Below are 144,179 nucleotides of genomic sequence, written 5' to 3'. Positions count from 1 at the left end.
GTATATTATGAAGTAGCCCTTTTAAGCCACATTTTCAAATATATTAGTCGTCATTGGTACATGGTCACTTACAGTGTTCTAAGAGTTCAGAAGGTGTAGGGATGGAATTATGTGCCCTTCTGATTCATATGTCAATGCCCTAACCTTAAATGTAACTGAATTTGGAGATAGGGCCTTTAAGGAGGTAATTAAGTTGAAATAAGGTCATATGGGTAAGACCTTACTCCAATAGGACTAATGCCCTTATAAGAAGAAGAGAGGACACCAGAGATCTTGCTTTTCCCGCCATACGGAGGGCACCGTGAGGAGGTGACCATCTGCAAGCCAGGAAAAGTCTTACTAGAAATGAACCCCATTGGTACCTTGACCTTGGAATTCAATTCCACCTTCCAGAACTGTGAGAAAATGAAAGTCTGTTGTTTAAGCCACCTCGTCTGTGGTATTTCGTTATGACAGCCCCAGCAGAACAGCACAGAAGGCATTCAAATGTTTCAGATCACGTATCAGTAAAACTTCAAAAACACATAATGTATAGAATTATAGTGACAGTGGCAGAAATCGTACCTCCTGATTTCACATCTGTTAGAAACTTGTCATTTTTATACAACTCAAAAAGAGAAATGAATGTTTCATTACTTAAAGATTAATTTAAAATGCTAAACTATTTAAACAATAGGAAGAGGCACAAACTAAAAGATTCCTTCTCTGCCTCCTCAGACCTGCCCACCCTCCCTAGCCAGGTCACCAGTTTTAAGAGTTTCTTAAGAAAGATATTCTGGTGTTTTCTGCTCATTCACACACACATACATACACCCTTTTTTTTCTGTGCAAATGAGATTGTACTATACTTCAACAACCTATTTTTTTTTCAACAACCTATTTTTGATCACTTTTCAAAATCTATTCCCCAACATATAGTACACATAGATCTTTTTCATTTTTAAAGGCTCCATAAATGCCATGGTATGAGTGTACCCTAATTTCTCTAGCCAGTTCCCAATTGATAGGAATTTAGGTTGTTTCTAGTTGTTTTCTATGATAAACAAAGCCATGTACATTGTCGCCTATACCTTTGCACATTTACATGAGAACTCTCATGGAAAAAAGTCCTGGAAGCACAATTACCGAAGGCGTTTGCATATTTTTTTGTTGATTTTTAGTTTTGCTAGGCATCATTAACTTTCCCTTTAAAAATGTTGTGCCCAAATTGAACACCAATAAAAAATAAATTTATTATTTAAAAAAAAATGTTGTGTGCCCACATTGCTTTCCCACAACAGTCCACATTCTGCTTTCCTAAGCCCTGACCAAGACTGAGTAATACAAGAGCCTTTAGATTTTTATAAAATATATCTTTTGCATTTCTTCAATTATCAGAGAAGTGGTACCACTTTGACAAACTCTGGTCTGGAGGACTTTTATTGTTTTAAATACACATTCAAGTTGCTTTTTAAAAAGCAAAAAATCTAGCCAGCGCCATGTGATTGAAAACAGTTCATTTTTATCTTGGGCATGCTGGGTCACCAGGTACACAATATGACGAACAGGTGGTTAGCTCACAATAGCTACTCCTATTGTGTGTTAGTCCTTAATGGGCATTCAGGTTGTTAGTATTTTCAACTCAAATAGCAGTAATAGTCTCAATAATAGTGGGATAACAAAAAATCCTGTATGTTGAATCTGGGTGACTTTAAAATTTTAATCCGGCAGGGGAGAACAAAACCCACATTGTAACAATGACTGTTGATGCGATTTGGACTGAGAGTGAATAGTGAACTGCAGAATAACTCCCCTGGGAAAATACTATGGAATGATGACTATGTCATGTATGTCATGGTGTACCGAGACTCACTTAGAGCCTTAAAGCACAGAAGGGCACAGTTACGCCAGTGCTTGGAAAGAATATCTATACAATTCTTTTATGTCAAAAATTAGTGAAGCAGAGGAACAAATATCCAGGGAGAAAAATCTAAACCACTCTTGGACAAAAGAATCATGACCAATGAGGGGCATGACCTTCCTCAGCACAAATCAGGCCAGACAAGCTTAATTGTGTGTTTTTTTTTTTTTATAGGATTACCAAATTGGTGGATAAAGGAAGGCAAGTAGGGTTATAAGAGCAGGACTTTAGGGAAATGTTTGATACAACAATTATTATTTGTTTAAATTCTTAGGTTATAAGTCCACCATGGGAGTGTTGTGAAAAATAATTTACCACAGCCATGTGAGGTTTAATCTCAGGAGACGAAGCATGATTCAGTATTATAAAATCTATTCATAGAGAATAGCAAATTGATACATTAAAAGGAAATGATATGTTTTTATGAAAAGGTGCTGAAAAGGACACTGAAAACGTCTACAGACTTTATTCATGAAAACAGGAAAAGGAATGAGAGACTCTCCTTGAACATGATAGTCACTGTTTTAAACCAACCATCAGTATTTATGTAATGGCTAAACCTAGAAATTAGATAAGAATCCCCCTTACCATCATTAATTTTTATTAGTATTTGGGGATTTCTGATTAACCAGTGTAACATGAAACCAAATATGAGGTATAAATATTGGACAGTTATAATCCCCAAAGAATTATATGAAATCACTTAAAATATAATTGGGTTTAATATAAAGCTAGAAATATGATTAAGGGAAGAACTCATAATCAAAACATCAATAGAAGATTTCAGCAACCTGGGATAATCTTAAAAAGAAATCTCTAAGTCACATATACAGAAAACTACAAATATAGCTATAATCTCTCTAAGTAAGATATATAATAAAAATTAAAAACTTTATTGAAATCTTTAAAAAAACATGATTCTGGAAGAGACGATTGAACCTCGTTTATTTATATGTGCAATATAATTCCCACATTTATTTATGTTTTATGTAAATAAAATAAAATAGGAACCCTTGGGGAAACCTAAAACATTTTTTTTCTAGCATAACATTCATTTAGAAAGAATAAACAGGCAAGACTATCAAGGTAAATTGGAAACAAGCACGACTTCCACTACAAAACACATTATAAACTTATAATAAGTAAATTTATGGTTTTGGTATAAAAATAGCTGAATGGAAACGAATAAATAGGCAAAAAAATTTTTTTTTGTAAAAATGCCATGTATAATAAAATCATTGTAGATCAGTAAGATGGGGAGGAGAAGGCTTAATCAAAAGTGGTCGAGGGTAAGTAGCAACTCAGAAAAAAACATGTATTTTCTTACCTCACATTTTATTCCCATATAAGTTCCAGATAGATAAAACATGAGAGTGAAAAAAATCAAACCATTGTTAAGGTAGAAAAAAATTGAATAAAATAAACAATTAGAGTTTTGGATAGAAGACTGAATTCATAAATGATTAAAAAGTAAACATAAAGAAAAATGCTAATAAATTTAGTTTTATAAGTATAAAAAAGTCCTTATTTCAAAAAGAATACCTCGGTCTATATTTGACAAAGGGTTAATAACTTTGCAATTAAAAAAAAAAAAAACCCACACAAATTCATAAGTACCAGGCACAGGACAGGAACAGACAATTCACCAAAGAGGAAATACCACTAGTAAACAAACATATGGGAAAATGTTCACCTCATTAGTAGTCAAAGAAATGCAATTTCGACTTAGATTGGAAAAATGAAAAGTTAGTTTTTGTAATTTAGGCTTCTGCAAAAAAGAAGGAGAGTAGAAGTAGTTTGAGTCCTGGGATTTCTGTGTGTTGGGGACAGTGTGAGTCATGAACTAGCAGGACAAAACCATGTCAAAGGACCCGCTGTGTCCTGCAGCTCTCTCCCTGCGGGTGTCAGGGGCCCACGGGGCTGAGTGGTGAGGGCGAAGAGGAGGGAAGCTTGGACGGAAGAGAAATTGGTAAGCATGCTATTATTTCCTTTAGTCAAGTCGAAGTAAGAATTTTAATAAACAGCTAAGAGTGATATTAACAAATATGAAGTATGACACTATCTTTCCACGATCACATCAGCAAAAAACTAAAAAAAAAAAAAAAAAAATTTCATTGATAGGAAAGGTGGTATGAACCTGAAATTTTGCTACTTACGACATCATTTGGAATATTGTATTAGTAGACACTAATAATCAGTTAGAGATGGCTAAAAGATTAGGGATTATTACTCTCAAACATTAGAATGCGTGTTTTTCCAGTTCTGTATTCTGGGCATTGCAGGAAGCGCTTCACATGGATTCTCCGATTTAGTTCTCACAATGAGTTATGTATTGCTACTGTCATTGCTATTACTTCATTTTTACATTTTAGGAGATATTGGGTCTTGGGAAGGTTAAAAGACTTGTAAAGATTACATTGCTAATAGACAACAGGGCTGCAGTTTGAACCTGGACATTCTGATGACAAAATCTACTCTTAATCACCACAATATACGTAATGTGGAAAGACCATGTTATGATAGTGTATGCACCATATTATGACCCTAAAAAATTCCTCCAAATCCCAAATGAAATGCATAAAGATGCTGAGAGATGTGTTATTAAGGTGGCGGGATAGATAATATACCATTTTTTTTCTCATTTTGAAGTTTTTTTTTTTTTTTTAATTAAGGCCTAACACCTCAAGGTACTTTAAAAATGAACAACTGTCAGGCAATTTAAAATATTCACACATACTACGCCATTACTAATGTGTCACGCCAACAGGAAGCCTACCAACCAACCTGCACTCAGGCTGCTGGTGAGTGTAACGTGCGTGGTCCCTTCAGGAATCTCAGAGGTAGTGTAAACCTTGATGACTCTGAGGGTTTTCCCACCTAAAGCACTTCTGGGACAATATCTCTCCTGCTGTCTTAGGATGAGGTTTACCCAACAACATCCGGCTTATACCTGAATATGATTTTACCAAAGTGGGTTCTACCTTAAGATTTCACTAATTTTAGAGATGCCTGAGTGACTCAGTGGTTGTCTGTCTTCGGCCCAGGGTGTGATCCCAGGACCCTGGGATCAAGTCCTATTAGTGCTACTCGCAGGGAGCCTGCTTCTCCCTCTGCCTGTGTCTCTACCTCTCTCATTGGGTCTCTCATGAATAAATAAATAAATAACCAAAAAAAAAAAGATTTTCTAATTTTAATATTGGCCATAAGTAAGCATGAGGAATGTGATAACGATGATGCTAGCACCATTTACCAAGCATTTGTTAAATGCCAGGCAACGTACTGAATACTTTTCTTGGATCTTTTTTTGGTGCATTCAATTCACTAAGTAACTTCACAATAGTACCTTTGTTTCATATATTTGTGGACGACTGATTTTTTTTTTTTCTTCCTGAAAACCTATTTCTCCCTTTGCTCCAGTTTGGTTGTTTCTGATAGATATAAACAGTCATGCACTTACTTTCTTGACCAAGCCCTGTGCTATTACTATTGGCAACTCCAGCACAACCACGCTACACCTCCAATAATTACAGCTCATGTTTGGTCTGATTCGGTCTCAATGAAGAGGTCAGCCAGGGTCTGGGGTGCTCGTCCTCTTCCAACATGCATTAGTAGAGTGGACCTCATGCCAAATCACAAAACATTGGGGGTGCAGGTAATTGATAAGAGATAGAAAGGGGAGAGAATAAGGAAAGGAGATCAGAAACGTAGAGAGGGAAGGGAGGACGGAAGAAGGGAATAAAGTCGGAAGGAAGTGGTGAGACTTTTATTAACCAGGTTGTAACATACAATTGTGTGAAGTCAGTATAGGCTTCATCAACCCAGTCAGGCACTTTGAGAACATTTCGGTGTTTGCGCTGCTTCCATAAAGCAGGCTGGAAAAATTCCCAGATTATCAAGCCACTAGGCAGTGTTTTCTTGGTTGGCAGTCTTCTGCTGTTCCCTCTACAGAGCTGGAAAAGTGTGAAGAGTAAAAGTTATCCCACAGGCAGCTGGGTAGATGCCTAATGGTTCTCTGGAATAGGTGAGCAATAAACTAGTATGTCCAGCTTTGGACTTCAGAGTTTTGGGCTGAACAAAATGGATTTTTTTTTTGGAAAACATTGTAAATTGACTTGTGAAGAAAGGTGAAAGATGTCTATATTACTCAGCCTAGTAAAAGGAAGAGGGAGCAAGGCCAGTGCCAGGAGTGGCAAGGGGCCAATCCACCAGGGGGTGGAAGCTGGTATTTACTGCTATCTTGGTAATGGTATTGTTATTTTAGTATTCAAAAAAATGAATTCATTTATTTTTTTGAACATGATAAGCATAGGACCCAATATAGGTCTCTTTGTTCTAATTAACAGAATGTCAAAGGATGTATTCTTGGTTTTAAAAATAGCATCAAGGATAGCATTTTGAAAAAAAAAAAAAGATCATTAAGTCCAAATGATGAAGCAGAGCTGAATTTCTCCCTGAGGCCACCACTCCATTATAGCATGAATTTAGTGCAAGTCTCCCCAGAAGGGGGTCCAGAAATCCCATTTACTAAGGGACTACTGTTAAACATAGTCAAGGAGTCATCCAAGGCAGATTGCTGAGTAAATAATGGGAAATGGTTCTGTGCACCCATATCCTTGCAGGATTCCACGTCGACATTCCCCAATCCTAGAACCAGGAGACGCACCTAAAGATGGTCATGTTTCCAGCATGTTTGTAAGCATTAACATGGTCTTTCCGTTTGTACAAATGTTTCGGACAACACAACGTTCAACTGACACCTGTTGCTATAGTTAGGTCATTCATAGCTTCTTTTTTTTTTTATAGCTTCTTAATACATATCCTCCCCTTGCTTATTCCCATATATTATGATAGATATCAGTTCTTGCTGCTGTTTGTTACCTTAAATAGTTTTGAATACATTTCAAGCTCCTTCATCATCTTGTCCTGCTTGCTTGTCCAGCTTTACTTTCCGGCTTTTCTACAGTGAAATCGGAATCAGTTATCTTTTAGCAAACACGTCCTCATGTTTTCATTTTGAGGTTTAATGGTACCCCCTATATGAAGACTCCCTTGGTTCCCCGAGCCAGACTGAAGGGGTCAGCGTGGTTGCCATGGCACTTTGTAAAAGTTCACTTGTAAACACAGGTATCAAACTGAACCTGCTCACAGGTACTCACATCTCATTTGACTACGAGCCTCCTGAAGATGGAGACAATATTTTGGTATCTTTGTGGGCTAGGTAGCTAGCATGTTGTCTGGAGAAAAACGCCATGAGACCTGGCCTCCGGGGAAGTTCTAAAAGCAGACAGAAAGTGATTGGTGCTGGGCATGGGGTTCTTGCCATCTCTGCTCTCAACTGAGGGCTGACTGCCAAAAGTAGTATTCTCTATTCAGGAAGTGGAAGACAAAGAATGGGTCTCCATGTCGTCAGTAATCTCTTATCTTACCCACCTGCATAGGGACCAGTGAAATGGGTGCCAAGTAGGCAGGAAATGCCTGAAATAGCTGTGACTGTGCTGACATTCCCAGTAAATACCAGGATTCTAAGTGGATGGGGTAGCCAGTGTGGACAACAGAGTGGGTATGTAAACTAGAGTGGGCAAGTGTTACCATGGCTGGGCCCTGCACGTGCTTGAATTACATGCCAGGATCCCCAGAATGGCTAGTGGATTAGCTGGCAGGTATGCCCTACTTGCTTTATTAGTCTCCTAGCAAGGCAATTTTGCATTTTATGGAATTCAACTATTTTAAGAATTTTTTTTAATATTTATTTATGATAGTCACAGAGAGAGAGAGAGAGAGAGAGAGAGAGAGGGGCAGAGACACAGGCAGAGGGAGAAGGAGGCTCCATGCACCGGGAGCCCGATGTGGGACTCGATCTCGGGTCTCCAGGATCGAGCCCTGGGCCAAAGGCAGGCACCAAACCGCTGCGCCACCCAGGGATCCCCATACTATCAGATTTTTTAAGTGTAATCTTTGCTTTAGTTTATTACCTCAGATTGTCCGAATACTGCCAGATTCACATTCTGTCTCCTAAATTGCTGATTTTCCCTCCGACTTTGGATCATCTGCAATCTGGTGGCTTATCCACCATGTCACTGACCAAACTCTTGATGAAGTCGAGCATTTGGATTAAGGAATGAGGTACCACATTATGCTGTACCACTAGAAATCATCTAGGCTGACATGGATTATATTCTTCTAGGTCTTAATTAATTCATCTACCTAATTTTTTTGGACGTCTTACTTACTTTTCCGTGTTGTCCTTGAGAAGTGAGGCCTTTTAGTGGTCCCATGTACCTTATGGCTGGTGTACATCCCTGATGTACCCTGTAAATCACATTGCTAAGGATAAGAATGCTCCCAGTCAGCCTCTGGTATGGATGAACTCACAGCACTCTTTTGATTGCGGTTTCCCTTTCTACATTTTCACAACCCATCCCTTTGGTAACATGGTTTGAATCTTGCCAAGGGCTTATGAGGAGTTCATTTGTCTCTCATTGCGGAAACTGAAGATTGAAATGTTGTTCAATATTTCCAGTCGTAGGTTTTCAGCTTACACTAGGGTCCTGCCCTCACACTCATCCTACTTCGTGTTTTTCGAAGGCCAACATTTCGAATGAGATCTTTTCAGGTACAGAGAATGAACTCAGGTACATTTATTCAGCTATTTATTTAATGTTTTCAACATTGATTAAGCTCTTTCTGGAAGGAAAGAAGTAAGATTTGGTTATGATCATTTACGCAGTTACCAGGTATTGGATAGGACAGAGGTTCTCAAAGCATGATCCCCAAATTAGTAGCATCAGCATCATATGGAAATTGTTAGGTATGTTTTGGAGCCATAGGCCAGGTATCCCGAATCAGAAACTCTTGGAAGCTATGTTTTAAGAAACTGTCCCCTTGTGCAATTAGGGTGAAAGACATTAAACTTTAGAACTACCAGGATAAGACATGTGTAAAGGAAGAGAGTGATAAACTGCTGATATTGTCAATGTGCTTCTGGAGGATAGAGGAGTCCCTAACCAAAGTGAAATGGCTGTGCGTGTGCATTGTAAATCTGTGGGTTTTCACCAACATACAGGTGGACAGTTATACTTTGGTTTCAAGGGTTTCCTTATGGAAAGAAAACATCTCTCCAACTGTTTGTTGATGTATGTTATTTTAACAGGGGGTAAAATCTTATTATTAAATCATTGGAAAATTAGTCACCTCAAAAACATTTTTTTGGAATGAGATGGATTAACTGCCCACCATGATTTTATCTTAGAGGGACGTGGTTCCTGAGCTTTATGATGCACTATTCCTCTTTGAATAATTCACAAAGACTTTTGTCGACTTTTTTATTTCTAAACAGAGTTGGACTTCACGCATCTATTTTCTCAGATGTGTCATTAATTGAAGTTTTGCCAGAGTAGTTTCTAGGTGTCTTTTGTAACTGATTGACGCATGGTGTATAAAGTCTTACTGACATCGCAGATTCAGGGATGACCTACCTTTTCACGTGAACAATGGACAGGTTGTTTGTTTCACACTGGTGTATGCTATCTAAGATCTCTATGCCTCGGCTCACTACTGGGGGAGACAGAGACCGCAGTGTTCTGGACTTCCTATGCTGGCTCTTCTCACATGACTGCCCTTCAGCTGTACCTACAACAGACCTCCACGTCAGCACTTGTTCCTTTGTTCTTTGTTTATCCGTTTACATAGCTGCCACCTCCACTGCAGTTTGGACATCTGGGTTTTCTGTCCATTTCTGTGCCCAGTAATTAATGCCATGCTTGGGATGTGGATGGTGGATGATGAAGTACATGATTTTTCTTGTTCAAAATCATGGCATGCTCTCTGAAAAATAGCTTCTATATTTCCCAGTAAATAATTGCAGTAGAAACTGACAGAGAGATTTAAGTCTATACCTTTATGCTGCATTTCAGGTTACTTCTTGCATATGATAGAACATTTCATTTATAAAGAACACAAGTGATTAATTATGGAATGCGTATCCTATGCTGTGCTGTCTTACAAATCTTATTTATCTCACTTTATGTTCAAAACAGGCAAATATTTAGAAGCGAGAATATTAGTAGAAGTATTTAGTAATTTTAGTGGAAACAGTAGTTTTGGAAGTCCAGGTTTAATTCCACAAAGCTCGTCCTTTTTATTTATACTTTTCCTGCATCTTTATCCTATTCTCCATCTTTTAATTGTCTTTCTCCAGCTCTAGTTAATTTTTTTGCCTTATGTTATTTCAACCTAACTTGGTATGTGAAAGTAGACTTTGAGAAATAACTGCCCCAATTTGTGCAGAGCACTAAAGTTTTATCCCTAGGGCTTTGGTCCAAACAGGCAGAAAAGGGAGCGGTGGTTGCTTCTATTGCCTTGATTCATTTAATGGTTCTGTGCATGGTGGAGACCCTAAAGAGGTTGCTTTCCACTTAAGGCCAATATTAATGAGCTACAGAAAATGAGAACTTCTTCCACTTTTTAGTAACATCTGCCTCACTTGAGTACACATGGCCTAAATAGATAGATTTTTAAAAGCGTTTTATTAGCATACTGAAAATTCCCATTAAACGCTAGACTAGAGAACTCACTAAGTCACACACTATATTGAAAACTGTCCTTCATGAGACTTCAAAGGGTAGACCTAATACATTTTTTCTCATCTCTAATATCAATGATTCTATTATACTTAGTGTAACTTAATTCTTTTGGTATTTCCAAATGAAAATTTATTACATGAAGTGGAGTTTTTTAAAAGCACAGGGGGTAAAATCATATTTAATGAGGGATGAGATGACTTTAAGTGCTACAGTGTATTTCTAAAAAGATTGGAATCATTCAAAATTTCTGAAGTACTCTGCCCAAAGCAATCTGATGGTAAGATAAGTTTTAACTGTCTTCAGAGCTTAATATCTGAAAACTATTTTTTTTTGGCAAGGGAGAGTTTTCCGAGAATGAAACACACTAGTATCTTTAGGATGTCTATATTTAGTTGTACAAATAATTTGGTGACTATAATAATTTCCATATAGAAACAATAGCAATTATTTCAGTTTCTTTGGTACACAATATGGTTTTAATAAATCACCCTCTTTAGAATTTCATCTCAGATAAAACAGACAAAAACATTACCTCAGATAAAATTGGGATTATTTTTTGTTAACAACAAGCATTGTGCTATTTTATGAAAGGCCGAAAAAAAAAATCCTACCCCCCCCAGCAATTATTTAATAGTTTGGGATTTTATAAAGTTTTATATCTTTTCTTCACAATTCTGGGTCAACGCCAGTGTTCAATTTCTCCTATACCAGTTGTATTCCATAAAAAAAAAAAAAAGGTAAAAATCAATTAAAGTCATATATTTTGGAAGAGCATCTAAATGTATGGAAACATTATTAAGTTAAAGCCTTTTTTTTGTTTTTTCTGGCAGTTCTCCTCCAAATTGTGTCCAAACCACTTTGTTTCACTGTAGAATAAAGGAAGCTGTGTGTTTTCTTTTCTTGGCAGGTGAAGGTAGAACTAATACAGAGAGGAACTCCTTTGGTAGTGTATGGCGCGACGGAAATTGGCTAACTGATGACATCACCCGGTAAGGAAGAAACTCTCAAGGCTATTCTACTGGCTTTGGAAATCAGTACAAGCTGCTGGGAGGTATGAGGTACCAAAAAGCTTAGTGATAATGAAAAATAAATAAATAAAAAATACCTAATCCCAATGCCAACGTAGTCTAGCGCCTCCCAAAAGATTAGAAGTGCTTCATGCAGATTAATCCTCAAGCTCAATTCTGCCTCGTTTTATGTAACATGTTTTTCTGCCATGGTTTTCCCGAGAACAGGGTGTTTTTTGTTTTGTTTTGTTTCTCACGTCCATAGGAACTATGCATTGATTTAGTCTAGCTTTCCCTTGCTCATGGAAAAAAACGAACAAAAAGTATACATGGCCTTTCAATGAGCCAATCACATCAGAATAAGGTCATCCATTCAGCTGAAGCGAGATTGTTTTTAGAAACAGAACAACAGCCTTGTATAGGGAGGCGTGCATTTTGCCAGAAGTAGACTATATCTGAATACTTCATGCTAAATCCTTTAACCCTAAATAAACACAAAACAACCCTGGAAATGTTGCCTTGTGCCAAGTGGCTACTAGTCTCAATTACAGTGTGTGTGTGTATACACACCTATTTATATACACATATATATGTAAATATAGCTATATGTCAGTTCATGTATGTACATAAGCACACACATTCTTTATTTTATCTCTGATATGTCTAGTTTGTTTGAAGAATAGACATACATTTACATCAGTATATATCGGCTGTCTTTTGTTAAAAATGCATGCTAGAGGGCCCCTGGGTGGCACAGTAGGTAAAGCATCCTACTGTTGGTTTCGGCTCAGGTCATGATCTCAGGGTTGCGAGATCGAGCCCCTCATCAGGCCCTGTGCTCAGTGGGGAGTCTGCTTGGGATTCTTTCTACCCCTCTCCTCCCTCTCAATCTCTCTCTCAAATGAATAAACCTTTTTTTTTTTTTAAAGCATGCAGTTAAACATATTGTAGCATTTGATTGAAGGGAAAAATATATTTAAAAAAATCTACTTAGCAAAACATAAACTATACCTAAGCTATCAGTACATGAACTAGTATGTTTGTACTGCTGCTGATTATAAATATTTAAGGGTTTTCTTTTGGCGAATCTTTAGAGAATATTGTTTTAAGGGGAAACAATAGGCCAAACTGCAAATATTTTAATGATAATTTTAGTCTTGTGGCCAAATATTGTATTTATTGAATCCCTGAATATATATTTGTACATTCTATCTTTCTGTCCCCATTTCTCTTGTTCTATGTTATCTTGTTATCTCTCTGCCTTTGTCTGACACACACATGTATATGCCCCTACAAACATTAATTTAATATAAACATTAATATAATATATATGTGAGATATAATAATGAAAACATATAGAGGATTCAGATTTGGGGGATGGAGGAAGAAACTGCCTTGCAGGATTTTTTGTATTAACAGAGAAGATTTTGCATGGGAGTTATGCCTGAAAAGAGGTAGAATAATAAGTAATAAGAATTAGCTCCCCATGTGGACGAGCATGCAGAGGTCAGTGAACACATTTTATGCATCAGTAAAGTACATTGAATGGGATGGAGGCACAGAAAAAAATAGAGTATGGGAAAGTGGGGGCATAAAGGTAGTGGGACCGACTGCTAGCAGTTCACAACTGCAGGAATGTAAATTTTGAAGAAGTGACATTAAAGACAGAAGTTGAAATCATTAGGGATCAAATGGTAAGGGTCTTTGTACACCACTGTTACACATATTTGGCTTTATCTTAAATGAGACTTGTTAAAATATTTCAAACATTGGGTTGACATATCCAGATGAACCTTTAGATTCATCACTCAGGAAGATGTGTGGTGAGTAGAGGCCCCTGGAACAAGAACAAAGAAGGAGGCTTTAACTAAGGTGGCCAAAGGAGGTAGAGTTAGCTGATGTTTTTGAGAGACTTTAAGGACAAGATTGCTAAGACTTGGTAAATAATTAGAAGGGGAAAGAAAAAACGAATTAAAAAAATTGTTGCGGGGAGCCCAGTTGGCTCAATGGTTTAACACTGCCTTCAGCCCAGGGCCTGATTCTGGAGACCCGAGATCAAGTCCCGCATCAGGCTCCCTGCATGGAGCCTGCTTCTCCCTCTGCCTGTGTCTCTGCCTCTCTCTCTTTCTGTGTCTCTCATGAATAAATAAATAAATAAATAAATAATCTTTAAAAAAATTGTTGCCTCATTACAAGTTTGTTCAAGTATTGAGAAATTTGTGACACCAAGATAAGAGACACATGAGGAAGAAACAAGTCTGGTAGCCAAGTCGCTAGACATTTTTAAAAAGTTAATTAATTTTTTAATTAATGTTTTAATTTGAGGATAGTTGACACACACTGTCAACTCGTTTCAGGTGCACAACTTAGCGATTTGACAAGTTTATACATTATGGTGCGTTCACCACTAGCTCTAGTATGGCTACCATTTGTCCCGCTACATCCCTGTTACAGTATCATTGCCTATATTCCTTATGTTGTGCCTTTTATTCCTGTGACTTATTCATTTCATAGCTGGATGCCCATATCTCCCTTTCCCCTTTACTTAGTTTGTCCAACCCTCCACACTCCCTTTGGGCAGCCATGAGTTTTTCCTTTGTATTTGTAGCTCTGATTCTGCTTTTTGTTTGTTTATTCACTTTTTTAGATTCAACGAATGAGTGGAATAATATGATATTTGTCTATCTCAGCCTGCCTTATTTTGTTTGGCATAATACCTTCCAGGTCCATCCATGTTGTCTCAAATAGCATGATCTAATCCTTTTTTATAGCCCTGTAATATTCCATTGTGCTTGTACACCACATTTTCCTTATCCATTTGTCTATTGGCAGTTTGAATTTGTGTAGCTATAAGATAATCAGTTAGCTGGCTGGGTCTAGAACTCAGGAGAAGTTAATGACAAGAGAATCTATAAATTATAAGCATTCAGAGAATGAGTAAGATCATCTCAGGAAAACAAGTAGCATAAAAAAGAAAATAAAACTTCTGATAAATCACTGGAGGTACTACCCTTAAGGACAGATAGGAGAAGAGGAAGGATAGAAATGGTCAAAGGAGTAGAAGAATGAAGAGAGTCTTATATCCCAGAACTCAATGTATGAGAGGCTTTCAAGAGTCAGACTTGAAAAGAAGTAACTAAAATTCATTAGAGTCTAAAAAGATATATAAGGATAAGCTTTAAATAGTGAAGCATTTCATATTCTTTTATCTTGAAGAGATGTTATTGGAATCTACCTCCAACTGTGAAATTCAAGTTGGTGCAAAATAGTTCTGTGCTACATCAGAGGCCAGAAAGTTTAAGAGACTGACAAAGAAAGATCTTCTTGGTATGTATTAAATGTGGTATGTATAAATGTGATCCTGGGCCAGTGAAAAGCATAAAGACAGCAATACTGAAGCAAGAAAACTTAGGTAGAAAACCTAGAATCTATATAAAATAAGTTCTACATTTAATTTTTACAATCCTTTGTTTTACTACCTCTGGCAACTGAGGTTTTGTAGGATTTCTGGCATGTTCCTATAAATATCTGTGCCTTGAACCTACTTCTTTAAATAAATGTGATTAAAAAAAACCCCACATCATGCCAAATTGGATTTACTATTTCTCTTTCTGGAACTGTACGTATTATATCCACACAAGTTCCCTAGTAGAGAGTTCATGAAGATAATGGAGATGCATAACTTTCCTTTTACCTACGTGACTTATCTTAAACAGCAATGTAGCAACCAGTTCACTTGTTATTCAAAAGGAGGAAAACAGGGCATTTATGATGACTGAAAGAGCCATGTTAAAGATTTTTGTATTTTCAGAGGAATGCATGAGAATTCTTGTTGAGAACCAACATACAATCCTGCATGTCTCCATTATTCAGCAGAAGATAAGGAAATTCACTGGAGCAGCAGAGAATAAATAGAAAGAAACTACAGTTCTTTAAGAATCTGTGTGGGAGTTGTGCCCTCCACTAATAGTGTCCATATATGTTAATAGACGCATTTGGTCTTTTAAACACATTTTTGAAGCTATTTTACCCCTTTTGCCAATGAAGAAACCAGACTGTGGGAAAATCAGGTAATTTGTTGAAAATCAGATGGCAAGTCAGTGATAGAGATATCATTTAAAAGCAAATTACCCAATGTCAGTGGTATGGCTTAAAATCCAACAGATTTCAAATAAGGTTGAATAAGTGCAAAAACTGAATCAGGGCAAAAAGACATAGATGTCATTGAAATCATGCGTGCAGATATTGTGCTCATCAAATGAAAATTCTCTGGTATTGTCCCAACCAATAATTCAATGCCATAAAGAGATGTCCTTTATGTCACAAAGCTGGAGGGTCTCACTTCTTTTGATTCAAGAAGGAAGAAAGCACTAGATTTTCTTTAGTCTTGATAGAAATAAATATCATAGAAGTGGGGTTAGCCACAAGATAAACAGGGAGGGTGGCATATATAATCATTGTTTATTTCCAAGTTGAAGTAGAGTGGGAGATACTGTCTATGAATAGAAAGAAGTGCAAATGATTGTTCAGTATTGATACATTACTTTCCTTATATTTGGAGAACTTTTTACCTCATGTCTCCTTTCTATGCCACAAGTCTTTACTTTGGTCTCCACCTTAGTTCAGAGTGATTTACTGTCTAAACCACTTCACCTTCTAATTCATGATTTGCTGCCTTGCTTCTGGCTTGACTCAGTTTGACCACATGCAAATGGACTTTTTGTTAAAATTCATACCCCTCTTAGGTAGATGTCCCAATAGAAGCCCAGTAAGTCCTGGTCCAATATACCTCCACCCAAGCTCCAGCCTCAGGTGGATCAGCAGTCAGATAGGATGGAGAAGCAAGTAAAATCAAATAAACAATTCATTATTACAATCCAAGTGTTAGACAAGTCCCAGATTCAAAATATTCATATCAATACCTTATTGTTTCTGACATGAAGATTTCTGGTGACTGAATACCAGAGTACTGCTAGGATTTTGCAGTTTTTACAAATTGTTTCACTCATCTTCCCCCCCACCCCCCATTGTAATGCAGATAATAAAAGGATCTTAACCTTTTAAGTGCTCAATGATTTCATTATATTTCATGTTAAAAATGGTTAGGTCTAGATCACAGAGCTAAACATCCATATCTGCCAATCTAATTGTCCCACACTTTGATCCATCATGTTAAAAATGATTTTCAACTTCTTTCATAGCTTTATTTTTCTGTCTTTACTCATGGAGTGAATACATAAGTCAAATCTTTGGTTGCAAAGATTTGGGTCTTCATGAAGAGCTGCACTTGGGATATGGAGATAGATCAAAATATAATTGATGGGTTTCCACTCCAGTGTAAAGAAAAGAAAGGATGGGACACCTGGGTGGCTCAGTGGTTGAGTGTCTGCCTTCAGCTCAGGTCATGGTTCCAGGGTCCTGGGGTTGAGTCCCACGTCAGGCTCCCTGCAGGGATCCCTTTTCTCCCTCTGCCTATGTCTCTGCCTCTTTCTCTGTGTCTCTCATGAATAAATAAATACAATCTGAAAGAAAAAGAAAGAAAGAAAGAAGAAAAAAAGAAAGAAGAAAGAAGGAAGGAAAGAAAGAAAGAAAGAAAGAAGAAAGAAAGAAAGAAAGAAAGAAAGAAAGAAAGAAAGAAAGAAAAAGAAAGAAAAAGAAAGAAAAAGAAAAAAAGGCAAGCATGATCCTGGACAAAAACAAAACCAGAAAAACAATAGAACATTTCAGGGCTCATCTTTTCTTTGTTCTATTAAAAAAGTCACCCTCCCCCCACTATGTTTTTCTTCCTGTCTGGCTTTCTGTTGGTTTTCAGAGTGGTGGGAGGCAAGGGACAGAGTGAAAGGAAAGAGAGAGCTGGAATAATAGATTATTAAAACAAAAACATAGCAGAGACAAGCACTGAGCAATGAGTTAAGTCCTCTACAGATACTGAATGTAAAAATGATTCACCTACCAAAGAAACAGAGGTCTTTCAACAACATTAAATGTTCTTAAAAAAGCCATTTGCAACATAGTTTAATTGAGGGAAATTTAATTGTTCATTGTATATTAGAAATAGGAATGAATTAATAGAGTGGACTTTCAGAAGTAGGGGAGGCAAATACCATGGTATGTTTCCACAGGTTCCTATTGTTAGCCTGTTGTTTCCTCTGTATAATATACGGAGGTATTAATTTATAGCCCAATGCGTATTTCAGAAAATTTCTTAACCTGGCAAGTAAGAAAGCTACCTATCTGAATTGGGGGAAAAAATACAACTCTCTTACAACATCGCTGCTACACAGAGATGACATTTAAGTGACTTGATTGATTAGTAGTATACTGGATGACTTTTGTTATTTATTTGACCAAATCAACCAATTGTTTATGCCTAGGGTTAACATAATTTTAAGCTCCCTGGTGATCACTCCTAGGTAAGAATTTTACCCAGTTGGTAGTCCTGTAGTCCCTCAGAGGAAGGGTAATTCTGTACAAGAACACATTTTTTTTTTAAATTGTCAAACTTTATGGAAAATTTGTTATGTATAGTCATCTCCAGAGAAAAAATTATTCAGTTGGATTACCATAGGATTGACTCATTAATAGCCTAATTTGAATAATGACTAGGTTACCCTTTAACATGCTTGACTGTAGCAAGATTATTAAAATATCACAGAAAGCTTCGTTTTCCAAGATTAAATCAAAGTTTCCTATTCTTGATCTTACAGTTGTCAGGAATACTACACATTACTAAATTTTTTATTCTAATTGCAAGTATTTTTTTCTTGTCAGTAATCACATCCAAATACTTAAATGACAGGCTATCCATTTCACTTAATAAACTTAATAAACTACCAGTATATAAAAACATATAGCAAGTGTTTAAATGCCAATAAATGAGAGAAGAATCCAATGTGGTGAATGCAATAAAGCATATGTGTCTTTGGAATAATGTAAAAAGAAAAGAGCCAGAAAGTCCTGTAGGTTGATAACACCGAAACATAACAGGGTTACAATGATGAAAAAGCAGGAAACAGCCTGCATAAGGAAGATGTTAGGATAGGTTAAGGAAATTAGATATATCTACTCAATGGAATATCACTTGATCATTTGAGAAGAGGTTTTAGACCTGAGAAAGGCTTTATATCTAAACAGGTTTTAAGGAGATGTAACTAAATATTAGCCACATGTGATCATTTGATGATCAAAGCATGGGCAGTCATCTGCCCCTTCAAAAAAATTGGAACGAAAAATAGGCAGCTGAAGCTATGAGTGAAGATAATTTTTTTATCTGTACTGATCACTGCTCTATTCCCTCAAAAAGTGAAAAACATATTTTTTGAAATTAGCTTTTGCTGAAAACTTTAAGACTTTATTTATTGAGAGAGAGAGAGGGAGAGAGAGCATTAGCAGGTGTGAGGGGTAGAGGGAGAGGGACAAATAGGCATCTCCCCCCCCCAGCAGGGAGCCTACGTGGGGCTTGATCCCAGGACCCTGAGATCAGGACCTAAGTTGAAGGTAGATGCTTAACTGACTGAGCCACTCAGGCGCCCCTGCTGAAAACTTTTTACAGATGAATTTGGACACTCTTATTTTCTTCTCTCGTGGAGAAATCAGCATAACATTAGAAGGACAATGTAATCTATATAATGACTAAAGTTTGGTTGTATTTCCAAATCTAAGGTTTTTGTTAGTCAAAAAAATTAAAAAGGCAGCTGCAAAGGTTAAAAGATTCAATTTTGAACATAATGAAAATAATTCTTTGGGAGAAGCAGGGGTTTACCTAGCTCTTAGTTTTGAAAAATCTGCTCATGTGATACTTCATAGAGAGCAGGGACACAGAGTGATATAATGAGAAAAATATCATGCTAAAAAAATTTCCCTATATTAAATGTCGAGGTGAGATTCTTAGAGTGTTTTACTACAGGACGGCTTAATGAAAGCCTAGGACACCATACCAAAATTTCTGGGAGAAAGCAATCTTATAGAGGGCCCAAAATTATCATTTAATGTTTAGCTTCTTGGGATACCATTAAGCCCGACACAGTATCTATTAAAGCTTGAAGGAAGAATAGACTCTATATTCCTTTATTAAACATAGACCAGGAAAACCAAAGTCTTTCCAGGAATGGAGGGCAGTACTAACAGGGAATTTATTTTTGAAAAAAAAAAAATGTGAATTCTACTAGAGGGGAATTATTGAGGGGATGCAGGAAGACTTTCTAAAGACAAGTATGGTTCTTAATGGGATTATGTCTGAACAGGTTTTCTTTGAGGGCAGATTTCTTAATTCTTAATTGCTGTGCGCTTATTCTAATGCTTGCATATAATACACGGTTAATAAGTGTTTGTTGTGTCAAAAAAAAAAAAATCAGGGAAAAGTGTTTAAACCACTGAAGTTTCTGCAGGAAGTTTCTGTTTTATTCTTGGGTACCTGAAGCGGAAAAATGAGGCTGACAGGGCCAATTGCTCATTTTTTCTCACAAGAAAGTAGAAATTAATATTGATATATTTATTCAGCAAACATACAGTGAGTGCCTCTAATGTACCCGTCTCCTTTGTGATACAATGATTTATCCCAGAGTCGCTCTCCTTAGGAAGCGCTTACCCAGGGACTTATTCAAGGCTGTAGACCACCCTGTGGAGAAGTCCTAAGCAAGAGCTCTGATATGATTTGTCAAATTTAAAGTGCTGAAAGTTAAGCTGTAAGAACAGACAGTGCCATCTTCTCTTAGGAAGAATGTAGCCCAAACCAAAATCGGGGTAAGTGTGAGTATTATTGAGAGGCTGCTTTTGTAAAAAGCACATTAGAGTATCTCAAATGGCATTATAATATTTGCTTTCAGCGGCCTCCAAAATGGCAGCTTTGAGACTTGGAAATCAATGGAGTTCCACTCAGAGGGACTAATCACACTGTGTGAACGTAGCCCAGTGTATTATCTACTGAATTATGCCCAACAGAATAAACGTGTTTGAATTGTCATTGTGGTTTGTTGTCTCTCTTTCCTTTTTTTAAAAATAAAACTAAGGAGAAGATAAGATAATGCAACGAACACTGCTCAACAGTGCAAAATTAGGTTCTTCTTTTTTCTTTTTTTTCCTGTTTCTCTTGTCATATGCATTCCTGTTTTAGCCACAGATTTACTACTCGGTTTTTTAAAGTGTAGATGTTAGATAAGTAGACTTTTTCCCCAGGGTGCCCTGAAATGTTTTTGGAATGCTTTGGGAGAAATATGTTCCCCCTTATATTATATCTAGACTGAAGAGTGATAATGAAAGATAAGGGATGCCAGCTTGTTTTTATTGGACACTAACTGTATTTTCTCTTTCCCTTCATTTGCTCATTCTTTTGTCATTTGTTCCTTCTTTCTTTTCTTTATCCCTTCTTTAAATAAGTATTTATAAATCACCTTTTCAGGTACTGGAAATATAGACATGAAAAATATAGGTACGATTCCTGTTCTCATAAGATTTATATTTTACTTGGAATAGAGAAAATAAGTACATTTATAAAAAGGTTGTTCAAAACATAGAAAATCAAACTGTATACAATTATAGGGAATGATTTGGATGAGCAAAATACTATGTCATATTTGTTGTTGGGAAAAATATCTTTGATGAACTAATACTAGAACTGACAAATGAATGACCCAGTTTGATTTGTTCAAGCAATAGTAAAATGCTCACATGCGTGAAGCTGGAGAACCAGGCAAAGAGTAGATCATAGAGAGTCTTGGAGGCCTCATTGAATGTCTAGATTTTATTCCAGTGGGAGGTAACTGGAGAGTTTCAAGTTAGGGGTGATCATCTGGTGTGGCATGTGGAGAAGGATTGTTATTTACAGTAGTAGCGAGGGATGGCTGTGAAGATAGATCCTGGGTAAATTTTGGACCTAGAGCCCAAAGGACTTGCTCTTGGATTGGATGGGAGGAAGAGAAGAATTTAGATTAACTCATAAGTTTTTGGCTAGAGAAAGTAGATGATTGCTTCTCTTTGAGTGTGGAAGCCAGAAGAGAAACAGGTTGGGAGTAAAGGGGTTGGTGAGGGCACATAAAAAGTTCTGCTTATGGGTATGTTAAGGTGGAGATGCTGAATAGATATTTAGGTCAAGATGACAAGGATGTGAAAAAAAAAAGATGACAAGGATGTGGAGAGACATACAAGCTTGGGGCTCAGGGTCAAGATCAAGGCTGAATATAGAAACTTTATCGTAAGTTTGTGAGAATAGTCATGACCCTTCTTCTTGTCTACCACTTAAGGAGGTGGCAACTCCTTAACTTGTCCCTTATATGATCAGTGGCGGAGGATTGGAGAAAATATTAAGAATGCAGCCTAAAACCTCATAACCAAACAAAGCAGTCAATCCTTTCCAATGCCCATGACTTGATGAATGCCATGTCGTTAATGTTTTGCTTTAGCTACTCACAGAGCAGAAATCACTTATGAATTCCCCGAGGAGTTCCAATCACATCTGCTGGGAAGTTACACCCAGATCTCTGTAGACAACTGTAATCTAGTGGGGAAAGAATGGGCAGAGCAATCATATGTCTTCAGAAATGTTCAAACCAGATCCATGAAGAAATTTGGAATTTAGACTAAAAGAACTAGCTTGCTAAATAAATCACCCTTTCTCCCACATACATATGGACTTATAAAGTTATATCTCAGTGAACCAAGAATCTTGTTTTTGAGTTGGTCCATACAGTAATCTGTATGAAGCAATGGCTTGTGGAGCTTCTTTTTGAAAGGGTAGCGAGAAATGTATTTTATTTTCTAAAGAACCATTAGTTTTTCCAGAATGGAGAACACAAAATGAATGAATGGGTGAATGAATGAATGAATGAATGAATGAAATGTAACATCTAAATGGCTACTACTAAATTTGAGATTTAAATAAAAACTGAGTTTCTTTTTCTTTGAAATACATAGGTTACCAAAGATGGGCTGAATCTATATACTCTAAGCTTTATGTGGACAGGAGCCATTTTTATCTTGTTTATTGCTCTATATCTAGTCAACCTTGTAGCTTACTGCTTCACAATGGTAGGTGCTCAATAAATATATCAGGCCCAAAGTAATCAAGTACAAATATTAAGCTAATAGAGTCGTTTTGAAAGCCTGCATATTAATTGTTCGTAGTTAAGAAAATGTCTATGCTTAAGAGTTACCTGGCCTCAAAATAAAAAACAAAAACAACAATAACAAAAAACAACAACAAAAAAGAAAACAAGAAACAAAGGTTGGTGAGGATGTGGGAAAAAAAGGAACCTTCTTGCACTGCTTGTGGGAATGCAAATGGTGCAGCCACTGTGGAAACAGTATGCAGCTTCCTCAAAAAGTTAAAAGTAGAAGTACCCTACGACCCAGGAATTGCACTACTGGGTATTTACCCCCCAATACAAAAACACTAAATCAAAGGGATAGCCGCATTTATAGCAGCATTATTTACAATAGCCAAATTATGGAAACAGCCCATGTGTCTACCATAGATGAATGGATAAAGATGTGGGACGGAATAGCATTCAACCATAAAAATAATGAAATCTTGCCATTTGCAACCACATGGATGGAACTAGAGGGTTTTATGCTAAGTGAAATAAGTCAGTCAGAGAAAGACAAATATCATATAATTTCACTCATCTGTGGAATTTAAGAATTGAAAAAAATGAGCAAAGGAAAGGAGAGAGAGAGAGAGAGAGCAAGAAACAGACTCTTCACTAACCGAATAAACTGACAGTTACTAGAGGGGAGGTGGATGGGTGAAATGGATGATGGGGATTAAGGAGTGAGCTTGTGATGAGCACTGAATAATGTAAGAATTGTTGATCCGCCACCATGTATACCTGAAACTAACATAACACTGTGTGTTAACTATACTGGATTTAAACAAAATAATAAAAAATTATCTAGTCTCCATTTCTGTATGCCATGCCCCCACAGCTCAGCACACCCTGCCCCCTGCCACTACACAGTTTGGGGTTTTATTTTTATTTTTTGGGGGAGAGCTAAAGGCCCTTCCACATGAAGGCTTTTACATATGCTATTTCCCTTTTTTTCTGAATTTTTTTCTCTCTTCCCACTTCTCTACCTTCTTCTTCTAATTAATGTCTGCCAATTGTTTAGATTTCAGCTCCAGCATCATTTCTTCAGTGGACTTCCCTTGATCTTACTGAGTAGATCTTTCTTCTATCACTCAATAATGCTCCTGTAGAGCAGTTATTCGAATTTCCAGTTACACATTTGTGTAATTTTTTAATTGATATCTTATTTTTCCATTTTAATTTAAACAGGTCTGTTTTGTTCACCATTATATCTAGGGGAGGACAACAGTAAGCATTTAATATAAATAAAATACCTTCATGATTTCCAAAGTGACAAGAATTATGGAATCTCTAAAATGCAAGGAAAAACAGGCTGTTTCATTCAGGCTGATGTTTAACTCTACCAATAGAAATTAATAAAAGTCTCCATGAGATTTTCACCAGAAAGAAAATTTCATATAAGCTGTATCTTTGAAGAAATTAAAGAACACAAAAGCAGCATTTCCATATATCTGTTTTTAAATTGGATTATCCAAAGATTCAAACTGAATTTAATACAGTAAAAATCTAGGACACCATCAGCTTCCAGAAAATCTAGATTCAGTGCCTGTACTTTACCCTGAACACAGAGGGCATGCAATGGCATCTTCGACTTAGTCATCAAGGCACATTCATTTCAAGAGAGGTGAGGTCACTTTTCTCCCACTGCACCTTATTCACATGATGTGGGAAAAATATTCTCATACCTGCTTATGAAAAATCTGTCTTTCCCCACATTGCCTTGGAAACTCAGCCTCTGTCACATAGTTTTAAAGGTGTAAAATTTATCCTGTTTCCATAAATTAGCTTTTGTGATTATTTTTTTTAAATTATGTTGAAAAGGGAATTAGAGGTCTAATTTCCATACTTGAGGGCTTCATTCTTCTAAGTAAAAATGGCTAATTAATAAGTGCCTTTTAGTTTAATATGTATAATAACTTATAGGAAAATGATTGTTACTCTGCATTTGCTAATTTACTTTATTATTACCCCATATTTTTATAACATTTTAATGTTTATCAAGCACTTTTCACTTCTTTGATTTTCACAAGAGCATTCTATCCTATGCAGAGATTAATATCCTCATTTTGTAAATGAATGAATTAGGGCTTAAGGAGTTTAAATAACTTCCGAGGCATAATAGTTTAGCAAAAAGGGTATGCACATGGGAGTCAGGAGAGCTGGAATTTGTATACGGATTTTATTAGTTACTGGCTGTACGACCTTAGGCAACTTACTTATAAACTCCCTCTCACTCCCCACTCCTGCCAAGCTTCATTTATTTCACCTGTAAAATTGTAGTGTTATTCATCTCATATTATTGTTGTACAGAACAAATAACAAGACAGGTCTGAATTTAAAATATATATATATTTAAATGGTGCTAAGAGTTCTTTTTTTTTTTTTTTAACCAAGTCTAGTATTTTTTTTCCATGATGTCATGCTACATAACCATAAATACAAGAGTAAAAAATGTTCGAATTACATCCTAACAAATATACTGGAGGCTTTGCAAGAAACAGCTAGTCCAAGAGTAAAGAAGAATGCCTTTGGTAGATCCAGGAGAGTGCTCAACTGAGTGTAAAGGAGCCTAGAATTAAAGCTCACAGGGTTGGTGGGTGGGGAGGTGCTGTATTTTCAGATGTAGGATGTTTGCCACCTGAGAACAGAAGAGAGAAGGAATCTGGAAGCCTAATCACAAATATTAGACTTTGTTAGTCTATGAATACAAAGCACAAGACAAACAATAAGGTAAAACCAGAACAAGGCCCACAGACCCAGTGTTCTTCCTTCTGGCTGAAGGGGAAGGCCAACTGGGAAAGGCAAGTCTTGTTATGTTTACACTTTTCCAGAAGGTCTTTGGATGTGAGTAGCTATTACGTGGACCTCTCCTGGACAGATGAGCTTTGAATACCTAGCAGCTGAGATGAAAGGAGATCTACGATGCTGAAAGGGGTTCAAAAAGAAAACTTTCCTCATGCTCCCTTGAAGACAGACTCAAGCATCCCACCGAGATGTTTCTGCGGCTTCTGTCAGGAGAGACTCTAGTACGTGTCGGTCGGTCTATAACGCTGAGAAAATAACCAAAGATTCCTTCACAGAGAATTGGATGTGACCCTCTCACTTCTTTCACCTTAATCTTTGGTGCTTTCTAATGTTTTCAGTCCCCCCCTTCAACAAAAATTAATTTTAAACTTAGGAAACGTATTCGAGGTCATACAGTAAGCAGAAGAAACCGAAGTTGAATCCATGCCTGGCAAAAATCCCATATTGTTATCATTGATCCACACCTTCCTTCCTTTCTTTCTTTCTTTCTTTCTTTCTTTCTTTCTTTCTTTCTTTCTTTCTTTCTTTCTTTCTTTCCTTCTTCTTCTTCTTCTTCTTCTTCTTCTTCTTCTTCTTTCTTTCTTTCTTCTTTCTTTCTTTTTCTTTTCTTCTTTCTTTCTTTTTTTTTCTTTAATGTGATCTGGGAATCTTTTTTTTTCTTTCTTTTTTTTTTTAAAGATTTATTTATTTATTTATTCATGACAGATGCAGAGAGAGAGAGAGAGAGAGAGAGAGAGAGAGGCAGAGACACAGGCAGAGGGAGAAGCAGGCTCCATGCAGGGAGCCCGATGAGGGACTCGATCCCAGGACTCCAGGATCATGCCTGGGCCGAAGGCAGGCGCTCAACTGCTGAGCCACCCAGGGATCCCCTTTTTTTCACCTCTAAAAGGAGATAGCATTTTGCAAGGGACAAGCTAACCTTAGTGAAATTTTAGGTTGAATTTAGCATGCTTCATTTTTTTAACTTTCCTGTTGGAGATGACACCATTTCCCTTAGTTCATTTTAAATCTAATCAAGGAAGGCCATTGCATAAATATTAGGGGTAGGAGAGAGGCAAGCATTTGAGAATTGTCCTGGAGTGCCTCTAGTCCTACCCACTGGCAAACTGTCACCCAATAGACTAATTTTGTACCAGTCCGTAAGCATTTGAAGAAGACTCCTGAAGCAAACTATGTTCGTACCCTACCCAAGATAAGAAGCATATTACCAGGAGAGAAAAAATGTGTCATGGTGGCAATAAGAAAACATGTTCCTCATTCTGTAGAAGATGAGGCTCTTAGGCAGTTGTCAGTGTTATCTGTATAAATGCAGAGCAATGGTCTACTCTAGGGGTTACGAAGACAGTGACAAGGTCAGGCCAAGAGGGAGTAGGTCCCCGTTCATTGGGTAATGGCAGCTACAAAGCAGCCCTTATTGCTCACAGAACACCTGCAAGAATTCAGAAGCTGCGTGTGAGAGCCGGCAAAGCATCGGGCCCAGTGAGCCTGCTTCTAATCACCTCTCTTTTCCCACGAAAGATTCTGCATGCTGTTGTCTGCAGAGCACTTTCTGGGGCTGCAATGCTTTCTTTCCCAGATGCCAGCTGATGTTATGTTCCCTTTATGGACAGCTACAGCCTTCCCTTCCATCGTAAGCAGCCAGGCACCTGAGGTACTTGGTAATTTGCTTTTTTTTTTTTTTTTTTGCGCCATACATCCAAACAAGTTTATAGATTAAGAGAACGCACACATACATATTTGAAACCAAAAATTGTATGCCAAGTCTCTACTAAATATAACTTGAAGTGCATAAGACATGAAAACTGCAAAGTGGGATTTATTAAGGCATAGCAAAAGGTTGTCTGCTGTTACAGTAAGTAGCAAAGAACATTACAGAGGGTAGCTGTGAATGTCTGGCACATTTTTTTTTTTCCTATACGGTTGCTTTTGCTAAAATCCGTATTTCACATTTTTAGAATCTTTCTGTAAGAGATGAAGGGAATATAGTGATATTTGTGACACAACCATGGGTTACGTGCTATTTAATATTCTGATTTTAACTGGTCAAATCAGTCAACAGACCATTATTAATACCTGTCTAGTAAAAGGCATGGGGCTAGTTGACCTGAAGAATACAGAAGTGCATAAATGTCCTTGCAAAGCTCGCAGCCTGCTTTTGAAGCAAGATAGAAGTATTTGGAAAGGGAATTGATTACACTAAGAGGAGATAGAATAAACTCTAGGTAAGCAGCACAGGCAAATGTGTGAGTACAGGAGAGGGAGGCCTGGGTTGGAGGAGGCTGATATGAGGGCCTTATGATATAAACGTTAGACTAGTGCTATGCTGGCTTCCAGGAAGATTAGTGGGAAGGCATTCTAGAAGGGGCCAAGAAGATGAGAGGAAGGACACCAGTTAACCTCGACTCTTATTCTTTCCTTCCTTCCTTCAATGTTTATTGAGGACCTACTCCGTTTCTGGTAGTGTATTAGGTGCAAGGAAGCACAATGTTCTACAAGATCTATGTCTTGGCATTCGAAGTATGAATTTACAGAGGTAGTTAAGTGTATAATTAGGGGTGTAGGCTCTGGGGGAAGAAGTGGAATCGTAGCTTCATCATTAGCTAGTTAAGTGACCTTGTGCAGGTTCCCAATTCTCTCTAATATTTGTTTCCTCTATCAGTGAGATATGACTTGCAACTGTAGTTTTGTTTTAGGGCTATTCGTGAAGATTAAGTGAAATAATGCACGCAAAGTACTCACACAGTGCCTGGCTTATGGTAATTGCCCGATGGGTTCAAATCTGGTCTGTGGACTCCAAAGTCCCTCCTTTCCCATCATGTTATCTCCCACCTTCCATCTTTCTTTGGTGCTATGTCTCCCCCTTTTCAACCCTACAACTATTCCTATACTCCTCAGATTACTCATTTTATACTCAAGCCTTAAATGCTACATGGGCTCATGTTTGGTCTTCTTCTCTCACTCCACATATTTTATTCTGGGACACACGCTTCCTTTCACAATGGTGTTTACTGCTCTCAGTTCACTGGTGATTACCAACTGCTCCTCTGTAACTTCATCCACAGCTTCTCTTGTGAGCGCCAGAACCACAGCATCCTTGACATGTTCACACTGTCATCCCAAAGTCACTTAAAGTGCAGCTCATTCATCCTTTTCTCCCTCTTGGGATCTCTGATTATTTGAAGCCATTGTTGCCCAAATGAGCCTTCAGACACCAACACTGGTGTCAACCTAGACTTTTGCCTTTTCCTCATCTTTCCACCACCAATCAATCATCACGTCCTGCTAAATCTTTTTTTTTTTTTACATATTTCTTTTCAAATTCACTTCCTTTTCTCTAGTTCTTGCTGCTCCACTTATTACAGCTCGCATCATTCCAGAAATCATCATTTGTAGGTATGATGTGGAGCCCAAGGATCTGCATCTTTCTAACTCAGTTGTGTTCAGTGGCCTGGTCATCAGAACCTCTAACTATGGCCCCTCGCCTTCCAAACTTGCTCCTCATCAGACTCTCCTTGTTTTGGATATCAAATTTGATCCTGACATTCATCTGCTCAAAAGTCTTCAAAGTTTCCCTAATATTTATAGAATAAAAGGACCCATTTAAACTCCCCATCATGCCAACAAGGCTCATGATGCTCTCTCATCCTTCTCTGGCCATCTAGTCTCAAGTATTACTATTGGCAGTATAGCACTCAACCATCAGGTTCTTGTGATGGTTAATTCACAGACACACACACACACACACACACACACACACACTACTGTCCACTAAGTAGCAAGCAATCATTACACGTTGGCTATCGATTATCAATATTTCTTCCGACTATCCTTAGAGCCCCCAGCACTCAATTTAAGTTTCACCACTACTATCTACAAATATACTAAAAACATTTGTTTGTCTTCCTATCCCACTCCCTAACCTGATTTGTTCACCTGACTAAATCCTTCTATTCCTATTAAAGACTAATTTAAATGTCATCTCATTTTTGAAGCCTTTTTTGACTTAACCAGTCAAATGCAAACACTCTTGCCCTTCACTTCCATTGCTGCTGCTTTAATTCTCCTAAATTGCTTAGATGTATTTCTCCTTTCTACCTGGACAGTGTCTAGGTGACTAAAAGAAATGGCTATGAACTAGACTGCTGCATAAGATTCACCAAAGGAGCTTTTAAAACAACACCATCTTTTCACTCGGCGCGCCTTTGGGAGGAAGAACACACAACAGTAACACACAACAGTATTTAACCACCGCTGTCTTTAAAAATTTAAGTATTACTATGAAGCCCAACAGAATTTTTCAAGTTTTCCAGGATTATCTTGTTTGGCCAACCCCAACCAGGGGTTCTAGTATCTCCCAGAACCTCCTGAACTAGCACACTGCCTGACCTGCAAGCTGAACTATTCTTTATGGTATTTAGGCTGTTCAAAGTCAAGTATTACAAGCATGTTGTGCAAAGTTGTATTTCAACTACATCAGGGGAGAGGAGAAATAAGAGTACTACTTGCATGTATTTTGCTGGATGTTGGGTCATCCCGGTGGACAGGTTGGAGGTAAATATACTACCAGGAGATCTCAGAAAATGAAACTCAGGTGAGGTCCATCAGAATGTTCCTTGGTGTATTGAGACTTTGTCCATCAGGATTTTGGGGTGGTGCAAATTCTGCTCCATCTCCAGCAACTTCACATTGGCATCCAGGCATCCACAACGTGGCATCCAGGCTCAAGAGTTCAGTTAAGAAATGGCAGTTGGTGAGAGTGAACCAGGGCAAGCCAGAACCCAATGCACATGCATGCACTTAGTGCTTTGCTGTGACTCTTTTGTCTACGCAACCTATTGAGGCTGTGCCTTTGAGGTTAGAAGCAGCACAAGCCTTTGGAAAATACGTGTGTATGCCTGTATGACATCTCTGCTGCCATTCTCTGGCTTTTGTGTTTTGGCTACCTGCCACTGAAATGAATGGCTTTCAAATTGCTTCAAAAGTGAAATGGCACTTTTGTATAATTTCACAACAAGGGAGCCACTCTTAATCTTTTTAAACTGACTTAGACACTTGTCAGTTATTTGAAGGGGTTTATAACTTTGTCACCTATGTAGTCATTCAGGTTCTTAAAAAGCAAGTACAGTCGATAAGAGGAACACTTTTTTTTTTTTTTTGGCAGAAAATGTAAGCACTAAAAACATTATTTGACTTGAACTTGAATCTGAGCATTCAGCACCTTTCCTCCAGGATTCAGAGCTCCTTCCACCAACCTGAAGGTTTTACACGCTGGATAAAGGGCATCAAAGACTTTTCCACAATTAATCTCAACTCATTTTTTTCTTTGTGTGTTTGTCGAATACCTCATCCATTCAGTAGGATTTCCTCATTGGGCTTAATATCACCAGATTGCTACTTATCATTGGCCTTGAAAATTTCATTTTTATTTCTCATCTTTATCATAATACATAAAAATAATTCTGGAGTTGGGTGGGCTTATTTTTGTCATAGAATGGGGAACAGATCCCTCCATATTATCATATTTTTAAATAAAAAACATTGATGGCTCTGGTGTAGAGAAATGAAAAGCTTAAAATTTTTAGTTTCTGTGTACTTTGGAAGGTACCAGCAGTTTTAGAAACACTTTTAGTGCAACAGGAAAGAAAAGAGAGGGTAAAAAGAAAAAAATCTCAAATAAATAAAAAACATCTGGTCTGACAACTTGTATAAGTTCCAGACTCTTGCAACTTTAAACTGCCAAGCCTTAAACCTCTGAAAGTCGAGATTTGTAATGGAAATGCTAAGTGACCCTTAAAAGGCTTAAAGGGACACTGTCAAATAATTTAGGGTCAAATTTTGACCAAGCTTTAAATTGTCATAATCTGGTAGGAAATATGTCCCAGATTTTAAATATTTTTATTTCTATAATTTTGCATTTAATAATAAAAATCAATGAAAACATAAGAGACATTGTTATTTAGAACCATCTTTTTGAGTCATAAGTCAATACAAATGAGCAAATTTTCTTCCACGTCCAGAGATATGCTGATAGAAAATCCATGCTATTGCTAGAAAATCAACACGTAGTCGTATTGTATAATGCTCCACCACAATCAAGAGATACATACGTGTACAAATGCTTATGTGTAAAATACCTAAAATTTTAAAATTGCAACACGAAGCGGAAAAATTGTCAGACATCCCAATCCTGGTTTATTGTCATTAAACTTTGCTACTGAAACATGGTACTTAGGTAGAGAGACTATGTTCCTGTGCTTTCTTTGTCTTTCCATGCAATCTGGACTCCAAAATTCTGTTAATGAAGTCCAAACTGTCTTCTGGTTATAAAAGAAATCCTATAGTCAAGTGTTTTCAACTGCTGTCTTCAGTATTTGATGTTGTTACATTGGCTTCTTTACCGATTATTCTTTAGATTCACATGTTGGCATTTCTTTTTAAATTGCCTCCAAAGTAATTTTCGGTAGTTTTTACTGAAATCCTTGAAGATCCAGTTTAATCTTGGCTTACAAGAAAAAAATGCCTTATAAATATTCCCTTGAATCGATGTCAAACATCTTCAGACGCTGTTTCATGCAAATTTCTGATAGCAATAAGCACATGTATTTTTGTCAGATCATTCTTAGGTAAGGTAAACAGTGCCTCATTTAATACAGCACATCCTATGAGAAAGTAGTGAGTGGCAAAATCATACCCAAGCACTAACATAATCAAAGAGGGTTACCTGCCACGGAGTATTTTTTCTTCCTTAGAAATTAATTCCTAAGAAGACAATCAACTTTTCAACCGAGGTAAATCTCAACACGAGAGGAATGAAAGAAAGGTGCATAATAAATTGTAAGGTTGCCAAAATATTTCATGGAACACTCAAATGATATTTGCAATAATTATTTTAAGTTTGATATGGATAGGAAGGTTCAGGGGAACGAAATGAGCACGAGAATAGAAGATTATAAAGTACTATCCTGGCTAGTGATTGAGCATCTACGAGTGTTTGCAAAAAGTATATATTTCTTTTGTTCAATTCCCCCCTCCGCCTCCTAACAGAACATCAGAAACTGGTCACTCCCAGAGGCAAGGCACAGAAATAGATAAATGTGGTCTTATCTGATATGGTGCATTGGCTGTTCCTATAGTTTTCTTGAATCTGCTTCCAGTCAAGCATGGACATGCTGAGGAGAGAATGCTTGGATTTACCGAATGAATGAAAGTTGGTGTGTGTGTGTGTGTGTGTGTATAGCTTTTTATTTGTTTTTTTTTTAATTTATTTTTATATTTTTTAAAGATTTTATTTATTTATTCATGAGAGACACAGAGAGAGAGAGAGGCAGAGACACATGCAGAGGGAGAAGCAGGCTCCCTGTGGGGAGCCTGATGCGGAACTTGATCCCAGCTCCCTAGGATCATGCCTTGAGCTGAAGGCAGATGCTCAACCACTGAGACACCCAGGCGCCCCCCTAATGCAGCTTTTTGAAGCATGTCCCTCTTTACCATCTCTTTCTTTACATTCTTGGAGAGGTTGATACGAGGAGAGAGAGGGACAGGAGAGAGAGAGGAGAGAGAGAGAGCAAGAGAGACACAGGGAGAGAGAATGTGAGAGATGCGAAGCTTTTGAAGAGTTCAAAATTCAGAGCACTAATATCGTCCCTACTCTTCTGTCATTCTTGTCATCACTTAGTTCCTGGCTTTTCTTCTCAGGTTAGCTGTGTGCTAAGATTCTCTGGCAACCAGGTTAAAAAGAAATGAAAACAAACAAGGAAGTTTACACCACAAGACATGAATAGAAAGATCAGCCTGTGACTGAACACCATATAAACAAAGAAATTCCCTGATAGGAACAACCACCCATCGTGGCCTTTGTCCAGCAGCATCTGGTTACAAGCAGACACCTCTTTAGTGGCTCTGGAGTGAGGCCCATGGAGGGGCCTGGTGCCAAGCTCCCCACCATGGTTAATGGCTTTGCTTGCATTGATTTAAGCCTAACCCTAGCTATTGGGAGGCAGTTTTGCTCGGGTGCCATGATTCTTTCTAAAACAATCAATAGTTACGAATATACGCTCATAAAACTTTTTCAGTGAAGGAAAAAAAATATATGGTTTAAAATGTAATCAAAAATCAGTGTGACCGTTTGAATCTCTCTGAGTATTAGTGCGTATTACTTCCATTGGTGCAACAAAAGGTCATGCAGTTATGTATTGCCTTTAAAAATCAGTGAATGCATAATAGTTTTTGCTACTCCGAACAAGAATCATTAAACAAATTCATAAATCAATGAAGCATACAGATGCATTACTTTAATTATCATTTCTGCTCAGATGGTTGGTTTATATAATGTAATTGTTTACTGTTTCCCAGTAATACACTGGAAAGGCTTGGTTGGGCCACTTCATATTTCATACTGTCCTCATTTAAAAACTTTTTTATTTTTTAATGACAGCAAGAAAGCCTAGTCTTCGAAAGCTATTCACTGTGAACTCCCTTTGTTGTGGCTGTTTTTGTTGTTACTCTGGAGCTTTCTTTTCTTTTTTGACATTTCTAAAATCTGGCTCTCAAACTCAAGAATTTGCATCTCGCTTCGTGCTTCTTGTAGCCAGGCACAGGGAAATCATCCCAAGGTTTTTTTATTTTGTTTTGCTTTGTTTTTTTCTTTTTTTAGGGTTTTATTTATTTATCCATGAGAGACACACACAGAGAGGCAGAGACACTGGCAGAGGGAGAAGCAGGCTCCCTGTGGGGACCCTGATGCAGGAACTCCATCCCAGGACCCCGGGATCACGCCCTGAGCTGAAGGTAGACGCTCAATCACTGAGTCACCCAGGTGCCCCAAATCATCCCACGTTTTTAATAAAGTTGTCTTTGCTATCGACCTAATGTACTAGCTGAACCTGTTACGGTCAGAGAAGTGGAGCAGATGTTAAGGAGCGGCAACTTTTTAAGAAGTTAGGATCTGCATAGCACGGAGAAACTTTGCAGTCCCAGAGGATGTTTCTGTCAGGATCCTGTTTTATAGCATTAAGAGTAGCTGCATTAAGTCAGTGATGAGTGTGTTTGGTGGTGGTGGTGGGGGGGTGAGCATGTCTTTTAGAATCTTGGCTGCAGAGGAAGGTAAAATCTGTTAGACTTGAAGGCTATCATCCTTTTTGGTGCTCTTCTCTGCTCTCCAGGCCTGTGGGGTGGCAGTGTCACCTCCACGGCTCTGCAGGGTGGTCCGACCCCTTAGGTTCTGTGGTTGGCATCACAGCACGAATGATCTCTGAATGCTTCGGTGTTGTTTTTACTTTGTCTTGAAAAATAGGACATTTTGCAACCAAATAGCTCTGTGATCGGGTCCTAGAGAATCTCAGAGGTTCAACGGCCTCCCTGCCTTCCGTCCTGCTTTCTCAGTTCCCTTTATTTCCGACTTGGCAGTGTCTCTCTTGGTATAATTGCTACACCTGGCTTCTGCTCAGGTTGGCTAAGAGTCATGATTTGCACTCATGATCTCTGTACCTGATGGTTGTGCAGCCACACAGTAGCTTCAGCACTAAGTGGGAAAATAAGAATAAATGAGAAAGGTGAGAAAATTGAGAACAGAGCTGTCTTGGCTTTTTATAGTATGGATGGGTTCAAAATTCTCAATTTTCCGAGTCTCCCTAGTTATGGTTCCTTTTGCCTAACAACCTCTGCTTCAGCTTATCTTTTTCTTCTTGCATTTGACTATATATAAGCAGTAAGGAGAATTTAGGCCTCCTCGTCGATACTTTACCTAGAAATCTCTTAAATATTGCCCTTCACCACTCTCATGTTCTACCTCCCCTGAAACACTAGAACACGATTCAGCTGAGTCCTCTGACATTCTATAATAAGGATCACTCCTCCAATGACCAATCATCCAGTTTCCAATCACCTGTTCCTCATTTCCATCTGAAACCTTACTGGAGTGGCCATTAAGGAGCCTATTTCTACCAACATTCTGTTTCTGATTATGTCCACATTCTCCAGGACTATGGAAGCTGTTCCTCTGGCTCTCTTCTTTTCCTTCTGAGCCTTCACCTCACCGTTAACATCCATTTTCCTACCAACAGTCCCTTAGTAGACATCTCAGCTTTTTCAGGCATGCGCCTCAAAACTCTTCCAGCCTCTCCCCTACCCCCCAATCCCATTCTAAAGCTACTTCCACTTTTTAAGGTATGTTATAACAACATCCCACTTCTCAATAACATCTTTGTCTCCTCAGGCTACCATAACAGAATACTACAGATTAGGTGGCTTAAACAACAGAAATTTCTGGCCAGTTTGGTTTATGGTGAGACCTCTCTTGTTCACAGATGCTGTGTGCTCAGGTAGCAGGAAGAGAGAGAGAGAGAGAGAGAGAGAGAGAGAGAGAGAGAGAGAGAGAGGAGGAAGGAGACAGGGAGAAGTTCCTCCTATTATCAGATACATTTCTTCTAATTGGATTAAAGATCCTTATGACCTCATTTTACCTTAATTACTCCCTAAAGGCTGTATCTCCACATACAGTCACAATGGGGAGTGGAGCTTCAACATACAAATTTTAGGGGGACAAAATTTGGTCGACAGCGGTCTCTGATGCTGTTGTCATAGAATCTGGAATGTGGAATATGTAGAAGTTGAACAAAGATCATATCCCTGAAGTAAAGATGGTTGGCCAAATTGTTCCTTCTGGTTATGACATTATGATGCCACAAATGTGGAATAGGTGTTTACATTAGTCAAAAGGATTAGAACAACTCCACAAATGTGACTGTGACCTATTTCTGCATAAATATGATGGATAACTTTCATTTTGCAGATATTTTGCAAGCCTGAGTAAGAAGTGTTATATTCCCAGGTGAGTATCCCCCACTCCATCCCCTTTTATCCCCCCCCTCCAACCCCCCCCCCCCCACACACCAAATACCTGTCACATTTCTCAGCATGCAATTTAGCTTTGGGTTAGCAGACAATACTTTTATAAACTTGCTGCAGAAACTGTTATGGAAAAGCAAAGTATTACTGTTGCTGTATTATATCTTGTCACAGAAAATCAAATGTGAAACAATAGAGGCTAGAACTATAAAAAATTATTTATTCATAAAATTCAGAATCCAAGAGCAGATCCAACAAAAGCTCAAATCTTTTGAAATGGTACTTAGGTAAGTGAATAGAATATATAATGAATATTCCAAACTTCATAATCTCAATTGAGTATCTAGATTTTTAGTAACAAATGTTAGAATATGATTTAAAAATTCTTTAAGCATGAAATTTTACATCATTTTAGTTTCTTCCTTTCTATCTTCCTTTCTGCCTTTCCCCCTCTTTCTCATTTTTTTTTTTATCAAGTAATTCTAAATCTAGGACAGTTATGGCTAGTAGGCCAAAAGCAGCTCACCTAAATTCCAGGTGCTGTACAGATTCTCTGACATTAATATTTATAAAAAGAAAATTGTTCTATATATGTATTTTGCACTGGGGCATTAATAGATAATTTACTTATCATTTCTCTTTCTGATATTTAGCAAAATATTAGTCTTCTCCTTCTGGAAAGGGGTTATGTGTGGATAGGAATAGATGGGATGATGTAGTAGGACGCATGGCTTTCAAACTTTTGGGCCAGAGTGTGGTTCTTTAAAAACTATTATGCATTGATGGAATCTGGCAGCTATTCTTGAGATTAAATGTATCACCTTGGATAAGAGTGAGAGAGAGAGAGAGAGAGAGAGAGAGAGAGAGAGAGATATTACCTTGGGTGGGGCCTGGGCTAAGTGACAGACTTAGTGTTTGGGCTGCTATAGCAAAAATACCATATACTGGGTGACTTATAAACAAAAGAAATTTATTATTATTATTATTATTATTATTATTATTATTATTTATTTTTTTTTTACAAAAGAAATGTATATCTCACAGTTCTGGCAGCCAAGACGTCTGATATCAAAGCCCAGGGAGATTTGGCGTCTGGTTCAGAGCTGGCCATCCTCTCACTAAAACCTCACATGACAAAAGTGGCCAGGAGCCTCTTTTTTTATAAGGCTTCAGGCTTTTTATAAATCTCCACCCTCATGACCTAAGCGCCTCCTGCCTTCACACTCACACCATGGGTTAAGTCTTCAACATCTGAAAGGAAGGGTGGTAGTGGGACATAGACATCCAATCCATCATAACATTGGCTTACATTATCTAAACCATTTTTTGAGAACAGCCCTGGATTTAGAGTTGTTTCAAAAGAGAAGTTGCTCATGTGAGTTCTAAGGCTAGGTCATGAAAAGGGTATAGCTTCCATCCGGCTCTTCCTCTCCTCCTTCACTCACTCTGGTGGAAGCCAGATACCATGTTGAGCAGCCCTGTGGGGAGGCTACATGGAAACGAACCAGGGCCTCATGTTAACAACCAGCATCAGCTTCCCAGATTAGTGAGTGAGACACATTGGAAGTTCAATCAGCTCAATGGTATACTGGTAAATGTTTTCCTGTTCTCTGAAAAAGAATGCGTGTATCTTCATTTCAACACGTGCTTGTACCCACAGTAGTTTATCATAAGCAATTTATAGTATAAACTTTGCCAATAGTAATAAAATATATAATAGTCTGTATTATAAATTCTTTATTCCTACACTTCAGCATGATCAGTCCTACGTCTTGCAAATTTTATTATCAGTTTTTGTAATTTATCTTCAAAGAGAGCCACAATATATATCAGATATACTGATGAGTAATCAATTCAGCAAAGAAATCACTTATAATGAATGAGTGTAGTTTTGAAATGAATGCTGGTTGATATTTTTGTTTACATTAATGACTAAAACAAAAGCAGAAAAATAAACACATAAGCTGGAACTTTACTTGTTCATCAATAGAATGAACAACTCTGCTGAATTAGAAAATAGTTTTTGAATACTGGAAAAATATTTCCTCAATTTTTTTTTGGTATGTGATTGACAATGTGATAGCTATGGATACAACATGCTTTTAAACATAGTCTGCATTATTAACATTTTTCTGCACCACTTTCCTAAGTCTGGGCAATTAACAAAACAATAAATCAAGTCCCACTTTATAAGGTTTGTCCCTTTCTGTTGTATAAACACTCACACTATGGCCAATTTAAACCAACCTGTTTATGTCATAAAATGTGGACTTGGGAAGAGATGCACAGTAGCACAAAGTCCTATAGTATTTTCATCATATAGATAGAAAAGAATTAAATAACCTCAAAAGTGTTGATTGTAGTAAAACAGTAAAATTATTAGAAGGTGATTAGTTTTGATTATTTTTTACTTTTGATTTTGTAGAATCTATTTCTATCTTTTGATGAGCACTGGGTGTTGATATAAGTGATGAATTATTGAATTCTATTCCAAAGACAATATCGCTCTGTATGTTAACTAACAAAATTAGAAAAAAAAGTTTAAGACAATCCTTGAAAAATAATTTAATTATAAATTTTAATTTAATAACTATACAATTTAACATAGCTTCAATAACCTTCATATAACTTTAATGTAATTTAATTTTTAATACTGGCTATTTATTTATTTTTATTTTTTTATTTTTTAATAAATTAATTTTTTATTGGTGTTCAATTTACCAACATACAGAATAATACCCAGTGCTCATCCCGTCAAGTGTCCCCCTCAGTGCCCGTCACCCACTCACCCCCACCCCCAGCCCTCCTCCCCTTCCACCACCCTTAGATCGTTTCCCAGAGTTAGGAGTCTTTATGTTCTGTCTCCCTTTCTGATATTTCCCACACATTTCTTCTCCCTTCCCTTATATTCAATACTGGCTATTTAATGTTTAGCTTGTGAAATTTCAGAAAATTTTAAAGCCCCCCCTTTTTTTTTTCCAATTTTGATTTGTGTTAATTAATGGTTACCAAATTTTAGGCTTATAAAAAACAGTTCTGCAGAAGGAATGTTTACACGATGGTTTGTACATTCAATTGTACAATACTATTAAGCATAAACATAATATACCACAAAAGTATACAATCTTTTGTTATACATTTCCTTTGTTGCTATTTTTAAAGATTTTATTTAAATTCAATTTGCCAACATATAGTGTAATACCCAGTGAAGAGCCCCTCTTTTGTAAGCCTTGTGAGCCCACTCCCCGTCACCACTGCCATTGTCCAGTCAGGGCTTTGGATGAGTAATATCCTATTATCAGACAGCTTGACAGCAACTATATGAAGGAGCCTGAATCAGAATCATCTAGCTAAGCCACTCCCAGATTCCTGACCCTTAAACGCGGTGAGAGATGAAAATGTTTATTATTGTTATAAGCCACTATGTTTTAAGACAATTTGTCATGCAACAATAGATAGCTAATACACATAGAAGACTTTTATTAGCCGTAAACTCTCAGTAAAACATAAAAAAAAAATCTTATTTCCCTAAGAATAAAAGGACAAATCTTATCAAGATAAGATAAAAACGAGGCGCCTGGGTAGCATAGTCCATTCAGTGCCAGACTCTTGGTTTCAGCTCAGGTAGTGATTAAGGAGGAGCCCCACCTTGGGCTCTGCGCTCAATCTCTCTCCTCTCCCTCTGCCCTTCCCCCATTGCTCTCTCTCCCTAAAAAATAAATAAGTAAAACTTAAAAAAAAAAAAAAGATAAGATAAAAAATAGAGCATAATTAATTTTGCATTTATTTTGGGAAAATTCAACACAAAAGAAAAAACATGATCTTTTTTTAATGAGAAAATGATTACAAAAACATCATCTAGCTGTTTGATATGAGTACTGAGTGTTAAGGGAAAGAAAATAACTAATTACGTGATCTGCACAGTGAATTTGGGTGCTCCAAAAATAATTGTTTCATGTAGAAAATTGCTTTATGATTTTCGAGAACTTAAAAGCTGAATTTGCTGATTTTTATTTTGACTTGTTCCAATTTTCATTATTTGATTCAGGCACAATATTCTTTTTATTTAAAATATTCTACCGATCACAAATTCATGGGAAACATTTGTTATATAATTAACATGGGACAAAAATTAACAATCCAAAATACTTATTGAGGTTATAAGAGAAAATACATAACATAGCCCACAAATAAGCATGGAGGTTAGTAGTTAAGGTCGCCTAAGTGAACATTGAACAACAGCATCCTTTTGTGAACAGCATCCCTTTGAATATTTAGGTTTCTCAATATGGCAAAAAGTTTTTTCCCCTCTTTTTCTTTCTCCTTTCCTACAACCTTCCTCATCTTAGGTATGCAAAATTGGGTCAATCATAAATCACACAATTTCTAACTCTTGACTCACCTTCATCATTAATCCATGCACATCCTTCATTTATATATTTATTTTTTAACTTTTCATTGTAATGTAATGACCCCTGGTCAATTTGTCACTAAACCCTGAAACTAAACTATTGTCAACAATTCACATTTTTTTTTTTTTTTGCGTGTCTTACTTCCCTAAGTTGTCATATAATTATTTTCTATCTGAGGCATTATGGGATGAATGTTTGTGTCCTCCCTGAGTTCCTATGGTGAAGCTCTAACCCTCAGGGTGAAGTTCTTAGAAGGTGAGGTGTCTGAGAGGTAATTAGGTGTAGAAGCGGTCATGAGGGTGGAGCTGCCATGATGGCATCAGTGACCTTATAGAGAGAAGAAAGAGCTATCAGAGCTTACATGAAGGTAGAGTGAGAAGGTAGTCATATGCAAGCCAGGAAGAGTACCCTTGCCAAGAACAAAATTTTCCTGCACCTCTTCATCTTGGACATCCTAGCTTCCAGGACTATCAAAGATAAATGTGTGCTGCTTAAGCCACCCAGTCTATACTATACCATTTTATTGTAGCAGCCTGAGCTAAGACATGAAGAAACTCTACTTCTGAATTTTGTTAATTTTTTACTGGATTTAAAAAAAATAATATAGACTTATAACTATAACAAATAACTTCTTGTTAGAAGAAGACTGTTGTACAATAATAATAAAATAAATGTAGTTATTATTGTCTTTACGTATATCTCAATTTTTTTTTATTTTAGGAAAAAAAGTTACTTGCATTTTACTGGCTTGTTACTTGTTAGCACTTCTAGAAAAACAGAATGCAAACTGGAAAACATTGATGTGATAAAGAGTCAGACTTTGCAAATAGAAAGAGCTAAGGTCAAATTTAAATTGCAAAACTTACTAGCTGTATGTCAAGGAGCAAGTTGGCTAACATTATGGACCTTGATTTTTTTCATCCATAGGGTGGGGGACAATAACTGATTCCATTAGGCTGTTATAAAGGCAAAATAAGATACTAAATGCATACTTAACACATGCATTAAGAATTCAATTAGGAAAATAAAGTTTCTTAATGGAAAATTAAAATTTATTAGATTACTCCATTTATTTATTTATTTATTTTTAAAAAGCCTGGCTGAGGGAGTTGACTCAAATATATTTGAATTCTACTGATATCTATCTAAAATTATATCCAAATAGCCAGATGGAAACTTTCCAGCTATCGTTTGTTGTAAAATGGTGAATTGACCCATGAATCATAGTGAAGGCATAGCTTGAGATCAGTTAGTAGAATAGCCAAATTCAGACAAGGCCAATCAGTGTCTTTCAAAATCACATAAAATAAACAGAAAATTGTTGAAAGCCATGTGATAAATTAGAATACCAATCTAATTTGGTTTGGTCAATCCCAGTGTAACTCCATCTTTCTCAATATTTGTTGTAATTCCTATAGACTCTTAACATAGGATCTATAACATATGGACATGTAAGTGATTTTTTTTTTTTTTTAGTGGATTAATTTGGGCATTTATAATGAGAATTTTGTTAGGGGGAAAAACTGCCGGAAATTTTGACTGTCATTAAAATTGCCCATTCTTAAGTACTTATGCTTGGTATATAATGATTCCAGCCCCATAGTGGGGTGTAAAATGATATTTGTTTCTCAAGGTCTATGTCCAAGAAATCTTACTGTCACTAATTCAGAAAGTCCTATTCCACTCTCAGAGAGGGTGGACGACACAGTTTGAGTAGAACACATTTGTCTAACCAACATTAACCATTCTTCATCTCCTATTTTTTCTCTTAGGAAATAACTAGTTTTCATGCAACTCACGCTTTCCTTTCTATGGGAAAATGTAAAAACTTAAAATTTGAACGCACTTTGTTTTTGTTTAAAATTTGATCCAAATAGATGCAATTACTAACATTTACAATAGCACTTGGTACTAATTCTCCATTAGTTTTGATGAATTTTAGCAGATAGTTACATAATGGATACATAAATATATATAACTCCCAGGGAGCTCTACAGACATATTTTTATGGAAATATAGAATCACCTAGCAATGTGATCACATGAAAGCAACATAAGTATCACTTCCATTAAAATGCATAAGAACCAGAGTAAAATAAATAGTAAACTGTTACTTCAAACCCGAGAAGAACCTACTTTTCTAAGGAGAATATAAATGCTCAGTTGGTAGAGAAAGCTGACGTTTGAAGTAAAAGACGCTTAAGTGTTTAAATGCCAGGCAATGAAATAAAAGTGTAAAAATAGGCCTACGGAAGAAACAAATCACGGTTTTCTAAAAGCCAAATCCCCCAGCTGATAAATCATTTTTGTTCTGTCTGCCCTGTGTGAATAGGCCAAAGAGATGACATGTCTTTTAAATAAATCTAGGCGCCTCTCTCATTTAAACTATCTTTGCTGCTATATTTATTCCAGGAACTAAAATAGTCCCATGACCTTTCAAAAAAACATTTTTACTCTTAAAAGAATCAATTTGAGTTTCCTGTTAAATCTAACATTTTAATTTTGTTTCTTCTACGGGCATAGGATTGAGCACAATTTTTAAGCTAGGCTGGATAATTTGGGAATGTCTTAAAACATGCATTTTACCTCAGCTCCATGTTATTTCTGGGATACGTTATCCAGAAATTATTATCCCTTCCACCAGTTGTTGCAACCACCCATTACCTTAAAAATGTAAACAAGTTTCAAATAGATGCTTAGGACTACATTAAAAATAAAATTACGCAGAATAGTAAAAATACACGCTTGTTGACAAGGTGAAGAATGAGCTTGTTTGGGAGAAGGCCTCGCTTTGAAGACCTTTAGGATTTCATTTTAAAGAACTTTGCTCCTTAAAAACATCCCATGAAAGAATGCTGGGTGATTTGAACTTATCAGGCATCAACCTAAATAAGGTTTGTTCTAGAATGAAGTTCGGTATAGACCGTCTCACACTGGGGCACACATTTCCTTTCTTTTTTTACCTAGGGTATGCCTCTACATTCTAAAACACCACTGAGAAAACCACTTTCTTATCTGGTGTGCCACAGACTTGTACCATCGATTTAATTTGGTCTTCACATTTTTATTGTCGTGGAAATACTGCCAAACTGTCTCTTCTTTTTTTTTTTTCTTTTAATTTTAATCATAAATGAGTGTCAGAGATGGTTTTCGCCATAGATAATGTGTGAATGCTTCTTAGAATGAGTAATTTCCTTTGACACTGCAATTTAATTCCCTTCCTATTCAGCCAGGACCATGGAAAGTCCAATCAGATGACCCTGTACCCTAGAAGAGAGAAAAGATTGCTTCTGTACCAGAAGCACTCATGTGGACTCGTGACCTGGGGCAAGCAGAAGTTGGGCAAAAGGATTCTGACTCTTCAAAAAGCAGAGGCTTGGATAGTAGTGATAAGGTTAATGTATCCTCTTATTGTTAATTATATATTGAAAAAGCCTGAAAAAGACCGAATAAAAAAATCAATCTTCTTACATTAAATCTATATTTTGAAATAAGAGTTAATAACATATTATTTGTTTATGACAGCATCTTCAAAGTACTTTCATTATAAAATGACAGAACACTAACACATAACTTTCCAATAAGAGTCCTCTTGTAAATATGATGTTATTCAAAGTATATCCTCTGATTTCTCATTTATTCGTTTGCTAAATGATATTTTTTTAAAAGATTTTATTTATTTATTCATGAGAGACACAAGGAGAGAGGCAGAGATACAGGCAGAGGGAGAAGCAGGCTCCATGCAGGGAGCCCGATGCAGGACTCGATCCCAGGACCCCAGGATCATGCCCTGGGCCAAAGGCAGATGCTCAACCACTGAACCACCCAGGGATCCCACTAAATGATATTTTTGAGCACACTTTGATGCAACACTTCTTCCAGGCACTGGGTCCTGAAATGAATAAATTCCTTTCGATAATCTCCTTGGGGGGAAGAGATCCAGGTAAACTTATAATTGTAACAGGATGCAGATCATGAGTCCTGCTATCTCGGAAACATGAATACAAAATACAGAGAGAAGAGCACAGGAGCCCAACAAAGCTCAAGGTTAAGCTGAATCTGGAAGAAACACTTGGAGTTTGCAAGTCAAGAAAGGAAAGAAAGGCATCCCAGGACAAGTGCTGGGGGGTGTGAGGACCGTATTGGTAATTAGGGAATCACAAGTGAGTCGGTGGGAGCTACAGCCATAGCAGTGAGTCTCACCTCGAGTAAGGAGACCTTATAAGAACTGAAGCCCTGGGAAATACCATGAAATCAGTATCAGGTGAAGGACTAAAGGAAAAAAGGAGGGAATGAGGAAGAATCAGAAAAACTTAACTTAAAGCCACATTTATTTGTTATGCACCGTGGTAGAAACTGGGGATACAAAATCAAGCAAGTCTTGACTCTGACTCTCAGGGTGCTTTCAATAAAGTGAGAAACACAATAGAGCAAGTATTAGGATTATAATTGTGTGTGTGTGTAGAGCATATACATGAATATGGTGCTTAAGGTGCGTGCAATCAGACAAGTTGAATCCAAATTTTTTTCAGTTATCATTAATTGATTCATTATAGTCTTAGGTAAATTCCTTATTTATTGATGTCCTTCAGTATTCTTTCTGTGAAATGGAGTGCCTGCCCTACAGTGATGTTGCAAAGATGGAACAAAATAATCCATGCAAAGGCATTAGTGCCTGGCACATATTAATTCTCAGTAAATATAAGTTATTACACACACACATACACAAGGTATTATAGGAACATAGGCTACGTATAAATTAGAATACAGATGAGAGAGAGAGAGAGAGAGAGAGTAAATTATGCGTTTTTATAGGATGAGTTAGTGTCACAAAGAAGATGGAGAGAATATCCAGGCATTAAAATTGCGTAATGAGATGAAAGAGTAAGGAAAGAGGGAGACTCTCAAAACAAAAGTAAGAAGAGGGCATTTTGAGCTCCAGAGATCAGAGATAGAGTTCAATGAGCGGCTTTACCATGTTTGTTAGAGGCTTGACTCTGGAGTCAGACTCTCTGGGTTCAATTTCCAGCTCTGCTGTTTGGAAGTTGTCTGAATTTAGTCAAGTGACATAATTGCTCAGTGGCTCAATTTCCTCATCTACAAAAGAGAGATACCGATCCTACGGGGGGGGGGGGGGGGGGGGTGAGAGGGTAAGGAAGTTTACAGAACATTGTCTGCATTGTGCATGCTGAATGCCTTGGAATTGTTAACTATTGTTTTTAAATTCTCAGGTTTATGGTGGAGTTAGCCCAAAGTAACATCTGGGATTGTGTGCTCTGAGCATCTTTTTCCTTTTCTTATCTAAGTCATTTAATTTCTATCACTGTGAACTCAAAGTTAGCCACCAGGTAGCATTAACCTACTACTATTAGTTCATATCTTTAGGCTTAGTCTAGACTAGATGCCAAAAAAAGTTTGTTGACTGTATACTAAGAAGAGTGTTCATTGTGGTAAGTCAACATTCCTTCAGGGTAGACAATTTCTTTTTTTTTTTTTTTTCAGGGTAGACAATTTCTAATCAGAAAACTAAATATTTTCCCTACTTAGAGAAGGCTACTGGAAAAAAAATAGGAATTGAAGTTTGAGAGTCATATTTTCATGGACTTAAGATCTCTGGCCCTATTTTGACCGCCATTTGCAAATTATCCAACTGAAGACTTGAGCAGGATCACAGAATTATAATGCACATCGTGGAATCTCCAATGACTGGGAATGACCATTTTACAAAGTTCATGTCCTAAGAATTACTTTGAACAAAAGAATAACCCCAGTGTATAAAATGTATGCTAACTGCTGTTAGCAATTTTTCTGTTTTCAACCAAAACCGATAGACCAATAGCAACCTCAAAAGAAAATAGATCTGAACAATGGGGTAACTTGCTGGTGACCTTGAAAGAAGATGGTATATTAGCAGCCATAGAAGCACAAGGATGGCTCAGTCTCCTCTAGTTTAAAGCAAATGGTATTTCTCTGAGAGATCTCATAATGCTAGAATGACACAGGATCCCGAAGGATCAGACCATCAAGATACCTCAAATGAAGAGATCATCTCCCTACTCCTGAGGATCATGGTATGTACAGAAGAACCTTGTTCATTGACAGCCATAGATACGTTGGCCCAGCTGCACTCCATAATAACAACCCTCAGGGACCTGGGCAATGAGCACAGGGAAATTACCAAGGCAATGAACACGTATTCCCAACTCAGATGGAACACCAAGGAGATGGATACAATTAACTGGCTCGGTGAAGATTTACAGCCTCACCTGGTCATGTGTCTGGTTAATATTTGAAACTAGAAAATGATTTCTACTGAACTTTAAGACTGAAATAAATGGGGAGGTTGCAATAACTTACTGGGTAACTCTTCCTTTTTCCAGTCCTTGGTTAGTATCAGAGTCACATGCCTATTTTTATCGGTATATTTATAAAAAGCAGCATTATTACAGCTTGCACAAACAATTTTCAGAAATCCGGTTCTGAATGTTACAGCCAAGAAAGGGAGGTGAAACAGGTCTGGAAGCGGCAGATTGGCATAGTAGAGGAGAAACTCTGACAAGTCTGCTGAACCTTAATCAGAGAGGAAAGGAATGATAAAGTGAAGGTCATCACAATGGGACTCTGATAGTAATCGCTCTTGTCTCACAAACAGCCACACTTAAAGCAGCCTTGCACTTAAAACAGGGACTTGCAGCAGAGAAGGAAGTGTTAGGAAATTTTGAGATCTAGACTCCAAATAATTGTACTATTTACCGAACTAAAATTTTTCCACCTAAACATTGTTAAGAATTGCTGGACTCCCTGAGTGGGAAAGGTGGTGTCTGTTTTAACATTGCAGCCCCAGGGCTTGGTTCAGGACTGTAGCTATTAGTAGGATTCAGTAAATGTAGAGTGGAGGATGGAAGGAAGGAATTTCAAAATCAGTGAAAACTGAGACAGATCCCTGGGGAAAAAAAATGCATGCGTTATAGTCCTTCTTCCAAAATGATTTTGGATGATCAATATTAGGGGAAAATAGAGACAAGAGGAGGGTGTGAGGGGCAGTTGGCATCATGCGTGTAAATTCCATTTGATCCTGTATTTGCTCATCTGCTCCATGGAAGGGACCTGAAGTTCTGTACACACACATTTTATTTCTTACACTAAATTGTGTGTTTTTGTAGGCAGGGATCACAGTGTTTGGTTTGGGGGTGAGGAATTGCTTATATGGACTTCATTTTGGTATTATGTGAGTGTGTAATCAATTAATGAATGAAAGCAGGTTCGTGTACTGGAAAGACATTGGACTCAATCAGAAATTGTGGGTACAGGATCCAGCTCTGGCTATGTGTTATTAAATTACTTTCACACTCTGAGCTTTGCAATTCCAGCTGCAAAATGAAATAATGATATCGACAGGTTTTTTTTTCTTTCTCTCTTTTTTTCTTTGCTTTCTTTCTTTTTCTTTTCTTTTCTTTTTTTTTTATAAGGATTGGGTGAAATGATTCACCCCCACACACTGTTTTTTAAATAGAGAATCTCATGCAAGCATTTTTTAAAAATGTGTCTCTGTCTTGTTATCACTACAATTATTAGGTTTTGGATCCAAACCTACTTGGCGTCCTCTTTTGGCTCTTCCTTGTCTCAGTCCTTGACATACCCCACTTCCTTTAATTGCCACCTTTGACATTTTTCTTTTCCTTTTCCCAGGACACTCTTCCTTGTCCCTCAGCTTCCACAGTCCTCCTCATGACCCTCCCGTGAGAATGCTAACCGTCTGCCTCTGACTGGCAACTAATCCCTCTAAGGTGTTGACTGATAATCAATGTGTGATAATGACTTCAGGCAGAGGTGAACAACCATTTTTTACAAATGCCAATTCTAGGAAAATAAATGTGTTAATGGGCCATATTAAAAAAAAAAAGTATAGTAAAAGTCATCTGAAATCCTACTACCCCTTGATGGCTCCTTTTAAATGTTAGCAAACTACTTTCTTTATTTTTTGTTTGTTTTATTAATACCTTGGGGGAAAATCTATTCATGTAACTTATCAGTATATTGGCCAGGAAATCATAACTAAAATTGGCGTTTCTTCTAAGTCATTGAAATGGTAATATCTGGATAGACTTGGGGAGGTTGCGACAAGTAAGTCACTTTTTAACCTTTGATCCTAAAATCAGCAGTGCTTAAAAGGAATGAAACTAGTATGGTAGAAAGACCGGCTCATGAGTCAAAATAATAGTTAATTATACCTAAGACTTTCGAGAATTTATCGTATGAAAAAAAAAAAAAAACAACAATCCTGTAACATGTACTTTACATGCACTAATTAATGTTCATGAAATTCCTAAAATCTAGGTATTGTTCTTAGAGATGAAGAAATCAAGACACAGGGAGGATGAGCCCGGCCTCACAGCCAGCAAGTAGCAGAACCAGATCGAAGCCTAGGCTGGCTCTCCAGAGCCGGTGCTATTAACCGTATGTTATTCTGAGATATTGGGAAAGGTTCCCTATTTGCTGCTTCTTTAATCCTGTCATGACAGCTGGATCTGGAGGCTGGGATTGCAAGCAAACCTATATCCAGGCAAAATTGGATGGGGGTTACTAATAATGTATTATGTATTCTTCTCTTGACTAGAATCTAGTAGAGGGATTTATGTTTTCATATTCTGCTGTATAAACAGAGATAGTGAAATCATTTTGTAGTTTGGTTAAATTACCATACACATTTTACTGAGTTTATTTCGGTAAAAAAATATCTCAGAAGAAAAAGAAAACTGGACATCACCGCCACCCCCGCCACTACCATAATGGCATCACAACTGCATGACGAGAGTAAGAATTATAATGATATATTACTATTATTGTTGAGGGCTTATTGTAATTATTGAGGTGCTGAGTTAGGCCCTCCATATTCACTATGTCATTCAACACTCACAAGGTTTGTGAGGAGTAGGTATTATGACTTCCATTCTACTGAGGAAAAGTGAAGCTCACAGACAGGGTCTCACAATTAGAAAAGGATGGAGCACAGATTTGAAACCAAATGTGCTCAAATGTGGCTTTGGCTACATTGTCACACTGGTTTTCCCACCTGCCATTCCCCGTTGAACAGGTCTTGCTCTACACAACTCTCTGACCTCATCTGGTCCCACATGTCCTCCCTTGATCACTGAGCACCAGACACGTGGGTCTTCTTTCTGTTCTTCAAGTGCTCTTTCTGTTGCTGCTCCTCTGAATGGGATGTTCTTTCCTGAGATCTTCCCGTGTCTGCTCCTCTTTGTCACTGAGATCTCAGCTCAAGGTCACCTCTTCAGAGAGGCCTTCCTGATTACCCGAGTGAGGCCTCTCACTCCACCCTAGTCACTCTTCCTCACATTACCCCAGAAAAACTCTCCTCTTAGGACCCACTATCCAACTGGCTTTTTTGTTGTTGCTGTTGTTGTTTTGTTTCCCTGTTTACTGAATGTCTCTGCTACTTAGAATGTTTGTAAGGGCAAAATATTGGTGACTGTCCCATAATATCACAGTAAGCATTTATTGCATGAATGAAGGGATGGTGGATGAATGTGTTCTGGAAGCCCATGTCTTTTCCAGATCTGTCTGCCTGCATTTTTGACTGTATGACTGGCCAACTTACCTCACACCATAGTGATTTTTCCAAGCCATTGTGGTTAAGGGAGATGTGAAGGCCGGCATTTAGCCACCTTCTGTATGTGATTTTTGAAGGAAGTAGACACCTTACTCAATGCTCATAAGTATATTAAGTTTCCATATTGAGAGAGGTGCTGTGCTAAGTGCTGTCAAAAGTAGAAAATTTAACTAACATTTATTTGGTACCAAATATATGCGAAACCTAGATTATGTTTTCATCTACTTAAAGAAAAAAGGTTATATTCCACACATCCCTTATGCTCTGCTCTAGGAAATGTCAAACAAGTCAAAGAGATAATCATTTTTATGGAAATTGAAGAAAATATGTCATCATGGGAAAAGTAGGAAGCTGTATAGTATTAAGGAGTGTGGATTATAGAGTCAAGGCTACACGGGGTCAAAGACCAGATATCCATAGAAGACCCTATGAGGAAAGTCTCCTGTTATCTGCAATTCACAGACAGGGAAAGTGAGGCTTAGTGAAATGAAGTAACGTGCTCCATTAGGTAGGTTGATAAATGGCAAAACTGAGACAAGGACAGAGGCTGATTCCAGAGCTGTGTATCTAGTCATTCTGCTCTAATTTTGAAATGCCTGAAGATGCCATTTGAATTGAAAATATTGAAAAACTTCTATCCAAACTTATATTACTCTGTTGGAGTATGAGTAATATGTATTATTGACATATTACATATTGACATATTACATTACATATTGTCATATGTAATATGACATATTACTATATTACTCTGCTCCAACAGAGTTTAAGTTTTAACTTAAAACAGGAAAGCTTCCTGATAAGAGTTCAGAGTCAAAATGCACCAAGGGTATGGACTATGGCAGGACGTTCTCCTGTCTCTCACTTTCCGTTAAGATTGAAAATGACACCTTTTTGCAAGGGAGGGGGCTGACATGGGGAACACTTAGCTCTGGAAGACTAGGAAGGTAAGAGAGGTGCCTGGGGTAAAGGCAGCTAAAAGGCTCAATCCTCTGGTTTGATGCTGGCTTAGGATCTGAGAATGAAGTAGACAAGGGCTCTTTGGTATTTCTCCACTTTTTCAGCCTACCTTTTCTACGTAAGAGAGCAGATTCATGACAGGAGCCTCAGTTGGTAATAAAAACTGTGCATTTAGGTTATTTCTCTTTGAGTCCTCCATGTAGCTTATAGATATTAAGCAAAACCCTAGCATAATAAATGCCACTAAATAATTTATTCCAACGTCCTCCCTTTACAACATCATAATCAATGTCTCTAAGGTCTAGAGAGGTTTCTTGACTTGCCCAAAACTATACAATGGATGATGGTGGAGTTCATTTCAGAAACTAGTTTCTAAATTCTCAGTTCAAAAAAAAAAAAAATCTCAGTTCACTGTTCTTTCTAATGCTGGACTATAAGGTCACTTCATTGTGAAATATCACAATCTCATGATGGTTCATTTTTCTCTGGGGAAAAAGAAACAAAAACAAAACCAGAGACAAGCATACAGTTTTATAGAATGAAACAACATAAACAAGAACTTCTGAACTCAATGTTTTCAAATTTCATATATAAGTCTACCTCCCTCCCTCTTTTTTTTTATTTAAATTATTATTATTATTATTATTTTTAATTTTAAAGCAGGCTCTATGCCTCAGGCTGGAACCCAATATAGGGCTTGACAGGACCCTGAGATCAAGGCCTCAGCTAATATCAAGAGTCAGATGCTTAAGTGACTATGCTACCCAGGTGCCCCCCCCCCTCTTTTTTTGTTTTTCTCTCTCTTTTTAAAGCAAATCTTCTTGCTTTGATGTTTTACTAGAGGAAATAAGGCAAAAGGCACTTATGGTATGGGTTTTTGGTTCAGTTGCATACGATTATTACTATGTATTTAAATATGTATTTCCTCAGAGGAGTCCAACATTTTGGGGCCATTTCCAAGCTTGTATAAGTTTCAAAGGCCATGTAACCATTCAGGTAATGGCAAACAAAAACATTTACCTGGGATTAGATTTTATTTTCATGAGGAAGTTTGAGTTTAATGTTTTTTAAGCTTTTAGAATATAAATACCACTAAATCTGATGAATATAAATCAATTTGGCCCCATGAGACATTTATGCAACTTGACTGGCATATGAAAGACTATGAAAACTCTGTAAAGATTCTTATGCCCCCTTCCCCCAATCTCTGCAAAAATCTTTCCCTTACTGATCACATATACTGGTATTTAAATGGGAGACTCCAGAATTTAGGGCAAAAAGTATGCTATCTATCAGGAAAAATAAGGGAAGCTGTGAGAGGAATTATTCTAGAACCTTGAATGTATATATTTATTTTGATTTCTCCCATGATAGTTCTGAATATAAAATCTACATTGTGATTTTGCACTTAAATGAAAGGTGTGGAGTTGGCCAGTTTTTTGTTTTTTTTTGTTTTTTTTTTTTTCTGGACAACTGCTATCATGACATCTAGAGCAGTAAGCACCCTTGTGAATTGCCGAATCCATTTGTCACATTGAAATATCCAGCGCAACGTGGGCCCATGGAAAGTATGCGTGCATGTGGGTATAATATGGATTTCACTGGTACGTAGGTCAACAGCTACAACTTATCTGACATAGTGACTTAACTAATTTTGTTTGTGTGTGTATTTTATAAAATTAACTGGCCCATTTAATTTATATTCCAATCTCATGTCCAATCATTTAGTGAATTTACCTTGGTTAAAATGCTGTCATATAATCTTTAGGGAAGTGATATTAGGTTTTTCATCATAATGCATACTAAGCACTCACAGTTTCAACTTTTTTTTATATTTAGTAAATGTCAATAAATCTATGGCACGTAAAAGGGCACTGCTAACATGGCAGCTATTTGATTTCTATACTTTGTCAAATATATGTACCTCTTAATTCAATAATCCTTAAAGGCAATGCTCATTGTGGTTTCCCATTCATGATACCTGACCTTTCCTTAATGTCAAACATTATTTTCCACCAGCAAGGGAATAAAGTATATTATTTATATAAAGCTAATAATTATTTGGGGAAAATAAATATAACAAAGAGGCAATAATCGTGAAAAAGATGAGCACTATTCACTGCTCTATTATGCCTGTGACTTGATATATTATTGTCTGTATTTGTATTGCCTGGCTACTGTGGTCCCAATATAAAGAAAAAACAGCACACCCACAAAGGGTCCAAATTTACCTAGTCATTATTTCAGTGCCAAACTAGTAACATGAATTAATTCCCAAACCGCCCATTTTACTTGCAAATGTAAAAGTCTCTCTGTAACTTACTTATTGTCATTAGCGTTCTTGCATGTATCTGATTATTTAGGGCAGTTCCATACTACTTGGTTTTGTAAAAAAGGAACGAAATAAGAAGTGAGTATTGGGAAGTTAAGAGATCAAAATTTCAAAAATCTCTCCCTTTTCAATTGATGTTTTGGTTTGATGTAGATGTAAGGTAAAATACTCATTACCATCAAATATTTATTGAAAGCATACAATTTACCAGCCACTGTGCCAGGCACCATGGGACATGTAAATAAGTGTAAGACACAGTTCCAGCATTCATGAAATATAGGATTCAGTCATGTATGTACCTACCAACCAAATTAATCTATGTTGTTAAACTTTAAAATGTTACAATAGCAGTTATTAACATATGTTCTTAATTCCTTAAGAACATCCTTTGAGCAACCCTTACAGGTTTTCTCAGATGCACATAGCAAGCAATAATAAATGCAGACCTTACACACTTTTTTTCACTGCTACATGGTGCAGATGTCAGCCTCCGAAGGTGTGAAACCGTTCTTTCCAGGACACAATTAGAATATATTTGTTGTTGACTGATACATCTGTTGGCAGCAGGTAGTGGTGATCATCAGGTATGCTATGTGTTAACGGCTTTTGTGTACTTAAATGATAATGGCATGGCGTAAGAGGAAAGATCCATTACTTTGGCTGAATTTCAAAGATATCCCAGTTTAAAATAATATTTGAACTAAGGACATCTAAACTCTCCAGATAATTAACCCCTCCAGTGTTTTTTTTGTCTCTAATCAAATAAGGTATTTTAGATATTTTTGGATTAAATTTAGATAAATTAGAGTTGCGTTCTTTGTGTGTTCCTCAGCGATGGAATATTCTCCAAGGAAGTGTGCAAATATGCTAACATAAAAATGTGTGCCCTCTCTCTTTTTTTAATCGGCCATATTCTACAGATGACATAGACCAGGCTGTGTATCACGTGTACTTCATTCAGTGGCATGTGACAGCTTTAAAAATCTGTTTGAATTAATCCCTATTGGGTCAGTATTTGAGATTATCTTCTGACCCTATTTTTCTGTAAAACATCAGCATATTTCAGATATTTTTGGTCTTCCTCATCATAATGATGAGATGCTAAACATGGTCAGGAAAAACCATATTTTAATAGTCTTTAATCTTGTGATGCTCTAGTTTATTAGCTGATGGCAAATATCGGCTGGAAACTAAAAGGCTTCTTGGATGACCAAAAACATTGCCATTTATTTGTGAGCAATTTAATCAAAATGATTTTTTTTTTTTAAATTTTACCTTAGCTCAAAATGAAAACCAATCATCAGAAATGTGAAAAGCAGAAGAAGGACATCTACACTAGCAGGGTTGTCAGAGGATAATCTGTGAAGACCATAATTTCTAGAGCAATATAATAATGTGTAGGTAAGTATAATATTTTAGGTGAAACAATAAAAACATGTGTAATGTAAAACCAATGATTTTTCTCTCTGATTCTTTTAAGCTGTGAAAATAAAAGTTGCTTAGACCACAGATGCCTATCCCCTCAAAATTTCACAGGTGAAATATAAATTAACACCTAAAAGGTAGTTAATCAAACATGGGTTTGATTAATCAAATTATTTTAAAATTGTAGCTTATATTTGGAGCTTTTACCTCTAAAATATAATGCTGTTCGAGCAAGCAGGTGAAGCTAAAGGATCTTAGCTAGCAGAATCTCCATCTGCTTTTGGAAAAATATTTTGCATTAGATTCAGGGTTATAGGTCCCCAAATAAGCCACCTTGAAAGCATATTTAAAGGAGCAAATTTCAAGACTGTATGGCAGAAAGTATTATCTGCTCACCTTATACATACCCCCTTTCTCTTCTTAAGTAAGAGAATCCCTATATTGTTGAGAACCACAGAGTGTATGTCTACAAAACTATCTTTCAGCCTCTTTTCAAAATAGGGATGGATAATGAGATATGAATAGTCTTTGGGTATGTGGTGCTGGTGGTGTTCTGAGACGAATGTAATAGGATGATCAGGCAGGCCATTTTCCCCTTGACCTCTCTGGTTGTTTGGAAAAAGAATGTAATGGCTAGAGCATTAGTGTTATCTTGCAAACAGGAGAGAAACTTAAAGAATGAAAGCCAGCATGCAGGTAGCAGAACAGAAAGACAGCAGGACCGTGGGTGACTCATAACTACGGAACCACCATACTGCTCATGGACACACTAACTCCAGACTCCTTTTGCGTGAAAAAAATACGTATATCAGCTGGTTTCAGCCACTATTCATTTGGTTTTACATTAGAAGCAACTAGACCCAATCCTAATATAGATTGATAGAGCCTCTATAGATCATATAAAATGTCATTTACTAGCAAATAAGGAAGGAAGTAAAAACCTTATTTAAATAGTCCAGGTAAAGGGCAAACTATAAAATGATAATTAAGTACATCTGTACCCTTTGATGTTTCGAGTCAATGCAGAGTCAAATAGCAATTTCCTTTTTTTTTTCTCTGTGTGAGAAGAAGGGAACAGTGGCTAGAGATGGCTTATTATTGAATTGGGTAGATGTAGATGTTGAAATCGAAGTGATCTTTAGCCCTGGGTAGTTAGTCACGTTCAAGAATTGAAATATTGTTCTCTCCGTGTTATCTTAGTAGAAAGATATGAGGTTTACCTTGGCTAATTACTAAATTATATTTCCATGGTAGGCCTAACAAATACAGTTTCAATATTACGAATTCACCTTATAGTGAATTTTCCAAGTCAGTATACACATTTATTACATAAAAACAGTAATTCAAGAAACAAGACAGTATGAGGATAGAGACAGAAAAAAGGAAACGTAAGTAAGCTTTCAATCTAGTACTAAGGATTAATTTTAATTTTTTCTTTTCTTTTTTTTTTTTTTTTTTTTTTTTTTAGGGATGAGAAGTTGGCCTGACTTTTGTGTTCACAAACATCTGAGATTTAAGATTAAATCAGGTCTCATTTTCAAGGGGCAACAAAATTTGATGTTGCCTTTACGCCTTAGCGGTAGAATTCTTCCGGCATCCGTGAAGATCTTAACATTTGACTTTCTCAGAAGTCTTCCTTTCAATGAAAAATATAAATTCACTCTTCTTTGGATTAAGATTATAGCCACCTAACATGAAGCCATTGAGTGTGTGGTCAGCAGGGAGTCTTCCCTTTGAGGTTTACTGAGAAGAAATACTGGTGCCAACTCTCTTTTGAAAAAGAAGGGGTTTGAAAGCTGTGATATCCTATAAATGCTCTTTACTTTCAATGAAAGATAGTAAGCTTGTTCTCTGGGACACAACTTTATAAAAGCCTTTTTGTTTTTTGTAGAGCGTGTAGATGTTTCGAAAAAGTGATTTTAGCCACCATGGTGCAGGGTCAACTGGGGGCCGTCAGACTACTTCCCTGGGTTATTCAAATCTAACACGCAGCAAGATAATAGCTCAAGAAGCAACTAATGAGCCTTGTCCACAGCACTGAGATCGTGTATCGGGATGACCCATACATTTTAAACAGTCTTTGTATTGATTCACAACTCTTTCAAAGTTTAAAATCGGGCTACGTTGTATACAAGAGCCAAGTCATAGAACAATGATCGTTTAACATACAGAAGGCATGACATTTGATTATATCTAAGCTTCTTCAAATGCCAAGAAGAATCTGGAGAAAGATATTTGATATTGACTTTTAAAAGGTCCACATAGATAAAATTAATAAATCTTATTAAAGTTTATTTTAGAGATATTGATTTTAAAGTAGAAATGCACCCACAAAAAAAGTCCCATGATAAAGGCTAATGTGTAAATTCCTTTAAAACCCGTAGTTACTGTAATTATATGGAGCATTTTACAAGCAACCAGGGACTTCTTTGGATAGATGACTGAAATTTAATCAGTTTCTGGCACAGGCTGCCTTTCTTTCCCACCTCAAATTTCTAAAGCACCATTTCTAGGGCAGACCTGCTCAGATAGTGAACCTTTATTATCACATTTGATCTGTCTTTGAGCACTTTCCAAAAGAAAGGCTTCCACAGATCTCCTAGAAGATAAAGCAACGGGATGATTTTTCTCAATAGCACATGTTCTTCCTCCCGCCCCATTCCAATTCAGCTCTGCAGTCTGGATTTTATAATCACGTGGAGCATTATGTATGAAATGCATAAAACATCAATGTGCTAATGTCGCCACCCGAGACTATCAGATGAAGAAATAGGCGAATATCCTTTTGTACTCCTGGACATAAGTGTTTGCCCTGAACCTCCTTTAAAAAAAAAAAAAAAAAAAAAAAAAAAAGCTTATTTCATTTCTAAACATTTTGGGTTTTATTTGTATTAAGTGGCCTAGTCCTGTCAGTCTGCTGAAGGGAAATCTAAGTTTGATACAGTTTTTTTAGGCAAGAAGGAATTGAAAGAATAATCACAAAGGATAAATGTGAAAATTAAGCTTCCTCTAGAGTTTATGTTTTACAACTATGAGATCACTCGGTTTATCTCCCAGATGATTTAACCATATCTGATTATTTCTGATGGTTCAAGATGTAATGGTCTGAAAGCCTAAGTAGAATTTTTAGACTTACCTTTATTAAAACCCAAGGATCTGAAGCTATAACTGTCTGGATTGATTACTATATTTCTGCTGTGGAGAAAAATAACAGCCCTGAGTCACTGCTTGTTGTTCACATCTTCATTAATGTGCTTAATATATTTCTGTCCTTAGAACAAATTAATGGTCTTTTTTTTTAACTTCTTTTATATTGTAGTTCACTTAAACTTAGATTCTTTGAACATAGCTGGATTGCAGTGCGACATCTGAGTTCTAGAGATCAATTGATAGTTGTTAAAGATCATGAAGAATGGCCCATTAAAACAGTTAGTATATGACAAATAACAACGTTTGTGTTTAGTGTGGAAATTTATCAACTAGACAGAGCACTTATTCCTGAGAACCGAACGAAAGTCTACTTGAACCAACTTATTAATCAGTCAGTGCCCTAGTCTTAACAGACTGTCTTATTAAAGAGCTCTAGATATATTAAAATTGAACTCTAATGTGATAGGTACTATCCCTGAACCACAATCACAAAGCACACAATTATTACTGAAGGCTAGAGTCTATGAAAAAGAAAAATAAGCCTTTTTTTTCCCCCCGAGGACGGGGATGTTTTGCATCGAATCTTTGGCTCTGAATAGGTACAGTGTCTATCAAGGGATGCTGGCTATGTGGCCGATTCTTTCTCTCACTCTCCACTTAACACAGATCACACACCAAGTCATTATGACAAACCTAGTGACATCGTGATCTGTCCACCTGCGTGTGTTTATACAGACCACACTGCAGAATGGTCTTAAATTTGCAAAGCTTTTTCAGGGGGAAAAAAATGAAGCAGTACCAATGGAAAAAAGAAAAGATTGTTCAGGCTGGCAAGTGGCATTAATTCTCAATGAGATACCCCAGTCCTGGAAGAAATCATCATAGCTTCTCCTTCCCTGGGGAGTCGGTGAGGGTAGCCGCCCTCAAGAGCTGTGAGTCATGGGGTTGCGTACTCATGACAGCTGGGTTGGATATCATCTCCAATGCCAATGCCAATCAGAAGGTATTGATTGTGTGGGAGTGCTAGGTGGAAAACGATGCTTGAGGCTAAGTTTAAGTACAGCAAGAAAGCAAGCTATAACGAATTAGTGGCATTTGCATGAGGAGAATTTAGGGTCGTAACAGAAGTCTCCAATTCTAACATTTGCAGTCCACTTCTGGCATGCTGCTGACCTTGGCTTACCCAAGGGGGAAAGTGCACACACTTCAGTAAACAGCCAATAGCTGCTCAATGCAATCAATAACACTTCTGGTAGAAAAGTGCCAGGTACATGGCCAGTAGCAATCAGCAATTAAGTGGTTTACTAAACACCTGCAGTGACCTAAGTGGGGATCTTCTTTGTTTTCTTCTCAAGGTTTATTTCATTCATTTATTTATTTTTAAAGATTGTCTTTATTTATTTATTAATTTCAAGGTAAGGGTAAGGGGTAGGAGGAGAGGGGGAGGGAGAGAGAGAATCTCAAGCAGACTCTGCACTGAGCAAGGATCCCTACGTGGGGCTCAGTCTTCCGACCCTAAGATTAAGACCTGAGCTGAAACCAAGAGTTGGAGGCTTAGCTGAGTGAGCCCCAGAGCGCCCTTCCTCTCAAGGTTTTAATATAGGATTCCCGAATTGAACACAATAGTACTGAAAGAAACCCAAGTCCCTTCCTATAGATTTTGGCCTCTGTCAGTATATCTACTGTGAGGGGAAACTTATCCCCTTCCAAGCTAGTCTTCTTTTTTTGGGGGGGGGGGGAGTTTAGTTTTTAAAAATCATTCTTTAAAAAAAATAAATAAAAATCATTCTTTTATGGACTGAGTTGTAACTGACATTCTGGTTAATTTGACTTTGTAGTTGTGGATCTGTTTTTTTTGAAGAAGACAAAACAATTCTGCTCTCTCTTCTGCCTCACAATTCACCAGATATTCACCCAAATAATATGAAAAGTTTCCAGCTTTTGTTGTTGTTGTTGTTGTTTTAAGATATTTGTTTATTTATGTATTTGAAGGCATGCTGGGGGAGGGCGGGCAGCAGGAGGAGAAGGAGAGAGAACCTCAACCAGACTCCCCATTGAGTATGGAGCCCCGTGAGGGCTCAATCTCATGACTGTGAGATCATGACCTGAGCTGAAATCAAGAGTCAGATGCTTAACTGACTGAGCCAGGAGCCCCTGTTGTTGTTTTTTAAACAACTGATCTTGCTTCTCAAACTAATTGTGGCCAAGCCAAGGCATCTGAATTTCTGCTTTAAAGTTTCTTCACGGGATCCCTGGGTGGCTCAGTGGTTTAGTGCCTGCCTTCGGTTGAGGGCATGATCCTGGAGACCCGGGATCAAGTCCCACATCGGGCTCCCTGCATGGAGCCTGCTTCTCCCTTTGCCTGTGTCTCTGCCTCTCTCTCTCTATCTCTCATGAATAAATAAATAAAAATCTTTAAAATTAAAAAAAAAGTTTCACTTCTCAGTGTTTAATATATACATATATATGTATGCATGTATACACACACACACACACACACACACACATATATACACATATATATATCTCAATCAGAAAATAAAGGTCTTGCTCAGAACTATATTTTGTTCCCTGCACCCACATTCAATCCATCATCACATTTACTTGATATTACCTCCAAAATGTGTTTGAATCTCTCTGTTATTCAGTCTTCTTTTCCAGTGTAGGTCAAATGAGCTCTATCTCTTGCCTCTTCTACCGCAATAGCCTCTGAAGTAGATCCTTCACCACCTTTAGCCCCTTTCCAATACATTATCCACACAAAGCCAGAGTGATCTTTGTGAAAGGCAAATCTCTTTACCTTCCTCTGCACTTAAATTCCTCCTCAGCTACCCCTGGCACTTAGAATAGAAGACTTAATGTGTCTCCAAAGGGCTACAACAATCTGGCCCCACTTTCTTCTCACACCATTTTTCCTAATTCATTAATATGTTCTAATCACTCTCTCTTCTTTCCATTCCTCAATTTTGCTAAGCTCTTTTCCTCCTTAGGGGCTCTGATTATGAGATTTTGCATAGCCATTATCATTGCTTGGAAGGAAGCCTGCCCTCCCGCCTCCCCTACCTTTATTTATTTGATTTAAATGTCATTTCTTCAGAGAGCCTTCTTTGACATTATGCTCCATCCCAATTAGATCAGTTTATTTATTTTTCATTGTAGCTTTTCCTTTCCTTTCTTATCACTATTTGTTATCTGATGTTCATTTGTGTGATTATTTAAAGTCTTGTCACCCCTTCTTGACTTTAAAGTCCATTAACTAAGGGATAAAAAATCAATTTCTTTTTTTAGTTTCTCAGTTTACCTCACACTCGAGCACAGTGTTTGTAACAGGGTGTCAATAAATATTTGTTGAAAGATCTGTATCAATTATTTTTTAGATTTCCCTTAGTCTTCTCTTTTCTAGGCCAAACATCTTGGTTCCTTTACTGTTTCTCATATGACAGTTTTTAAACTCCCTTCCAACTTGGACACATTTTTTGACACATTGTGTTTTCCAATTTATTATTTTAAATATGGAGGACTAATCGCAGTCTGTTAGATGTGATCTAATAATTAGAGGATTTAATGGGACTATTCTTTCCAATGTCTTTCTTACAATGTCTATTAATTTAGCCTAAGGTGGTGGTATGCTTTTTTAGCAGCTGGATCTCACCATTGGTGCATAGTAAGCTTATGATGAACTAAAATCGATAAATCTTTTCCTCCCTAACTGAGGTTCCTACCCAGAGAGCTTCACTTTAAATTGTGCATTTAATATTTTTAACTGATGTTTAGAATTATCTTTTATCTTGCACTGCTATATGTATTGCCTTTTTGTCACATGGGGTACTGACTATCCTTTCAGGTTGGTCTCATATATAATCTGGATAAGCATATTTTCTTTTTTCACCTTCAATACAGCAAAGGCCAGGGCCAAAGATAAAGCTCTGTGTTTTAGCCCTTCCTTATTCCCAGGTAGAGGTCAAAGATCCCACTATTTGATCTACTATATATATTAGCTTATATAAACAAAATATTTACATAAATAAAAATAAATTATATATAATTTATGTATATAAAATTACATGTGTATCATGAACATATGTAATATAATTCGTATTATTTTAATAAGCTTACTTAAGTTTTTAAAAAATTTTAGCATTTGCTTTTTAAAATACATTGCTAAAAGAGTAGTAGTTCATTCAAATATATAGTCAAAAGCATTTTATTTCTTTAAGTTTTGAAATAAGTGTTATGTCTCGATTATTTTAAAATTAATTAAAAACAAAAAGTTAGAATTGTTAAAGTCTAATCATAACTGCATCCTATGAAGAAGCTCAGCTATATATATGGAGATTGAGAATAATTCCAAGAAAAATTTGACCTAGAAGACAAAATGGTATATGGGTCTTATTTTCCTCTTTAATTATTGCCTTATTCCATGAAATAAAATGAATGAATGCAATAAAAACTCGTGATCATTGGACTCACGATTATCTTAGCCTCTATAGAATCATTCCCTAGAAATATTCATTATTCCAGTTCCATTCAAAAGCATTGGTTGAGCTCCACCTTTATGATCAGCTTTCTAGAAATGCTAATCTCAGATACTTTGGCCGGCTGGGATCAGAAAAGGAGAAATAGTTGAAATTTTTCTGGTTTGACAAGAAACTTACATATTTCACAGCCTCTCTCAACTATGGTGCACCTCATTAAAAAAAAATCTGATTTTGTATTTATAATCATGTTGTTCTGGTGAGCCATGTCAAGACATGGAGATGTAGAACAAAATGCCATTGGGTTTATTAGAGAAGTGTAAGTCTGAAACTTGCTCTTAGAAATTCTTTCAAGCAACTTGCAAACAACATATTAAAATTGGTGGAGGATACACTGAATGTTCTGTGCAACACAATGATGGAAGTAGGAGAAAGCAGACAGTATCAGAGAATGAATGTTGTTGGATATTATGACTGCAGTAAGAAGAAAACATTAAGAGTATTTCTTTTGTAATTTTTTCTAATATAAATCAAATTTTAAATTATAGGAGTGTTATTGGGTATATTTCTCAGGTTATAAAAGAAACTCTGGATTTGTAGTACTCTGCCTCTGCTATTATTACCGGTAGAGTTACTTCCTGTAACTACTACTATGTTAGTAATAGACATCACTTACTGCATTGACTTATTGTGTCCAGGGACACATACAATTTTTTTTTTCATATCATTTATCTATATAACTACATGAGCTATTAGTAGATGTCAGTATTGTTCCCATTTTGCAGATGAGCATGAGGTTTAGGGAGTTCAACAACTTGCTTAAGGTCTTAAGCTTCTACATGGCAGAGCCAGAAATGGAGCATAAATCTTTCTGGATTTGAAGCTGTGCTCTTAATCTTTAAGCTCTATGGAATTAAGTTTTTTATTTATCCAAATTAGCTGCTTATGCTGACATTTATTAATCAGAGACTTCTCAGATTTTTATTTCACTCTTTCTCTTTGTGAGATAATAAAAGTACACGGGATCGCCAAATGCAGAGTTATCAATATTACTTTTGAAAGATGTAACAATTGATGTAAAGGGAGTTCTGGGTTTTCACTGATTAATAATAATCAATAACTTAACCAGTCACTTAATATTCAATTGTAGACATGTATCTTTATAATTTGATACTGTTATTGACCGTATTCACAGCCCCAAACCCAGAGATGAAGAAAAGACAAAACATTAAAGAGAACAGTGATTTAAAAGCATCCATATTCTTTAGAGGTAGACAGTGCTCTTCCCTATTTTATTGCAAGTATAATATTTGGCATATTAAATACAAACAGTTATTAGAGCTTGAAATGTGAATGTAAAAGTACTAATGTGAATGTAGAAGTATGCTTCATTTATATATGTGTATATATGTGATAGTAGATGCCTTCATTAAAATTATATTATCTTGGGATCCCTGGGTGGCACAGCGGTTTGGCGCCTGCCTTTGGCCCAGGGCGCGATCCTGGAGACCCGGGATCGAATCCCATGTCGGGCTCCTGGTGCATGGAGCCTGCTTCTCCCTCTGCCTGTGTCTCTGCCTCTCTCTCTCTGTGACTATCATAAATAAATAAAAATTAAAAAAAATTATCTTATCAACACAACTTGTGCATATTGAAAAAATATGCACATACATGCAATTATGCCATGTTTTAAAACATGACCAGCTATATAGATATAAGTAGATATGCATGCAGGACCCCCTACTTACAAATGGTTGTGTTTCAAATATTCTTTAAAACAGTAATGCTTTTAAGCCAGCAACTACAATTTATATTATTAATCCATAATACCTGAAGTAGTATCTTAAGTGCTCTTTAAGCTAAACCCAAACACCCTGTGCAGTATTGTTTCTACAGATAAGCTTGATTTCATTCAACAAGTCGTAATAGGACAGTTATGTCTCACAAACAATGCTAGAGACTAGCAATAAAAAGTACAATTTTCAGGAAATTTATGGCCTAGAATGGGATACAGAAAAGTAGATTAATCAAGTTTAGAGGGATAGAGTGGTGTGATCACACAAAGGTGTGTAAGTATATTCAGATGACAAACCAGCAGAGCTTTTCAGGATGCAGTGATGACAGCCCTGAGGGTTCTGAGGGATGAAGAGAAGTTAGCTAGATGCAGGTCAAGATGATGAAGAGTTGGGCTATGGGAAACGAGATGTTATAGAGTTGAGATACATACTAAAGAAACATCTCCCTCTTTCTTACAAGAGAGAATTTTTCATCCACAGGGCTATTGACATTTCGGGCAGGATAATCCTTTGTTGTGGAAGGCTGTCCTGTGTATTTAGCAGCATGCCTGACCTCTGCCGGCTAGATGTTAGTAGTACTAACAGCTACCCCTCCCCACCAACCCAAACAAAAAATGTCTCCAGATAGCACCAAATGTCCCCTGGGAAGGAAATCACCCCTCACTGAGAACTCCTTCTGTAAGCAAAAAGAGAAATAGCTATCTTTGTGCACTCGATTAACTTGCTAATTCCACATTGACAAAAAAAAAAAAAAAAAGGCAAATGGTATTTGCATTCTCCCAATTTGCTGTCTAGAGGCCCTAAACTGGGGAGGGTGAGAGATAGTTATGTGGTTTTGTTACTGACTATTCAACAACCTGGACCCAGTATTTACAATTTTGTGATTAACTATTTCCAGGTATGAGTGTAGGTATATACATACACACGCACTACAGAGACATGAATCAGGACCAATTTCTGAATTGGCCATGATATTTAATGACTATCTAGCTTTCATTCTTATATCTTATCAGAAAAAAACAGCAACAACAACAACAACACAACTTCACAAACTTACCAGAATACATTATATGTCTTCTGGCAGAAATAAGAATGGAATCAACCTTATAAATACCATGATACTGTATGAATTACATGAGTCTCCTTAAAGGGGGAACATCTGTGTAGTGAAGTTTGATTACACTCCTCTTTAAAGAAAGAACAAGCCATGAAAATGATAAAATATGATTGGCTTAAAACACAATATATCCAACTTTAATCATTTTCTAAATCCAAAGATATTTTTAGATGAAAGCAAAGGAGGTCATTTCCAAATCATTTTGTGAAACTTAAGCCTACCCAGAGGAAAGGTAATTTTGTTTGATCCTGAACATCAAGTGAATTTGTTCACCAAACCATTTATTCCAAATGGTAATTAAAATAATGTAAAATTGATCCAATATATGTTTAACAAAATTAACTAATTATAATCTGCTTAAGCCATTTAACCTTTATAGTTCCTATAAAAATGTTTGATTTTCTCTGGAAAAATAAACAATGTGCTCTAAAAAGGTGGTGCCTTCTTGTCTTTCTTTTCCTTTCTCTCTCTCTTCTTTCTTTCTTTCTTTCTTTCTTTCTTTCTTTCTTTCTTTCTTTCTTTCTTTCATCTGTAAGGTGTCAATATAGCAGACAAACAATTCAAGGGGGCAGAAATAAGATTTTCCGTAAGTCAAGAGCACATGCAAAAAGGAAACGAAATATTTTAAGATTGAGCAAGTCAGAATCTTTCCTTTTTGGTAGTAAGTTCTGTGACACTAAGCCTTGATGTTAACACTGGTGTGCTTACATCAAACTTCCAAATATATATATATATATGAAAAGTCTACCAATTTTTCTTCTTCAGGTGTGCAGACTGATTTATGGACCAAAGAAATACAGACTGCAACTTCACATTTGTTTATTTTTAACTGCTTTCCATTTATTCAAGTCATTGTCAAACTACCTTTAAAAAAGTTCAGCCAATTGACAAAGTCTAATTGTCTGCCACTGACTACACTTATTTTATACATCTCCATTCTAATCACAGACAGAAACACCGAGTAGATGTCAAGATTTGGAAGGGTTTATAAGGGCTCTTAAGTGTCTGTGAGAGGTATAAAGTAGTTATGTAAGAGAAGAAATGTGCTGTGACAGCTCCATCTTTTAAAAAGAGTGGAAGAACTAGGAACCACCTCAGGGAGAAAATGGTAGAAGTAACCATAGGTCCTCAGGGACTTCCTAATCCACATCTGTCTATTATTAATTCATTATAACTTACTACTTTATTTTGGAGATAAAATTGTCATTTATGTCACTCCTAAAACCAAGTGACACTATAAAAGACACCTAATATTAAGAGTAGTAACAGAAGTAACTGTCACTGCTACAGAGAGACAAACAAGTTAGACATTGGGGAAAAAAAAAAATCTGTGAATATTTTTGATCACAGTGAAGCAAGTCACCCATTATCCTGAGGTTAATTTGTTGACTCATGATTTCCACTTATCCAATGATATTGAATCACATGAACAAACCTCTACATCTAATCAGATTTTTTTTATTGAATTGTGACCTTTAATCCACCTTCTTCTTGATTATGAATGACAGTGACCTTTATCTAATTTAAAGCAGACACTCTGATGCAAAAATATGCAAACTACACATGTAAATTCTGAATCAAACTGAAGATGTGCATAATCTACTGGGGAGAAATTATTTCAGAAGACATTTATATTAAGACGGAATGAAGTATTTGAGAGTAAGTGAATTAGTCAGCATGCGAACGATTGGTCAGGAGAGTTGCAAAGACCAAATGCTGTTTATATTTTCTCAGCTTCTATTTGGAAAACTAAAATGTCAATAGACATATCAATTTTTATTATTCTACTCAGCATTTTATGGCATTCAGGAAATGATCACAATGTAATAAAGTCAGACAAAATTATTTTTCAGAGGGGTTGGCACACTGTGCCTGAATATTCAATCTATTTTCATTTCAATTCATTCTCTGCTGCACAAAAGCCTGGTGAAATTCAGTCATGGCATGTGTGGCCTATCACCTTCCTATACTGTTTTATCTCATTAAAGGAAAGCTTTGTGCCCGATAGCAGCTGGCAGTTAGTGGTAGTGTTCCTAGGATATATTTAGAAACTACTACCTCAAGGAATAAAAGTTACAAGAATCAAAGAAGCACGTTTGCATCGAGCATCGGATCGACCCCCTGTGCCAGACCGACCTTCCTAGATTCTCCTTCTTTGCACGGGCTCTTTCCTTTTTCTGGGGATTAATACAAATGGTTCTGAGCTGCCATTACTTAGGGCAAAGCCTGCCCTGGGCGCAAATGGAAATACAGGCTAATCCTATAACCTACTCTCCCCTTTCTCGAACTTGTCAACTTTGTTTTCTACACGTACAAAAATGCCAAAATGTAAGCATATCACACATGCCTCAAACACATGATCCACACGTCTGTATTTTATTACCTAGGTCCACATGTATATGGGCTGATATACGATAAAGATTTTGCCACAGCAGGAGGCCATTGACAGCATTTTGCTGTCAGACCCCACCAAACTGACCTGGAACGAGAATGTACTTTCCCGATTAACACCAGGGGGTTGTCAGATTGCTATATCTCAAATAAACAGATTTACCCTGACAGATAATCAGCATTTTGCACTGCCTAATACATGTTTATCTTCCACTATTGACATAATTACACTAAAAGTGCACTTAATATAATCTTTCATAGGAAATTAAACAGGTTTTAATGATATACTTATAATGGATTGGGGACAGAGTTGAGGGAGAGAAATATCGATACTAGATGTTTTGGGAGAACACATACATGAAGCAATGACGAGGGGATCAATGAACATCGGGAAAAATCAATGACGGTCTGTGTTTAAGGAATTCATTTACATAGTTTCCAAAGAAATCAGAAAAATCCTACAAAGCTCTGAAATGCCCTCCTGATTCGCTCGTGTTCTGATGCTTCTTGTTGTCTGATGTGGGTCCCATGCTCATCTGGCACACAGAAAAAGCTAAAAACAAGAATCCTCTTCGGAGGGATTTTATATTTGACGGGTTCATAGTCAATCCTTCCAAAAGTTCTCACTCTGGCTTCTGAGCGTGGGTACTGGAAACTCACGGTGGCCTGCACAGAACCTGCTCAGAAGGAAATTCAGCAAACTTTGCAGCTGAATGCCCGTTACCCAAGTGCCCGGGAGCACTGACAGGCAGGTCGTTTAAAAAGCTGTGAAAATTAACACATGTTGGTCATTAGGCATCAGGCCTTAAGGATATTAAGTCAGGACCTGAGCCGCAGAGGTAGGTGAACATATTAATTCCAATCAAAATTACAAATATAACCCCCAGCATACGAAGCATCTTTCTTCAAGCATTTGCTATTCATGGCTATGCTTGGCCTCAGTGCCACACGAGAAGACCTAAAAACGTAAAGTTTCACTATTTTCAGATACTAGTTTAGTAACAGGATCAGTACCTTGCTGTCCCTCAAATCTCTCTCTCTCTCTCTTTTTAATTTTTTTTTAGCTACAAATTAAAATTAAGCCATTAAACACCAAAATACTTATGTCTAGGCGAGGGTTCCAGGGTAGTGTAAATTTGATTTTGGACAGAGAATGAAATGAATGTGGGGAAGTGCTGTCAAACGTCTTTCCCAAGCTCAGCATTGTTTGGGGGCATAGAGCAGAAATTCTTTAATTTTTTTCTTTCTTTTTTTTTTTACTGTAAAACTGGGAAGTGCAAATTCTTACTCCTAGTTCACAGATGAGGAAGCTGTAGCTCCGAGAAATGAAAGACTAGGGCCAAAAGCTGGGATTCCAACCCGGGTCTGTCCGTCTGAAGCTGGCGCTCTTTCTGTTTCATTAACGCTTCCTCTGTAAGAGTCAGCTCATGTGATTTTAAATACCTTTGATTTTTGTTTGCCAAGAAGGATGTTGATTTAAACCATGGTCCTCTATCTCTTTCATTGATTAGAAATCTGCATCCACAGTCACCTGCAGGCTGCTCTGTCCCTCTCTGAAGCCACCAGAATCCTCCAGCCAGTATGCAGTGGCTTTCATTTGTGAACCGGAGGGATCTCACAGATAATCTTTACCAGCTCCACGGCTAAGAGTGGAAAAATGAAACAACTGGGTGCTGAGACCCCCAAATGCCAGCTGCATGTGGTCAGGGCCTTCACAGCGAAGCTTCTGAGGAACTGGGAGATTTTTGTTTCCCTGGGTTCTGGGACCCAAAGGGGGAAAGATGGGGAACACTGCTATTGCCCCAGGCTGGTGAACCCCACACTGCTTCTCCTGTTCCATTTCTTCCAGCACTGGTTCCTGCAACCTATGTCTTGCCCCACACACATCCCAGCCTTTTTCCAGGAGCACACTGGGGGACAGTCACACCTTTGAAGCTGCCCACCCCTCCGATGGGCTCCATCTCCACCCTGCTTAGGTGTCGATGTCTGCCCGAGTGAGGCCCAACTTGCCAAGTTCCTTTTAGAATTTGATTTATGGTTGTAAGCTCCCTGTGTGGGATGTCTTCTTGGATGGGCTATTTATAGTTTGCTTTAAAAGCCACCTTATATCCTCCTCCCTTTCATCCTTACTTAGGACCCCAACCCCGCTTAGTATATCAATTCCCAGGGAGCCAAAGCTTCGGGCCGAAGAATAGTTTCTCTTTGAGATTAATTACTACTCCTATTCCACTTACAGTCTATGGAGATTTAATGATAGGAGTTAAAAAGCTGTAAACTGGTTCATAAGAAATGCCAAGGTCTGAGTTCTTTAAAATCTTCTAAACCCTTCCCTCCTCATCCCTCGAGACATGTCTCTTTTCCCCATTCCCCCACCATCCTCTGCCTTATTTCCCTTTATCTTTTTCATTCTCCTCCTGCTCTCACCTTCTACTTTGTTCTCTTATCAGTTGCCTGTACTATTAGGTGCCAACTGAGCAGTCAGATCTATATGTATATAAAACATCTACATGTGATATATATGACACATATGTGCTCTATACTGATGTATATAATTCTATCTATTGGAATAATCTCTTTTCCTGTTGTATTTTTTTGAAATTGAGCAAATGTAAACTTTCCTATGCTATCAGAGCACGGACCCCGTGTCTGGGATCTAGCTAGGTCTTGAGAAGTGTTTTGAATGGATAGATGTTCCTCACTTTGCCCTTGAAACAGATTTTAAAATATCTCTACGACCTAAGCTTAACTGGATTTTGAAAAAATTCAATCAATCATTCAAATATTAATCAAGACTGATCTCTGGCCTTCACACTGAGCTGAGTTCTGTGTAGGATGCAGAATAAGTATGATTTTTACCCTTATGTAGTTTACAAGCTGTTTGGGATACAAGACTATGACCCATAAGACAACCAGAGAAATAGGAGAAAGGGACACAGTCTGGCTTCTGTAATGGAAACTGTAGGTGCTCTGAACAGACAGGGAAGAGGTCTCAGTGGCTGTGGGAAGGGCACTTCATTAATATTTCTGGGAGGATTGATAGAAAATAACATCTATAACAAGAGCTGGAAACAAACTGACTCTCCAATCCTGGTGTAAGGCTTTTTTCAAGTGTTGGCTTTGTTTTCCAACTTTAGATCTCATTAGCCAGTGAAGTTTTGTTTTTTGAGCTCGGACATGTTGATAACTGTCTGGTCGGTGCCAAGACATTTGAGAATTAATTTATCTGAAATTTTTTTTTTTTTTTTTTTTTTTGCACATCTCACAAGCTTTACACAGTGAGAAAAAAAATCTTTTGATTTTACTTTTAATTTCAGGAAATTGACATCTTTTTAGATAGGCGATCCAATCATACAGCCAAAGAATTTAGCAACAAGGGACACAGTCTTCAAATGGTTTTAGGTCAGTTTTAACTTCTCTGACTGTTTATATCAACACACAGCTCATAACCACCATACCCTGTTCTCCTCCCGCCCCCTCTTTTTCTTTCAAAGTAGGAATATCAACCAAGTAATGGAGAAATCAAATCTGAAAGGAATGTCTCACAGGCCAAGGAACTCACTCAGCAAGAGATGATGGAAGGGTAAGCTCAAATTTAAATTAATTCTCAACCTTTCCTGTACCAATGGTCGATGTCTAACTTAGCTAATCCGGGCAACACTGATATATTAAAATAACTTTAAAGATAGGTTCTCAGGCTTTCTGCCTGCTAGTAGATAGGGGTTCTGGATATATAGGGCAGCCCATCTGCCTGATACTTCAAACAAGATCTAAAAAGAATGCTGGTATCACTGAAAGGCATCAAAATTGTTTTTCATTCCTTACTCGAGAAATGTGTAGCTTGCTCAATTGCTACTGACCCCATGTTCCCCACATTTCGGCTTCTTGATTATGTGTTGTGCTGGTCAGATTTTTGTTTACATTACATACTGGATATTCAGAGGTCAAATGAACACAGTCTCTGAATCAGATTCCTATGAGTTACATGTATAATAGTTCATCTTCCCACATTGCGTAGAAAAACACTGAGAGGCAGTTCAAGCTATCCCAAATAAACAGACAGAAGTAAAGCCACAGATGCTTCCCTGTATGGACCTGTCCTTGCTCATTTCTCCTTGAGGAGATAACACCTTCCAACATAAGGACGGATAACAATTTCAGTGTTTCAGAGGCCGACCATTTAAAGATGTATTTTCACTCCATTTGTTTTCTTTACCTGCTTTTCTAATGTGTGGGTATATGTCAACTGGGCGGAAATGTTCGTTCAGATGCACCCAGCAGAAAGAAAGGCAAGGAAAGGGGCTTCCTTTTCACTCCCCAGGAGATTAGGAAGGGTGATAAGACAAGACAGAAGAATACATATTTTTTTCTGATGGCGACAGTTGTTGGCATGAAAATTTTAATTGTGACCAGGACGTCAATGGAGTTGCAAGGCGACGTAGTTAGATAAAGCCTCAGGTTAATTTCCATCATTACCATACACTTTACACCACTGAAAAATTCCAAACGTATAAAGAGATGTCAATCTTGTTCTTTAGACAGGAAAAATAAAATAAAATAAAATAAAATAAAATAAAATAAAATAAAATAAAATAAAAAATAAAGGTGTGTGTGGGGGGGGCGCATGCTTCAAAAGCTGTCAGTAGACAAGTCAGTCGATTACAGATCTGATTTAGTTCTTAACTCCTTGAGGTAAAAGACAAATGTTCTGTAATGTTCTTGGCACGCATTAAATGGAACAACTTAAAACAACAAACCTCTGCTCTAATGGTTATACAGATAGAAGTAAAGGGCTCTGGTGAGAGTTGAAACATGGGAATCAGATATTGGAATGAAGACTACACATGGGTAAATAGAAAGGTTTTAGCTGTTGGTGGGGGGCATCCTTATTGTAATCGGTTATCGGAGCTGATTAGCCGGGGAGGCATTGCTGTGTGATATTTTGGAGCCAATATCAGAATAAATGGGTTCAAATCCCAATTCTGTCACAACCGTGTGGCCTTGGCTAAATCGTTCCCTATACCTCAGTGTCTTGATCTGTGATATGAAGATGATGGTCCCAAGGACCTCACCACGTCGCATGGGTTAAATTAATACACACAAAGCAATCAGTATCTGCTGAGTGTCCACTTAATTTGATGGTCAACCCGCACGCAGCAGTGTTTCAGGATTTAGGCAGTATGTGTGGCAAGACACGGTCCTTCTTGAGGAATCCTGAGTGGCTGCAGATGATACAGGCATTGAATGTCTGCTGATGAAGCACATCATTTTCCCTCAAGCAGGGATGCAAGTTTCTCTGGCACCACTGAGCACTCCCGAAGTTGCAGAGAACTTATTAACACCCTCCATAGCATCCCTTTAAGATGATAATTTATCTTTTTAACTGCACTCAGTAAAACCAGCAGAAAAGAGCCAGGTGGGAATAACAACATGGTATTATATACAGCTACAAGTTTTACCAGTTGTATAGATTCTGCTGCAAGGCACACTAAAATGGAATAAAATGCAACTTATCTTGAACAGTTGCTGGAATGAGTTACTAGGAGAATGGCAAGTTTACAGACGAAGCAAAAGAAACCCATGGGAGTGAAAGGCTGTGACCTTTTTATTTAGGATGCACAGTAAAACCTAATTTAAGGCATGCAAGTTATTAGGTCTTTGGAGAGTTTCCTAGGAGGTTTACAAACAAATGTGAAAGTCTATAAAATATGTGATTCTGAAATAGCTGTGAAATGATGGGTTGAGATTCCGTGGGGGAATGCCATCATACCTATCAAATGCTGGTAATCTGGTTGCAAAGAGAATGCCTAGCCCTTTGCATTTTCTCTCTCCCCCAAAGCTCTCCCTGGCCACTTCTTATATCTCTGCTCAGCTTGACTGCTGACAGAGTGTTGCATGGCGTTCCTTTGTTCTGAAGGGGCATCCTTTGGTTTCACACTAGTCTCAAGTTCACACAACCAGGCAATCTCACACACCTTTCCATCTGTTCAGGTTTTCTTGTGTCGGGTGCTCCCTTCAAACTCATTTTAAATATGAAACAATCGCCCTCTACCTTTAGTGACGATTCCATTTCTTTCCCTGTAATACTGAAGATGTGAATGGAATCCTCCAGTGACAGTGTCTGGGAAGAAGATATTTCTGGGCAACTCCATGATTCGAATAGATACATTCAAGTAACCCTCCCTGGAGAAGCCTCAGTTTACTTGACCACTCGGTATTTCAAAGAGTTTTAAAGAAATTCTAATTACTGCATAAAAAAACAAGTCAAATTCTTCTTCTCTCCCCGCGTAAGGCTTTTATTACCCACTGCTATGAAACATATATCCTTTTTTTTTTCTGTTGCTATCCTAGCACAGTAGCCTGCATACCAATAGGATCACTAAAATGCCACGAAGCAGAACATATTCATCTGTTAAATTCTATGTACAGTAACCTAACAAATGCCAGAGACAGAAAGATTGCCCTCTGCACACTAATACTTGTGTAGATGTCTTCTTTATGCTAACAATGACAGGGCTTCATGCCTTGTACTGTACTCAAAAATCAGAGTGCATTTTTTTTTTCAGTAGAAGAGTCTGTATCAAAAAGAAAAAGAACTGCACATTTTTGGCACTGAGATATTTTATGTGGATAATAAATTCTTTCCCTTGAACTCCACTAACTACAAGTATCTACCTGGAAGATGAAATCTAAGATTTATGTCATCAGAACTATTCAGTATACCAGAGGATCATTTTTTCTTCTTTTCAGGACTGTCAACTTTGTTTACTGTTTGTGTTCAATTCTCTACTATAACAAGAGATTAAACAGTCTTGTCATGGCTACATGTCAAGCCTTCTTAGACAAATAAGGTAATACATGTAGAATTATATTAATAGGGGGTGCTTTCAAAGACATATTACATTTATTGAAAACTAAATTGCAACTGGAATGTTATAATTATATTTGTACTAATCAAAAAGAGATTTTTGAGTTTAGAATTTTATGGCATTTAGTAGGTCTTAAAATTGAAATGACTAAGGAATGATTAAAATATTATTACAAGTAACTTCAAGGAGACACATATGAAGTCACGTCAGCCCAGAAACTGACTTCATAAATCAGCATGTATATCGTCAAATCTGTTAGCCTCTTACGTGCATGTTTCATCTAAACGTAACCATTTGGCTATTGAAATCAGCCTTAAAAAAAAAAAAATGACATCCAACAATGTTAATGCAAGCATAAGCTTTTCTGTTAGCCTTGCAACATTCAACTTTTTTATAATCTAATTTCAATCTCAAAACAATAAATAAGCGCATGTAAATCCCAGTAACTGAATCCTGACTAATTATAATACTTCTGCATAGCTTAGTAACAATTTGTAAATCGTGAAGAATAAATCTATTTGACAGGTCTGTTAGCAATAAGGCCTTCAGCTTCTTGCTTTGCAGCAGAATGAAGTAAAATCTATCCTTTTCTTGCTGTTGTTAGAAACACTTCGACAGTTAGTTCTTTTTCACAGAAAACGCTGCAGGTAGGTGCCGGGGTTACAAAAAAAAAAAAAAAAAAAAAAGCAAAAATTACCACGATTGAATTTTACACTCGACTACCTGCTTGGCCAGGATGCAGAAGTTAAAACATACTGAGAGATTATTGTTATTCTTATTCTTTTTTACTAGGGAAAACTTGATGGAGGATTGCACCTCTACATTAGAGAGTGGACGCTACAGCCTTCCTGACATTGGAAAAACTGAAGCTGGCTGCAGGGAAAATCAACATCACAATACCCGACACTTAAACAATTGTACCTCTTTCGGTTAAGTAACAAAAGCGCGAGGCACCTGGAATCCCAGCGCTTGTGCCTGATGCCAGCGACAATATTACAGCATTCAAGTGACATTGGATAATGAGCGACAGTGGAGGCATTACACACGTCTTTAGAAGAATCAGACTTCCTACCTTGAAAAGACAGATGGAGGTAAGTTCCTTTATAAAAAAAAAAAAAAAAAAAAAAAAAAAAAAGAAAAAAAAAGGAGAGAGAAAGAAAGAAAAAAAAAAAAAGTTGCAAGCAAAGCCAGGCAGCAGCTGCAGTAAATTGAGTCCTTTCAGTCACTGTGTACACATTGCAGTTCTGCAATAAGGGGAAAAATATAATGGGAGGAGCGGCTGTGAACGAGTGACCTCCCCAAAGCTGAGTCCTCTCTGTGAACCAAGCATGGAAAAGCCACTGCTTCTGATTTGCATGGATTATCTCCCCTTGAACAGATACGGAGCAGATACATTTAAATTGAGCTGGCACGATGGCAAGAAGATGGAAGAGTGAATGAATGAGGGGCAGCGCAGGAGGAGAGGGGGAGGGAGAGGGGGAGGGAGAGGGGGAGGGAGGGGGGAGGGAGAGGGGGCTGCGCGGCTCCTGCACGGCCCGGCCTCCGAAGAGCTACAGCTCCCTCTTCATGTCACAGTTGTAAGATAAGCACCGTTGTCATTAAGAACCGCTTAATCACAGGGAAAAATGCACCCGGGCTGGCTGATGCTCTGGCTGCCCCGATTTTTTGGTGGACGTGCCCTAAGGCTTTCTGTTTGGCCATCAGGATTTTAGGGGTTGGTGGGTGGTGGTGGTGGTGGGGGGTTGGAGGGGCAATCTGGAAATCTCCTATGAGCAGGAGTTTTGAATGAGATCAGGGCTTTGAGTTGATGGGCGGACAGTGTGTGTCAGGGAAGGAACGTGGACAGTTTGTTCAGCAGAGGATTTATTTTGAAAGAGAGTGGAATCCCTGTGAACTTCCAGAGAGGTGGTGGCATGTCCCGCAGTGCAGAAAGAAAACAGCTATCGAGTATTTATTAGTGAGGAATTCCCCGAAAGGACCCAAATGTACAACTGAAAGGGAATTGTGTTGCTGTTCCTGTTGTTGTTTTTGATCTCCTTAGATTGTTAATTGGGTTTCCACCCGCCCCCCCCTCCACACACAACACAACCCCCTTCGTGTTGTCTTTTGCTGGCATTTCAGAGTAGAAGAAATCCTTCTTTCTGTACAATACAGATGTGGCTTTAAACGCACGAGGATTATGTGCTTTTCCATTTGCATCATCAGAGCTTTGTACATCCTTATTCTCATCTTAAAAATGAGAAAGAGGGAGTAGGGAGTGGAATAGGTTTGTGACTCTTGCCAACGGTCACTCAGTAAGTCCGTGGCAGATCTCAGAAGGCAAGAATAACCCTCATTTAGCAAGTTAACGTGAAGCCTGCCTTCTCTTTGTGTAAAGGTGTCTGCAGATGCCCAAACAGGCAGGCAATTAGGTCAATTCAAAGGAAAAATCAGTCAAACCAGCTGGTTGACTGAATTGATCATAGCCTTGGGGAAGCCATTATTAACTTGGTGTGAACCAAATGACATTGGTTAAATATATTTCAACAAATGACATTAAAACTCCCCACATACACATGTGTGGGGTATTTGCAGAGAGTAGGAGAGAGACCAGTCAGATTTTTTTTGCTGCTGTTGGGAACCCAAATGCTGTCAGGAAAGAGCAAGGATTTAAACATACTATACTTACAGGAACTCTGCCTTGATGGACAGAAGTGATACTTCCAAAGAAATCGCAAGGAAAATGCCAACACACAGTTTCACGAGATTTAGTGAAGATCTGGAATTTCTGAAGGGTGAAGATTTAGAGACTACAACAGTGTTTAGGAAACAATTGCTTGAAAGTAAAAGGGTGAAGACAACAGTTATTTTATGTCTCTGACATCCAATGGCCTGATTGCTCTCTGAGTGGATGGGTGAGTTCTCAGGTTCCTGATATCAATTTGGGCACAGCTTGCACACAGGTTGGCGTTGGAATGTTATTGAGGTCTTAATCTTACTTTTCAGATGGTAAACTGGAGTCAGGGACCATATAATAGCCTTTAAAATACCTCCCGTCAGATTTTGGAAGTGACCTGTACATATTTTAGATATTTCAAAAATATTTGTATCAAAGATATCAGAAATAATGACAAAGCACCTGTATTCTCTAATACCAGTTGTTTAGAATAAAAATTGAGGCGCGCCTGCCTGGCTCAGTCAGAAGAGCATGCAACTCTTGATCTCGTGGTCATGAGTTCGAACACCATGTTGGGTGGAGAGATTACTAGAATAAAAATTGGATTCGTAAATTATAATATCCTCTGTGCCTTCATGAAATAAAAGGAAATAAATATCACATAAGTGTCTGCGTATATGGGATTCTAATAACAGTGTGAGTCGTGTTCCATTGTATGTTGATGTGGAAGCTTGATTAGGTGTCCCCTTCCTCATACCAGGGGGTACCTTCCAGAGGGTGTGTTTAGGATTTGAGTCACAACTTTCTAGGCACGAATGCTGACTCAGACAATTATCAGCTTTGTGTCCATGGGCAAGTTACTTGTGTGTAAACTGGAGATAAAGAATACCTTTTATTGGGGAGTCTGGGTGGCTCAGTCCGTTAAGTGTCTGCCTTCAGCTCAGGTCATGATCCTGGGGTTCTGGAATTGAGCCCCCTGGCGGGGAGTCTGCTTTTTCCTTTGCCCCTCCCTCTTCTTGTGTTTTCTCTCTCTCTCTCAAATAAATAAATAAAATCTTTTTTTAAAAAATGCCTTTTATTCTATAGTTATTGTAAGGCATAAAAGAAAGGGCTGAGGATAGCACCTGGGTAAATACCTAATCGGTGTAAGCTATTGTTCAATTATTTTAAATCTGTTTCCGTTGCACTTGGTTGTCTCTCTCTGAATTGGGAGGTGTTACTACAGTGTCTATTGGCTGTAGAAGAAGGACAAAAAGATGACTTCTTTGTCTGTTCCTGGCTCTTTCTCGCCGTTGTATGAAGAAGGCTCCTTCCTGGTCCCTGACGACCAGAAGGACCGGTGCCTCTACCTTTTTATAACAGACAGAAATAGAAGTACTATTCTCAGGAGAGCTAGAGAGTGTTGTAGCAAGCAGATCCAACCTTCTGCACAGGAATAGGAAATGGCTTGTGTGGTACAAAGTGAAGGGCATCCAGAAGCTCCTGGTCCAGAAATATCTTCCCATCTGTCCTCTCCTATTCCCTGAAATGCCACCATTAGACGTTTATTTCTATGTTTTACTGGCTTCCCATTCTCTTTTTCAATTGCACACACTACTGGCAGCACTAACACATTAACAAGTTTACACTTAGAGCAACACATGAATTCATAGTTATTTTAATTATTCTATCAGAGAGACTTTCTTCTAGTAACTAGCTGAAGACCAGCAATGCCAAGGAAAAGCCAGATTTCAGCGAAGGTGGAGAGAAAGCTCATCTGTATATGCCAGACAGTGTGTGGGGGTGAGATCCTACCAAGGGTGCTGCTCTACCTGCGCTTGGGTGCACGCGGATCTGCCAGTACGTGAGAGAGCCTGCAGCGGGCACTCGGAGAGTGACGTGCAGGTGCCCGCCCCTGGTGCACTGGGGCAAGGAACACGGACTCATTCATCCATTCATCCATGCAGCACACACCCATTGAGTGTTTTGTTGGCAAGGGCCACAGGCTGCCTACCTCAAAATAGATGGTCCTTGCTCTCATTTTTATTGGAGATGATGGGAGCAAGCGTGGAACCAGACTGATTCTAATGTTGGACATCTGTCCAAAGAAAAGAGTGGAGAGGGAAGAAGGCAAGGCAAAGCACATTTGCAGTAATGAAGAAGGCCTTTACAAATGAGGCGATGCTTGATGTGACTCTTGAAGGTAGAGTGGGCGCTGTTGGACCAGCAAGGGGAGCTGGCCAAGCTGCGTGTGTGCGCCAGGTGGAGCGAACCCTGGTCCAGAGGCAGGGCAGCCTGAGAGAGACAACCAGCTGGGGAGAAGTCAATTGATTTTTCAGAGCACAGGATAGAAGGATGAGTGGGAAATGTGGAGAGATGTGACTGCAGCGGGAGAAAGAACTGAAGAGCAGGTCACAGGAAGGAGACACAGGGCGCAAGCACGACAGATCCTTTGTCCCTCTGGGCCTCAGCCTTGGACCTTTGTCCCTCCTCTGTCTCCTCATGCCTTGTGCATGCATTCATCCAGGCTCCCCAGCCCTGAGGACACACACACAGGACAACGTTTAAATGACAAGGAGTGCTATCCCTGGTGAGGCAGGGAGGATGTGTTGTCAATTAGATTAGAGATTTAAGTCTTTAGGGAATTGAAATATTCCAAAATCGTTTGTGAGGGTCTGCTACCCCATTCCGTAACCTAAAGTGCTGAATGGCATTTTCATCTATGAATTAAAATTAATTGTGTTTGGAGACTTTGGGATGTAGCAAATCAGGGTGGGAATCACTGCTGGAGCCCTGGAACTCATTTAGCATATAAAAAAAAAATACAGCACTTTGAAATCCTTAGTGAGACAGATTACCAGCATTAATGCCATTAATACTAATGATGGTTAATAATTGGAAAATCATATTTATAAAAACAGTAACGATAACGGAGTCAAACCAGATAGCAAACCTCCCAACTCTAATATAAAAGGCCATATCATAAGCTTCCTGTTCTCTTCTGTTGCTTGAATCTTAGTTATTTTGACACATTTATCCAGAAAATATCGAAGTTTCTATACTTAACCCAAGAATGACAAATTGCTTCTTGTAAATATTACACTTACAGTAAAATTCACTGTAAGATAAATGATTACACAGATATTGGACCCAGTAGTGGGAAATATATTTGAATTCTAATAAGGACTGGTTCAAGTTTAAAAACAATTAATAACTGTCAATTTCCCATAAACACAATGACAAGTAAAACCTCCAAAAAGGGCACGCAAACCACAAATGATTAAAAAATTATACTGATTAACAGAATGACTGAATACATTAGGATTCTTTTAAATTATCTTTTGATTGCAGTCTTCCCGCTGGCTGCCACCCACCCAACAGAGGTGACAAGAGTTCTGGTTAGTCCAGCATTCAGCCCTTTTCCCAATATTTTTAAACTATGTCCAGTTCTGTGGCAGCCAAGGAGGTGTGCCTCTTGGATCTCCCTCTGAGGAAAACCTTGGGGTTCTGCTATGAGGGGTGAAGGGAGCCACCAGCCATTAGCACTGCCACCATTCCCCCTCCTCACGCAACCCTTAGACAATGACTAAATGTAATGGGGCTCGTAAGGCCTGTTTGGGTTGCCCAGTGCAGGACTCCTTGGAGGCTTTCCCTGTCCAACCCTGCCTCCCCCGGCATGTGACTTCTGCAGTCTTGAGTCCCTCCTAGAACACTGAGACCCCTAACTCTCCCAGTGTCCGGTGCCCAGCAGATGCAAGTTCCTAACAGTCAACAATCTAGTCAGTTGATGTAGTACCAACTTTTCTTCCTTTTCTCTTATTCCTTTTTTCTCCTTCCCCTCCATTTCCAAAGACCTGGACTCTTACTCTTCATTTATTGATAGGACTCCTAGAAAGCCCCTCACTGTGTCTTTACTTCCCTGAATGTTTTGGGTCTTGGAAAAAAGTAGATTCTTCGGAAAGCTAAAGGTTCTCCAGGAGCTGCTCTCACTGAACGGCTTCTCACATTGCTGCTGTGTTTCCACACCACGGGGGTACTGAGTACAAAACACAAGCACTACCAAACACAGAACTGAACAGTCCAATAGGCTTATTAGGCTAACTGCAGCAGACAGACAATCAGCACAAACAACATGTTGATGTATGTAGATCAATAAGGCTCTGGAAGACGTTCAGGTTCAGTGCTGAAAGAAGTTCGCCTTAAGGAGGGTTTGAAAGATGTAAGAGTCTAAAAGGAGTTAGTGTAAAGGAGGTAGGTAGAGTAGGGGAGGAGAAACTCTCTTTTTCTCCTCTAGGTTCTTTGGGTGGTCGAATAATTCAATTGATCCAAGACAGATTAACCAAATTTAATTTCCTACATACAGGAACCCCATAAAAATGTGAGTCCCAAAGGCAGTCCAGCAATTGAGGCGCATATAACATCCTGAGCTAAAGAAAGGAGTAGGGGATTGGGGCTACAAAGAGAAGGAAGGCCATTACAGAAAGGCAGAGGAGGTGTTTGGAAGGTAAAAGTTGCTCTGTTATGAAGATACAAGATGTTTAGTAGATAAAAAAATAAAAAGTTGTCTCTGCTGATGGCTATCTTCCCGGTACAGGCCTCTTTCCAATGTAAATTTAGGCAGTTGATAGAGAAGTAAAGAGCTTTTCCTGGGTTTGATTGCCTTTCGCTCAAAATAATCCTCACTCCAAGGATACGTTTTGGGGTGACCAAACTTGATCTCCTTCAATAGTGTAATTTCTTCACGGTGCATAGAGTAACAGAGAAAAATGGATGGGCCTTTGGGAATGGAGTCATTAGTGAAAATAATTGAGCACTGAGGTTTTAAATTCAGTTCTTATCTCCATCACCAAGGCACTTATATGTTTCCACTGCAAAAAGGGTAACAACTTGCCTCTATATTCCATTTATGAAACACTTGGAGTTTCCCAGACAACAGCACTGTTTAACAATAAAGACATATCACCATTGATGAATCCTTTGCATTAGGTTCTAAGACGAACATCAGTGAAGTACAAAAAAATCCTTTCGAAAAACTTTTGTTTCTACAAGGCCTTTCAAAGGAGACCTGTGTAACTCATGCAAAGAAGAGATTTACCTGAACTCTAAACCTGAAAGAAAAATGGGTCTGTATGACACCTGCTACAACTCAAGAAGTAAGTGTATTGTTAACTTGCATATGTGAATGCAATTATTCCAGAAACAATCTAAAACAAATCATTGTTCTAGGTTAATGTAAAGCTAATGAGTATCTAATTCCTTTAAAGAGTTGTTTTGAATATGCATCATATTTTTTAAAAGATTTTATTTATTTATTCATGAGAGACACACACAGAGAGAGAGGCAGAGACACAGGCAGAGGGAGAAGCAGGCTCATCCAAGGGAGCCCGATGTGGGACTTGATCCGAGGTCTCCAGGATCACACCCTGGGCCGAAGGCAGACGCTCAACTACTGAGCCACCTAGGCATCCCAAATATATATCATGTTTAAACAAAATTTAGAAATAATGCTTGTTTTGGCCATTTCTTGTGAATGCCCACATTAGTTCAGATTTTTGATTTGAAGCAATAATTTACCCTACCTGTAAGTGCAGGTTGCAGATATTGGGTATGTGAAGACTCTGATGCAGATTCAAGAGAATGGAGACTGATCAAGTGATCCTGAAAAGTGCAGACTGACTTGCATTTTAGTTTATCTGTCAACTGATTCTCTCACTCATCCTTTCACTCCTTCATTTCTTTAAAAAATATGTGTTCAGCATCTATTGCTTTGGGATACAGCAGGAAACAGGAGAGCCTTGTGTCCCTGCTTATGGGGTAGTTAGCAGGGAAGAGAGACACAACAATAAGCAATTGTATTAAGTGATGCTGTAGATTGCAAAAATCACAGCAATACTTAGTAACTTCTCCTATAGGTAGGGGAGGTCTGTTTCCTCATCCTTGGATGCTGGACTGGTTTGGGGACTTGCTTTGACTAATACTGGAGGAGAAATTGTGCCAGTTCTGAATGTAGTTGCAGCTTTCACTCTCACACTCTTGGAACCCTTGGACTGCTTTGTCCAGCCTGTGGAGGATGAGAGACCACATAGAGAGAGACCCCAGTCATCACAGCCATCTCACCTGAGGCTATTATGAGTCAGCCAGTCCCTGCTGACCCATAAGGTAACTGTGTCTGCATGAGCAAGTCCAGACAAGACCAGTAGTCCATGGCCCAGACCGGAAGCACAGTCAAGATAAGGCGGTAGTCAACCTGTAAAACTGCCAGCTAACTACATGTTTTTGTTAGTGTCAAGTCACTAACTTCTGGGGTAGTTTGAAAAAGCAAACTAAAACAAATGACCAAAGAGTTATAATAGGGATAAACGTAGGGTGCAGATCTAAACTATTGAAGTCAGAGAAGGCCGCCAGAGGAAAATGATGTCCATCCTGAGACCTGATAGATGAGGACTAACAGCTAGCTCATGACCTTGACCCCCCAAATATAAAAAGCTTTATAGAAAAGGAGGCATTTCTACCGTATATATCAAAAGTAACTCATAGGGGCACCTAGGTGGCTCAGTGATTGAACATCTGCCTTCAGCTCGGGTTGTGATCCCGGGGTCCTGGGATCGAGTCCCACGTTGGATTCCCTGCGGGGAGCCTGCCTCTCCCACCAGCTATGACTCTGCCTATGCCTCTGCTTCTCTCTCTGTGTCTCTCGTGAGTAAATAAGTAAAAATCTTTAAAAAAAAAAAGTAAATCACAAATATTTAGACCCAAGACCTTGGATTCACCTTGACTCTATCTTTTATTTTGCATTTCACATAAAGTCTTTTGTGATTCTGTCATCTGTACTTTTAAAATCTGATCAGAATCCAACCACTTCTCACCTGTTCAGGTACAGGCCACACACTCACTTGAATTGTCACTTTGTGTCCTATGGTCTATCGGATTCTACTGTGCAGTTGTCCTGCTTCCCTATGGTCCATTGTCACCACAGGAACTAGAATGAACCGGCTAAAACACCAGTCAGATCTTGCCACTCTCTACTCAGAACTCCACGTAACAGATTGAATGTGGACCCACAAAAGATATGTTCACATGCTAACCTCCAGAACCTGTGAATGTGACTTTATTTGGAAAAAAAAAAAAGTCTTTGTAGATATAATAAGGCAGGTGGCTTTTTCAAGTCTTTTAATTAACTGTCCCTTCTATCTAGCATGTCCTTCTCCGAGATACCTTGTCCGCATGACTCAAGATTTTTATGAAATGTCTTTTATGTGGTGATTGTAGAGTGATCACTCCATCAAAATGCCATCAAAATGCCATCAAAATGATCACTGCCCAACATTCCCACTCTCAGCTCAGTCCTGTCTTCCTTTGCTGACTTCCTTCTCTCTATAGCATTGCCATTTGTTTGTTAAGTATCTTCCCAAGTAGAATCCGAGCTCCATAAGAGAGAAATCTGTGAGCTTTTCTCATTGCTTTTTGCCTGAGATGGCCAGTAAATAATTGTTCAATTTAATAAATGATACAACGAGTTGAGGAAAGTATATGGGAAATCTAGGAACTCCCTACTTCTGCTCCCAGGGAACCTTCCAGATCTCTCCAGAATTCCTATTAGCTGTCGACTAGCAGTAATACTGCTAATTCTCTGGAGTAGAAGAGTAGATTCTCTAATTTTACAGGACAATGACACTGTTCTGTTATGGCAAGAAGATCATATACAATTTGTACTTTGAAACCCCTTGGTTTTCACTTGTCACTTTATATTTGACTTCATACCAGGCTCCAGAACTCCCAGTGAAATAGTAATGAGGGAATAGCAGCAGTGCCAGCAACAGGTAATGCAAGTTAAATTTTAGAGGCTTAAAGAAGGTTTGAAGGGAACAGGATCAAACGGTGGATATGCATGTAAAGCGGCCTTGGGATGAGGGACAGAGAGCATGTGTCCTTTGCTGATTTTCTTTGGTGGGATTTCAAAGAATTTAGGGCATATTCCTGCAAAATGGCAACTTCTAAGCATCAATTACATATTTACTTGGTGGCATAAGCACATAAAGAGTTTGCACTAATCCTACCAGTTCATGCTTCCTATATAGGGGACTATGCACCTAAATGTCAACATTAGATGCAACTTGCCAATTTATGTATATAAAGTCAGTATTCCTTTCCCCAAAATGTATAGGACAATATAAATAAAGTGTCACAAGACATCTTTTGCACTATCCTCAGTCACCAGAGGAGGAAAAATGGATAAAACAGAAGGTTCCAGAAGTTTCCGTTACCATATCTATGTAATCCGGCTTTAGAAATTTTGTTCTCTTTATGTAGCTCCAGAGATGTTTGCATGGCAACAAAAACTGAGACAATACTGCTATCCTTTGAAAAGCAATGGGAGAGCTGAAATGAAAATATAAGCAATCAGCAGGAACATAAATGAGAGACTGTATTCCAGAAGTGGAATTAGTTCAACTAAACCAATGTCTAACATAGTCAAGGAGTTAAACAATGTTGTGGTATTTTAATTAAGGTTGGAGTTTGGGTTTGATTCAGATAAAAATCCTCAACTGCTTATCCCTAGCATACCAGAACTGCCCAAACATCTTGGTCTGCAAAATTAGGCTGGGAATAGCGCCCAAATAGGATTTCTGAAAAGATTTTTGGGATTTTCTTCTTTGACTAAGGCTTGAAATTCTGCAAAGATTGCAAGAATAGTCTTTTTTTTTCCTTTTTGGCTAGAAGCTGGGAATGAAATAACACAAGAAAAATGTTTATGTGTACTTGCAATGAAAAGTTACCTATATTGCTTACATATTTAAAAACTGTTTGAATGGAAGTTTTATTTGTTTTTCATTTTGCTCAAGACATGAACAATAGAGAAGCAAACTTAACTATCTGCCTCATTTTGATGATAGAATAAATGAGTATCTATTTAAGTAAAAATTCCAGGAAATCTAGAAATTGGTCATAGATAGGTTTATAAGAAATCCAGTGATCAATGGGAGTTAAAAAACACATTACAGCATTCGCAAATGCCCTGCAATATTGCTTTCTTAGCTTTGCAGTGGAAAGGGCTGGATAGGGGTGCCTGAGTGGTTCAGTTGGGTAAGCATTGGCCATGATCATGGTCATGATCCTGTGGTCCTGGGATTGAGCCCCACATCAGGCTCCCTGCTGATCTGCCTACTTGTGCGCTCTCTCTCTGTGTCAAATAAATAAATAAATAAAATCTTTAAAAAAAAAGAAGAGAAAAAAAGAAAGGCGGTGGATAAAATGTTATCTCTTCTACTTTTCTTTGGGGCTAGTAAAAAGTGGTAGGGAAGGGAAGTTTTAGACATCTAAGTAAAATCGCTTGGAAGTATATGAAAATTAGTTACATAAGTTCAAAGGAAAAATGATGGAAAAAGAGAAAGATATTTCATTCATTCAACAAAAGTCTATTGAGCACTTTGATGTTGAGGATACAGTGGATAAAAGAGACCCCATGGAGGTTGCAGTGTAATGGTATAATAGGGGAGGCAAACATTAAAGAAGCAATTAACAGCCATCTATCTGTCTTCCTTTCTGCCTATCTATCTACCTACCTATCTATCTATCCTGCATCATTATCATCTATCTGATTACAGGCTGCCATATGTTTCACGAAGGATGTAAACTAGGTCCTATGGTATCAAAAAGTGGAGGACTCTTGGCTGCTATAGTGGATGTCCTGGAGAAAGGCATACATTCAAGTGGGAAACCCCAGGAGGAGATCTTTGTCATAGTAAACATGTAGCATGAATGTGGCTTGGACTTGGATGACAGTAATGGAAATAAGCTAGGAAGGACAGATCCAAAATACAACCTGGAAGTAGAAAAATTAAAGGATGTGGTGAAGGGGGATGAGGAGAAAGGAAGACCTCAAAATGGCTTCTAAGGCCGTGGGTAGATGGTCATGTCACTCACTGTCAGGGATAGCAAAGATTAAGGGAAGAAATAGATTAGAAAGAAATCAAGAAGTCTTAATGCGTTGTGTTTGCAAAATCCATGATACATTCAAGTAGAGAAGTAAATAACAGAGGCTGTTGGATTATGAATCAGATGCTCAGAGGAGAGGCCTGGTCTAGGGGCATCAATGAGGTAAGGTAATTACGATCAAGTATCTCTTCTGCTTACACACTCTCAGTGGGTTCCCATTGCTATAACATATAGTTCAATGTCTTTAGGATGGGATCCCTGGGTGGCGCAGCGGTTTGGCGCCTGCCTTTGGCTCAGGGCGTGATCCTGGAGACCCGGGATCGAATCCCACATCGGGCTCCCGGTGCATGGAGCCTGCTTCTCCCTCTGCCTGTGTTTCTGCCACTCTCTCTCTCTCTCTCTCTCTCTCTCTCTCTCTCTCTCTCTCTGTGTGTGTGTGTGTGACTATCATAAATAAATAAAAAAAAAAGGATGTTATTGAAGCCAGTCTACTATCTTACCTTTACAACCTTATAGGATTTGTGATACATGAAATTATTTTTTTCCTGGATGCTAGTATGCGTTAAGATGTGAAATGACAAGTGAAAAGTGAAGTGCTCAATTCTGCATGTGATCTTCCCACAGCAAGGTAGTGTCCTCTGTGTATTCACAGTTTATTTTTACCTCAGTAATAACACTTAATAGACTACATCACCATTTATCTATTTATAGTTCTGTCTATGTTACTAGAACATGCATTCATCAAGGAATGAATAGTTTTTATTAATCTTGTTATACCCAAGGCCTAATATCCAGAGCCCAGAGTGCTTGACACAGAGTACATGCTTAATAAATCTAACTGGTAATTCATATTAAAAAGAGCAAATAAAAATGAAATTTGCTTGGAGAATGTTATAGATTCTAGGAGCTCAATTCTAGAGTGTTGTTGAACCAGTGTTAGGAATCCCATAAAGATAAATATTTTGATATTCTGTCAAATGTTAAATTGGGGTGTCTTGTAGGTCCTATGCAGTAGGAGAGTAGTGAGAGTTCTGAATTCACTGACAGGCTTGTTACCCAAGAAGGAAGCTGAATGGAAGCAATACTGTAATAAAAAGAAACCTGAAGTTCTTTCCTAACCCCAACCCCTACAAAATAACTCTTACATTGGTTATTGCCAGAAGAAAGGGGTACCGTTTTCTTTCTATATCTAAACATATGTAGTCTGCTTCTTGGATATTTCTTTCCCTTTTCAAATCTCTATTGAAAGTGAATTTTCAACTGCTATTTCTATAACAGTATGTTTGAGAGGCAAGGAGTCTATTTTATGAAGCACTATGGCTGACCTCCTCATTCCCTAAGGATGACCCTGACCTTGTCTAGGTGTGTCCTGTCCCAACTCTTCAAGAGAAATTTAAAAGATCTTTAGAACCAATCTAGTCTCTAGTTGGCAACAAGCTCGAGATCTCCAGTAAGTCTAGTTTTTAGACCTAAATTATTCTGAATGCCACAACAAGTCCCAGAAGACGTGGAAGTTTTAAAACTATTTTACAATTCAGAATGTGAACATGGCAATGTCTGAGGAAAACTGGTGCATTGGAAGAAAAAAATGACACATAAAGGGTAGCAGCTTGAGCTTGTGTTTTAAGAATAGTTTCCTATTATGTCGTAGAAGGCAGAAACTGTAAGAGCCTGTAATAAGGATCACAAATTCAAATGCCATTGGGGTCCTGATAGGTAAAGTGAATGATTGGACAGAAAATCAATGAGGAGACATTGACCTTAAATGACATATGGACTAGATACACTTAATAGATATATACAGAGAATTCTATCCAAAAGCAGCAGGATACACATTCTTCTCAAGTGCACATGATAGATCACACGTTAGGACACAGAACAAGTCTCAGTAAATTTAAGAAGATTGAAATCACAGGAAACATCTTCTCCAATCACAACAGTATAAAATCAGAAATCAATTACACAAAGACAACCAGAAAAATCACAAATATGTGGAGACTAAACAACATGCTACTGAATAACCAATGAGCCAATGAAGACATCAAAAGGGAACTAAAAAATTAAAAAACAAACTTAGAGACAAATGAAAATGAAAATGCAACAATCCAAAATCTATGGGACACAGCAAAAGCAGCTCTATGAGAGAAACTCATAGTGACACAGGCTTACCCCAAGAAATGAAAAAACTCAAATAAATAATCTGACTTTACACCTAAAGGAACTAGAAAAAGATGAGCAAAACCCCAAGTTAGTAGAAGGAAGGAAATGAAGATTAGAGTGGAAATAAATGCAATAGAGACTAAATAAAAGTGAAAATCAACAAAACAGTAGAAAAGATAAATAAAACTAAAAGCTGGTTCTTTAGCTCTAGCTCTTAGTTTCCTTTAGCTAGACTCACCAAGAAAAAGAGAAAAATCCCAAATAAATACAATTGGAAATGCAAGAGTAGTTACAACTGATACCATAGAAATACTAAAAATCATAAGAGACTACTATGAACAATTGTATGTCAACAACATAGAAGAAATGGATAAATTTCTAGAAACATACAATCTTTCAAGGCTGAGTCGTGAAGAAATAGAAAACCTGAACAGGACAATTATGAGTAAGGAAATTAGTCAAATACCCTCAACAAACAAAAGTACAGAAGCAAGTGGCTTCATTGGTAAATTTTATCTAACATTCAAAGTAGATTTAGTAGCTAGCCTTCTCAAACTTCTACAGAAAATTGAAGATGGGGAAATTCTTCCAAGCTCATTTTACAAGGCCAGTATTACTCTGATGCCAAGATCAGACAAGGATACCACAAAAAGAAAATTATAGGCCAATATCCCTAATGAACATAGATATAAAAATCATCTACAAAATATTAGTAAATAAAATTCAGTAATATGTTAAAAGGATCATACATTGTGAACAAGTGGAATTTATTTTAGAGATGCAAAGATGGTTTAACATCACAAATCAATCAACATGACTTACCACATTAATAAAATAAAGCATATAGTCATCTCAATAGATGCAGAAAATGCATTTGACAAAATTCAACATCAGTTCATGATAAAAACTATCAAAAATGAGTATAGAGGGAATCTACCTCAACATAATAAAAATCACACATGACAAAACTACACTAACATCATACTGCCTGATAAAAACCTGAAAGCTTTCCCTTTAAGATTAGGAACAAGACAAAGATACTCAGTCTTACCACTTTTATTCACCATAGTATTGAAAAGTCCTAGCTGCAACAATTATGCAAGACAAAGAAATAGAAGACATTCAAATTGGAAAGGAAGAAATATTTGCAGTTGACATGGATTATATATAGAAAACCGGGCAGACTTTACCAAAAAGCTGTTAGAAGTAATAAATGAGTTCAGTAAAGTTAAATTAATATACAGAATTAATATACAGAAATTGTTTGCATTTCTATACCCTAATAACAAATTATCAGAAAGAAAAGTTAAGAAAGCAATCCCACTTACAATTGCATCAAAAAGAGTAAGATATCTAGGAATGAATTTAACCAAGGAGGTGAACGACATGTACACTACATGTGTACATGACATGAAAACTACAACGCATTGATGCAAGAAATTAAAGAATGAACAGACATTCTATGCTCATGGATTGGAAGAATTAAATTATTAAAATGTCAGTACTACCCAAAGCAATCTACAGATTCAACTCCTACCAAAATTCCAATGACATTTTTCACAGAACTAGAAGAAATAATTATAAAATTTCTATAGAACCACAAGAGATCCCAGTTGCCAAAGCAATCTCGAGACAGAAAAACAGGTTGCAGTTACTACACCCTCTGCTTTCAAACTATACAGCTAAGCTATAGTAACCAAAATAGTATGGTATTATCATAAAACAGACATGTAGATCAATAGGATGGAATGGAAATCTCAGAAATAAATCCATACATGTATGCTCAATTAATTTGTGACAAAAAAAGCCAGGAATATACAGTCAAGAAAAGAACAGTTCCTTCAATAAATGGTGTGGAGAAAATAGGACAGCCACATGCAAAAGAATGAAACTGGACCACTATCTTACACCATATGTACTTTAAGTCCATATGGTGGACTTAAAGACTTGAATGTGAGATCTGCAACCATAAAATTCCTAGAAGAATACATGGAAGCAAGCTCCTTGACATCAGTCTTGGCATTGGACTTTTGGATCTAACTCCGAAAGCAAAGGTAACAAAAATAACAATAAATGGGTGGGGTTACATTAAACTAGGGAGCTTCTGCATAGCAGAGGAAACCATCAAGAAAATGAAAAGGCAACCTATTCAATGGGAGAAAATATTTGCAAATCATACATCTGCTAAGGAGTTCATATCCAGAATATGTAAAGAACTCAAAACATTCAATAGCAGAAAAACCAGTGTGATTAAAAAATGGGCAGAGGAGCTAAGCCATTTTTGCAAAGAAGGCCTACAGATAGCCAGCAGGTGCGTGATAAGATGTTCAATAGCAAGCAATCATCGGGCAAATGCAAATCACAACCACAGTGAGATACCACCTCACCTGTTAGGATGGCTATTATCAAAAAAGACAAGAAATAACAAATATTGGAGGGGATGTGGAGAAAGGGAACCCTCATACACTGTTGGTGGGTTTATTAATTGGCATTGTCACCAAGGAAAAGAGTATGGAGGTTTCACAAAAACTGAAAAATAGAACTACCAGTTGATTCCTCAATTCCACTGTTAGGTACTTATCCTAAGAAAATGAAAATACTAGTTCAAGAAGCTATATGCACCCTTATGTTAATTGAAGCATTATTTACAGCAGCCAAGATATGCAAACAACCTGAGTGTAGTTGATGAATGAATGGGTAAGGAAGAGGTGATGTAATACACAATGGAATGCTACTCTGCCATATAAAAGAAGAAAATCTTGCCATTTGTGACGACACAGGGGGTGAAATAAGTCAGACAGAGAAAGACAAACACCATATGATTTCACTTATATGTGAAATATAAAAAACTAAACAAAATAAAACTCAGATACAGAGAACAGATAGTTTTCAGAGAGGAAGGGCGGGTTAGTGAAATGAGTTAAGGGGATCAATTGTATAGTGTTGGGTGGTAACTAGATTTATCGTGGTGATCACTTTTGTAGTATATACAAATATTGAATAATTATGTTATACACCTGAAGCTAATATAATATACACCAATTTGACCTCAATAAAATAAAAAAAAGAAGGTACAGTGAATGAGTGGAGCAGGCTCCTAATGTTAGACAGTTGAGCGAGCACAGTACACCACAGCCAAGTGGATGGTGCATGCTCTCCCGAGCTCACAACACACAGTGAATAAAAAACTCAAGCATGAGACAGCAAGCCTTAAAAATACGCATCAGATCATGCTGACTCCTCTGCTTAGAACTCTCCTATTATCCTCCCCACTTTTCCCAAGTAGAATACAAAACGCTTCCATTACCTGTGAGATACTGCTTGACCTGGTACTTCTCTGACCGCAAGTCTTACCATCCTCTACAGTTTCCAGGCATTGCTGCCCCTCGGCCCCTCACCTGTACTTGACCACACCTAGCAAGCCTTTGTTTTATCCTCCAGCTGGAATGATCTTCCCTTAAACTGAAAACAGAGTCCCTCAGTTTGGCAGTTCTGTATTCAAATGGCGCCTTGTGATAGATGCTATATCCAGTTGGATGACAACATGATGCCTCCATCACTGTCTAGCCCTTTTATTATGTCTTATCTTTGTAATATTTATCACAAGAAGATATTTTACTATTCCTGAAAACATTTGATGTGAACATGGAATATTACTTCAGTAGACTCTTTTCTTAAATATATATGTGTGCACGTGTGTATTTCTGTGTGTATATGCATGCATGTGTACATATATGTATGCGTGTAAATATGTACAAATATATTGTAACTATATATTTAAGTGCATATTTTTGTATATACCTTGGCTTAATCCTGATCAGACACTTCAATGTATGTGTATAATGAAGGAGCTGAATTTTGTTAGGTTTTAAGTAGCATGCGAGTTTATTATTCTCAATTTCTCTTTCAATATACTTGCTGGATTGTTTTCTCCTGCCCCAATACGAACTTTCCAGTGTAGCAAAAGCCCTACAACTCAAAGAAATGCAAAATGAACCATGAATCCTCAAAGATACGCTATAGAAATGGGTAGAATTATGTAAAATATAAATGTGTGTATGATTTTTACATTTTTTAGTTATACAAATGCAACATATACATTTAATAGTCATTTGATGTGGAGGAAAATCGATGGCAATATCTGCTAATATATTTGAAATTCCATTATAGTGAGGACATTACTCTAAGGGAAAAATACAGTGGAATGAGTTTAAGAAAATTGGGACAAGATTATCTGCAAATCTTCTCAACAATTTGTCTATAATGACACAGAATTTGTGAACAATATCAAAGAGAATAAAGGAGTCTTTACATTTTTGCAATAAATAACCTTTTCTTTCCTCCCCCCTGTAAAACAAAGAGAAACAATTTTAGGGGAATGATGGTGAGTGAAGCATTATGAAAGTAATGGAAAATGCTAAGGAACTATTTCTGTGTCTCATTATACATCTTAAATTGCTATTCCAGTATCCTACACTTGCTTAAACAGTTAACTACTGCCAAACATAGCAGTAGTCGACTCTCTGGAAGAGACAGTGATTGTACTGTCTGCTTGTGGAACATGGAGCACCCAAATGCTGACGGGCTCCCAGACAGTATGGAGGCCTGGCCCAGACTGAGCCATGCGGCTGTGTTGGAGCCCTTGCAGAATCTTGCTTTTGAACAGTTGAAACTTGAATTAACCCAACCTGGCAATGACGTTAAGACTCCCATCCTCAAAGTGTAGGATGATAAAATCTAGGGAACTGAAATGCACAAATAGTGTAAGCCATAAAATAGTACACAATTTTTGTTCTCCTTTGAATGTCGCTCCTACATAAGAAGGCAGGTTTCTTTAGAAATTTCAGGCTGTCTGCCATTATCCAGGCATTCTTCTTTTCTAGGCTTTGAGAAAAGAATATTGAGTATAAATCCCCCAATGCCTCATCCTTAGAGTAACAGTTTAACCAATTGCTAAAAAGTGAAGAAAGGGACCAGCTCTGCTATCTCCAAGTTGGGGTTTTATTTCCAAGATTGAAACATTATGGCAGGCCAGGGCCATTAGTGACCTTTTCATTTGGAACAGATTTAATATATCAGAATACAAAAGGGATTCTAGAGGGAAGAAGAAGCACATGTATATTCAAATCATGTAGATTATTAATAATAAATAAACATTTTCTGACTTGGTTGGGAATTCCTTACAAATTGAAAAGTAGGAAATTGTTGGAAAAAAATCCAGATTTCACCTTTACTCACAGTCACTACTTGGTTATCTTTTATTCAGGAAAGTACAAATGCTGAAGTCAAATCTTTGAAATCAAAGTGAATTACCAAATATTGAAATGAGTATCTGAAGAAATGAGGACAAATATGACCTTTGCTTTAATTATCTCAATTAGCTCTACCCAAAGTATTGTGTACTGTGCATGAATCTAGAGACACAGTGGGGAGCCATGGGAACCTGAGGATGGAGATCAATATCCTCTAGGAATATTCAGACCTAGAGGAACTGCAGCTCAGAAGCCAAAACAAAACAAAACAAAACAAAACAAAACAAAAAAAAAAAAAAAAAGACCACTATCTCCAGGCTACATAGTAAGATTATTTCTGCTTCTGTTTTCTCTCTTTCTCTATTAACCCTTCCTGCCAAGATTCTCATTTCTATAGCTGAACAGTTAAGAAGTCTGTCTTTATTTTACATCCATATTATTGGGGGATTTAGCTAATCTCTCCAAATTTCAGAATTTTTATAGGTTACTTAGGGATATAAATAGCATCTATCAACAGGTTTAATAGTGATGTGAGGTTCAGGATAGAGAATGGATGATAAGCATTCAACATAATGCCTGGCATAGAGTAAGTATTCGACATTAGTTAGCCATTGTTACTCTTCCTTTTCTGCCACTAATGCTTGGCCTATAACAGTTTACCCAACCTTTGAAGTTATGTAGCACAGTTAACTAACTCAGTGTCTTAGGTGCTCCATTCCCAATTCCCAAAAGAGGATTTGATTGGCTTGGACCTCAAGTCGCTACCATGCTTATGAACTGCCTGCCTTTTCATGGTGTCTGTCCCTAGTGGAATCAGCTGCACCAGGGGGACATAGAAAACATGGAATCAAGTGTATTACCATGCCTATAGCAGGAGTTATTCATAAGGAAGTATTCATTAAGATGCATGTGTAGGTCTAGAGGCATGAGATAAGTTCCTAGTCAGCTATGAGTCCCCATTTTGCTGGTAAAACATAAATCTAGTCTCACTATTGGCTTATCATGTAGATAGTTTAGATCTCCAAATCTGATTTAAGAATTTTCTAAATTTTCAGGTTTCCACTATTGACCAAAGTATATTAGATGATTTTCATCTCTTCCCTTCCCTCTGATGACATGAGATAGAGTCTGCGTCTAAACATGAGAAATAACTGGTTGCCTATGTGGCTGAATTGGTCAGCATTGTTTGTCACAGCGGGTCCTCACAATCAATCCAGAAGTGCCACGGTCCTGCCGCAATCAGGATTGATTATTATGAAAGCCAGCTGTGGCTCATCTATTTCACTGCAGATGGCCACAGCCTTTGATTCCATTGAGAAAAGTAATTTGTCACCAAAAACTCAAATGCCGCCTTCACAGTATTTTATTTTCAAAGACATAGGGAGGATAAATGACCATATGGACCTGAATGTGGATTTGTCAGACCTAGGGCTGAGAGTCTTGTCTGTGTTGCAAGTGATGAAATGAAGGGCTGTTGGTACCTAACTCTAAAGTTCCTTTGCATTAACAAATTTCAGTGAGTTCAACTGGACATAATTTTTGGTTTTTTGCCTTGCACAGACATGACATGTCTGGGTTCACAGCTTAAAAAAAAATCTATGTAACTCCCTACGAGAAGACAAATGTATCACTCTAGTTGTAGTAATATATTAATATAGGAAGCTTCTAACAAATGGCTTTATTATTGTACTTATTGCTTCCCAATTTTGATAAGCATTTAAGTTTCCATGCAAAATTACTTTATTCATTTCAGTAATAAAGAAAGAAATAGATGAAATAGAAGTTTGATTTGAAAGTCTCTGTTTTGCTCAAGATAAGCTGGTAAAAAGACATTTGTGGGAGTTACTAAGGACCAATTTTCAAAAGCTCACTGCTAATTTGAACCCAATCAAAAGAACACACATATATGCACCCATTTTTCAGTATCAGTCAGGAAATATGAATAATTGAAGTGCTTTTGTGCTCTAAATTTTCATTAAGTATAACTCAAATGTTGGTGCCAGGACTCAGTCTTGTGTCAGGTTTACTTCAGCAAAATAAATTAGAGAAAAAATAGACCAGATAAAGCCTTCTATTGGAAAATCCACACAAACTGAATTAGAAAAAAAAAAAGTTTAGGAAAAGTAATGGATTTCTTAGATTCCTGGAAATGTATTCTTTTATTATTTTTAAGGGTATATTATTTTGATCATTCAAAGAGCTGATTTTCACTACCTAAATGAAATCAGATTGCTATCCAGTGTAATGAACTCCCCAAAGATCCCCAAAGAACGGAAAGACACGTTTCCAGGGAAGAAATCAGGAAGCCTTGCTTAATAAATTGCCGCTAAAACTTGAAAAAAAAAAAAAACACAAAAGAAAATAAATGACTGTAGATCTTTGTGAAACAGATCAAGTACATTTTCAGCATGTTATTTGATAATTTATAAAGCATATGTAAGTCAAAAGTCATGATGCTGGGTAAAATATGTATGTTATGTTATTGTACTCATTCTAGATTTGCATTGAAAAGAACATATTATCAGCATGAATTTTAAGGATAAACTAAAATGTAAGCCTTTAGGATAGCTTGAGGAATTTATGTGGTTAGGCAACCTTGGATTCTGAATCTTCTATAACAATGTCCAGTCATCAGATATCTAGAGGTTGGCTTTATTGTTTTGTCCTTCACCTACTAAGAAAAAAAAGAAGTGGTGATGTTTATCAGAAACTCTTATAGAAGATGGAAGAGCAGAAAAGATCAATAGGTTAATACTTATAAACCACAATTCAGGTGACAAAAAGTCTGCAGATGCGTAAAATAAACACTATGCTAATGATAGATTATTGATCATAAAAAATTACTTTGCTCCAGGGTCACATCTTTCATTTGTTCTGTAGGTTGTATGTATGTTAGTCTCAGATAGATATTAAGTAATAGTTATAACAATCATTAATAACCTCAAACTGATGCGGAGACCAGAGGCCTCAATATTCTTTCTACAGGTTTTTTTTTTTTATTACCAAAGTTTTATACCTGAGACATGAATAAATTAAAACATTTCACACTCTGTCAGATAAAGCAAAACATATACTAAGATGGCATAATAAACTCTGCTGTTCTGGCTTTTTGCTTAGGAATCTTACAAATAAAATCATATTGAAAATAATTTACATTTTGTGTGGTTTTTAACTTTTTCAGGAAATTTCCTATTTTCGTATATTTATGAGAACCAACTGAAGTATGTTCTAGAAACATAGAACAGTCAGGAAGGAATTACTATTCTTCATTCCAGTTAATGGTATTAGCATTTTTCTAGGCATTCAGATTCCTAACTTCAGTCTAATCTCTATTTTTTCTCTTTGCTTACTACCTTCAGTCATTTGTTAGTCCTATATATTCCTAGACCATAATATCTCTTACACCTATTTCTTTTTATTCCCATTGCCACTTGACTTAGATGTCTTATCTTTTCATTTGCATCAGTGTCATAATCTTCAAATTGGCCTTTCCATCACTGGTTTTACTCTTAATTCATTCTTCACTCTGAAGATCTACTTTGCTACTGTCTCTACTCAAAACCATCCATGATTCCCTACTGCACCTATGCTAAATACAAATTCAGTATTCTGATTTCCTTTCTCTGTTCCAGATTCTGGTTAAATACATGAACTTTAGAATTGGCTTAAATTGAGTTTAAATCTTGGTTCTTACTCTTGCTCTTTGTATAGCCTGGCAAATACTAAGATCTTTAAGCCCATCATAGGGTTCGTGTAAGGTATAAATGATGTAATTAATTGACTAATTAATTAGAAAAATATTTATCAAATGTTATGTGCCAGGCATTGTTCTAAGTCTAGTAATAAAGCAGTGAACAAGAGTTTCTAGGAAAATGGACAATCATCAAAAAGTACATACACACAACTTTCCTAAAAACAAATTTTTTATTTTGGCATGGTTTTAGATTTATAGAAAAATTGTGAAGAAAGTACAGAGAGCTCTCTCATACAGTTTTCCTTATTATTGACATCTTACACTGATATGTTATTAACCTTAAGTCCATAGTTTAAGCAGATTTCCTTAGTTTTTACTTAATGTCCCAGAGTACCATCCAAGATACCGCATGACATTTAGTGATCATGTCCTCTTAGGATTCTCTTGGCTGGGACATTTTTTCAGAGGATTCTTGTTTCTGATGACCTTGGCAGTTATTTTAATGTTGTTTGGGACAACTAATAGGAAAAGAAATAGGCTAGGTAAAATGGTTTGAGAGTAAAGGGGGCTGTTATTTCAGATAGCATGGCTAGGTAAGCCAATTTTTAAGATGACCATTGAACAGAAACTAGACTATATCAAAAGATTAGGTTATAGAACTGTCTACAGAAAGAAATGTGTAGACTCAGAAAATGCCAATGTAGACACCCTGAAGTGTGAGGCCTTGGTGGGATGAAAAAGTAGCAAAGAAACTAGTATAAATGGAATTCAGCAGGCGAAAGAGAAAAAGTGATAGTTACTGAATTTGGTGTGGCAGCCATGGGGATCATGTAGAAAGGGTCTCGGATTTAGTCTGGGTGAAATGGAAATACCTTGGAGCATTCTGAGCAAGGACTCACATAACTTGTTACATATGTTTTTAAAAGAGCAAAAGTCTTTGAATAATTTCTCATCATATTCCAATCACAATATTTTTTGATTACTAGTCTTGTACTGTAATGACAGCTCACCTGGATTACTATTTCTCCAATCATATGCCAAGCTCCCCAGGTTCTGACCTTTGCTGAACATGTTTCTTTCTTTCTTTTTTTTTTTAAGATTTTATTTATTTAATCATGAGAGACACAGAGAGGAGAGAGAGAGAGGCAGAGGCATAGGCAGACGGAGAGGGAGAAGCAGGCTCCACGCAGAGAGCTCTACGCAGGACTGGATCCCGGGTCTCCAGGATCATGCCCTGGGCTGAAGGCGGCGCTAAACTGCTAAGGCACCTGGGCTGCCCACATGTTTCTGTCTTATCTCTCTTTCAGAATCCTGTCTAATCTCAAGATCTATCTCAAATATCACCACTTCTGGAAAACTCCTTCCAATCCTCCCCTCTAGGAAATGTTCTTTTTCATGTGTAATACCCTGGGAAACAAACTCGTGTAGAAATATTATAGGACTTAAAATTGGACAAACTCTTGTTTGAATCCAGGCTTGATCTACAAAATATTACGTTACTCTGTGTTTGAATTCTTTACACAGAAGATAATGACATTTACTTGTCTCATAAAGTTGTGTCACCAACTAGATGCAAAGACCTGACCTTTACTGCCCACTTGCTTGTGCTCACTCACCTTTGTCCTACATTTTTCCTTGAGCTCTTCTTTCCAGCTTATATCTTTTCTGTTCTCCTCAAATTTATTTATTTTAGAGAAAGAGGGCAAGGAGGGGGAGAGGAGAGGAGAGGACAGGAGAGGAGAGGAGAGAGAGAGAGAGAGAATCTCAAGCAGACTCCCCACTGAGCAAGGAGCCCCATGTGGGGGGTTTGATCCCACAACCCTGGGATCATGACCTGAGCCGAAAACCAAGTTAGATGCTTAACTGACTGTGCCACCCATGCATCCCTACAGGTTATATCTTAGCTCACATAAATGGAAAGAGGAAACTGGCCTTTCAGCAACAGTGACTGACAAGACCTCCAGCTGGCCCAGACCACTCAGGCTAGTTTAACTTCTGACTCGCACCTGTCCAGATGGACTATGGAGCGATCTCTAGAAAGACAAATGACCACTTGTACTTCACTATAAAACTAACATCTCCACCCAAGGAGAGCACAAGCCTCCCTCATATAGCATAAAGTATATGTATAGGAATGTTTCTTTAAAGAGCATGTGTGATCTGACCTTGTGTTTGCCTCTACCTCTGATGGCAAGTCCTCCCTACTTAAATATTTATTCTAACCCTAGATAAAAGGAACTCATCCACCCTGTATTCCAGGAGTCACAGCTTTGTAAGCCATTCCCCAGGAACTCCTTATTTGCTGCAAATGAAGCTTTCTTTGTATGACAACTCACCCTGGTGCAGTTTCTAACTCACCAAGAAGCAAACTCATGTTGGTTTGGCTACAGTTGCCTTTTGAGATAATGCATTAGAAGTTTAATAAACTCATTATCCAGAGAAAATTCCTTAAAATTCCATTATGACACTTACCAGATCCCTTTTGATGATAGCTGTTAAAATTTTTATATACTTAAATTTCATCTAGTGTTCACCATTTCTAACCACTTTACCAATGCCAAGGGTGAGGACAGGAGGTAAAAACAATATTATCATAGAGTCCCCACACCCAAAGGAACTTTCTCTTGAGTGGAAGACCAGACATGTACACATATATTGCAAGGGAGTGAATGGAAGGAGGAGACATGTGAAGCAATTGGGTTGAAAGTAGAAGGAGTCAACCTTAAGATTAAAAAAATAAGCCACTGATATTAGGTTCTGTGCAAAAATTGAATGCACCCTAGAATCACATTCTCTTCCCTGCACAGTTTCTTGATTGCAGTAGGCGCTTGACGAATGTTAGTTGAAATGGATTCTTAATTGTGTAGAGGAGAACAGAGGCATGCCTAGCATGTCCAAGTTCACATTGCCACCTTGAAGAGTTAGGACTAGAAGAGAGCTTTACTGATGCTCGTAGCCTGTGCTTTATACTCACAGTCATCTGGGCAAAAGGGTAAGGGGTTTAACTCCCTTACCTGCAGTCACAAATCTACTTGGGTTTCTTGAGCAGAAACTTAATCAGACCTGTGGACCCTAAGACTTTCCTCATAAAGCAATCACATAAGAAAGAAAGATTACAATTGGTTATGAGAAAACTCAGACAAGATCTGAAAATAGTTTGACCTGGAGAAGTAGGCCAGTTATTTTCCTAAATCTCAATATACAATGAGACATTATAATTGATATTTGGTAATGATCTGGCTTTACAACAATTGCAAATATACCTCCCTCCCCCAATTTCTGGCCTAACTGCGAAGAACATCAACCAATTAGTCAGCAGGCCGTCATTGAGTGTACTAGCACCCTGCTAATACTAGGTGCTTCATTCTAAAGCATTTTAATTATTTAACCATTTAGATTATCAGGGTGCTTTTAACTTCCCCAAATAAGGTATCCACAAAAAGAGGTTCATAAACTAGCAGTAAATGCCTTGATGTCCTTTTCTGAGCCTGGCTTGTCTCTTTCAGAGCTACTCAAAGGGGTGATGTTACCACCTACCAGGTGCTTTTGTGGTTTTTAAGTGTGTTCCTTACAATAGCTCTGAGGTAGCTTTTTCTATTAATTTTAGTTTTATAAATGAGGAAAGTGAGCCCTACTGAGTTTTCAAAAACAGCATATTTTATAAATGGTCTACAGAGGAGTTGAACCTAGATATTCTGATACTAAAGTCCATCCTCTACAACAATAAGTTAAGAAATACTAAAATAAAATAATACAAAAATGCAAGCCTCTCTTGGTGGAGGGATGTGGTCAAGTGGCATATAAGACAAAGTTTGGCTTCACAGTACTATTTTCCCTCTTGCATTCCTGATTCATAACCAAGTGTCCCTTTATCTTATATGTAACTTCAGAGGTTCAAGGTCCTCACGCTTTCCAGATGACCAAACTCTCTGGATTCTTTTGCTCAGCTCTGCCCTGCAATCAATGCCTAAAATACTTTGATCTTTTCATTTTCTCATTAAAACAGCTTCTTGGTGCTGCTGATCCTGGCATGGACTTGGGAGGAAGGAAAGCTCAAGAACCAATTCAATAATGACTGTTAATTTCCATTCTTTACCAAGTGACTTTCATCCTGAAGGGAATTTTCTTTACTCATTAATTCATTCAACCTTTCACTTACTCAATAACTGTTTATTTGGCAACTAGTTATGCACTAGGAACCATGCTAATTTCTGTAGATAAAATGGTGAACAAAGGATACATAGATATTGCCTCATTTTTTTTTCCTACCAGCATCTACTTCTGTGACAAATTAAGTGTAATTGTAATTAATGCAATGATCGACATGTACAAGATGCTATGAACGCTGATAACCTTTCTGAGGCTGGGAAGTTCTTGAAGAAATGATTTGTAAGCTGAGATCTGAAGATGAATAGAAGTTTACAAGATGAAACAAATATTGATTAAACAATGAGAAAGTACAGAAATAGACTTGGTAAAGAACTCAGGATAAATCAGACTCAAATTGTGCACCCAAGGAATTTTAAATATAAAAGGTTAGATTAGATTTATCTAGAAATATAGAAGATAGAAAATGTCATGAGAAATATATAGCAAAGTTCAGTGAGAGTTCAGAAGAATAATAAGGATATTTCCACCTTAGAAGAACAGGATGGAATTTGATAGAGCCTTTCAGAGATGGTGGAGTGAATGCTGGGCTGTACCATCCAAATCTCTCATGATCCAGATTTTCATCCCCTGAGATTCTGTGAGTGAGCTAACAGCTCATGGCCAGGTCCCTCTCCAATAACTGCTTTTGACTGAAAGAACATATCATTCTCAAGTTTATATCACCTCCCACGGTTGAGGGAGGCTTCAGCCAGGGACTAATTAATGCAGTATTACAAAGAGTTGGCCCTTTAGCCTGGATTGAGATAACCTCTAAAAGTCATCTCAGTTTCAGAGCTTCTAAGGGGATCAGCTGAAGCCATTTTGCAATTAGATCATATTTCCACCTCCCCTTTCTGCCCAGTTCTACTTCCTTTTCTCCTTTATAAGTATTCTCAAAAAACATTGCCCAACAAACCTCTACACACATATCTTAGAATCTCAGTGTCTACTTCCTGAAGACCCCAACGAGTCAGAATTGGGAGTGGTACTAGAAAATAGATGACTAAATGGAATCTTGGAGCTGGACAGACAAGCTAGCTGTGAGGATTCCATCACCGGTAGTGATTGGAATATGGATAGCTCTTGACATGCTATAGCAGGGCAGTTATTAATACTTTCAACAAATGAACAGTGAATTGGATTTGGGATGGGATATTGAGGCAAAGGAATGCACTAGTGGGTGCAATATTTCAGGTGTTTTGGAGGTTTGAGGAAAACTGTAAATATGAGTGCTGTGACATTGGATGGCTGTTGCTTGGGAGGAATCTATATATTAGAGTAAGCCAATGGAAGGCTGAGAGTAATCTACAGTTACAAGGTAATTGTTAAAGTTGAATTCTCCATATTAGCAAACTTGCTATGTCAAGGTGAGAAATGGTTAAGAATATCTAAGTTTCTATTCTAAAATTCTTGAATACTTATGTTCTCTGAATTCCCCGGGACTTATAGAAGTGGTTCCACTGCTCCCAGTTAAAGGTTTCTGCTTAAAGCTGATGCAGAAATTTTTACTTTCCAAGACAGCATATGTACCTTCTGGATCTAACCCTACCTTCCCTCCTGGCCACCAGGCCAATAAATAAGGTCTAATCACAATAATAAATCCAGTAGATAAGTGCTGAGCCTGCTAATTGGCAAAAATAACTATTTCCTGATAACAAAGGGCATGGAAAGATCTCAAAATATTAGCCACTTTGGAAGCAAGATGTAATGCAAGTAAGGTTGGAATTGTAACTAGGATTGGGGAGATGTTGATTTGCTGAGACAAATGGAAATGATTAACAGATAATGTAATTTCTAGGTAAATGAGCAGACATCAAGGGTACTGTCTTTTTATGCAATTAAAAAAAAGGAATTGAGAACCAGTAGGGCAAGGGCAGCTGCCATAAATAAGTCATATCCTTGCTCTGTTTCTATAAGTCTGTTTTCATATCTGGAATCATCAGTGACTAAAGAAGTCACAGGAAGAAAGATCCTGAAATACTACAGCAAGTAAATGTAATAACTAACACCCAAGTTCATTAACTAAAGCACCAATGTCATTGTACATTTTGAGGACTGATGGATACAAGTCTCGGTTGATCTTGATCTTGATATCCAGGGTAACTGTTACAGTCGAGTTTATGAGGTCCAAGAAGAGACATACTTGGTAGTGGGCAAAACTCTCACATTGATTCCTCTACTCTATGGAATAAGAGCTATCACAGGGAAGGCCAAGGAGAAGCTTCTGAAACTGTTCCCTCAAAACCCTAGCCAAGATAGTTGATCAAAACCAATAATGCATCCTGGAAAGAATGACAGATATTTGTACCAGTATTAAAGACTTTAAGGATATGGGGATGGCAGTCTTCATAATACCCTCCATTTAATTCAGCAGTCTAGTTTCTATGGAAACAGATGGAGCCTAGACGATGACAATCAGGTTTCTGCAGATTCAACCAAATAGTAACACCATTCGAAACTGTTATGTCAAATGTGCTGTTTTTATAGAAAGATTAACATGGCCTTAGTCATGTGGTCTATTGCCACTGACTTGGACCATGTTCTCTTTTCAATATCCATCAGGAAAGAGGATCAGAAGCAAGGTGAATTCTCATAAGGTGGATAAGAGTAATTTATTTACTGTCTTGTTCTATATCTTGTGCTTTCTATCAGAATATAATCAGAAGGGATCTAGATTTACATATGCCACTACTATATTGACAATACATCTTAATCAGATCAGTTGAGCATAAAATGGCAAGCACATTGAAGGCCTTAGTAAGTATGTGAAGAACTCTGAAGGACTGGAGATAAATCCAACAAAGGGTCAAGGTACTAACTCATTAGTGAATTTTTTCGGGGACCAGTGTATGCCATGACATCTTTTCTAAAATAAAGACAAATGATTGTATCTCATACTCCTGCCACTAGAAGTAAATATGGTATCTGGTAGGCTTCTGGAGTTTCTGGAGGCAGCATATTCACATTTAAGAATATCCAACCTACTTACTGAGTGACATGGAAGGCTGCCACCTTTAAGGAATATGTCTGCGCAATCCAAGCTGCAATTCAAGCAGTCTTGCCACTTGGGCTGTACAAACAATCTGGCCTATCCTCTGGTATTATAGGTATCTGTGGTAGGTCAAAATCCAAAAGAGAATAACAATATAGACATGCAGTTGTCTGGTGCCTGTCAGGCCATCCACAGCTATACACTATTCAAATAAAAACTCCCTATGAGCTACTGAATTCTGGTAGATGTGGAGAATCTGACTAGGAAACATCAGATGTTCAGAGGTCCAGAGATGACCATTGTGAGCTGAGTTCTGGTAGGTCCACTGAGTCATAAGTTTGGGCAGGCCAAGTCACAGACCATCATGAGATGGAAGTGATTCAACTGGGATGAGGAGTGATTTGAGCCATGGGGGTACAAGTAAGAGGCTTAAACATGTTTCCTAGGGGCCCATATCATCTATCACAGTTGCATCAGCACCTTTTCCCTACCTTATACCTCTGTCCACAGGAGGGGGTATCCATTCTGACCAGGTGATGGAAGAGAAAAAAGGCTCACTGTGATTGACTTGGAATGTGAGTACAAGCACACTAGAGCTCCACTCAGGGTTGCTCCCAAGAGAGTGTGTTAAGGGAAATTCTCCCATGAAGCCCAACTTTGGTCAGGATACCTAGTTAAGCACCCTATATGGAAGGGAAGTGGCCCTGGCTAAGTGTACATATGGGCTTATGGACAGCGTCAAATGGCTTAGCTCATTGGTTATGTGGTTTGAGAAGAGAAAGAAGTGAGTATTCAGAAGGAGGTCGAGTATGTGACTAGACCTCTGTGAACGGGCACAGAGTGTGGCAATCCTTGAAGCACAGGTTAGTTTCTGCCAGGGGCCACCCACTATGGAAAAGTCACTAAATACCTTAGTAGACTGCACCAGTCAGCCAGTTGATACCAATCAGCCTTTTGTTACCAACCACCCAAGAGCTGCCAAATGCCTTCTGAACAAAGTAGCCATGGTGGAATGGGGAGCATGCTAACATACGTGTACCTACTTACCTAGGCTGATCTAACTACTGTTGCTACTTAGAGTCTAATGCATTGATAACAGAAACCAGTGATGAATCTCAGATACGATACCATTTCTTGAGAGGATCAACCACCAACTTGATGTCAGGTTGGTTTCACAGGACTCCTTTTACTCTGGAAGAAGCTGTGACTTATAGGATGAAAGTTATGATATTTTCCAAGTATGAGTTTCTATTTCCAGCTTGCAGAAGCTCAACCAGTATCACTACCTGAGAGTTATTTGATCCATGAACATAGAATCCTGCCTAACATTTTCTTGGATCAAAGACGTTTCTTTAAAGCAATGGAGGTGTGACAGTGGGCGCATGGTCATAGGATACACTGGTCCTGTCACATACTGCACCACTCAGTTGTTGCTGGCTCAACAGTTTCTTGAAGGTACAACAGAGGTGCCAAATTGCTGATAATAACTGGTGTGAATAAGCTGCACCCCAGGGAATGTAATCTTCAATTAAATAAATGATCGTGATGGGGTGCTCTAGCTCCAATATGTGAAATGCGTAAGTCTGGGAAACAAGAGGTGAAAATATAAGTGGTCTTACTCCCCATTTTTCACAGGGACCTCTTTGGGGAGTTTCTGATGCCCACATCTGTAACTTAAGGCCCTGCACGTCTAGAAATGCTAGTTCTTCAAGGAGGAGCACTTGTCCCAGGGGAGATTTCATGAATTCCATTAATCTTTTATGTGATGGCTCCTGCCTAGTCACATCAGATTTTTTTTTCTCCCAAGAGAACTATGGGTAAGGAGAAGCATAATGTTGAAATGTTAATCGATCCTTAAAATTGGGAGAAAGTAGCACTGCTATGACACAATGTGAGCAAGGAATAACAGAGCAGGCACCCAGGAATTCCACTGGGGCATTTCTTGGAACTCCCCTGCATAAGTTAATGGTAAAAGGAAAAGGTCTGATCTGCCATGGTCTGAGAAATTGATGACCAGGGGACCAGACTCTTCAGGCATGAGGATCTAGTTCACCCTACACGTAACCTACTTAAACCAGCAGATGTGCTGGACTAGAGGTTGGGGAATCTATGGCAGATATCTGGAGGAAAGGCCATGAATATTAGATGTAGTCTTGGGCTCTACTTTGTCCCACTAACCTGCCTCTCCTGAGTTGCCCCGGGGTAAAGAGACCAACCAGAATTCTAGAGTTTTTCATAAGTGGGGTGAACTTGCTCTATGAAGAAAGGAATTCTGAGTGGCACAAGGAAGTGGTGACCTGTGGTGGGTGTGTTGTCTTATGCGGGTCTGCTTTTAGGATCTACCTGATTGGTGGCTGTTGACTGTTTACGCCTAACTGTATCCCACTGCCTTCCTCTCGGCCGAAGAGGCTGCCTTGCTAAAGTCTATGCCCTATTTCCAGGGCAACTTGCATCCAATGACTGATCAATACAGAGGAACAAATGCTTGCCTGGCTCTTCTATCTAGTTTGGGGATATGCCTGAAAGGCATCCCCAGATTCTTAGTTCTCTGTAAGATTTGCTGAGTCCTCTGTTGCAAAATTATCCGACTGGAACTTCAACCTCTACCTGAACAGTCCTATTTCCCTTGCTCTTTCATAGGTACCATTCCAGGGAGCACTCTCCAATTAAAGCCCTATCTATACAGTTCAGAATCTCACAGCCTGTTTTTTGGAGAATCTGTCCTATGACCCTTGGGTGGGAGGAAAGAATATTTCCTTTTAAGGAAACAGCTTGTCTAGATTCACAGAGGTGGGAAAGTGTTAGGTATGAAACACTTACTAATCTACTGTTAGGGTTTAGATGTTTTGGGGAACAAGCTTGGGGAGAGAGATTGAAGCCAGATCATAAAAGACTTTGAATGCCAGGATGATGGCCTTGAATACCTACTTTAATTGGCATTCGGGAACATTCATGGCCTTTAGAGCAAGCAACTAAACTGATCTGAACTTTGCTGTGGGAATATTGCATGGTATGTAAATTGCATCAGAGTCAAAGAAGGGTTCATATCAGAGAACCATTAAAGGGATTAACTTTGGTTTCCTGAGGGAGAAATCGTTGTTTTTGGCCATGGTTAGTGACAGAGGAAATGGGGAGGAGAGTTCCCAGGCAAGAGCATAGAGGTAAACGGGGCTAGGGGTTTGATTTGATGTGAGGAGAAGTAGGAACTGGCCAAATGTGATATTTCTGGAAGTTTGAGAAAGCTGTTTTGGGGCCTTTAGAAGTCTTTAGAAGGACCAGGAGGTGCCAGTTCACTGGGTTTCCTTGGAGATAATATTCTAGAAATTTCAGAGGGCATGGGGAAGCTTTTTGTTCAGCTGTTCCCTACTCAAATCCTCCCAGCTGATTATAGAAATGTTTCCTAATCTCTGTGCCCATTTTCTCCCTAGGTTTAGCCTGCTCCATTCATTTTATGTCTTTGTTCTTTTGGGGATTAGCCGGGACAGACTGTGAACAGGCCGATAGCTGCTTCTCTCTACCACGAACCAGGGCACTGTTGTATAGGCCCCTTTTAGGAACTAAGTTTTTAATGACCCCAAGCTTTGAGTTAATTATTCTTATTATAGTATTACTTAAACACATTTAAACATAAAAATAGGGATAAACCCTGTGTGCTTATCGGCTTTATATAACTATGTATAAGAAAAACCATTTTATAAGTTCAAGTCAATAAAAATTACAAAACTAATAAAATTTAAATGAAGACCATTAATTTAATGGACAGATGAAGTTGTTTTGTGGGACTTAAATGGCTGCTCACAACCTCAGTGACGATCAGGCTCTTCTGAGTTTGGAATGCCAGTACTATCTTATCACTTATTATGACTTAATTTGCTCACTGTTTTCTATTCAAACCACAGGAAAATCTTCACGAGGATTTCAAGTGAAATCAGTTTGCCTTTTCTGAGCAGCGACCCTATGATGTACATTTCGCATTAGCCTTAGACAATTACAGGGAGGCACTTTGACCCAGGACATCCTGAATTCAAATGTGTATTTGGGAGATAAAAGCGAGTTATAGTATTTGGTTATAGAGTTTTTATATAGATGATTCACAATACAATTACTGAGAAAATTTTTAGGTGACCATACTAAAACATCCATCTAAACTTTTAGGAGCTCAGGGATCCAGAAGATTTTTTTTTTTTTTTTTAATTAATCATCTCGGTTCACTGCTGGTCTGTGAACTGCTATAATGATATTAAGTTCTTTATTTGTTCTTTTGGAGTAATGCCAAGTAATTTCATAGAATTTCATCTTTATGTACAATTAAAGCCTATTTACCAGTAAGATACTATGTAATTTATTCAGGGTGACCATGGTTTAGTATTTACAAGCCAAAATTTGTATAATCTTAGATTTGCTGAATTTCTTTCTTTATTAAGTGGTCTGGTTGCCACATACAGCCCGGAGATTCTGAGAAGCTTCTAAAGATGAGTGGCCTTCCATCTTCCTCAATGGCCTTTCATCTTCCCCAACTTCCATCTTCCTCAACATCAACGAAGGCTGTTTTATGTTGGTGATGATTTTCCATTATTATTCTTGGCTTTCATGTAGAAGTTCCTTCAGGTTTAGTCTCATCATGATATATCCTTGTTGTGTATTTATTTAATCATACTCTATAGTGGTAGCAAAGCATAATTTTACCACTAATTTTCTGTCCTCTAATCTTATAATAGCTTGTCTCTAAGGTATGTACTCTGAATCACACATGAATCATCTACATTACCTAATCCTAACCTCCTCCCCCAAATTTAATTCTACAGTGAGTGATATTTCACCACCATCATGGAGTAATATTTTCAATGGAAAATAAGAACAGGAAAATTAAGTGAGTTTCAGGGCTGTTTGCCTTGTTGAAATGAGTGCAGGTCAAAACAGTTTGAGAGCTACTATTCTAATTAGCAGGACACCTCAAACTAGGTTATTTGTCTTTGTCTCTGGCTTTCCTCTAGGAAAGTCACACTTAGTAAAGTATTCTTTGTATTATCTTTGTGTAAACTTAGTTTTGATGATTTGCTGCCTAAAATACATGGTGACCAGGCCTGGGTGGCTCAGTCGGTTAATCATCTGATTCTTGACTTTGGTTCAGGTTGTGATCTCAGGGTCCTGAGATGGAGCCCCTGCATCAGACTCTGTGCTCAGTGGGGAATCTGCTTGAGATTCTCTCTCTCCCTCTGCCCTTCTCCCACCTCTCTCTCTTTCCCTACAATGAGTAAATCAATTTTAAAAAAAATCCTTGATGACTGGATCATAATTTAACTAAGGAACAATATGAAATGGATCCTTAGTGTAATTCTAGCCCTAATAGGTCAGATTTGGTATAAAACTAGTACATGCTGGATCAAATCCAGATGGGTTTATGACCAAATGAACCAGAAGGATCTTGTTATAACACTTTTACATCGAACATGGTCCCATAGAATGGATTTCAAGGATAGCATAGTGAGAATGTAGCGCAAATGAAAAAGGCATGGGTAGCTCTTTTGATAGATGAGAAACGTAGGTAGAACAGGGGATAGAAGAAATGTCTCGGGGAACACAGATGAGGATGATATAGGGAATCTGAGTCTGGAGTTATTTTAAGCATTGGCCTTGGGGTATGAAAGGCAAAGGAAACAAAAAGCAAAGTCTATGAAATTTACTTGAATGTCAGACAAGTGCCTGGCTGAAAACATTTGAAACTGTTATACTCAAATCAGTTCAATATGTTCAGTATTATTATTATTTTTATAACTAATTTATTTATTTTAATACTGTTGAGCACTGTATTAAGCCACACTTCTCAGAATTTTTTCTGGCACCTTTTTACAATAGAGTCCCCCACATTTTCTGCTCTCTGGGTTATTTAAAGCATTCAATTGCCTACTAATTTCCCTGGGTATCTTAAGTACCAAAATATGAATTTAAGACAATAAGGGAAAGGTCTACATTTTTATTAAATGAAAGTTGCTGAGGGTTATGAGGAGCCCACTAGAACTTTGTTATATTGTATTTTATTTCATTTCTTCATTACCTTTCTTTATTGTTTACATACAATTAAAGATCTTACCCAGGAGATAAAAGACTTTGTTAAGTCCAAATCAATGGCAGTACTTTTGGAGGAAACCTTGGTGGTTAGTTGGTGATGGCAGGATTTGTAGAAGCTCTGGAATTTAAAAGATGGTTTTTATCGCTTAGCTCTTTCTACAGAATGAAACATGATGTGATAAGGACACCAGTAATTCCAACACTCTTCCTTGAACACACAGGAATTATCCAGGTAGTCTATCTATACACACTTATTTCTGAGTCTAAATTCTCTTGAAGACACAACTGATGGGTTTCTCTTTCTCTGGTTACTTTTTTTCTGGTTAAATCTACATGTGCATAAAAATCACAAAGTGAATAGCTGGAGTTGCATTAAAATAGTTTTTTGATTCTATAGTGTCTTAACCAAACCTCTACTTCTTGATTTTTACCTCTGCCTAATAATATATATCTTAAATAATGATTTCTTACACTCATAATGAAAGGGTAGTTGTTTAGGCAAAAGCTTTCTGATAAATTCAGTGAATGAAATGCATACTCTGCTTTAATAGTTGCATTTTTTCAAAGATGCATGGTAACAGCCATGTCTAGAATATTGAAATTCCAGAAAACTAGGACAAGTGTACGTGCAGATTTTGGGTCTGAGAACTGGAGGCACTCTAGTTTCAGTACAGTTCTGTCCTCTCCAAGTTTGTATAATCCCCACATCCTCCTTCATCCATGCAAAACTGTTCCCACACACTTTTTGCCTCCTGAGTCCTTTCTGTTTATGCCCCGTCAACCATCTCTTCTATTGCTTGCCAACTATGTCCTCCTATTGGTCTCTTTTTCCAAAGGAGACATTTTTTGGTTTCTTTCGGTAGCTGCATAGATTGAAGGAAAGGAGAGAGTTCTGAACAAGAATATACTTATACATTTTCCCTTAAAAATTAGAAAACTTTTAATCTCCCCCAGACTTAAATTTCTTCATGTCATATATAGTAATAAAGTCATATACAACTGCATTATCTTTGTGTGTGTAAACAACTTCCTGGAACTCACCCAGGTCTTAAAAAGGTACTGTCTACATAATGCCCAAACATCCTGCTGAAAAATTCAAGTCAAAGCATTCAGTTGTTTGGTTGACAAGACACCATACTTTTGAGTATTTGTTTAATCAGAAGAAATCGAATGACTGTTTCTTAATATCTGGATGAATGGGTATTGTTTAAATAATGATACAGATATCTATTTTTTTTTTTGCCAGCTATTCTGGTTTCAGTAGTCACAGCTTTGCTATTAGCACCTAGAGTGTAATTTATTCACTGTGACCACATTGCTGATATTTTTCTATAATCAGACTGATTCTAAGAAATAAAAAAATGTTAGTTGCAGTTGATCACACAGATTTATGTTTTTCGCACAGATTTATTTTTATTCTAAATGTCACGCAATCAATAAATCTTTACATATATATTTATATATGTACTTATACATGTTTATATATTGATAGAGATATTCATAAAACTCAGTTTTAACACATAAAACATTATTTTATTTTATCATGCAGTAATATATAAAAATAGTAGCTGCAAAATTCATTTTTTAATTTTCTTATAAAATGCAAAATAAAGCATTTAGACAGGAAGGAGAGGACAAAAGAAACATTTAATTAGTCCTATATCGGTGTGAAGATAAGTATTCTTTATCAAGAAAAGTTACTGTATTGCATCATTGGAATCAACACACTATTTTTGATAAATTAATATTTATTATTTGTTTAATCAATTTTCAAATTTCCTTTCTTCTACTTCCTAAGTATTTTCATGGTCCCTACTTGAGTAGACTTTTACACAAATTTGTCTGGAAATATTTCCACATTGCATTGTGGATTTTGTTTTTTATTTGGATTTCTTTTGATACTGTTTCTAAATTTTTCTGAACTTGAGTCTACAATATATATATACACATACATATATATACATTTTATGGAATAAAACCAATCCTTTAAGCTATTAACTAGATTTTTCTGTTATAATAAGGAATTTCTTATTCACAACAAATTAAGTAATTTATTGACTTTTTCCTCTTTAAGCTAATTTAACAAGTGTTTATTAAGTACCCATTTTATATTTGAAATGATATGCATATGCAGTATCTGGTTAGGTTAATCACAAGTCTCAATGCAGTCAAAGCAGATATATTGATTTAAAAATACAGAAATGGCATTTATGCTTTTTGTTTTTGTGATCTGGGTGTATTTCTCCATTCAACCTTATGCCTATGCTTTCTGAAATAAACTTTTTATGCAAGTATCTTATCAGCTGAAAATTTAGAATTTAAAAATATTTACTAGTTAATAGCCTTTGTCCAGATAACTCAAACATCTTAAGTTTGTGATTTAGTTAAATAATTTGGAAATTTATATTACCTCCTTTTAAAAATTCCTCTCGTTTCTCCATTTCCCATATTATGTGCATAATACAATATTTGATAGTCACTTTATTAATTTATACTAAATTGTTATAATGACTTCCATGTCGTTTTATATTGTTTATTTCTTTACAGAACCAGCAAAATTTATTATTAGAAATACAATTTCTGCATTGTGTATAGTTTCTGCCATAAAGTTGGCTGTAACTGCGACAAGTCTTTGAAAGTAGAGGAAAAAATACGGAATCCGGAGTCGCAAGGATTGATTCACTGAACATTTATTCAAGGGCTAAATTTAGCTTTCTCTTTGGTACTGAATGTCAAAATACTTATAGATAATATATGTACATACCCACATGAGCAAACATGTATACATTCATATATGAGTACTTAAAAATTTTGGTCATTTTAATTGTTTAAACAGTAACAAAAGCAAAATGGAAAAACATCTCCCTAAAACTATATAGAAATAAATTCTGCAAGTAATATTTTTACAAGAACAAAATAATAATAAAAAACTGGGGATCTCTGGGTGGCTCAGCGGTTTAGCACCTACCTTTGGCCCAGGGCCTGATCCTGGAGTCCCGGGATCAAGTCCCACATCAGGTTCTTTGCATGAAGCCTGCTTCTCCCTCTGCCTGCGTCTCTGCCTCTCTCTGTGTGTGTCTCTCATGAATAAATAAATAAAATCTTAAAAAAAATTACTGTGGCCAATAGTATTGGAAAGTGTCCTCTTTCTGTAGCAAAAGTAATAAGATACACATTTCTTAATAAATAAACAAGGAGACAAAGAGTATAAAATATCTACCCCAAGCAAATGGCTTAAGTGAGCACATATTGATTAAAAAAAGATGAAGTGAAGTTTTCACACAAAAATATCACTATTACTGATAAAGTAGAACATTTTATGACCTTCCATCTTTAGGACTTCAGGCAGCAGGAGTCTGAACTTGGCTTCCCACTGTCAGTGTTAAAGAGATTAGTGATGTAATTGTCATTGAATCCGATGTCCTTCTGAAAAAAGACCTGAATTTGAAATGCAAATCAGAATTTATTGAATCTTTTATGACATGGTGGAAGAATAAAGAACTTGGTTTATGATGAGAAGACAAGATTGACAACTAGATAAGAGCTATGTTTTTAGCAAAGTAACAAAACAAAAAATGAAATCAGATTTTTGGTGGTTCATTTTAACAGGTAAACAGATTTTTTAGTAATGTGAGGACATTAAAACACTTAAAAGATCATCTTCTAGGCATCTGATCTTTGAAACAACTACCTTCCCTTCATCCAAGTCACTTAGTGGGCTCAAATGAAATCCATGTAAAAATCTTAAATAGTTGCAACCCCCGATGGTGATCACAAGAATTGGGTGTACATAAACACTATGCCCAATAGTTGTAACCCTGAACTGCATCAATAATAGTGGACATATCTGTTTTGGCTTCAGGGAATTGAAGGAGCCTGACAGACATATCCAAGAATCTCTATTTATATTCTGTAATGCAACATAAGATATATAAGCTGTTTTAGAAATTTTGCATTACAGAGAAAAACTGTATAATCTTGCACTTTGTTGGACTCAATCCAAAGGATTTTAGTGTGTAAGACTGTGTTTTGTAGTCCAAAGGCAGATATGGAGTTGCTGTTAAAGGAACATGAGTTATTGTTTTTAAACAAAAACAAAACAAGCTAGATCTCCGTTGATACAATGTGGTTCTCTAACATGACCAGGATGAATAAGTGATGTCAGAAATGGTGGCTACTTAGCTCTTTGGATTCTATGCAGCATTAATTGTGATGTGGTTTTGTAGAGCATGTATTACATGACAAATTAAGGCACAAGAACCATAGCAAGTGTTCCCTTCTTAAAGTAACTTGTACTTTTTTTGTGAATTTAAGAAATGTTTAGAGAATAATATATACCTTGAGTCGTGATCTGGGCGAGAAGGTCAACATGAGTTCCTAGAAGAGAGAGATCACTTTGGACTGGTGCTTAGCTGAGGCATGAAGAAAACATTTAATTTACTGCATCAAGATAGGGAGAGGAGATCATGTCAGGCAAGGAGTATAACATGTTAAAAGCACAAAGCTTGAAGAACAATATTAGGTTGAGCGATAAAATTAATAATGACAGTAACAAACATTTACTGATAACTTGTGGGAGTCTGTCCTAAACACTTTCATCTATTACCTCATTTCATGATCAAACTTTTTTTTTTTTTTAATAAGTGAATAAAGAAGACACATGGAGAGGTATGTGACTTTCCCTAGGGAGGAGCTGAGATCAGGATGTAGGTAATCTCAGAGTCAGTTTAATCGGTTGAAATGACCAGATATAAAACTTGTTTATTATGGGAAAGAATCAACTTCCTGCTGACCTGGTATAGACATCTCGGTTTTGTTAACTAACGTCAGACATGACATATTTTATTTTAAAATCAGATTATTGCAATTGTCTATTTTCAAAAGCAGGAAACCCCAATTCCAGGATTTGTGAAAATAAGTTACTGGTCACATAGTTAAATGTGAGCGGTAATTACATAGCAAAAGTAATTTTAATTTGTAATAGCTTTTATTATGTGGTAACTTTTAGTTTGTCTATTTACTGAGTTTCTTTACTGCCCCAAAGAAAATTGAGTTGTTCAACTCAGAAAAAAAAAAAAAAAAAAAAAAAAAAACTCCTGAAAGATAAACCTTGAAATGACAAGTTGTTCAATTAGAAAAAAATGGAAAAAAAATCTCAATTTCTAGACAGTCTAAATGTGGAAAAACCATTAGACACTAAAACTTGAGGCAAACTTACAAATTCTCTTCCTAAATTAAAATAGAAATTAATATTGCAAAGTCATTACACTATAGAGCTGGATATAAATGTAATTAATTAATGTTAGAAATATCATACAATTTAATAGAATTATTTTGCTAATAGATTTTCAATTGAAACTCCTGACTATAAAATAAGTCATTTTGATAGACTTTCCTGGAGAATCCTAATAGACACAGTTAATATACATTATTTATGCTCAGCAGTGTTTTTTATTATACACATGTGCCCAGAGGCTTAGGCAATGGGCAAAGATTTTTTTTTAAAATAAATTGAAAGAATAAATAAATTAAATAAAATTAAAGCCACATGTTACATTTTTGGAAGGGGAGAGCCACATTCATGTGACCGTTGGCTACCCCATATGTTAACCTTGAGTCTGCTTTCAGGTAATCTTGTGATTAAAGGCCTAGTCCCTAAACAGTCTAGGGCCAGTCTCTAGTGACATGCAGAGAAAGCAGTGGATGGAGAGTCAGGTTCAGCCCATCCTCAAGAACCTTGAACATAATCCATGAAGGCTTTGATAGAGCTGTGAGCATCTTGGTGATTTAAAGGGACCCATTCTTCTAACTAGGTAACTTTGAAGAGGTAGCTGTTCAGTACAAAGATCATCAGACATGGACTTATTTGAGCTTCATCACAATCCAATACCTGAAAAAATTATGGACCGATTAGAATTCTCATCTTTTCCAAGAGAATGTCTGGAAAAAGGATCGGGAGAAACAATGCTCTTCTTTCTCTACCTTTCTCTTCATTAAAACTAAGCAAAAAAGGAGAAAGAAGATGTCTGGAATGCAATGTGGAGATTGTTTTTTTTTTTTTTTTTAATCTGCTAGTAGGGATTTACTTCTAATCATTCCTTGACTATATGATTATGTATTATGACAATGTCATAATACCAACTTTTTGATGGAATGTCAGAAACATTTTATAAGTCTGTGGTTCCCTGAGAACTCAAATGCTTTTATAACTCCATAAAGTTACTATAATAGGCTTTATGATTTCTTTTAAATGACTGTCAGAGGGACCTGCCATTATCTTGACACTTGTATTTGAGAAACTTCTGCTTGAGCTCTTACACACCTTCATGGCAACACTCAATGTCTAGGCTCTTTTGTGGCTTCCCCTTTCTGCTTCTCATTATGTCTAACCAGCAGAATGTTTTGTCTGTTTTGATCAGCAAGGTTAGAAGTGAGCGGAATTCTGAACCAATTTTTTTTTTTGCACTGTTTTTCAGTTCTGTTTAAGAAATATTTACTGAAGCTCTGGACCCATAAAAATGAAGTGGATTTTGAGCTTTTATTGATGTACTGGAAGAGGAAGTATTGCCCATTGTTACTATACCCAAAACATTTCAGAAGTACAAGCAGAGAAATATGTCTTTATCATCAGAATTTAATATGAAATCATGTTCTTCTTCTGTCATACAGAAAATTTGTCATAGATTTTATCTGCAATAAAAGCTATGTCAATGGTGCCACGTAATACATTTGTAAAGGTTAGAGATATTTTAACCCTCATCTGTGACCAGAATAATAATAGTAAGTAGCCCACTGAAACGCCAATGGCAGATTGTTAAGAGTGTAAAAATTGTCTGCACGTATGAATGCAAAACAGCATAGGAATCCACATATTGCAATGCGGGGGAGGGGGGTCATTTCAAATGGTGTCCTTGAAATGATAAATTTATTACATACATAAAAAATATATGATTACTAATTCTATCAATCTTATGTCCTTGTCACAGATTTGTGTTTTTAAAGTCCAGAGAGATTATGCTGTTGTATTGGTTCAAACTCTCACAAAGGCCTGTGAAAATATAACAGTCACATTACTTTAATGACTTACTTTTTGAAATGTATCTTGTAACAAACTCTGCATAATGAACAGCATATTCTCAGAAATACAGGTTTTCCATATCTGGCTTTCCATTTCCAAAATTTATATAATTGCCTATTTTTAACTTCTGCTAATTAGGAAAACAAATACAGGAGTAAATATTTGTACCTGGATCAACTATTCCTTGGAAAATTAAAGTTTCTGTCATTTATTTCTATAAAATTGTAATAGCCCTTTCTTTCTATTAATATTTCCTAGTGTGAGTTTCCAGAAAGAATTTACTTTCTCCTTTAACCACACATTCTATTTTTATATTAAAAACTGAATTTCAGATATTACAACTTCTTTATCAGCAGCCGAACAATTGCTAAGCAGCCACAGGACATATATTTAAGTCCCTATGCCCGAAATTGAGTTACAGGATGACTACAATTCAGAACCAGCTAGAAAAATAAAATGCAGTTTTAGATTTTGTTTTTCATTGAATGTACATGGGAAAGAAATAAAAGTTTTACTTAGGAAAATCCAGGTAAAATTCTCCTCCTCCTCCTGCTTCTGTTTCTTCTTCTTCTTCTTCTTCTTCTTCTTCTTCTTCTTCTTCTTCTTCTGCTGCTGCTGCTTGAACAGCCCAGACAGTAGATTTATCTAAGCAAATGAATTCCTTTCTTAAGGCTCACACTGACTTCTGGTCATTTTATTCTGAGGTGCAGAATGTATTTTGAATACAAGATGATTTAATTTAGTTGGTTTAATCCACAGCTTCAACTTTTGCCTTTTCTTTTAAAACAAGTTCCATAAAAGCATCCACAGAAGCCTTGTTTTGATTACCCTTTATCCCTCAGCCTTAGATCAGTATCGGCTTTTCCCCCTTGCTCACAATCCATTAGAGAAAATACTGTAGATTTCTACAGCATGACCAAAACTCACATTATGTTTGCAATTTTCCGTAAGATTTGTATAGTATAAAGTAAAAATGTTTGCTTTAAGAGACATCTGCTATAAATAAAATGACAGTGTAAATTTTCAAGAGAGCTGCACAATTGCTGTAAAGGTTCAAAACATGAGCCTTCTAGAGTGGGTTCCAGCACTTAGCAATTTTCCAGAGGGTCAACAGTGTTCACCTCGATGTTCCTGAACCCCCACCCAACTCCTAGTTCTCCCAGTCTCCCTCCCAGCTCCCAAAATTGCAATGAAATTAGCCTGTAATGCTTTCAACGCCCTTGCAGATCAGCTTTCATTCTCAGAGAAACATGGGAATGGCATTAAAATGTGCTTCCCACTCTTACAAAATATTTCCTCAAAATGCCTTAAAAACTCAAGCCAGTTACTTCAGATTCTGATAGTATCTTTATTGAATAGAATCAGCCAGCTTAAAAGGGTCAGCCATTCTGGTCAGTGACACATATTGTTTAAGAAGTTTCCAGAACTACTCATTAAAGCCGTGCCTCAGGAGAAATTTGTTAGGGAGAACAGAGACAGGCTGGCATTTCTTTTTCCAAATTTTCCTGTTAGTAGTCTTCAAAAACAAAGAACAGAGTTCTCGTAGTCTTTTTTTTTTTTTTTTTTTTTTTTTTTGAACAACAGAATCTTTTATGTTACCTAACGTGAAGATCTCCATAGCGTCTTTGGTCAGAAACTGAGTTGAGAAATCATTGAGTAAGAATGACAATCAGGAGTCAAAAATACACTGTCGTTCAGAGGAAGACAGAGCCACTTTCCTGAACACGATTGTTGAGGAATATATTTAAAGCACATTTTTAAACTCCTTGATGATGTTGTTTATATATTTTAGTATAGATGGTGAAATCAGAGCATCAAACAGGACTTTAAAATTCAAAATATCAAATTCTATAGAATGACAAATATGTTATATTCAGGCTTTGACCTTAATAAGGGCTTCAGGGCTTGATGGAGACATGTGTAAATTAAGGCTCACTATTTTTCCGATAAAAAGAATGGAAGTAGCAAATTGTGTGAAAATTTCATTTATTTACTGCATATCTAGTATGAAAATACATTTTGGTATTTATAGGAACATATTTTAAATTGCTTTTTCATTATGTTACCCCAAAGGCAAAATTATTTTATAGGAAAATTGATTTGCTATCACATAAAACAAAGATAAGCATTTAAAAAGTCCAAACTAGTCAAATGATGGAAATTTTGCTCACAAACATTCCCGAATGTGTTACTGTAGTTTTGTCAGTGCACTTGTGTGTGCATGCATGTGTGTATTTTCAAAGCTTTCCATATTTATTGTTCTCAAAAATTACTTTTTGTAGCACTGGGGGAAATGTTAGGCTGCCACTTTCTCAGACAGCAAGTGCCTAATGCACACAGAAATTACATAAATTGTTATGACTATCAAAACCAATTGCCAAATTTTTTTTACAAAATACTTCCCCCTCTTATAAATGGTTTAATTTTCCCCTATCTCTTTGAGTCCTTTATCTTCTCCAATGTCCTACCCTGCAATATGTGTGAAATTTTATCAAAAGCTTTCTGATATTACCATAAATTACTGTGTAAGCAGAGCTATTGCTTATCTGTCAAGGGGGCTTTTTTCTCTTTCTTTAGCAATTTTCTCCATTTCTATATGTGTGAAAGGTTTTCCTTGCTATTTCTTACCAAGGACTGCACCTTAAAGGCTTTGACTTTTACTAAGGGGATACAGTAGAAAGTTGTTCGTGAAATAACCTCGTGACACCACAAAGGGGCAAGAAAATCATTTTATTTCAAATGTTCTTTCTTTAACGAGTATTTAGGGAGAATAATTTTTATATGGCAGGACATATTCCTATGTTAGATATAGAAAACGTATTTCTTTATATTTAATGTGTTCCTCTAACTCTTTAGTTCATTTGGTTGTATGTTTTACAGGCAGTGACTATTTACTATTTTTCCCAATTATTTATTTTTAAATCTCTTACAATATATTTCATTAGTGCAACATGGTAAATGTTAATCTTTTGATAGGAATTATTTTATGGGCCCTATTGTACCTGGTTAGTCATAATTTTTGACAACTATGCAATTATCTTTTCTATTGTGAGCTTTCTTTAAAAATATTCAAGGTTAATTGGATGGATATTATACTTTGGAAAGAAGTTATGATGATATCCTATTATAAACTGTGTAATCTGGGAAGAGGCTGAATATCAGGGTGGTTTTATTACTGCCACAGGCAGAGATGGAGTGAAATTTCTATTTTGGGCAGTGCAGGGAAAAGGTCACTTTGAAGATCCAGACTTTGAGAATGATTGTCATGATAACAGAATATCTAGAAACTGCTTTAAAGAAGAATAACATAAAGCCCTCAGTGATGTGCCTGGGGGGCTCATCAGCCAACTGGAATTCTGTTTCACACTCAATGACTCGTCCTGCCATATTTTTAATTTTACATAAATGTCACCTCAGGTATATTTAAAAGTCTTTTACGAAAATTAGATAACCCATTGTTCCCTCCATAGCACACACATGTTCGGCCCACAGGAGAATTAAAAAGCAAAATAGAAAAGATGTGTCTCTGAATCTGTTTGTATTGAGATCTATGCAGTAATGTAGAAAATGTTCATATTTATCATCAAGGCTATGTATGTCAACAGCGATCAAATTGTTTTCAAAGGCAACACCAGAGATAATAAGCAATGACAACAAACTATCAGGCTTCCCTCTTGAATGGCAATTTTCTTCTCAGCACAGCTACTATGTACAGATGCCGTCACTCCGACCACAAGGAACAGGCCATCTCTGCACATGTGTTGTGAAAGTGATGGGAAAAACACTGCAGCCTCCATGTCTTATTAGAGCTCTTCTTTTATTGCTATATTTCTCCTGTATATTTATGCCTTTGGTGAGGGTGAAATCGAGAGTGCTGTTTCTGGAGATGATCCATCCTGAGTTCCACCCATACAGCCTCCAAGAGCTGGCCATAGGAGCTTGGACGAGGGCAAGGACATTTCCCCATTTTCAAAATAGAGACAACAATAGAAGTATATCAAAGGGACTTTGTGAGGATTAAACAAAGTTAATCTCTTTGTCTATTATCGAATTAGTAATTAAATGTATTTCTTTTTTCAGAGAGAGAGAGAGAGAGATAGTGTGAGGGGGAGGGGAGGGTCAGAGAGAGAGGGAGAGAGAGAGAGAGAGAATCTGGAGAAGATGCCCCTCTGAGTGCAGAGTCCCATCTCAGGACAATTTGTGAATTGTGTGGTCAGAGAAGGTGTCAAGGAGAAGCTGGCATTTGAGCAAAAGACCTGGAGGAAGAAAAGTAAGCAGTCGTGTAAATATCTGGGGGGGGCGGGGGTGTTCCAGGGAAAGAGAATGCAAAGTACCAGGCCCAGGAGAAGGAGCATGCCGTGGAGGTTTTAAGGAGCTGCACAGAAGTCAGCATGAGCAAAGAGGAGATGATGATATCAGGGAAGTCCTGGGGGCTGCCCTATGTAGGATCTAGTAGGACATGCTAAGGACTTTTCATATCACTCTAAGGGAGGTGGAAAATCATCAAGGCAGGAAAGTTTTTAGCAGGAGAGTGATATGATATGACATTCCTTAAAGCATCATTGGGCAGCTATACTGAAAATAGGATGTAGGGGTCAAGGACAGCGACAGATCGACCAGGTAGTGAAGCTCTTGCACTAAATCCACACAAGAGGTAGCGGTGCTGGCCTCAGGTTTGAAGGGAGTGATTATAAAGTGCTTGTAACATTCCCTGTCATATGGTATTATAGTTAGTATTATCTTCCTTCTTATTTCATCACCGATATAAATATATAAAATGCCTGTATTTCCTACATCATGTTTCCAATTATTATGACATATTCTGATGTTAATTATTCAACTATTTTTCAGTGAAATTGTTTAGAACAATGGTTAGGGATCTTTAAAAAATCCAAACTCTTTTACTTTGAAAAGTTGAAAAGGTTCCTATTAGATTAGACTTGGATATTTCCATGATATGTCTCCTAAATATTTTTTCCTCTCTTGGAATATATTTAGCTCATTTAAAATATAATTCAGCTCCAATCTGCAATCCTTCTATCTAAGAAGTCAAAGTGTCATATGAAATAAAGGCAGAGGCTTGTTAAAAGTATTGGGGCTCCTAAACTTTGTTTTTTCTTCTCCGGGAGCAGCAAAAATAGGGGAAGGAGTGCAGTTACAATAGTTGTCATTCAGAATTATGAATGAGGGTCTTTGGTTGGAGGTTCAAATTTCTGAAGAGTGGGACTGAGTGGTGAGATTGTGAGGAGATAGCTTTTTTTTTTTTTAATAAAAGATTAAATCAGGAAAACGAAATGCCCAGCTAGTTGTGGATGAGAGAAACTGAAATCAGCCATCCTGTCTTCCCAGTTTCATGTTAGATTGCAACAAGATCACTGGGTCTCAGGGAGTCTAGGAAAGCATCATGTGTACTACAAGTAAGTAAGAATTTTAGAGAAACTCTCTGGTAATTTGTTACCTGAATATGGCGTTAGGCAGTTGTCTAAATCAATCCCAACAATGACCTAAGTGTAGATGTAGATATAGACATTAATTCACTTAAGAAATATTTGCTGAACATGTTCTCTATACAAGAAACTCTTTTAGGAACCAGGGACACAGAGATAAAATGAAAAGTCCCTGCCTCATAGAACTCACATTGTAGTGAGGGAGACAGCTGATAAACATTTAAGGAATTGGATACATGATATAATATTATGTAGTGACAAGAGCTGGGCAGAAAAACATGAAGTGGTGTAGAGGTGGAGAGTGACAGAGAGTGCATTTTGGACAGGCTGCTTAGGAAAGAGATCTCTGAGGAGGGACATAAGAGTGAGACATGAATGCAGCAAATCTGCAAGCCATAGTCTTGGGGAAAGCATTCCAGGCAGAGAAAAGTCAAAGTGTAAGGCCTCTAAGGTGAGGACATTTCTGGTTTCTTATAGGAATAGAAAGGAGGCCACGTGACTCTCTACCATGAGGATGTGAGTAGCACAAGGGTAGGATATGAGGCTGATGGGGAAGGATGTGGATTTCCATGTTATGGGCAGTCATGGGTGGTTGAGACCATTGAAGTGTTATGATCTGATTTTCATTTTGGAAGGATCATTCCAAAAGGAAGGAAGCACAGATAGAAATAGGAGGTGCAATCAGGCAGCTATTGCAGGCACCCAGGGGAGACCAGGGCTTGGATAACTTGGTCATGAATAAATCTGATACATCTATAGGTAGAAGGGACAATATTCAATCATGTGAGAGAAAAAAAAAAGAAAGGAGAGGTTTGGTGCATGTAATAGCTATGTGAATGGTGTTATTTCACCAACTGAGGAATGCAAACTTGGGAGAGTGCAGCTGGAGTGCAAGGGAAAGTTTTTCAAAAGAAGATATGTTATCTTCTCGTGTTCTCCATAAGGTCCACAACACTTCTGAGATATAAAAAGCAATTTTTATTGTTTAAAAAAAAAAGTATCACTTGAGATAAAATGGAGGTGGGCCATTTAACTTACTCCCTTGAGATAAGCATAAATATTGTCTATCACAATGGTTTTCAAAGAATGTTCTGTGGCCCATTGGTGGGCTTTACGGGACTTCCCACATAGCCTCAAACTGACTGAAATGAACAGGAGGTCCCTCTCAACATTAATGAAAAATCAGGCCTTATTCCATAGACCCATCTTATCTTTACTTGTAACTAAGAGGTTTTTGTTTCGTTTTACTAGTAATCTATGATAGTGACATTTGGCATTTATATATCAAAAATACCAAGTTGCTAGAGCATCCTGAAGGCTAATTTAGTCTTATACTCAGAAGTGTTGACAATGCTTGACAATAATCCCTCAGTTTAAGGGAAAGATAATTTGTTAGAGGTGAACCAGAAATGTCTAGAGTTGGCAAGGATTTTAAAATTTGCAAAAGAATGAAGGAGTCCATGCCAACAATTATTAATGTGCAACATACTCCTGCTCTTATGAGGACATTCACATATTGGGGAAACTGTCATTCTTTGAAGGTGAAAATTGGATAGGATAGTTAGTTAGAGAGTTAGTATCCTACTTAAATCAGTTTAAAAGGTACTCAAGGTGTTACAGAATTTCAGTGAGAAAGAGGTTTCAGGGTTTTGTGTTTGGGAGAAACGATTATATCAGGAACCAAGATGTGGAGTTGTGAGGCTAGCTGTGAATGCAATTCAAAAATTATAAGCTGGAAGTTGTGGATGAAACCTAGCCCAGGGACAAAGGGGTTAGGCTCTGATGGTAAACTTGAAGACATTTAGCCACTGGTGTAAAAAAGCCATTTTCTTCCTTTAGGCTTTTTGCTTTGCATAAGAAAACATGAAAGATTTAAGAAAGTTTGTTCCCAGAGCTGTAATAAATGTAGTCACGTGTGACAAATGAATCCCCAAAAGTCCTAAAATGGTTGGTTTCTTGATGCTCCCCTGAGCCTGTCTTACTTGGGGAAGGTGTCAAAAATAGCCTGCATCCTGACTATGTTGTTCATATGAGGCAGGAAACGGTATTGCAAAGCCTGGTGGTACATTTCTGAACTTTTCCCTGAGTCCTGATCTCCCTGATTCCTAGCCTAGGGGTGCAGTAAGTCCAGAAGGACACTGGGAGGATAATAAGGAAACAATTGAGTTCATATAATAGTTTTTTTTTCTGCTTTAACCATAGTTTACTTCCTATGACTTTTTCATGCAAAGTACTTTCATTACTCTTCATAGTTATGTTTTTGTATACCCCTTGTTTCCTGTGATTTCTCTCTTGAAGAGACAGCCTAACAATCTAAAAGTATTTGACTTATCTAGGGGCAGCTACCTTAAAATTAAACTTTTAATGAGGGCAAAATATTACCCCCCTATTCATGAGATCATAAAGTCTTGAAAATGTGAAGGATCTCATGACAATGAAATCTCTGATTGAAAGAATGGGGGAATGGCACCATTTTTATTACCACTGGGAATCCTGGTATATCACTACAGAAAGAGAAGTGTAGGGCTCAGGGAAGGCCATCCCAAAATATACACTATGGTGTATTGATTATTTTGAATTGAAGCTACTTGAGAAACAACCAGTGCAAGGAGATTCCAAGCCTCTCCTGTCACCCTGAAAGCAGGAAACAAATCTCCAATATGAAAAATTCCATATCTGGGCTACATCCTTATTACCAGAGATAATTAAAGTCAAGAAAGGTGTAGAAATAGCACTGGGTATTACATGTAAGTGATGGATCACTAAATTCCACTCCTGAAAACAATATTACACTATATGTTAATGAACTAGAATTTAAAGAATTTGAAAAAGAAAAAAATAAATATTACATAATGGATTGTTTGGGGAAAAATAAAAATGTAATTGAGCTTTATAAAAGAAAGAAAAAGAAGAAACATACTGTTACCTTTTTGACTCATCTACCACTTTTGCCCAAATTCTGTTTACAATTCCTTATTAATTAAAACTCCAAAATATCTGTTCTCCTTATCCTGTAAATTCCTTACAAATTTATTGTCTCTTTGTCTAAAATGTATAAAAGCTGCCTGATTAGGTCATTTTCTTGGGTCTCAATCTCTTTATGGGGTCTCTGTATGCAGGCAATTGAACTTTGTTGTTATTTCCCTGTTGGTCTGTCTCATGTAAATTTAATTCTTTGCTTAGTGGGAAGACCTTGAAAGGTAGAATCCTGTGACATCTAATTTTTTGGAGTATTTATAAATTAAGACTTTGTGAATTATTAAAATCAGATCAGTTTTGAACCACTTAAATTAACAAAATTGCATCTAAGCCACAGTGCAGTTAAGGCACCCTTCAGAGCTAGAATGGTTGCACTTAAATTCCTGCTGTCATTCACTAGCTGCGAGGTCTTCCACAAGACATGGAGACACTCCATGTCTCAGGTTCCTCATCAGGAAAATGAAGACCATAATGGAATCAACCAAACAGGGTAGATGACATAAATCAATATATAGAAAACATTTAGTAAAGTGTCCAATGTCTCAAATTGGTAAATACTATAAAAGCTCTAGTTTTGTTAAAATTTGCTGGTTCTTTGAGACTAGATCTTATGTTCTACTAGGTCGGTTATCACCTGAAAATTACTAAATTGCCTCTCTTTTAGGTGACTTCTGGAAAATAGGAAGATAATAGGACCTAAAATTGTAGGCTTAGTATGATGGTCCTGTGTGTGTGTGTGCGTGTGTGTGTGTGTGTTAAATCCAAATAGGTGTTTGTCGCTATTTTCATCATTGTTATTTTGCTGCAATCTCAAAGGATGCTACTTAGGTTTTTTCTTTTCTTTTTGGGATATAAAAAGAGTGACTTTTTTTTTTAATTCTTCCATACGATTTTAAGGAATTCATGTGGTTGTTTACTCTGGAAAGCATGCAATTGTGTTTACCAAAACATATGGATGTTTACTATAAATGCTTCATTCCTAAGTTCTGCTTCCACATGTGCATATCAGGTATAATGATAATATTTAAACCTGGTAAAGTATTGCATGCTATATAAATGTGTATAATGTGCTTCGCAGGATCATTTTCATCCTCATGCTAATTATTTGAGCAAAATGTAAATATTTAATTGAATGTAAAAATTGATCCTATACATATTTATTTGCTCTATCCTCAGCGTAAATTCAGTATGATTACTAGGAGCATAATTTCAACTGACTTCTACGAAGAAGATTTCACCTGAAGTAACAGCCTACAGCCCTTATTATGGAAAGCCCCCAAAAGGAGCTTGCAGAATCTTGGGAGGATTTCTTAAATCTTATAAAAAAAAGAAAAGAAAAAAGAAAGTGAGAAAGTAAGAGAAGATTTCTCCTTAAAAAGAAATCTGAAAATATAGCATTAGAAACTGGAGTTCTTAATCTGTTGACATATCAAACTCTTACTCTTTCATTGTTCATTTTATATTATTATGTGTCTCATTTCTACAGTACTTAAAAATTGCTGTATATTAGTAAGTACCAAAACAGATGAAAATTGAGATGTAAATTTTTGTACTTTAAAAGTAGTTACCCAAAGTGATATCTTTAAAGTGATCCCACACTGACAAGGGACAACATGAAAGCACTAAGAGAAGTTAGAATACAATATGGCGTGGTTTACCACTGGAAGGCACAAGCAAGTTTACTTAATTTTATTTCTATCAAAATGAATCTTGAGAACTACTGATTACATGTGTCCCCTTTTCAATGTATTGTTTAGAGTCTAGAGTAAAGGACAGAGGTACTGATGAAAAATAAATGGACCGAGACGGGCTTTGTGAATCCCAGATCTTGCTGTTAGTATGTTCATAAACAATATGTGAATGTTACAGTCCAACAATTTTTGCCCTCTTTAGAATACTGTAAGCCAAAATACTTTACATAAAATGCATGGGCTTTTTTTTTTCTTGCCTTGTTTTTCTGCTTTGTTACCTTCAAGTTATACTGCGTTTTTGATATTACAGCAACTTAGAGTTTGCACCACTAAATGTGACTCTATAAAGGGCCTCTGATACTGTACTTTCTTTTATTTATGTTTTTAAAATATAAAAACAATCTACCCTTGAGGATAAACAAAAACTCAAAATTGCACAATTTCAACTCATTTGCAATGTGGCTTGTTCAACATTACATATAGTACTCATATCAATCATAAAACAGAATATTTCCAATTCTCGCACTACTTCTAGAATCTCAAAATTTTTAAGACTTGCAATTCATGACATTTTAAGAAAATATGTAGCCTTACAGGCCATCTAACTGACTCTGGGATTTTCACATAATGAAAAAATTCTGGACAAAGACAAGTGAACAAAATGCTTTGAGGAGTCACTTAGTCTCATTGCTTTTGTCTTTTTGAAGAACACCTTGTCAAAATTTACCTACCTTTGAAAATGATTAGGAATGATTCTATAATATTATTTATAAACTTTCTTATAATAATAATTTTTAATAGTAATTTTCACCAAGAAAAGTTAATTCTTTTCAAATCTTTATTCTTTTATCCTATTTTGGACCTCCTTCAGTAGTTGTGGTTAGTTCTGCATCCAACATTTGTAGGATATAGATGGATGCACCTTCACAGACACACACACATTCACACCCCCATTCATAGACAAACAAAGCAAACTGAGAAACAAGACAGCAGTAATGTGAGTTACTGTATATTTGGAAAATGAAAGATAAAGGAAGCTAGAAATCCTAGAAATTACTAGGAAACTAGAAATGTCTGAAAGATAAAGGAAAAAAAAGAAAGATAAAAAAAAGAAAGATAAAGGAAACTAGAAACTAGAACTACTCACACAGCTGTGGAAGATCTTTCCATAGTTTCCAGGGATTCTCCTATCCATCCATATTCAGCAAAAGGTGAGAATAATCATTTCATTAAATCTTCTCAAAATCCAAAATATTCTGTTTCTCACATGGGAACCTTAATAGTACTGACTGTCTCTTTTTTGAGAACTCAGAACATGAGTTCTACTTGTGGTGCTACCCAATTTGCTGTGTAGCTTTAGGCAAGCCACTTAACCTCTTTGAATGACTGTTTCTTTATATGAAAATTTCGATAAAAACATTAGTCTCTGTCTGTTCCTGTGGTTGCTGTGAAGAGCCCAATATGAAGATTACGTCAGCCGTAAACATGTATATGTTTGTATATACATGTTTATATATGTTTATATATACATAGAACTATGTTCTATGAGCAGTACTTAGCTAGACACATAGTATTAGATCCAAATAATTGTCATTCCTGGGGATACTCTGTGGCTCTTCAGCTTTTATAGACATCTAATTCTATTTTATTTATTTATTCTACAAACCTTTGTTTAATATCCCCATTCTGAGCAACGAGCATTATCCGGGGTGTTTGTAATCAAGGGCTATAAAGTGTGGCTGTACAAGCGATGCTAGCTTTGGGTGCCTAATGCCGGGAGGCATGAGATCCAGGCTCCTCTCTGCTCCTTAGGAAGTAAGTCCTAGAGATGCAGAGAAAGGGGAACCCTCTTACACTGTTGGGAGGGAATGTAAACTGGTGCAGCCACTCTGGAAAACAGTAGGAGGTCTCTCAAAAAGTTAAAAGTAGAGCTATCCTACGATCCAGCAATTGCACTACTAGACATTTATCCAAAGGATACAAAAATACTAATTCAAGGGGATGCATGCATCCCGATGTTTATAGAAGCATCATAAACAATACCTCGATTATGGAAAGAGCCCAAATGTCCAGTGACTGATGAACAGATAAAGAGGTTGTGTATATATCATCTCTTCAGTCTGAATAGCACCATCATTCTTGGCCCTCTGAGAAATGTCAGATTCCTCAAGACATATTTTAGATAGTTTTCCTCTCGGTCCTCACCATTTCTCAGACTATAATATAGGAACTGTGCCTGATCATATTGTTCTAACACCTTCACAAATTCCACCACATATTAGAACTGCACCAGGGACAAAACCCTATCAATAAGACAGAGTGTAGTGCCCACAGAAGATGGTCTAACATGTTGTTCATCTTTATGTGGACACTGCCCTTAAGCTCTCGGGGCCAAAGATTGCACACATTTCATAAACTTCTTCATCCCCATTATTACAGTTTCACTGTACACTATTTGGGTTGAAATTCTCTGCTCTTTCTGCAAACATCAACATAATTAGTGCTCTGAAAGCATGCTATTGATATGGTTTGGAAAGTTTTAAATCTTGGATTGTGCACAGAGAAAAGTTAAAAATTTAAATATAAATGTCCAATTAATCCACAAAGCAATCTTTAAATATTCTCATATATTCTGTCCTCAAAAATCCTCATTTTCCATTCAGGCAAAATCATGTCATAATCCAAGAATACAGAATTATTAAAGCATATAAATTCTAAAACTTGTGGCTTGTTCCTGGAAATAATTACATTGATTGAGGCACTGTGATTTGAAGTAGAATGTTTTTGTGAGTTGCTGCAGGAGAAAACTCTTAGGCTTCATAAATCTAAATTGGGTGACTGAGAAAAAAAAAGAAAAGGTCTATAAAGCTATGAATACCTATTCTAGTAAAGGATGCAAAAATTTCAATAAAGAAATAATTGGTAATCTTGAATTCAGTGACAGAAAATTATAAATCTGTCTCTTTTATGAAGTCTCTTGTGTGAAATATGGATGAGTTGAGGTTATAAAAAAACATGTTTACCAGCAGGAGCCTAAATCAACAGCTTTGAACATGATAGTTCAGAAAGTAGCAGGGAGCCACGATTCCTGACCTGGGCCACACTGACGTTTTTTAATTTTTTACTTTCCCACTGTATCCATCTCTTCTCCTGCCCTGCCTTTCTCTACCTTTGTCCTTGGTTAAAACAAACCATCATAGCATTAAATCTGTCTCCCACGGTTAATTACTGCAGTGATGTGTGAAAGCATTTAGTTGCAGCACCTTCTCAATGGGTTTTAAAGACACAGTTTAATATTAGTTTGTATGGTGGTTGCTGTACATCTTCAAACCATAAAGACCATGTCAAGTGCTCCGAGGAATAATGAAATATTAATTTCGAGACACAAAAATTAAGTGGCTTAAAGAAGAAGCTGTTGTGCATCCCATGAGTGGCTTTTAAGACATTGATATCTATGCTTTGAACATATCTATTCTTAGCCATTCAAACCACATGTAATGAGCCCTAAGTAACTGTCTGCCTTCAATTTTGTAGCACACAGATTGAAACCACCAATCCCTTCTGTCAGAGCACAGCTACGAAGAAAAGGCCCCCTTTTCTCACCTGCAGTCCTATATTTTTGACAACACTATCCGATGTAGAAGACCTGTTACTGTCTTGTGTACACTGGAGAGAAAAAAAAGGTACATTTAATCCTTAAAGAAATAGTAACATCCAAGTACTTTGTGGTAAGTATACATATGGATTTTGTAATGCTTTTCCATACTTATTTCATTAAATACTTTATTTGTGAAAAGAAAACCCCAAAGCCAAATGGAAACCTTTCCCTCAGTCATTCATGCAACGAATGGTCATAGAGCGTCTATTGTGTGTTAGAGTTGATACACAAATGATCTTGTTTATCCAAAATTTAAGAAATGATCAAGATACAAATGGAAATAAGTTGTTATTGTAAGAAATAACTTAAATACTGCTAGCACTTGATAGATATTGAGCAGTAAGAAATTAGTTTCGGGAAGTAAAAAAAAAATAACTCACTCTTGGCTTTGAAATTGAGAGCTCCATTAGATGTGTTATTATATTTTGATAATGGCATCAGCTTTCCTATTTTGCTGCTGATTTTCCTGCAAAGTAGGAGTATCATGAATGCTTCATTGACTCCTAAATAACAATATTTGTAAATGGCTTGTGGGACTACAGTAAGATGGGAAGGTGTATAGAGGGTGATCACAATAAGGACGAGCTGAAGCTTTAAGACAATTCTTGAAGATGTTGGTGGGAAAGCTGAGTAGATACATAAACCAGCAAGCACTTATAAAAGCCTTAAAGCAACAAGATAAGAGGATGGTGGAGAAACACCATTTAAAGAGTAAAGGCTTAAAGGAATCTCTTTTCTCATCAATAATTGTATAAAATATACATGGCCCACAAGGATTATATGCACACATTATGTTGAGGGACATGATATCATGAGAATATCTTTTCTGTTAATGTTCCCAGAACTCTTTGATAGAATCAATACTCATAGTCTTAATTCACTAAAATATACATCTGTCTCCAATATAATGAAAGCTTATGGAACCCACATTTTTAAGGCTTTTCTATTTAATATTCAAGACCTAAATGAACAAACAGGATAGATACTCTGTGGATTCATTAGCAAGTGCCTGCAACACACCATATTTAATGGTCAGAGTTGGTCTCCGAACTGGAATTGCTATTAGAAAGATGCACCATTTGACTTTACAGACAAAGCATGTTTATAATCTTATGACAGTTTGAAAACACCTGGGCTATCCACGAATGTATTACTTCTAAGTATCATCTCTTTCAGATGGTCCAATCCACTCTTAAGTCTCTGCTTTTTGTTTTGTTTTGTTTTTGTTGCTCTCACATACTGAGACGTGTTTGGCTTAAAAATTAGGTTATTTTTTCCTAAGATGATATGACAGCTTCATTTTAATTTCTCTGTCAAGCTTCCATTTTATTTTATTAAAGATTTTATTTATTTATTCATAAAGAGGGAGGCAGAGATTAGGCAGAGGGAGAAGCGGGCTCCATGCAGGGAGCCCGACGTGGGACTCGATTCCGAGGCTCCAGGATCATGCCCTGAGCTGAAGGCAGGCGTTAAACCACTGAGCCACCCAGGGATCCTCTCAAGCTTCCATTTTAATACTCTCACTAGGAAGCAGATTGAGAAAGCAGGGTTGAGCGTTGAATGATTACATCTGGACTTTTGTCCACCCACAGGTAGAAGCAATTGCCAATAGCAGAAAGAGGAGAAGGCTCCCCAATGGCTGTATTGCATCCGCAGTCCTCATCTCTAGTCAGGCATTTGTCAGTTTCCATCTAAAAACCACCTAGTGTTTTCAGTGGCACCTTTTTCAGGTTGTTACTTTTAGCATCCTCTCTGTATCATGCACTGAACACAGTATATCCTCCATAACTCATTTATTGTCACGAATTTAGCTCAAGGTGTATTGTCTCTTGGAAGAATGTACCTCAGCAAGGTCAAACTGAACTAAAAGTGGGACTTTTCTTTTTTCTTTTTGCTTTACTTTCTCTTTTCTTCCTTTTTTTCTTTTTAAACCGAGAGTGTCAATGGATTCAATACCCATGAGTTGTCTCTTCTCACTAACAAATAGAAAAATAAATTTCAAGAAATGTACCACTCTAGCATGTAATGTTGATAGTGGGGGAGGCTGCAAGTGGGTGGGGGTAGGAGGTTATGGGAACTCTGTATACTTTCTGCTCAGTTCTCTTGTTAACCTAAAACTACTTAAAAAAATAAAATCTATCTAAAAAGGTGGAGGGTGAAAGTAATACTCCATTTATATAAACAGAGATGCCACATTTGCATTTTAGAAGAGGAGAGATTTGGTTTTGTGAATCAACTTGGTTTTATATTTGCCATCATTGATTCTGTAAGGTGCACTTATTAGTGAATTTAAAAGTCTTGTGCCAGGAGTCCCACATCGGGCTCCCTGTGTGGAGCCTGCTTCTTCCTCTGCTCTCTCTCTCTCTCTCATGAATAAATAAATAAAATCTTAAAAAAAATAATTGGAAAAGTCTTGTGCCAACTTTTTTCATTGTTGTTGACTGACGGCAGATTTCTCTGAGGTTGTAATCACCGTGCAGAAAATTATAAGGACGTTATACGTTATTTCTCAGCCTGAACAGCTGAACAAATGACTTCAATGGGCAAGATTTTGAATCATAAAGATGGCAATGTAGAAATATAAAATTCTGGCTTCTGATCTTTTTTTTGGTGTATATATTATAATATGGAAGAGAAATGGCGTGAAAAGTCTATGGGGAAGGAGAGCACTGTAATAAGTGAGAGATGAACCTCACTGAAAAACACTCATTGAAGACTATTGGTCTTCTCCTTCTCATGTGTTCATTGATCTATCCCTGTGTTTTACTCAGCATTTTGTTAATGAATACATAATTTTTTTGAGGGGGCATATCATGATCTAGATGACACCAAATCTAAACCAGAAATGCTATTTGGTGTTAGAGCCTTAGATGGTGTATATATGTCGCATGCAAGCACTCAGGATTTAGAAACCAGAAAACAGAATTCATAGTGTAAGATTTGGTGTTCAATGAGAGACTCTTAACTCTGGGAAACGAACAAGGGGTGGTGGAAAGGGAGGTGGGTGGGGGTTGGGGTGGCTGGGTGACGGGCACTGAGGGGGCACTTGATGGGATGAGCACTGGGTGTTATGCTATATGTTGGCAAATTGAACTCCAATAAGAACAAATTAAAAAAAAAACACTTGGTGTTCAGAATGTCGAACAAAGAATTTGACACTGTTCATTGCTTCACAAACAGAATTTTCAGAATCCCTGGCAGCTAAAAGCTGGTACTCTGAATAGAATGATATGTTTGGATCTGAGAGAAGAAATTCGACAGCACTGACACTGTCTTGATGTTATAGAGTCCTACGTGGCAAATGGATTTCTTTCCCCCCAAAAAAGTTTTTTTTTTTATTTCCCAAACTATAGACTCCTTTTAAATCTACTTAAAATTTGCAGATTCGTTTGTTTTTTTGTATCAGGTTTCTTTGTAGGCTAAGGGGATTCAATCTCTCAGACTGTAGGTCGGCATAAGCTATGCGAGGGATTCCTAAGTGCCAGAGGGTACTAACTCGCCTCTTGTGTAGTCCCAGATTCACAGAGAAAATTAGATTCTCTCACACTAGAGCAGAGGTAGTAGCCACACACCACTGAAGTGTCAGGCAGTTTCTCTCTTCTCCCTGGCTCCTTTTCAACTAGGTTAGCAGTAAAAGTGGTGTCTGTGAAGAAAGAACAAAATGACAGCAAATTCAGACTGCACTGGAATATTCGGTAGATGGTAGGAGCCACCTGATTTCCTTCATGTTTACAATTATAGAGGAACGTAAGAAATAATTCCCACTCTATAAAAAAATAGTCTTCTGTAGATTTAAAACCAGCTGCCCAGTCACTGAAGAAGAGAACAAAAGCATGGGATGTTTATACACACACAAACTAAAACAGATGACCCTCGTCAAAGATAGCACATGAAACCACAGAGAAACAGAAGAAGGGATAAAGTGGGAATCAATGTGTAACAGAGCAAAAAAGAAAAGTTTGAATTTTAATCTAAGCTGCTAAATACTGGTTGAGCAGGTTCATTGTTCTCTTGAAAAAGAAATCGCTACTTCAGCATCAAGAAAGCCCCTTTAGGCTTTGACTATTTTCACACTACCCAATTAAACTGTACCATTGCATACTAATGAAGGTAAACATGAAGGCAGGGTAAGGGGAGGCCAAGGGGGGAAATGGGGGTTGAGAGGGAGATGGGGGGGGGCAGTCCAGAGGAGAGGAGGACTAAGCCTCTAGGTTTCTAACTACTTTTTTTTTTTCTTTTTCGAAGAGCTTAGACTTTCAAGTTTCTGAAAAGCAGAGTTCTCAAAACACTAAAGAATTCATTGGTTTGTGTTGTTTGTGCTAATTTTATTTCAGCAGAATCGGTGGGCCTCGTAGAAATCTCGAGTGGTCCCTTAAACAGGAGCTAAGAGAGCAGGTTGGAGGCAAAGAGGGGGAAAAACAACAGCAAATACAAACCCAAATCAAAACAAACATGCTAACTTTAGTCAATCCAGGTGAGTGTGTCTGAAGGATCCCAACTCCTCTACAACCCCAGTCAGGTCCTCACCGCAGCTGCTTTTCTCAACCGCCTGTGGCAGTAACTTTTAAAACTTGAACAGTTCCAGTTGGATGCCAAGCATACCTGAGATCACTCATGATGGGCACGATTAGCCATGCTCGTTAGCCGTAGTAACCGTGGGGTCTTTACCACAATGAGAAATGGAACTTTAAAAAGTTACTCTGATTTACTACTATACAAATTCTCGCAACGTCGTAATAAAGAGGCTACATGATGAAACCTGACAGGATGTTAAGCTTCCTGCACAAGTGTGGACAGCTGAAGAGGCAAGAAATAATACAGTTGTCACCGGGCTGTTTCACCTCAACACGGAGCAAACAAAAAGAGCGTTGTTAATCAGTTCAACTCTTCGGCTGGGTAATCCTAAACCAGTAATTGATAAATGGGAAAACCATACGGCCTCAACTCTGTGATTCATAAAACACATGAATATTCATACCATCTCCTTTGGTCAAGAGGCATTCTACATGCTACTAGGCAGGCTGTGAAAGAGGAATACAAATAGTTTCTTGCTCAGCAGTAAAATACTGCTTCCCTTTTAAGGCCTATTTTCTCCTATTAAAAGTGAAGTTTAGCAATACACAGAGGACAGTAAACACAGTAAATGTAGGTAGATGACAAATGGTTCTGCGGGAAGTGCTGTATTTTAACTTTTTCATACAGCTACATTTGGAAAAATATTAAATCCGTAGGGAAAATGGAATACTTAACACTACCAGAGAAAGCAGCAATGCTACACTTTCATCCTGGAAATACTTGGTCTCTGTGTTATAAGAATCACTTATTTTTCAATAAACTCTTAACGTCGGAATTTCTGATATGCTGGAGACAAATAGTTTAGCTTATGGTTGGAATTAAAATAATTTCCAGCATAACGTTGATATGAAATACTTTGAAGCTCATTCTTAATAAAATCAGCTTAAGAAGTACTTACAAGTAAAGTTTGTGGTATTTGCACCAATTAATTTTACCTTTAGGAAAGGTATCGAAAGTCTAGTGAAATAAACTCAACATACATATCAACACACATTGAGATACAAAGGCATATAAATTAAAATGCTATAAATACAAGTACACTTGAAGCACATCTGTAGTTAGAGAACCTACGGGAAATCATTCAGATTTCAAATTCAGAAGAATTTGTTCACAGTTTTATCTTTTATAGAAATTGATTTTCACTGTGACTTTTCCTTAACTCAGAGCACCTGTTGCTATAGCTCATGTATGCTATATAAAAATCATCTATTATCCCAGACCTCAAAGATAAAAGTAAATGAGGAACCAAAAGAAATGAAGAGTAGTATATTTAGCTATGCACAAATATCAAAACGGTGAATCTAAGGATATTTTACGTTATTTAGAATACTAGCTAATGGCTGACTAAACACGGCCATCCACAAAATAAGGATTAATAAAATAAGATATGTCCATCTGATGGAATTACAGGCAGCATTATTAAAAGTCATACCCTCAAGAATAATGATATGTGCAAATTCTCAGATTTTCTGTTTATTTTAGAAATGGGTTGAAAATATAAAACAAATATATACATATACATACATATATATATACACACACATACACACAGACATAACTAATCTGCACGTTTTGGAAGATTTTTCAGTTCCTAGACTCTTCCCTGTAGTTTTATTCAAATACATTAATTCTCATAACCACTCTATTCAAGTCCCTTTCTCTGAATTTCTGTTTGAGAGTTTGACTTAAAAATGTCTTTTCTTAAAAAAAAAAAAAAAAGTCTTTTCTTTCATTATGCTAGCTTTGTCTCTCCAACTAAATCATATGCAATTTGAAGTAGGGAAATATATACGTAATATGTCTATTTATATATGTAGGTGTGTAATATAGACATGTAACATAAAAATATGTGTGTACATAATGTATACAGGTAATAAACATATATATGTATGCAATTTCCAACAAGGTACTGCATATAACAGACTGTCAACATACTATAGTTGTGGTTGTTCTTTGACTTTTCTATTACTGGGGTCTTAATGAAATTTAAAAAGTAATTCCTCTAGCACAACACATGGAAAGAAAGAACCTCTCCAACAAGAGTGACATTTTTCTTTTCACTCTCCATCAAAAAGGAAACAGAATTTTAAAGCAGTTCAGTGATCCATTTTCTGTTTTACTGATAACTTTTTCAACCAATTTTATTTTACATATAAAATAGAAATAACCTTTCCTAATAGATAACACAAGCTTTTGCACAAAATATAAAAATTCAGAGGAAATGAAAGTCTCTTGTTAATTCCTACTCTTCAGAGCAATAACTACCATTAGTAGTTTGATGTGTAATCTTAGATTGTATTTAATTGTATCTAAAGCTTCCCCCACCCAACATTTTATCACGAAAATTTAAAAACGTACAGAAAAGTTGAACGTATTGCACAGTAAACATCCAGATACCTGCTACTTATACTTAGATTCTGCAATAGAATTTTAATATATTATATCTTAAGCTTTTTGTGTGTAAAAAACATTGTGCATCTTATTTCTTAATCATTAACTGGCTTTTATTTTACAGATATGAAAACTATGTAGTGAAAAGGAATCCTCCCATAAGAAGAAAAGTGTCATTTGTATTTTTTCCTGGTTCTCTGAGGACGTCAGCCTTGGAGCGACACATAATGAAAGCTTGACAGAAAGGGAAATGCATATCCTGTCTATTTAATGAAACCCCCAACCCAAACCAAAGAAACAGAAAATTTTATATGCGCTCTTAAATAAAATAGGTGTTAGTGGATTGCTTTACCAAGTGCTTGTGTTTCCATAAATGTTGCCAACATCTACTGCTGTCTTCTAGGGGCAGCCCTATAAGGATCATTTGTAAGAGCTGCAATACCTCTAATTCTATCGGGGCCAGAGAACAGCTACAATTTCCTACAATTGCTTATTTATGCATTTGCTGTCTTGGGCTGTCTACAAGCTCCATAACAAATCTTTAAACAAACTTGAGGACAAACCTCCTAGAATGGAGACTTAATAACTTTTAATTTAGCCAATGGTAGATAGTTAAAGTGGGCAGAGAAATGACAGATTTTTTAAAAGTCTCTGTGTTTTTAGCACAATGTAGTGTGTTAAACCTACAGCAGTCATTTCCTTTGTTTTCTTATCTACAAAATGTGACTAATACAATTCCTCTCACAATTGTATTTTCAGATCAAAATGAGATAACAGTTAAAACCTGTAATTTCGTGACTACCATATACTAAATAATCAATACATATTAGTATTGGCTTCCTAGGGCTGTTCTCGTTTCTCGGAAAGTGACAATTTTGGCATAATTATACTGTATTACTAAAAAACTACTAACCATATGGGTGATACATACATATATAAATGTATACTAAAATTATTTCATCAAAATATATAGGTATTCCTTCCAATTGAACTATAAATATTACAAGAGCTCTAAACTATGTTTACAAGTAGAGTATCTATTAGGATTCAGTGTCAAACATTTCTGTCGCACTTGAGGAGGAGAGAGAGGGAGACTTACATATAAACATATTATCCCTTCATTCAGCACGGAAAATTGTTCAAATTCTATCTGCTAAGGCATTATATGTGGCAGGTTCATAAATAGGGTAAGATGCCACAGACGTGAGAATTTACCACATATCAAGGGAGCTGCATTCACCTTTCAGAGTTAGCAGGACCCAGTAAATTTAGAACAAGATCTTTGGAAGAAATTCCATATATTATATCCCATATAATTTATGTTAGCATAGAATATATTAATTATATATATAAATTTTATGTATCATATATGATATATATAATATATATGATATATATATATATACACATAAATAATAGGTTTACTTACAACTATGAGTTTTAGTCCTAATTGACATTTTGGTCCAATATCTTATCAGTGAATCATACCACTTTTTCCTTTTTACCAATCACTCTCAATGACTGTCTTAAATTAATAGCAATAAAATATAAAATATTTAAGAGGCAACTTTAAATGCTTTTTTTTTTTTTTTTTTGCTTTTAATCCCTTAATTTTTGCTAAGTTTGAAATTTGCTTATTCTTTCTGCCTTAATCGGTTTAGGGGTGGACATGGCCCCCTGGAGTTTAAGAAAATTACAAGGACTCTCCCAGCAATGCTTGTGAACCCATTGAGACTACGCTTAACTTTTAGTGATGAGGATTTAAATAAGTTTGGAAGGAGATTTAGGTACATAACTGAGAGAAAGCTCTAATACTGAACTTTCAGACATTCACTTAGTAAAATTATAACAGACATTATTAACTGACATTTAATGTGAATAGCTCTGGGCAGATCCAGACTCAACCTATTTTTGTCCGTCAACACTTTGCTGACAGATTTAATGGACACCTTTGTAAATTATTTTAACTGGTATTAACAATACCAGATCCTTAAGCCCCCTCAAACCTTATCCCACAGATTGACTCCTACTGGATTAACTGCATTCAGCAGACAAGAGCTGCCAAAGCATTAGCATTTCTTTACTTTTCAGTTTTGGCTTTATGCTAAGATGTCAATGTTTACTTTAAAACGAAATCCAGTCTCCAAAAAATATTTATGCTTTATGTGCCAATAACATTGTCTCACGCTATGGCACAGGTAATTATAACTAATGGAAATCGGCAGTGATAAACGTGCTTTATAATCATCTCAGAGACGCTAGCAGTATACGGAACACATGCTTTTTCAATCCATTATTAAAAACATCTGATACATCTGTGAGAACTGGAGTTTCTCTTTTTCTCCTCTCCAGTGTTCTGAATACTGGGAACAGTTACAACTACAACATTTTAAGAGGCTTGTTTTTTTTTTTTTTTTCTTCACACACACACACACACACACACACACACACACACACAAAACCATGAAAGAAGCTTTTACAGGAAGTAACAAATACTCCTAAATGACATTTCATTAAAAATGTGTTCCCTTGGAAAGCGGACAGAACTAAAAGCCATGCTTTTACTTGGCAGAGAAAGTAGTACAGCAGGCAATGTGTGAAGCTAAGGAGCATCAAATTCTACTTTGCCATGGATGTGAGCAGCATTCTGACCTAGAAAATAAAAAGGCAAAGGAATTTTACATGTGCTTTGATAGCTTCTAAAGTAAAATTTCAGTAGAATTCCCATTTCGGGAAAAGAACAAACAGAAAATGCAGACAATTGTATAAGTCATGTTAGTACAAAGCCACCAGATATATTCTCGGTGTCTTTTTTTTTTTTTTATTCTACATTTTGACCATAGAAGCTAAGGTTTTGTTTTTATGTTTTAAAGAAAAAATAATTTGGTGAAGCACCTACACTACATATGACAATTCTCAGCTCCAGATAGATCAACGATATTATGTCAGTCTTTTCCTTGTATTTTCTTCTTCTTCTTCTCCTTTTTCCATATTGGATTTTGTTAACACTCCGAAATGTTAACTGTTTCTGTGATTAATTGGGAAATTAGAAGCAGAACTTTAAAGTTGTAAGCACAGTGGCCAAAATGATCAATACTTTAGGCCATTCTTGCTTAAGACATCTGCTTTTGGCTATTCTTACCCGAAGGACAAATGATTAATCGGAGTCGTTTCCTTCTCTTCTAGATAGAAGCGTGAGCAAGTCATCCTTTCCCTGGCCCCCTCCTAAATCCTAAAAAGGAAGATTAAAATTGTCATTGAAAAATCTTCTGTCTGTGACAAGCTTTAACGTACTTAGTAAACGAGTTTGCAAAGCAGAGTTAAAACTCTACTGGGAATGGCATTGCCAAGTTGTTTTTCAAGGTTACTTTCTCTTCATTAAAAACTTTGTAAAATAATAATGAAGAAGAAACGGCTTCCCATTAAGGAAAGAATAAGATTACTCGTCGGCTTTACTGTTCCCCTACTCGAACTTTCTCTTGGTTTGAGGGTAATGCCAGCTCATGTTCTGTAAGAATTCTTTGCCTCACATTCACAGTAAACAGAAAAGAGCCATAATTACGCCACATTTGATCCATATCAAAGCAACTGATCCATGTATCGATTTACATAAAGTAAAGCACATAAAACATTTTTGCTTTTCACCCTTACTTCACCACTTTCTAAGGAGAGTTTCCTTTTTGCATACTTCATTTGAATACAAAACCCTCCCGTTGAAATTTGTGATGTTAAACAAACCATACCAGTCATTCAACTTTTTAATTAAGGATTCAGTGTTCCATCCCTTTTCAGACATTAAAATTCAGGTGCAGTCATTAATCTCTCTAAACGAATTCACCTGTGGCTAATACTGATGTATTTTCTATGAGGCTTGTCATGGGCTGCATGCTGCATGCATAACCACTCTACAGTTAATTACACAAGGGATTATCGTTAGTGTCATAAAGATAAAGCCTTGCTAGCAGCATTATAGAGAAGGTCTTTTTCTTTCTCCCTCCTCCCCCCTTTTTGGAGCAATGCCCTATTTCATTTTGTTAACATCCACAGGAGTATTTAAGAATAATACGTTGTGTTTACCTCCGTGGCAAACTGAAGACGTAAGTCAGGAAAGCAGAAGGTAGGCATGAAGTGTTACCTGTTTTAGAAAGTTTTACTATCACAAACTATTTGGCAAGATTTTGCCCGAACCCAAAAGAACTGAAAATGAAATGTACCTGTCAGTTTCTGGCTCCTTGATTATGAAGTAGATTTTTTCCTCCCTGAATTTGCGGATTGAATGATAGCTTATATGCCTGCATGTATTAAAACCAAAAGGAAAAGATTTGTTGGCTTTACTAAAAGTCCCCTTGAGATATGTAATGAATAAAAGTCACTGAAAAGTTTTTTTTTTTAAGTAGTTTTTATAGGCTAGGTTAACAACAATTTAAAAAAATAATACAAAACAGAAACAAAAGATAAACAAAAACCAGTACAGCAAATTAAATGTACGTGGCTTCAATGACATAGACCAAGCATATATAACAAGTCTATACACTTTGGTAGAAATAAAACCAGAATGATTCTTTTTTTTTTTTTTTTTTGTAGGCACATAGCAAAATTTAGGTATATATTGCAGTTGTAATTAGTAATTTGCTTTGAACTTGTTATCTATATAGTATAGTTGTACATCCCCAGAAAATAGAGAAAAATATGTAGATAT

The sequence above is a fragment of the Nyctereutes procyonoides genome, unplaced genomic scaffold, assembly GCF_905146905.1.
Source record: "Nyctereutes procyonoides isolate TBG_1078 unplaced genomic scaffold, NYPRO_anot_genome, whole genome shotgun sequence".
NCBI classification, from domain to species: Eukaryota; Metazoa; Chordata; class Mammalia; order Carnivora; family Canidae; genus Nyctereutes; species Nyctereutes procyonoides.
The sequence above is the reverse complement of the archived record's forward strand: the minus strand, read 5'-3'. Positions refer to the sequence as shown.